We start from the raw sequence: 121,896 nt of genomic DNA, 5'->3' as shown, positions 1-121,896 counted from the left end.
ACATCCAGCTGAAGTCACCAGGTCACTGCCTGCCTCTACTCAGTTAGATGTACACTATAAAGGGGCCGAAGGAGGTCTGTAGAGCGGCAAGATGCATATTATACCTGAACTTGTTGCTCAAGAGTAACTTAAAAGGGATGTCATAGGAGGAGAGAAGGCTGCTTTGGACAGGTGCTGTGTCTACCCCCACCCTAGTGAATGCAGAGGCACGTGCCGCCGCAGAAACCGCTCTCCGAGAAGGGGCTGGATGCCATCACCGTGCAGACTCACAAATGACAACGACTCTCCAAAGGATAATACTGCACTTTAATGTGTTGGTACAATAGACTTGTATGCAGTACAACAGCAGACTGTAATGCCCTATACATATATACACTGGATGTAGTTAAAGCTCATTATCATCAAACACACGGTATTCCAAAACTCACCACAGTCTACAAAAGTCTGAACAAAATCCAAGGCCACGCATACAAATAGAGGTATGTTCCCAAGACTACAGATGATGCTGAAATAAAATACCAAAGCCTGGCGCCCTAATGAGAACTTTATCCTGGATAAATAGCTAACACCCAACCCATTCTGTTATCTCAGGTGCAAGACAATGCTTTACAAGAGACAGGCGGTTGCAACCAAATGAAAGTGAGTTCAGGAAAGTAGCAGTGCGCATGCGTCTTTGGTCCTTAAAAATGTTCTGAAGTTGCTAAGACAAAAAGAAAAAAAAAAAAAGAAGGAAAAAAAACCTCTTCCTCTGAACTCCAGACAAGTATGACTTAAGGCTTTTAAACCAAAAACGAATAAAAATATATTAAAGCTCAAAATAGTCAAATTCTGCTCCCAGAGACAGTAGAAATTGAGCGCTTTCATTAAAAAAAAATAAAAATAAAGTGACTTTGTGTGCATGTGTGAACAACAAGGTAGGCCCAGGACAGTACAAGTGCCACAGAGCAATGCATTGAGCGTGTCCATCCTGGCAGTAGTGAGATTAGTGTTTTCAGACTGAACACAATATCCTGTACAGTGCATTAAATGACAAATCCCAGCTGGTGTAATTAAGCAGAGACATCTTCAGTGTGTTTCTGGAAATTACTGGCAGTGAGTGGTGCTGGCAATTACAGAGCTGTAATAAGGGACGGCCACCCTTTTAGTCCTCGCGGTCACCCTGCTGTAAAGCTTCAGGCCTGATGGAAGCTAAGCCTGGCATTTTTCACTTTGCTTCTAGTAAAGGTTGAGAAAAGAGAGGCAAAAGTGTGTGCTGGGTCAGGACACTGCAGCTTGTAAGACCAAGATTCACCAGGGAGGTGAGCACATGGTGGACTTCATATAGTAACACCCAGAAGCATATATTGTGCCATATTAAATTAAACTGTGGTCCTATAATAATAATAATAATAATAATAATAAAAGTATGCAAAGTGTATTTTTTGCTAGTTCTAAGGGGAGAGAGTGATTTGTGCGTTGTATTGTATTGTCCAAATTAAAGAGTCAGAGAGTACTCATTAATTCTTTCCTAAGGATTTAATCAACTAGATCCAGTGCAGTTTGCTGTCTGATTTTCCATGCTGAGGTTTAACGTGTGTTTGGTGTCCCTGGAAATACATGGCTTGGTTGTCCCTATACAAGGGGCCAACTGAACAATGACGCCAGTGCATTTACAAGGGTCCCTGCCACAGAATTACACCCTCTCAGAAAGGACATTGAGAGCGGGCCACGCTAGCGAGCCCCTTCCCAAAGCTTTGGCCCAATGAACTAGAAACTTGAAATATTCTAAAAGGAAACTGTCAGTCTAGTCCAATCAACCCGTCAAAAAATCCAAGGAGGCAAATTCAACGAGATAAAGTGGTCAAAAAACCTCTTTGGAGTCATTAGCTCCCTTGCCAACTCAACAGCGGGTTGTATAAAGATTCCTTTAAAAAAAAAAATTAAACTTTGACTGGTAAAATCTTCTCACGCTGAGGCAGAGGAAGGTGCATAAAACCCTGAAGACAGGTAAGGCTGTACCCCTGAATTGTTTAGAAATTAGTTCCCTGCAAGGTAAGGACTAGAAAACAAGCGTCTTTAATTCACCATAAAACAACAGAAGGAGGCAGGCGAATGCTAACAAAATACATATCCTCACCAGACTCGGGTCACACGAAGAGGTATAACATACACGTTCAGAGACCGAAGCGAGACACGGCAGACGAGCTGCAATTAAAGTTACCGTAGGAGTCCTGAACTGTCCTGGGAGAGAATTCAGGAGCTTCCTGTTCAGGCATTGATGCATGTACGTGACCTTGCAAAAAACTCTGCAGCCTTTCAGTATTTCCTATGTCGCACTGTACTTCATTTACCAAAAACAGTTTTACGTTAGAAACAGGCTCTTCTCTCCCACCCCTCTGCTGCTTCTTCCGATGGCGGTCGATTTTGTGTTGTAGACGGGAGACAGCATAATTAAAAACTATTGGTAGCTGTGTTCCCCTGTGACACGAGAGACAGTTTAGAGATTCACAGGACCTACCTCTTTGTTACACTTGGGCTTGCGTGCAAGCCTCATACTGCACAAGTTAGGACAACAACTCACAACAGCTCGGATTAAAAATCAGATGTACAAATGGTGAGGGACAGACGAACACGGGACGGCACGACCGGGGAGAGTGCATTCGGAGAACGGCACCGTTTCAGCTTCTGATGAGCGACAAGAATTCCTCGCGAGTCTTTGGATCCTCCCGGAATACGCCCAGCATTGTGCTAGTCACTGTTTTACTGTTCATCTTCTGGACCCCACGCATTACCATGCACATGTGCCTAGCAGAAATGAAAGAGGTGCCATGTGAATCAGGCTGGTTTGCTCTATGTGGGCTGTGACAAGCAGCTGTTTTCCAGGGCCGCGTTTAACCCTGATGATCATTTGCAGAGAACTAACCTGCTCTTCAGGCAAATGAGTCTGTTGAAAGCATCTAAGTCGGTGTTTTGCAAGGAGCCTGAATAGTCAGGTTTCCAAATGCACTGGACTTGGAAGGTCTACTTCCCTTGAACAATAGCCTGCAAGCCTGGCATCGTTTTAATGCATGGCTAAAAATGCAGCAAAATACCTGTTTAGAAACACGAGCCGAGTGCTGCTGCAGAACGTACTTAGCCTTTAACGATGGCAGAATTTGGATCCAGGTTTATTTAAGACTGCTGGCTAAGCAGGCAGCTGCCACCACTGCATAAGATAAGAGACAGCCACCCTCCTCCCCGCACAGGGCTCTAATCCAGCAGCATGCTGACAGCTGAGAGGCAGCCAGCGCCGCGTGCCCTTGTGGAGGTGCCGGCTCATGAGCAGAGCTGTCACATGGCTAGACTGCGTACCCCACTTTGACGGAGACACGTCATGCAAGGAATAGCAGATGTGCAACATATAGACTGACGGGCCTTAAGCACAGCCCATCTGGAGTCCTGGCCTGTCACTACAGAGAAGAACGGCTCACGGTGACTTACGTTGCTTCGATAACCACTCCGACGCCAGCGGGCTGTAAGGCTTCGGTGATGGCTACTGCAATTTGTTTGGTAAGGCGCTCCTGGACTGCGGACACAACAGGGACACGAGAAGAATTAGGCACAGAAATGCCAGCCACCCCCCTGCTGCTGGATCTGGATCTCGCGCACGGGAGAGGGGGCACTGTTAGATAAGGGAATTCCTCTGTATCCCTGCACTTCCTGGCTATTGAGCTTAAGGCCCCCTCGACACATTCACAGTATTGCACAATTGACCGGTGAACTGTGCAATTACCTTGAGACCAGCTGCATGTGCACGGTACTTATCACACAATAAAAAGCTCCAAACTGCTATGAAGTTAGACCTTGAAAATGTGTACTAACTTTATAGCTGGTTGCCATCAAGCGTTAATTGGCACTGGACTTCCCCCCTGCAGCTGGGAGCCCTGCCAGCTTTGGGGGAGCCCTGTCCAAGACCCAGGACCGTTGGGGACTCTCAGCCCCGGCAAGTGCAGACTCAGGGTCCTGGTAGCACCCTGCAGTTGCCGGCACCCAGGATCCCTTCAGCATGCAGGGCATGGCTACCATCTCCCAGTCCTGGGGGTGCTTGAAACCCCCAGGGTGGGGAGATCTCCACTGCAGCGATCTGCCCTCCTGGGAGGGGTGCACGAAGACACCCTTGGGGTTGGCAGGTCACCGCAGAAGTGATCTCCCGGCTGTGGAGGGTGTGCAGGGTGCTCCCACGGCTGGGAGCTCCCAGACCCTGGGGAAAGGGGCTGTCACCATGATGCCGGGTGCCTCGGCACTGTCTTTTGAGAGCCCCGCTGCCAAGAACAGGCTGAGGGAAGGTACAAATGTTGGGGCAGGGAGGTCAAACCTATACTTGGCCAGGCCCAAATGCAACCCCCTAGTAATAGTTTCTTCTGTTTCCGCTGACCAGAAGAGCGGGTGGGATTTAGGGTCAACAACTCCACGAGAGAAGAGGAGTAGGAAAAAAAAAAGGAACCGAGAGCATACAATCCTCAAGGATACCCTCCGTTTCAGTAGTTACATGGCTCGTAGAAATGCCTGAGCTAGTGGTAAGATTTTGGACAAGGAAGGAAACACAGCACACAACTACAAATGCCTGTCCCCTGCCAACTCAGAGCATTTTCCCCCTAATGCCGCTCACAATTTGGCCGCATACAGCCCTGCTGCAAAAGCCCTACCAGCGGGTCAAAAGTGGTCATCTTCCTCCAGGCAGCAGAGACTACAACAGCCTGCGGTTCTCTTATGAGGATAAATTAGATCATTTAACCCAGAGAAGTGAAGACTGAGTGGGGATTTGAGGACAGTCTTCAAATACAGAGAAGGGTCATTCTAAAGAAGATGGCGATGAACTGGGTTTTTTCTTTAGCCACGGGGGGACAGGACAAGAAGTGATAGGCTTAAAATCTGCCCTGTTGCAATTTAAGTTGGATGTTATGAAGAACTGTCTCAAGTAGCAGTTCAGGACTGTGACAGATTATGTAGAGAGGGGGGTGAAGTCTGCATCCTTGGGGGTTTTTGAGGTGCAGGGTAAGTGAGCATCTGTCTGGGATGGTTTAGGCAAGAATCAGGGGGTTAAACCAGGCGACCCGCTACAGTCTCTTCCAGCCTTACTTTTCTACATGCCCCAAGAATAAAGCTGACTGCTCACCTTGTAATCTTCTACTGTATATCTCCACAATCCTAAAAAGAAGGAAAGTCAAAAGGCAGTTAGAGCACTTTCTAGGTGAAAACACAGACACTCGCCAAGGACCAGTTTATCAAGGTAGACACCAGGCTCTTGGCCCATCCCAGTGTCAGTGGGAGAGGAAACATCCTTCTGGCAGCCTGGACCGCTGTAATGACAGGGCTGGTCAGGGCAGCTGGCCCATAAGTAACAGGCATTTCACCCTTTGGGATCTCTCCCAGTTGCCTGTGGCTTGATGCTGGATTGTGCTTATGAAGGGCCCAAGCTGTGGCTCCCAAGATCTGCAGCGCCCCGTTGTACATCAGGCGCTCTGCAGTCGAGTAAGGCACCTTGCACCCTCTGAATACGGCCTCCCAGTGCTCTTCCTGGGAGCTATGGTGACATGGCTTCACAGCTGGAGCCTGGTCCTAGCTCAGCAGGAACAAGGTAAAACCGTGGGAGGATCTCGGATTTTGAAACGGAGCGTGTGGATGACGTCCTGCATCAACGCAACCCACATTTTTCTCCAATTCAAGAGAAACCACACGTCTTACTAGTCTGCAAGGGGCCTAGCTTTAGGTTATAAAGTTTCAGATCAGTGCAAAACCCAATATAAGAGTTCCAATGTGCACTCATTTGCTAGATTATATATTAGAGTTAACAAAAAACCCGCAACAAACTAGGCAAAAAATAGTCAAGAGAGCCATTAAGTCCTCTAGTCGTTGTAGTTAAATGTATGGTCTCCTATTCAGATTTGTAAAACGAAACCTAGTCTTTCTGAGTGTCGTGACAGTGCCTCCAATACATCACTGTCAGTCATTTCTGCACCTGAGTTCATGTCACCATACCCGAGTTATGGTTTTTAGCCACAGCTAAAGATAGGGTGACCATACAGCCCAGTTTAGCCAGGATTGTCCTGGATTTTGGCCGGCTGGTGAGAATTAAAATGAATATCCAGGAAACAAAGAGGTGCGGGCGTAGTCCGGAGGGGAGGCAAAGCACCGCGGAACAGCATGGCGCACCAGGTGGGTGGGCAGACAGGTGCTGCTCCCTGCCCACCCGCCTGCCTGGCACGCCATGCCACCCCGCCTGCAGCAGCGCCTCCGACTTGGGGGGTGCAACAGGGACCACTTGTTCTCACCCAAATGATGTGCTGTCTAAGAGCAGTGAGAGACTGTCACTAATGTTCACATGGGGGGGGAAAGAAAAAAAAAAAGGCATAAATGTTACAGGGATCATTTTAACACCGCTTTGGAAATAAAATGCAACTTTAACCCACTCCTGTTGCCACATAGATGATTTTGGGGTAACACAGAGAGTTACAGAGTTGTTATTCATGTAAATCAAGGGTGTTTTAGATAACGAAGTGACCACCCAAGGATGCTGCTATAAAAACCTCCTATGTTCTCCTTGGTAAATCTGGACAGAAGCCAGACATTTCTAGGCAAATACTAGCTAGGGGCACTAGCGATGAGACTGTGCTAAGAACAATGCTCTCTTGCTTTCTGAGTTAAATGATTATTCTCAAAAGTGACTCTAGGGGAGATAAATTAGGTATATTACCAACAAAGCAGCACTAATGTTGGGAAGGAATATTATGTACAAATTATTTAAAAAAAAAAAATGTTGACACTTTTCTAGATTTAAATTCAAGAGGATCTGCAAGCATATTTCTGCGTGTAAAAAAGTATTATTTGTGCCGGGTTACAAATGCATGCTGTAAAAACACAGAGAAATGTGTGTGTTTACTAAATACGGGTTATCCTTGACTATACAAACTCAACATATTAGAATAATCCTATTAGGATAGATTATACCTAAGGTACCAACAGCCTCATAAATCTTTGTTTGAATTGCAGGTTGCATTAAATAGGGCAAGGAAGGAATCTATTTTTTTAGCAAACAGTCAAAAAACAGACCATCCTTTAACCCAATCGGGACAATGAATATTTTGTTATCCAAGAACCTGAGCCTTCGCCACTGAAGCAGATGGGAATTTTACCACTGACTTTCAAAAAGGGCAGGATCAAACCCCCAAATGGGGAACCCCCCTGCCCCAGAAAAATCCTGGGCACTCCACAGTGTGTTTCTATAATAATGGGTAGAAAGAAAATGACATGCTTTTAACAAAATGTTGCCAACTGTAGAAGAATCATTTAAGAGCAGTGATAATTTCATTTTGAGTCCTTTTGTATCTTTGCAGTTTGAAGATAATTGCAGAGATGTGTATACACAAATCAGCTGATTTATACTTTGAGTCAGAAAAGGTAAAACATTAAGAACAAAGCCACTACAGTACTAGGGCAGCGGTTCTCCAGTGTTTTAGACTCGAGGTCCCCCTCGATACATTTGAGGCACTGCTCAAGACTGAAGGCACCCCTCGGAAAAATGCCAGCTCCTACTTTTCACTTATTTTTTATACCATAGAAAAAAAATAACAGCGTAAGATCACAACTGGTCAGAATGTTTCTGGCCCTCTGGATTCCTATTTGAAATCTCTGGGTTTACCTTGGCAGGACAGGTTCTTTGGGTAAATGTAATCTCTTTTATTAGAGCAGCTAAATAGTAGGGAAAAAATGTCCTTTGCAAGCTTTTGGGTACAAATGCCCTTCTTCAGGCACAGGGAGAGTGTGATGGTGTTTTGTGTTCTCCTGCGTGGAGCAGAAGCCAACATGCAAAATGCAGGTCTGTGAAAATGCAAAATGTGTGGCAGCGAGGAACAGAGGGGATGGAAGACTATAAGTGCAAGACACATAGGTGGCGGGGGAGGGTGATAAATGGGTTTATCTTGTGAATCCTTTTGCACGGCTATCAGTGCTACCACTGCACTGCACCCCGCAGCAGCTTTGAAAGGATCTCACAGCACCCCAGAGAATCACCATGCTAGGGAATCGTTTTACTAGGGCTGTTCACCTTTAGAAACCTGACTCAGAAATAACGCTGTGCAAGCCACCCTTTGAATTCCAGTTATAAGACTGTCGGGCAACCTGGATCTCAAGATGCCACCCATCCTATTCAGTGGCAGTAAAAGACAAAACAGACTGTAAAAAACTCTAGGCCACGCTTTTCTCCATGTCATAATAATAGTGCTTCCAGTGAAAGAGGCTCAGAGCATCACCTTCAATTCCCAGGATGCGTGCACATTATAGGGGCAGGGATGAATACAAAGGACCCTTGAAGTTCGGGGCTGAATAGTCTGCCTGATCCCATTAGCCTAGGCAACATGGTGCTTTGCAAGCTCTGATAACTTCTGCTGCATCGGGCTGACAGATGATCTCCCTCTAATGTGCAGTTGCTTTAAGAAACCTTTCTTGTTCTTCTCGGATCTTTGCAGCTCAGAGCCGGATTCCTTCTCCAAAATACGACAGGCTGAATTTAAAATGCTGTAGTGGCATTGTCTACCCACTCCCTTCCCACTCAGAAAACCCAGCATGCACATGGATTTACAGGGCTGACTCTCACTAGTGTTACTGGGAACTACATGTGTACATCCTCTGTATCGGAGAGGGAGTAGACAGACTCCTTCCATTCACGGGACTGCGGCTCACAACCTAATACATGCTTGCTATGGCCTTGCTATCACCCACAAGTCCTTATCCTTGATAAATGTCATTTTTCTGCCAGATTCAGCCCAGCATTTGATCCAAGAGCACATGCTGGGAAAGCTATTTGTGTGGCAAAGAGATTTCTGAAGTGTCCCGTAATGACTTTGGTTCCTAATCTGCACGTCACCCATAAATGCCATCCCTAGGCAGGCTCGCCGCAGGTTCCAGGGAAACAAAATGTCAGACTTAATTGAAGAGTCAATTAACACGGATGAAAAAAAAGTTTGAGATTCCATTTAACATAATCCAGAGATAGACTGTAATTATGCTTATTTACCATTTACAGGTCTTGAAGGTTTATAACCCAGAGTCCATTTTTATTAGTCAAAATCAGCTAATAAACGTCATCGGTTTTAGTGGCCGGTTTTCCAAACTAGCTTCTCAAAATAAGCACTTGCTCTACCTATGATAAGACCAGAGCACATCAGTTTTTTCGGGTATATTGCAGGAAGCACTGCAATTTTTTTCCCCCCAAGCAGCTTTGGTATAAACCAGCAGAGAGCAGCAATATAAGCTTTGGTTTTCCAGCAGACTTAATGATAAAGATGGGTTGAAATCCAAACCCAGAACAAAATACTGCCTGCTGCATTTTGGAGGGGGAGCAGATTAGAGAGATTAGCACAGCCCAGAATCCAATTTGTCATTGTTTTCATTAGATTAGCACTTACCTAGCAAGCTTGCTGAGACCAAGGACTTGTTTGTTGGGAAGATAACCAATATGTACCTGGAAAAAGCAGAGTCAGCCATTAGCAGGGTCAACACTATTGAGGACACCCGTGAAATGCATGCATAGTGTACAAGAGGTGCATTTCCTTCATGTCAAACTTTGAAACAGGAGTGGGTTTAACATCCAGAAGTCCCAGCATGTGGAAAGGAAGTGCTACCATGCAAGTCTGAAAGATGAGAGAGCAGCAAGCAGAGACTGACGGTGCCTGGCGAGTTCAGTGCTCGTGTGTACAGCGGCTACGTTTACTGGAAGAGATCCCCACTCTTACGTGTCGGCGGTTATTAGGCTTATTTATCTATTCTCAGGAAGGCTATAACCTACACGCAGACCTTAACACTGAGGTGAGATATAGACATTTTTAGGGAAGCATTTATCACTCAGTACAGCAAAGTTCAGCTAAGATAAATACAGCCTCCTTTTAATGCCTACAAAACATTTAAAATACAGAGCCTGTCCTTTTATTTTAGTTGGAAAATTCATCTGGCAAAAAGCCAACAAACTGAAACGCATTTAAAAGGCCAAGGCCTGCAACACGGATGTTACAGAAGATGAGATGAAGCCCGTATCTGTCCTGTTCAGATAGCGCATATCTGAACATTGTTCCAGTTTAATATGTAACTAGAGTATTCTCTGTTTCCAATAAAGACTGTCCCAAAAACGGTGACAATTTTCAGAGGTTGGCAAAAAGTGCCAAAGAGCTGACATGGGTTTACCGTTCTAGCAGACTGCAAACCACCATTTGGTGTCCTTGTACCACTGATTTGATATACGGGCCAAATTACAACAGTAGGAAGGGGTCAGTGTGGGGCTCTCTCTCATATTGCCGAGAGAACTGATCTTCTGGAAGCCTACTGTGCTGCACCTGTGGCTAATGAGACCACAATTGCCCCTAATTACCTGGCTACATTGTTCACTTCTATCACTTTTCTGTTGGGTAATCAACCAGCTGACACCTGGAAGACACGAAACATTTCAGAGCAAGTCAGAAGCACAGCTACTTGGAGATAAAGCAATGAGGTTTTGCTGCCCGTGGAAAACAGGTTGGCCGTGAGTTTTTAAACAGCACAGCAAATCCACCATTTGCTGGCGAGCATTGGTAGCATGCTTGATGTACCCAACAGGAGAATGGCTCGCCCAACGATACTTCAAGGCAAACCAAGGCTGTCGGCTGCCTGTTTTAGTGGTAGGGCCCAGTCAGTGTTTGCAAAGAGATTTCTCCAAACCACACAGGCTCAAGCTGCAAAATATAAAAAAGAACGCCACAGAAGTAATAAGAAAGAAAGAAAGAAGACACACGCTGTACAATAACTACACAACAGGCCATTAAAAAGCCAGAAGGCAAAGAGTAGCTTTACTTTCCATGGATAAATATTAGCAAAAGGGCAGGGAGGGAAACAAGAGGTGATGACCTTCAACCAGATGTATACAACACTGGCTTCTCTTCAAGTGACTGACTTTTAAGAAAATGGACTGTATTTTTTGCTCCTGTACCCCAAAGTCAGGCCCCCAAAATGAAGCTGTGTGCCTTAAGCAGGGAAGCTGATTTTTCTGCCCAGAATCAGAACACCCCATTTTGATTTCTGCTCCAAAACCAAATGCCCAGGAGCAGCAGCAGCATTGCTGTTCAAGCAGCCAAGGGAGTCCATTGACTTAGTGGCTCTTTTACTTTGCTCCACAGGTGTCGTCTGGCCTTTTTAATGGTCTTGGTGTTCAAGCTAACCTTCCTTCTGGCAATTCTGCTATCTGCTAGCAACTCCTGGTCTCTCTCCTCCTATTTCACAGCCTTGCAGGCCTTTTGGCTCTTGTCCTTGCTCTATGCAGCTGTAACGCTAGAAAAATCATATTCTCTTCATTTTGCCTTCCCAAAACCAAGGTGCATATTACATCCCAGGGCACGTTGTATGCACAAAAACACAGCACGTGGGAACGCAAGTGAGCATGGAGAGAATTTTAAAGGACACGGGAACACCTGCATTTCTACAGCCCACGTGTGCAGTGCAAAGAGGCATCGCATAGTAATATTTTATTATTTCTAATCATATGCAACAGTGAAATCTTTATCTCCAAAAGGAGACTAGACAGTTACCACACTGGGGTCACTTGACCAGTTGTCTTTTCCTGTCTAGTGCAGGGGGACTGGACCCAAAGATCTGCAAGGTCCCTTCTCGCCCCTAACGATCTATGGATTAGGGAGTGGTTCATCTTTCAGTGCTGCTAGGGGAGCAAAAAGTGGCAGATCACATGATAATAACTGATTATTCTGAGGGCCTCAGAATAAATATTAGCAAATTGAAAACCCTTAAAAGAAGGGTCAAAGGGGTCTTTTCAAAGGGTATCATCTGGAAGTCAGGCTTTTTGAGCAGCTCAGCTTCCACAAACAACCATCCGTCACTTCTGGATGTCTTTGGACCTGCAATTCTGCTGCCATTGTACTTGCCCATTTAAGACAGTGACACTAATCAGATGCTTGTACAATTTGTGGGATTTGGAGATGAATATGCACTGCCTGGCTTTTCAACTGTTCAGGCAAAAGCAAAGCTCCTGTCCAGGATGACCTGGTATAATATCAAGATGTCTGCCCTAAAGGCTTGGAACTGCTTCATGAAGAAGAGCTTTGATCTAAAATGTCAGAAACTATTAGGTTAATCAGACTGATAAAGGTTGAGCATTATATTTTAAGGGCTTAAATCCACACACAGCTTGCATTAAGGAGGTTTTCATAATTTGTATTCTGAATATCTACATCACAGCTGTTAGCTGCACGTAGTTATGGCTTTAAGAAAGGCAGCCAGGAAGCACACTTGAAAGATTTGTTTCAGTGCATATTGCAGGGTTTGTTTTGCAAAGAAGAATTACCTTTCCAACAAACGGAACCAGGTGATGTTCACACAGTGAAAACATGTCTATGTCCTTCACAATTACCATCTCATCGTGATCTTCATCGAAGATGGCATCATTCAGAACATCTGAAATTAAAATATTTGCATGAGAAATGTACACACGCAGAATGCGCAATACGCAGGAAATGCTGGTTTTCTTTCCACTTGATTTAGTAAAGAATCCACCCTATCAAATACACAATTGAACATCTATGTGTATTTTAGGGGATTGGAGGCATCTTTAAAAGCTAGGTACTAGGGCTGTGAGAAATTTCACTGGCTGTTTCATTTCGACACTGTTTCGACCAATTTTGAGTTTGAAACAGCAAAATCGAAACAAAACAAAAGCCCTTGAAATAGCCTCAAAACAAAACGAGGCTGGTTGAAACGTTTCAAAAGTCGAAACGTTTCGACCACAGGCTGGGGATGGGAAGTCAGTCCAGCTGAGCTGACTTCCCATCCCCAGTGCAAGATCCGGTGGGGGCGTCAGCCCAGCTGGGCTGCTTCCCCAATACCTGTGCTAGATTGTGCTGGGGCGGGAGGCAACCCAGCTAGGCTGCTTCGCCGACCCCTATGCTAGATTGCACCAGGGGCGGGAGGCAACCCAGCTGGGCTGGCTCCCGCCCCCAGCCCTATCTTGTGCAGGGGTCGGGGAAGCAGCCCAACTGGGCAATCTAGTGCTGGGGATGGGAAGTCAGTCCAGCTGGCCTGTCTCCCCATCCCCAGCGAAACTTGAAACAGCCTCGAAACAGCCTTTCTGTTCTGACGGAGCAGAACAGAACAGCTGTTTCGACTCGAAATGAAATTTGAGACAAAACACTGTTCTGTCGAACCGTCGAAACTCAAGTCAAAACAGAACGGTGCCATTTCGCACAGCCCTACTAGGTATAGACAGTCAAAAAGACCAAAATGGAATCGATCCAATCTTCGCAGGTTTGTCTAAACTGTGTAGATTGGACCGATAATGACCAGAATTCACATTTGCTCTTCAGTCACAAAAGGCAGGCAAATTCCTGCACTGGCGCAGGCCAGAAAGTGGGGGGCGCCGCTCAAGTATGCCTCCCAGTTGGCCAGCCATTGCCGAGCAGGGGCCACCCCTGATTGGCTGCCTGGAACATGCCTCCAACCCCCTGCTGTCTTGATGTAGGGAGGGGAGGAGCCCCTGTCAGTGCTGGCTCCCCTGATTGGGGCGTCTGCCCATGCCTCCGGGAGTATCCCCTGGCCCAGCCAAGGCTCCCCCCAAACCCTGCTCCACCCAGAGGCATAGAGGAGCAGAGGCTAGCCTGCCCAACCTGCGAGGTGGGGGTTAGTGGGGAGCTACACAGCATGCTGGGATGCCACAGGACTGTGAGGTTAACTTGAACCCTGAGCAGATCGGAGACAGAAGTTCGATAGACCGGTCTAACCTAAACTGGTTAAATCTGATGCTACATCCATCCAGGTCTATCTTAAACTGAGTTCAGCCATTTTGAAACTAGTCTATGTGCACTGAACTTCTGTTCTGTTCCAGGTTTAGACCAGTTTCTGATCACTTATACTGCTTTACATGTCATTTCTGTCCCTAGCCATAGACGGATGCATATCGCCCATCAATGATCTCCAGTAACCTTTTTCTTTAAATAATTTTCTAGGCCCATGTGACCTATTGAAACTCTTGGCAATCTATAGATGACATAGACATCTGTTTTGGAGACTGCGTGCTTTGGGCAAGGTCTGTGGCTGTCAGACCGCCTGCACCATTCAAGCTGCTTGTATCACATAACTGACATTAAAACAAATTTGTTCACAGGAAAACAAGCGTGGCTCCCCAAGTGTTTCAGAATGGGAAAAGTAGACAGCTAATGAAGCAACTCAGGAATTAAAGACTCGTTATTACAAGGCTACTGCTGAAAAAGAAGGCCTGGTTATACAGGATCTTCATGTTGTACTTGCTCGTCCATGTCCTGCATGGCAAAGTCCAGCTGGGCTAGGGTTCAGGCCAGAGGCAAGCCAGCACAAAGGTCCACCCTGTACTTAAAAACTAGTGCCTAGCATGGGATAAACACACCCAGGCAAGAGTGATTTAGGCACGTGGTAGCAACCTGACAAGATAATTCCCCTTTCCCATGTTTCACTTTGTGGCTAATGATGGCATAGAGCCTCTCAAACTAGTTTCTGGCTTGATGCAACACCATCCATCTCCAGCGCTTGCCTCTTCAAGCTCCCTCAAAGTACGGGACAGAGTCCATCAGCTAATGGAGATACAGCCTGTTTTACCTGCACTCCAAACAGAGCTACTTTAAAAAAAGGATGACAGCGAGGAAAGCAGAGGGAAGGAGACTAGGCGGCTCCTCCTGTAGCAAACGGGCGCTGCCCGAGTGCAATGCCTGCAGCCTTTGTGCTGTTCCCAAAGGACGGTACCCAGCTCCTTAGCCTACGTCCGACTGAGGTCAGTCCTACATCATGCATCACGGAGGATCCCAAGAGGCCAGACTATATTGAGAGATGTCAGAAGGATGTTAACCAATGCCCCGAGGTAAGAGACCCAGCCTGAAATTTAGAAAGGGAAGCGGAGATCAGCCCAAGTTGCTGTCTGCTCTCTCTCTGTAACCTCAAGCCTGCAACGGCTACGTTAGCAATTCAATGGGGCATCCAGCCAGCCTAATAGGAACAGCTAATGAAAAGAGGCTGCTCATAGGTTCATACCGGGTATTTTGTGTAGCCTGAAGCAACTACTAGACAGCTCCTGAGTACCATAAAAAGAGCAGGGCGAACAAGAACAAAGGGTGCCGTGCACTGGCGGTAACTTCGTTAAAAAGGTTCACTCTGGTCCTCGAGTGACTCAGTGGTTAATATACCAGTTCAACAGTTGTGCCCGCCGCATAATGTTATACACCTTCCCTCCAACACGCACGTCTACCTAATGGCTGCCATCTGGTGCCGACAGCGTATCGCCGTCGCAGAGTGTTTTAATTTCCTGCGTGCTATCAGCAGGATGCAGGTAACCCTGGAAACCAGCATCTGCGACATTCTGCCTTTGATGAGTGCTCGTTACCACGAAGGCCTGGCGACCTCAGCAAGACGCAACCTCGGAGCGTCGTCTGGGCTGCTAAGCGGACCGGGAATGATGGGTGGGCCCTGAAAAGATGAGGTGGCTTCTTCAGAGAGCTGTGCCCATTGCGGGAGTCAGTCCAAGAGATGGGGAGGAATAGTGGGACGGGGGGAGCGGGAGAGGCACACACTCCTCAGGGCTGATGGGTCCCCATCAGACGCAAGAACAGCAGCAGCGACCAACTATGTGCCACCAGGGCAGGGAGGAAAAAAGTGCCGAGAGCCAATTCGAGCAGCCGCAGTCCAGAGGAGGCTGCCCGTGCACGTGGTCCTGTGCGGAAAGGCATCCGCCGAGCTCCATGCAGCTGGGAGCACGGTCCCCTGCCGTGTGCCAGCAGAGCCAATGCATTCCCGAGACCTGCACCATCCAGGGACCCAACGTCCCAGCACGGAGCCCTCCCCAGGACAGAGACCACCCCGAGGAGCTCAGCCAGCGCAGGGGAGCAGAGGGGACAGAAGACAGGATAGCCCAGAGCGGTGTAAGCCATCAGCACTCCCTCTCTGCTGTGCAAACAGCTCAAACAGCTGCCTGTCTCCTTCCTCACCCCATTCCTTTCTGCCTCGAGTTCACACTCCTCACCTTTTCAAGTGCCAAATAGCTCTGCCCCTGCCGGGCGGCCAGCTGGGACGGTCCTCGTCACCAGGACTCGCAGGGTCCCGATGGGGCCTCGTACTCCAACAGGACAAATCTCAGGACCAGCTCACCGAACACCTATGACTCCCAGCAGGGTTCAAGGGTCCCCACTTTGTCCTAACCCATCAAAGCCTTCATGCCTTTCCCCTTATGCCCTCCATTTCCAGTAAGCTTCTTGCCCGTGGGCCAAGCTCCTTCCCTCTCTTCCGGCTCATCCTTGTCGTGCTCCTCTCCAAGCCAGCGCTGCCGGTCACTGCACCATGTCCAAGCCCCAGGAAAACTGTCTCCTTCTCCCACCTCTGGCCATAAACACAGTAAGCAATCGCTCATGTCTCCAGAGGCTTGGTCTGAAAGGGGTTGAGCCTATTCAGACAGTGTCAGGAAGGTCAAGGTCAGCTGGTAACAGGGTCTCTTTCCAAACTGGGAGCTTCCACGAAGGACAACTGCAAGCCAACAGGGACCCTGCTTAATGAATTAGGCAGAATGATACAGCTTTTTGGAGGGGAGCTATTTGAGTGACAACGGCTCACTCAACAATCCCGAACTTTGTCGGGAGAGACCTTTTCGGGACTGATGTCCGGTGCTAGGCACTGTACGGACCACCCCTGCTCCACAGAGCTTAGGCAGAGGAGACAAGACGGCGGGCAAGTGGGAAAAGAGAAGAGCCGGGAGGGGAAGCAGCGTAGCGGGGGTCCCACCAGCCAGCCACGGGGCTGGGACCAGGACGCAGGGCTCCCACCACACTGCCACGGTACCATAGGCACCTCTTTTTTCCCCTTTGACCGAAAGAATAAAGCCGACCTGGCAGACTTCCCAGAGGAAAAGGAAGGGAAGACAAACCATGAGACCCTTCGCCTTTTCCAAGCCGTCAGCATCTCGCTCACCGCTCTGCTTCATCTTTAAAGCCAGTCCCAGCAGTTTGAGTCACCTGAATTTTCTAGCTTGAGACTAGCCAACTGCAGGTCCGGCCTGGCGGCTCCACGGAGGCTGAAGGGGTAGAAGAATTAGCAGACTAGCAAAACTGGTAATTGGGGAAAAAAAAGAAAAAACACCTTTAAGAGCCTGGGAGACAGGGCCAGAAGAATGACCTCAAAACTAGCAAGTGGCTTTCTTCTCAAGCAAGACGCCAGACACGCACCTGAAAGGGAAGCAGGTTAGCTGGAGAGCCTTGTGGCCATACCACAGCTCCCCGTGGCAAAGGAGCGCGTGGCCTTAGTGTCACCCAGACCTGTGGTATGAGAGCTGGTGCATCTGGCAGACACGGAGATTAAGTCTTCTCATTTTTGTGAAGATGCGGAGGTTTTCCTTTGCAAAAAACCCCCCTGCTTCCCCCCCTTCTCCCACAGCACCTCCTGCTCTATTGCTTTCAGGAGGTCCCTTGTTAGTAGGAGCACTCTGCCCTCCTTTCCTCCACTATTTGGTACAGAAAAGGAATCCACGGATGCTAAGACGACTATAGCAAAGAGATGGAAAGGGGGTTGCTGGACCCTCCTGTGACCCGCTGCTCTAATTGTCTCACTTTCCAGATGCGACAAGGCCATGGCTGCACCCGGGCCACGTAGGGGATGCTCCTGCAGCAGCACTTGGATAGCAGAAAACCGTCCCCTCCTAAGTCAGTAAACTGGAGAACAGCTAAGGAAGTTGAATGCAAAACCTTCCCAGACCCATCGTGATATTAAAAGGCTCCAATTCAGTTCAAACATGAATGCTTTGAGGGCCGGCAGGCAGCAGACATAAGAGGTAGAGCTAGGCGTGCGATTGTCAGAGTATCCGGCGGTAGTTGTCTCTGACCCAGAGCCAAGCGACTGCCATGGAGACTTTAATATGTCATAAAACTAAAGCAGCCGCATTCATTGAGAAACAGCTCCTGCAACACTATGGGCAGAATTTAAATAATACCTTTATCTACAAAATGACAGGGGATGAAAGCAAAAGTCAGAATCAGATGAGAGCAAGGAACAAGAGAGACCTTTTCGGGATTTTGCGTCATGGAGAAAAAGGACCTGTTGCTATAGAAACTATTTGCATGGCTTTAATGTAGCATGGGAAAGCAAAAGCACCTCTAGCAAGCAGAGGAGATGCAGCGTCTGCCCAGACAGCTGGCTGGTTAGGTCAGGAGAATGAAAGATGAGGCCACTATACGGAACGGCCTCTTAAAACATCCCATTAGATCCATGATGCTTGAGACACTTGATATATTCGTTTCCTGCGACAGCGCATCCACAGTGGAGGTGTGAGAAATTTATCATTTGCTTTCTCTGACAAAGCAGCCGATAGTTGGGGAAGGTCTTTTTCTTTTCAACCAGTTCTCCCCCACCCCCTTATACACACTTGAAGAACAAAGTTTCATTTGCTTTCATGATTCCCCTGGAAGTTTGGTCTATTCTAGAGTCGAGACACGGGTCCAGAGAAGGGCAAGCTCTCGCGAGCATCCTCATTTTAAAGACCAGCAGGAAGATGAATCTCCCACTCCAGACAGGGGTCCGGGCAGATTAACAACTATATAGCTTTTAAATGCATGGGTGGGGACTCACTGCTGGGGAGCACACCTCAGCAAAGCCATCGTTTCATCTGTCCGCTCCTGTCCCACAGTAAGGGGAGCTATAATATGTGGCAACTCAACCCCTTCCCGAGGGACAGGAGTGGAGACCTGAGCTAGATCCGTGGGAACTACAGTACATCCTACCCCATAACATGTCCCTATAAAACAGCCTAACGGTTCATCTGTCCGTCTCCCACGATGTCCAGTGGTAGGAACCAGACTGAGAATACTGTCCACATCTAACTAACATCATAGGCAACGTGAGAGACCAAGGATTTGAATATCTGCAAAGAGCAAATTGCATTCATCCCCCCAAAAGCAAAGAAGCTGGCCCCTCTTGGTTGGAAGTGGGGTACACTGAAGGCCTGGCGTGTGGTTAGCTTTGGCAACTACTCTTGCAGCAACACGGCTCTGACTGCTGTTGTCCTACTACTTTACCTGTGGCAGGCCAGGGGGTTATGCCTTGTAGCTGTGCAAGGGAGGTGACTTTTGCACAGTGCGATGCCTCTGGAAGGATAATCAAATGCACAAGTGCAACATGGGTGACAACCGGCCAGATGGCAGCTCTGCAAGACTACGATCTAGGAGTCTCGGTGCATCTGGGTCCATCCCAGATAATGCATGGACACTTGAGTAATTTTAGTAAGAGAATTTGCATGGGATGGACACTCAGTCATTTTAGTAATAGGGTTTGCATGGGATGGTTTGGATAGGGATGATCTTGCAGGGGGATCGGGCTACATAACCTCTAGGGATCCCTTCTGGTCCTGCTTTTCAATTATTCTAAGATTTTTTTTTTTTTGTTAGCTTGTGGCAACTTCTGCCCACGATTCAAATGCTGGGCATGGGTAGAAAGAGCAGAGTTGTAAATCAAAATTACTGTAATTTTACAAGGTTTATGGGACCTTGAATTGCTTCTGGTTAAGAGGCAGAGAGCAAAGTTTTCAATATATCCAGGTAACTGTAATAACTGCAATTAAGCAAAGTTTTCTTTGCAAACAAGTTAGTGGGAAGAGTGGTTCTTAAATATGAAAAAAAATACAAGATATCAGAACGAAGAATTATTCACTGCCATGCATATGATTTATCTGGTAGAACTGAAAAGTTGTGAAGAAAGGAATGGATTTTGGATTATGTCAGGTTTGGGAGAGACGCACCATTAGTTTGGGACCTTTTTAATAAAGAAAGGCTCCAGAATTAAAATTGGAGATGAAGAGAATTGTGTTTAAATTAACAGAAAGAATACAAGAGAAATTGTGTGCAATGAACCCTCTAAAAACATACCAGTCAGGTGGGATTTATAACAATCCTCATGCCAAAAAGGTCTTCTGAAGTGTGAAAAAGGTCAGTCATTTTAATCCCTTGGAGCAACTGAAAGACTGCATTCATCCCAGATGGATTTAATTGCTTCAAAAAGGCTCCACTGCTAATTCCAGAAACCGAGCCTGAAGTTTAGCTGAGTACGTACTTGATTTATTAGAAAGCAAAGGGAGAGGAAAGGCAATATTGCTAATTTTGTGTGCTGTTTGTATCTATTTATTTGACTTCCAAAAGTGCTCTCTGTTCTGCCGGGAGAGATTTGAGTCTATTCACATGGAAGATCACAGTTATTACAGATTCTCTGATGAAACAAAGATTAAGTTCTTAAAGTGGTCTTCCGTCAATACCTTTATTAATATGAAGCCAAAGCGGGAAGATGTAGCAACTCATTAAAATTGTATCAAGATTTCATAACATTGCCATAATATTAGGGGACACGTTGAAAGTTTATTCTAAAAGCCGACAGCCAGGCTGGGAGTGGGGAAGTTGAAACAATGGATTAAGAAAGGCCATGCAAAAGGCTTTAACGAGCAGGATCCTCAAACAAGATTTAACAACTTCTAGCTAAAACCTGAAACGAGCAAATGAGTGCATTTGGGTTGGAAGACACCGGTCTTTGGGTAAATCGGATGTCTTTTATTTGACCAACTCAAATAGTTGGAAGCATGCTTCTTTGGACACACCGCAAGATCCAAAAATCTTAAATACACAGACACCCCAGGGAAAGTGAATCAAGATTTTGTTCCAGTTCCTTTCCCAATTTTTAGGAAACCCCCCAGATATAGCCATAGGAAGCTAGCAATGCAAGCAAGGTTGAAGTTTAACGAGGAGCAGGCTGTGTTTTGTCCAAACGGGCTGCAAGAGAGCTAGCAACCTCGGTATCACGTCCCCAACAACAGCGGAGAACGGAGTCACCTGCCATCTCTCAGAAACGGGCAGGTTTGCCGATCAAACAGTCTGTTTGCTCAAGCTGTCGACGGTCTGTTTTCACACGCTGGTGTTTTAGCCAGCACCGTCCTCAGCAAACCGACTAAGCTTGAGAGACTCGAGAGTCTGCCCCACCATTATCATCTGCTAAAATACCAACTCCACTGAGCCAGAAGAAAATGAGGATTTAACAGTAAGGTTGTATTTATTCCATATTTGCCATACAAGCAAAAAGCATTATAAGATGCACGTGACAGGTCTCATTCTTAGTGCTGGAAGTTACCAGATGATAACAATTTTGCCTTAAGGAGATGTACAAAAAAAAAGGATCATTTAATGACTGGATACAAAAATCACAGGACTAACCGTTTGAATCAAGGCAGGTTCAGAAAGCCAGGATCTCCGAACAAGAAAATCAGTTTTCCACCTGCATATAGTGTTTCTGTATTAAATGTGCATAACTGCTGGCCCCACGGTAAAAGGTCCTGCATTTAACAAAGCGTCAATCCATGCGCTGCCGTTGGCAGAAGAGGCAGTTCAGCGTGCCGCCATGCTTTAGGGCTGTTTTGCTGAAAAATGGGCTTTTTGCCTTGCATCACTAGCTCTGCTTGTACAGCCACTGCAGCTCCGAATGGACGCGCTGTTTTACTCGCACCACTTTAACATAATGAAAACCAAAGTTATTTTCCTTCTGCAAAGGCCTAATGTTCATTAGGGCCAGTGTCTGGTGTCTCCTGTGGTCTTTCAGAACCAGGACCAACTATTATTGCTCCTCTTCTCGCGATGCTGAAGGTCCCCTTTTAAATTTAGATTAGCCCCATTCATTTCCAGGACCTTGGGTCTAGTGGGCCTTTAGGACTTGGCTGACGTACAGCATTGCCACTCACTGCTGCTCACGGATCCGGTCTTGGTACACACTATTCTAGTCTGCAATGTTTATTTTAATAGCTTTGCAGACAGCAGCCTTCGATAAAGCTGCCGAGTATTATTAAACGAGGGATTACACCCCTCCTTACAAAACAAGGCTGAACTTTAGAGCGACCGAACCAAGAGTACAAAACTAAATTAAAAAGACAGCCAGCATTGACTAGCTGTCCAGCTTGATTTTCGGTTGCAGAACGTCCAGTTGACAAGTTTCCAGTCTAATTTATTCCCACAGCTAATCTCATGGCTCATTAGAGCCTTACTCTGATGAGATGATTCGGCTTCCTTGCTATTTAAGTTTAAGGAGTGGAAGTCTTCTGGCCACCCCTATTGATACAAGAAACATCAGGAAGACTCCCCTTACAGATCAGCCTTCCTCCACCTGCAGAGCCAAATAGGAAGCTCTAATTGCTGATAATTTTATACTGGTGGTTTAGACTGATTAAGTCACTGGGGGAAAGGACATGATAAAAAGCTTGTTTCTATAGTAGCACAGATCAGTTGTCTGGCTTAAAAAAGGTAGGGTATTGACCAAACCCAGATGTTTTAACCCGAAAAAAGGATGTGTGACCTAGAATCAAAGTTCGATCCTGACATTGTTCTGGCTCTTCGGAGGTGATGTCCAGCTACGCAGACATTCAATATTACATTCAAATCTGTTATCTGTGCTCTGCGACACGTACTGAAGATGAGTCAGGAACACGACTATTTAAGCAAGGCCAAATCAGCAGTGGGAGACATCCAGTGGCAGTGAAAATGACCCAATAGGGTAGGTGAGAATTGACTCTGAACTTATTTTGCTGCTTTAATTACATATGGGTAGCTCAAAATTGAGTAGATTTTGTATTTAGTCTCATTCCCGCCTTTCCACAAATGCAGGGCTTTTCTTCCAGAATAATCAAGAAAAATAGTACCGTATCAGGAACCAAAGAAGTGACACAAAGCTATGGGGAGAAGTGGACACGCCGGAGGGCAGGGAACAACTGCAAGCAGACCTGGATAGGTTGCACAAGTGGGCAGAAAACAACAGGATGCAGTTCAACAAGGAGAAATGCAAAGTGCTGCACCTAGGGAGGAAAAATGTCCAGCACACCTACAGCCTAGGGAATGACCTGCTGGGTGGCACAGAGGTGGAAAGGGATCTTGGAGTCCTAGTGGACTCCAAGATGAACATGAGTCGGCAGTGTGACGAAGCCATCAGAAAAGCCAATGGCACTTTATCGTGCATCAGCAGATGCATGACGAATAGGTCCAGGGAGGTGATACTTCCCCTCTATAGGGCGCTGGTCAGACCGCAGTTGGAGTACTGCGTGCAATTCTGGGCGCCACACTTCAAGAAGAAGGATGCGGATAACCTGGAGAGGGTCCAGAGAAGGGCCACTCGTATGGTCAAGAGCCTGCAGACCAAGCCCTACGAGGAGAGACTAGAGAAACTGGATCTTTTCAGCCTCCGCAAGAGAAGGTTGAGAGGCGACCTTGTGGCTGCCTATAAGTTCATCACGGGGGCACAGAAGGGAATTGGTGAGTATTTATTCACCAAGGCGCCCCCAGGGGTTACAGGAAACAATGGCCACAAGCTAGCAGAGAGCAGATTTAGACTGGACATTAGGAAGATCTTCTTCACAGTTCGAGTGGCCAAGGTGTGGAACGGGCTCCCAAGGGAGGTGGTGCTCTCCCCTACCCTGGGGGTCTTCAAGAGGAGGTTAGATAGGCATCTAGCTGGGGTCATCTAGACCCAGCACTCTTTCCTCCTTATGCAGGGGGCCGGACTCGATGATCTATTGAGGTCCCTTCCGACCCTAACACCTATGAATCTATAAGTGACATACGATGGCTTGGGGGCAAGAGAAATTTACTCAGTTGAAGTTTGCTTTGAGTAGCTAAATATTATACTCATTTGCTGTTCCCTCCCATCCAAGATAAAAAATAAATAAATAAAATGGCTCGGGGGGGGCAGGGGGGGCTTACTAAAAAACCAAACAAAACTAGCTAGCCAAAAAAACCTCCCTCCCCATAACACTAAGCTCTCTTTAGTAAGAAGCTTTCAATTGAAGCCCAAGAAATCTCCTCCACCCCCTGACAATTTTAGCTCACTCAGGACCTACCAGTTTCAAGGGTTTTTCTCTTTCAAAGGAAAGAGGTTCCCTAATTAGAAGAAAAAAAGCCCCACACAAGATCTTTGGGGTCTTAAATAAGCAGATTTAAAAAAAAAAAAAAAAAAAAAAATCTTTTGCAAAGGAACTTAAAAAAAAAATAGCACTCGTGGCTGACCCTATACAAGACACATGCATTAAGTGAGCTGGAAAATGCTAATCACACCCAGAGCGTATGCAGCTGGTTGTGTGCTGCACCCTTGCTCTCTCCTTCCTGGGGCTGCAGGATGAGATGAAAGGGCGCTGCAGGGCAGACCCTTCCCCCCCCCAAATCCTTCCCTAATATTCTGGCCGCAGCACCCAAGCTACAAGTGGCTCAGCACAGAAAGTGCTATTTTCTCCCACTCTATGCATTGAGTCTTTCCTGCAAAAGCTTCTTTTGAGCTGGAGTCCGCTGGTCCCCGTTCACCGAGGGATGCGTATGGCATCATGGCTCCGATTAACACTAATGGTCTAGCCCGGCTCAGCAGCCCACAGCATCTCTGCTTTACTGCATTGCAAAGCTTGGGTGCTCAGACTGTCACAAGAAGCCTCCGGGGCAGACACAAAGGCTGAAAGACAAGAGCAAGAAGAGGATAACTCACAAATGCAAGCAGCAAGGGACAGCGCTCCAGGCAATCGTGTGTGTGAAGGATCATACAGCCCCTACCTTCTCATTTGGAAAATTAAGCTGAGCATTTTAAATACGTGCAGGTTGCCCATCCAGCATGCTTCTGCCCCATTTCTTCTATTCTTAATTCAACTTGACAGCTAAAGACTCTCTGCTGGTTTCTCCAGGGGCAAAGAAAACACCTCTAGAAATAAAAGCTGCCTCCAGTTGTTCACAGTCTCACAGGGGTGATTTTTGGAGTCCCGCAATCACACTACATACGGGGATCACTCCGTCGTGCAAACTCCTCTCTCAGGCTGGCTCTGCAAACCTCCAAGAACACAGCGGCTCAGTACCAGCATTTACACGCTTTGCACTAGCGTTTGCAGACCCCAGGCAAGCCGAGGGCCTCGCTGTGCTGGGCACTGCAGATGGACCTTGCAGCACTGAGACACAGTGACAGGTGCTATATAAAAGCCTCCTTTCTGCAAGTGTAAGCACATGCTTTTTAGAAGCCGAGTCCAAGGGCATTTTGCTGGACAGCCAGAGGGCTCTGCTGCTAACTCTGCCTACATTTCCGTGATGGAAACTGAAGAGGAAAGATTGCCTCCAACGGGAGGGGAAGACAGGCTGTTCCTTTAGGAAGGAAGGGGGAGTACAACAGGGGAGGCCGGGGCAGTGCAAAGGGATTCAGTCTCCTTGAAGATGAGATGTGCTTGTTCCCACCTCGCCCATCTCACCAGTCCAAAAGGAAACGCATAAGGAAGGACAGCGCTCCTGGAGCCTGGATCCCATACAAAGCAAGTTTTCCCTGGAAAAGCCTGAACATTACCACCCAGTCCTGCCACCTCTTCCCCCATGGAGCAACCAGCACACCCAAGGAGCAGCTGCACGCTACCACAAAGGGCTCTCCCACTGCCCTCCGGAGCTGCACGTCACCCACCATGACCGTCCTCTGCAGGGACAGGGTTTGGCTAGGCAGGAAATGTTGACACCTGAGTAAATGCCTTGGTTGAAGACCTAGGAACAAGCAGCATTTTACTCTCCTTCTTGTCACGCATCCTCCACCAATGCCATCCCGTACACTGTTAAGAGGGAACTTTTCAGCCTTTGCTGTCTGGCAAGGCGCACTGCAGTCCTACAGGCAGAGCCCGATACAGTCCAGGGTGCATGGGACAGGAGGGACAAAAAGCTACTGAATAACTTAGGAACTGCATTGGTTCACACGGCTGCTGCCTATAAAAGCACTAGCTATTAGTCACTATGGGGAAGTGAGACGGCAAGTGTGCTGCGATAACCTGAGCTGGAGAAGGCAGTGGAGGGCTTTTGTCCAGGTGACAGCAAACAGGCAACAGCCAGGCTGGCAAAAAGCAAAGTTAGGAGTTAGTTGGGAGCCGGAGGACGAAAGCAGGCTGCGGACCAGACCGACTGGCCTGCAGGTTTCTCATTCGTGCTGCTGCTCGTCACACCTCGAGCTTCTGGAGCGTCCCTAGATCTGCAGCCAGATGCTTCCCAAGTCCATACGCCGCCAAGGCAAGCACGCAGCTGGCTTTCATTTGGGAAACAGCACTCCCATCTTGCTTTTTAATTTAATTTTTTTTGTAATGGCTGTAACACTTCCCATTTGCAGACCTTCAAGATGTAACTGCTTGCATTAACCGGTCTGCAGGGGTTTCATTCTACACTAAAACAAGGACACATTAGCATTGGGCACGGACAGATGACCCAGTAGTGTTTGTCCAGCACAAGTGCTGAATTTCCATGGGGGAAGGGTGGACCAGCGTATCTAGATAACCTGGATTAGGAGTGTGGTGGATACCTGCAAGCTAAAGGACTCAACTGCCCAGTGAGAGTCAGGGGTGGGGGAAGTGGCTCTACTACAGGCAATAAATACCCTAAGGAGATGGGCAGCCCCATAACGCCAGGTGCAAGTTGGAGAGAGGCTGCTATTACTGAACTCAGTAAGTGCAAGACGCAGCCTACCCATGACCCCTGCACTGCTGGCAGGAGAGGAGTTGCAGCGGGGAGGAGGAAGGGAAGGCACTGGCAGCCAGTCTCGCTCTTCTGTCTTTTCCCCAGCTGGCCTCTCCCTCCCCTCCTTCCTTCCTGCTACCTCCGTGACTCAACTTTTTCATTCAGCAACAGCCCGGCTGACACCAATGACAGTATCGCTGCTGCCACACGGTCCTGGATTGCATCACGTGGACCGCAGGCTTTCTGCTTTCCATACGCTGCTGCCCGACAAGGCTGGGAGCAGGAGCAGAGGCCCCACCGAGCCTGGGGCCAGGGGGGCTTCTCCCTCTCCCCGAAACGCTCCTCGAGAAACCTGCCCGACATGCGCGCATGATTCACTCATTGGAAGTTTTCATTTCAAGTTCATCCGTATGAGCAATCGCAGTCCAGGGAAACCCAGCCAGCTCCTGGCCCAGGACTAAATGCTGGGCAAACCTCAGGGAAAGAAGAAGTCACAACTCCAGGGAGTTGCCAGTCTTGCGTCAGGAGGGAGAGGAAGATGCCAGAGCTCCCTTTCTCCTGTGCCCGGCCAGCGCGCGTCTGGTTTAAAAGCATTTTGGAAATCTACCTGTGGAAAGTTTGACAAGTTCATGACTTTGGGGCAGGGGGAGAAAGCAGAGAGCAGGCCCGCCGCTTCCCAGCGACCTCCTCTCCAGGCCCAGCTGTAGCTGCGTGCGGCTGGCGACACGACGGTCCCCAGAGCAGAGCTGAGGCCGTCTCAGTTTCTGTCTCCGGGAAAGCCAGCCCTCGAGGCTCTCGCCCTCTCGAGGCCAGGAGTCGGTGCGACCCCCCCCGGCGCACGAAGCCAGCAGAGGAGGGTGCCGAGAGGGACTGGTTTTCCTTCCCAGAGAAGGAGCCCCCGGTGTCGGCCACTCCCGCACCTGGGGCATGGTTAGGACACAGGAACACCAAGGCAGGTGCCCCCCTCGCCCCAAGGGCCTCTGCCGTCTCCTCCCTAGCACGAGGAAGGAGACATGCAACCAGCTGAGCATCCTAGACCATGAGCTGGCAGGAAGTGTGGCTTTCCCTGGGAAAGTCCCCGCTCTCTCCAGCTGGCTGGGTCCCGGCAGGGCAGGGCTCGGTGCCGGGCACCCTTGCCGGGTCCAGTCTGCGGGGCAGGGCTGGGGAAAGCGCCCGGGCGGTGGAGGCGAGCCCCTACCTGCGATGGTCTCCTGGTAGCCCTTGGTGAAGAACTGCATGGCCGTGGCCGCCCGCCACGGCGTCTTGAGCAGCCCCTGGCGCTGCGGGTCCTCGCCCAGGGCGCGCAGGATGGAGGTGTAGGCGGCGGCCAGCCCCGGCAGGTGCAGCGCGTTGTCCTCCTCGCTGCGCGGCCGCTCCTCCCGCCAGCCGGCCAGGCACCGCGCCGACCCGCCCGCCGGGCCGGGCAGCGGGGCCGGCTTCTCGGGCTCCGGCCCGAACCCGTTGCAGCTCAGCCCCCGGGCCGGCTCCATGCCGCGCTGCAGCGCGGGCTCCCGGAACGCTCCAGCCGGCGCCCGCGAACGCTCCAGCGTGGCCCCCAACGCCCCGCGCCGCTCCCGGAACGCTCCAGCCGGCACCCCGGCCCCGCCGCCCCTTTATAGCGCCCGCCCCGCTGCCATTGGGCGCCCGGCGCCGTGCGTCACCCAGCCCGGCCGCCTCTAAGAGGATCACCCGCGCGGGGCAGGGTGCATCGGCTCCGCCCCGACCCGACCCGACCCGGCACGGGGCAGCCGCGGGGAGCCCCCAGGCAGGGGCGGGGGAGGGAGGTCTGGGGAGGGCGGCGGGGAAACCAGCGCGGCCACTGGGATGAGAGGGTCGGTCCTAGGAATAAGACGCACAACCTGCTGAGCAAAAGAGTAGTCCAGGGAGCCCGACACCGCGGGGCCAACAGTCCTGTGGCGCGGCCCTGGTGCCAGCGCCCGCCCGGGAGTTTTGTCCTGGTGTTTAAGAAGTCTACGCTTCCGGAATGTGAAAAACGTTATCTATATCTATATCGAGCTACATATATAGATTAGAGAGAGAGAGAGATCTATAGATATATAGATTATAGAGACAGAGAGAAAGAGAGATCTATAGATGTATAGATTATATATAGAGAGAGAGAGAGAGAGAGAGAGACATCTATAGATATATAGATTATATATCTATAGAGAGAGAGAGAGATCTATAGATACATAGATTATAGAGAGAGATCTATAGATATATAGATTATATATCTATAGAGAGAGAGAGAGAGATATATAGATTATATATCTATAGAGAGAGAGAGATCTATAGATATATAGATTATATATCTATAGAGAGAGAGAGATCTATAGATATATAGATTATATATCTATAGAGAGAGAGAGATCTATAGATATATATATTATATATAGAGAGAAAGAGATCTATAGATATATAGATTAGAGAAAAAAGAGATCTATAGATATATAGATTATATATCTATAGAGAGAGAGAGATCTATAGATAATCAATTATTTTTAGAGAGAGAGAGAGAGGAGGACTGGAAAAGGGCCAGTGTGGTGCCCATTTTTAAGAAGGGGAGAAGGGAGGAGCTGGGTAACTTTAGGCCGGTCAGTCTTACCAGTCAGGGATGGCCAACTGGCTTCGGGACCGCACCCAGAGAGTGGTGGTGGAGGGGTCGTTCTCAGCCTGGAGGGAAGTGGGCAGTGGGGTCCCGCAGGGTTCAGTCCCTGGGCTGGTGTTATTTAATGTCTTCATCAGCGATTTGGACAAGGGTGCGGAGACAGTCCCTGGGCCGGTGTTATTTAATATCTTCATCAGCGATTTGGACAAGGGTGCGGACAGCACCCTGTCCAAGTTCACAGATGATACCAAGTTATGGGGAAAAGTTAACACACCAAAGGGCAGGGAGCAAATGCAGGCCAATCTGGACAGGTTGGATCAATGGGCAGAAAGAAGGAGGATGCAATTCAATGAAGACAAATGCAAGGCACTCCACTAGGGAAGAAGCATCCCCAGCACACCTATAGGTTGGGGGAAGACCTCCTCAGCACCTCAGCAGCTGAAAGGGATCTTGGAGTCATAGTTGATGCCAAGATGAACATGAGCTGGCAGTGTAATGAAGCCATCAACAAGGCCAATCGCACCTTGTTGTGCATTAGCAGATGCATGACCAACAGATCGAGGGAGGGCCGCAGTTGGAGTACCGTGTCCAGTTTTGGGCGCCGCACTTCCAGAGGGACACACAGGATCTGGAGAGGGTGCAGAGGAGTGCGACTCGCATGATTAGTGGCCTCTGTGCAAGACCCTACGAGGGGAGGTTGAGGGAGCTGGATCTCTTCAGCCTTCACAAGAGACATCTGAGGGGGGGAGACCTCGTAGCAGCCTATATCTTTATCAAGGGAGGACAACAGAGAGTTGGAGGTGTGCTATTTACCAGAGCACCTCTAGGAGTAACTAGGAATAATGGGTACAAACAAGCGGAGAGTAGATTCAGGTTAGATATTAGGAAGAAATTTTTCACAGTAAGAGTGGCCAGAATCGGAACGGGCTGCCAAGAGGGGTGGTGCTATCACCTAACTTGGAGGTCTTCAAGAGGAGACTAGTTGGCACCTGGCTGGGGTTGTCTGACCTTGGTCCTTTTCCTGCCAGGGGCAAGGGGTCCGACACAATGATCCTTCGGGGTCCCTTCCAACTCTACAATCTATAAATCTATAGATATGTAGATTATATATATATAGACAGAGAGATCCATATATATATATAGATATATATATAGAGAGAAAGAGAGACATCAAAGAAAGAGCTAAGGTTTTCACATTCCCCAAGCATAGGCTTTTCAAGAACCAGGCCAAAAATCAGAAGAGTTGGCAATACTGTGACACTCAGGGACCTCCTTCAGATTCATAAAACAACCTCTAGCCTTCCGGAGTGTCTGGAGAGACAGAGGCAAAGCCCGATGGAGCTGCTGACCTGGGCGCTTCCTTGCTAGAGTATCTGTGAAGGTCAAAAATTAACCCAACCCACTAGGCAAAAAATGCCGGAAAGATATTGGGTCAATAGTCCCCAGTGAAGGGGGCCTGACCTGATGCCTGGCAGTGACAGCACAGACACCAGTTGATCGAATAGTTACTTGGACCGCTCTCATTCAGATCTATAACAAAAGATCTAGCCTTTTGGAGTGTCTGGAGAGCATCTCTAGTACTTCGAGAAGTCTTACTAATATGGCACTACAATATTCAGTTTAAGAAAAAAGCAAAAACCAGTTTAGCTACTGGCATGGGTGCTCATCTGCTAGAATATGGATAAAGTTTAAGAAAACCGAAGGGACTAAGCAAAAGAATAGTCAAAGGATATTGGGTCATTAGTCCCGTAGTCATTCTAGTTACGCGGACATCTGTTATTCAGAGCCATAAAGCAAAATCTAGCTTTCATGAGTGTCTGGAGACATAAAAGCAAAACCAGCATAGCCACTGGAATGGGTGCTCATCTGCTAGAGTACTGATAAACTTTTTAAAAATGCAACGCATTAGGTAAAAATAGACAAAGGATATTGTGTCTTTAGACCTCCCTGTAGTTATTTTAGCAACGTGGGCATCTCTCGTTCAGATCCATAAAACAAAATCTAGTCTTTTGGAGAGTCTTGAGAGTGCCTCCGGTACTTTGAGAAGCATTACTAATATGGCAGCACTACAGTATTTAGTTTAGGACCAAAGCAAAAACCAGTATAGCTACTGGCATGGGTGCTCATCTGCTAGAATATGAATAAAGTTTAAGAAAACCCAAGGTACTAAGCAAAAGAATAGTCAAAGGACATATAAATAAAAAAATATATTTATAAGACAATTAAATATATATATTATATATATTATATTTATATATATATATATATAATTATATAGTTTACTATACACACGCACACACTATATATATTTTTTTAAATTATATTTATTATATATACATATAATATATATAATAAATTACATATCATATTATATAAATTATGTTATAAATATATATTATATATATTATATATATTATATATATATAGAGAGAGAAAGAGTGGGTTTTTTCCAGGGGAAAGTGTGAATGCAGTCCCCCACTGCCAGAAATTATGCAGTCAAGTTTCTCACACGTGGGGAAATTGCAGGGGTTAGCATGCCCGGAGTGCAAAGGGTGAGCCTCACCCTGGGAAAACCACCTTCTAGATCATGGTATGTCCCCTGCCAGGTAAATATAGTCAAAGGATATTGGGTCATTAGTCCCATAGTCATTCTAGTTACATGGACATCGCTTATTCAGAGTAAAAAAAAAAAAATCTCGCCTTTTGGAGTACCTCCAATACTTTGCCAAGTATGACACAGTGCCTCAGGTGAAAGTGAAACAAAAAGCCTTATTAATACAATAGCACTACATGATTCTGTTTAAGATCAAAGCAAAAAACCAATATAGTTACTGGCACGGACACACAGTTGCTAAAGTTTAAAAAAAACCCAAACCACAACACACTAAGCAAAAGAATATTCCCAGGAGTCAGCTATTGTGAGAAGCTATTGAGAGAGGCAAGAGAAGAGAAGAGAAGCTATTGTGCAAGAGGCAAGGATTTCTTAAGGCAATCTCTTTTATTGGAACAATTATGTAGCTGGGATAAAGTCAGACAAGCTTTCGAACGTAAGACATGCTTCCTCAGGACTATTGGGTCGATAGTCCTGTGGTCATTCCAGTGACATGTCTCATTCATGATTCATAAAACAAAATCTAGCCTTCTTGAGCGTGGTGAGAGTGCCTCCAGTACTTTGTCACCTGTAGTACAGCACCTGTCTTCAATGAAAGCGAAAGGAGAAGCTCTACTTATAGGGTGGCACGACCTTGTTCTGTTGAAGGTCAAAGCGAAAACCAGTGTAACCATTGGCAGAAGCACCCATTTGCTAGAGTACTTATAAAGTTAAAAAAAAAAAAAAACAGGACCCACCAGGCAAAAAAATAGTCAAAGGACTTGGGTCATTAGCCCTAAAGTCATCATAGCTAAATGGATGCAGGGACAGCGGGAACCCTTGCATCCCTCTTCAAGTCCAGCTCCACCCAAACTTGAAAAACCAATGGCCTGGGACTAGCAGCAGCATTTCCAGTCAGGCAGGGCTGAAAGAGTCTGACTTCATGGTTCATCATCTACCTGATCCCTTCTACACTTTTCATTCCTCAGTGTCAAAGACCCTGTCTCCTTTTTTTTAATTGTCTTAATCTTTCACTAATCAAGCTATTCTTTCGTCTGCAATCCTGCTGTCTGTTCGCTGCTCCTGGTAACGTGGCTCCTGTTTCACAGCCTGTTTTTTAACTCTACCTAAAAACATGAATTCAAGTGTGGAAATAACTTTCAGCAAAGTACTGGATACATGGTGGGATGCTCAAGGAGGCTGGATTTTGTTTTGTGGAGAAGTCTGTTGAATTCTAATGGCAACGGGACTAAAGAAACAACTATTTTTGCCTAGTTTGTTGCATTTTTACCATATCGTATATCGTATAGCAAATTAATGCACGTTCCAGTCAAGTTATATTTGTTTGGTTTCATTCTTAAACTGAATAATGTGGCTTTAGGCCCCTAGTGTATTACTAAAGCTTTCCGTTTCTTTTTACCTGGAGAAAAAGATGTGTTGTGTTATATGTGATGAGGCGGCGCCACACAATCCGCAAAATCCTACATCCACCCATGAATGTAATTCTCTTATTCAGATTCATCAAATGAAATCTAGCCCTCTTGAAAGTCTGGACAGCACCTCCAAAACTTCACTGCCAGTCATTTCTGCACCTGAGAAAAGATCATCACCGCTGAGATAAGGTTTTTTAGCCAGAGTTCAAAACCATGTGCAGGACTGTGAAATAGGGTACCGGGAAGGGCTAACAGACAGCAACATTGCAGAAGAAAGGGTAGTTTGAACAGTGGAACATCGACAGGATTAAAAAGAGTAGAGGGTTATTAACACCCGAGGAAGGGAGAGAGATTAGCAGGAATCAGGGAGATGATAATGAACCGTGAAGTCAATGCCTCATTTAGCACTGCCTGAAAAGAAATGCTGCTGTACCTCCCAGGAAGCTGATTTTAAAGTTTGGGTGGAGCAGGAATTAAAGAGGGGTGCAACTGCAACAACGCACCCCCTGCGCCCGTCCCTGCCTGGGGCCCCCAGCACTGGGGTGCTGTAGCGAGGCATGCTGGGGAGGCAGCTCCAAGCACTGCCCCATGAGCCATTTACTGCACACTGCTGTGTGCACTGCTGTGCAAAGGCAGTGCTGTTAAACGTGCCCACAGCCCTGTTTATGCCAGGCTCAGCGACCTCCATTGCTCTCTGACTGTGTGGACCCAGCATGGACTTAATCATGTGTGGCACTGGTCATGTGGGTGGCTGTTCCCAAGTGATCAGGGCGAGATTGCAAGTGGTGGTGCCAAGATGAGTGGCCAATCCATGCCGGCGTGGGCAAGATGAAGGCTGCCCGGTGCTGGTTCACAGCATGGGTGGATCTAGTTGAAAAAGGAGGTGCAGATGGTGAGGTGCATCATCACATATAACATAACACAAGTGCTTTTCTCCAGTTAAGAATAAACTAGAAGCTTTACTAACAGGCCAGGGGGCTAGGGTTGTATCCATCAGTTTAAGATTGAAGCATAAAACCATCTACAGGGCTGTGACATAGGGGCTTCATGACCAGGAGCAGCTAAGGCCCCTGCTACACGTTACATATATTGCATAATTACTTGATAAATCACACAATAAATTTAGACCAGCCACAGGTGCAGAGCAATTCTCATACAATTCACTGGTTTACTGCGCCATTTAGACCAGCCACCTGTGCAAAATAATTATCACACCATAAAAATGACTCTCCAGCTATAAAAAGAGCTAACCAGCTACAAACTTCATGCTTGGATATGTGTAAATACTTTATAGCTGGTTTCTAGCAGCTTTTATTTGAATGTGTAGCAGGGCCCTAACAGACAGCAACATTGCAGAACAAGGGAGAGCTTGATTGGTGGAACTTCAAGACCCTTAAGAAAGGAGAGGGTTGTTAACACCTGTGGAGTGAAGCGTTTAGAAGGAATCCCTGCATGCTGCTCTCATCCTTTTTACCCATGTACTGGCCTGATCCTGCACACTGGATCCAGCCAGGCACTGGCCCTACCCCGCGCACTGGCCTGGTGTTGCTGGTTGGATCTGGCTGCTCTTCAAAGAAGCAAACATGAACTGACCTGCATAAAGACCACAGAGACCTGAACTAGCTGATTGCCCCCCGAGCCCTCCCAGTGAGGGCTTGGAGACAGAGAGGGGCAACCAGGGAGATCGAGCTGCCCGAGAGCAATCTGCCAAGGTGCCACAGAGACGATTGACCACCTCTGCTCATACACCAAGACGTGGAAGAAGGTAGAGCGGCTCTGTGAAGCAGGGACATGGGTCAGACAGCTGTCACGAGTGATGGTGCTGCGCGGACCCCTGACTAAACACCAGGGGAGCCCATCAGCCTGTTTTGATCAGTCCGTGTCGTGCATCAGGAGCGCCCTGTTGAAATCCAGGACCCTCCTGATGTCCAGGCACACGAACCTTGAGGTGGTAGACTGTGAGAAAATGGCCTTGAGTGAGTGCCAATCCTAATCCCAGAAATCAGTAGCAGAGGATGGGGAGGTCGCAGGACAATCCACCCGGCAGAGGGACACTTGGCACAGGGTCTTTCAAGACCACCCCCTCACTGGGCAAACAGGCAGTGATAGCAAAGAGGACATTGAGACTACCGGACCGGAAGATAGCGATGAGGACAGCAGCAGCGAGCCCTGTAGCAGAAGTGACAGTGAATGAACTGAGTTTAAAGCTCAAAATTTGGGGATAGGACAAAGAGACAAGGGTTTTTAAGGGAAATGATCACTTGCAGATAGGTGCATGGGTGCGAGTATTGTAATGAGGGTTCCTATGGTGGGTTAAGGAGGCAATGATCAGTGAATAGAAGGTGTGTGTGTATATATAAAGATATAGACATAAATCTATCTATGTATAGCTCTATATCTGTATCTCTCTATACATATCTAGAGAGAGAGCCTCTCCATCTCTCTCTCTCTATTTATATATCTATATATACACATATATATATATATATTTTTTTTTTTTTTACAAAAAAAAACCTTCTTGGTTTGCCAACACAGAGCCTGAAGGGCCAGTGCCCCCCTGAGAGGGACATGCAGAAGGTGAAAGCACGGTTGTGCAACAGCAGCTTTATTCCTACACCAATGTCTACATGCAAGAGTTCAGAGAAACAGAATTGAGGCTGGATATAGAGCAAGTCCGAGGTAGAACGAGGGGTTTCTTTGCTGGTTTTGGGTTCCTTCTTTTTGGTTCCTTCCTTTGGTTGCTGGATGTGGGTGTGTGTGTGTGTGTTGGAGGAGGGTCCACTTTTTAGTAGGATTTTTTTCTAAAATCACAGTGCCACGGGGAACTTTTTAAGCCAGATTTTATCAACGTGCCGTTTGCCTTGGACATTTTTTATTGCGGGGAGGTGCGCAAGAGGAGAACGAGAACATTGCAAGCTCCGCTCTCCGCAGGCAGTGCTGGAGTCCGGTTCTTTTCTCCGCCGCTCTCAAGTGCATCAGGCTCTGCCATTTATTCCACTTTTACACCGGCCTGCTCAGGCTTTTTAAGTGTCATGTTGATGGATTCAGCGCCTTCCCCTGTTATTCTGCGATGTTACTGCACCTACGTAATTACAGCTCTGAACCGTGTTGAGTCAGTGGCATTCTGATCCTTTAACCAGAAAGATCCTGGACGCAGATTCATTCCTCCCCCTATAATCATGGTTACTTTTTAGTCCCTTTAAAATAAGGAACTAAGAGCATCAGCTGCTGCGTCAATTTGTTTGTGCTGCTCTGCTCCCAATCCTCCAGCACTTGAACTTTCAATATCCTGCTACTGAGCTTACTGGGAGCCTGCCCGCTGTGTTGACTTAGGAGTGAAGCTACACGCTGTTCGGTGAGGTGAGGATTCTGGTGATCCCCCTCTAAAGTCTCATCTAAGTTAAGTAAATCAAGTCTCCAGAAGGGGAAGCCCTGGGGTAATGACAAGCCCTAGCCATGCACAGCCTCAGCACCTGTTTGCACAGCGGTGTGGTGCTAGGCTAGCAGCAGGCCCTGCTGGTACAAGGAGAGGGACACAGTAGGCCACTGCAGGGGATGCTGCTAGGAAAAAACACAACTGCTCACCCTCTACTTTGTGGGCAGGGAGAACGGGTGGATCCCGGGGGGCAGTTGCGACCCCCTTTGATTCCAATTTCACCCAAACTTTACCACCAACTGCCTGGGAGGGACAGCAGCATTTCTATTCATGTACCACCGGACTTCATGGCTCATTATCCTCTCCCTGATTCCTGCTAATCTCTCTCCACTCCACAGGTGTTAACAACCATCCCCCCTTATTAACGGCCTTGAGGCTCCACTATTCCAAGTACCCTTCCATCTGCAATATTGCTCTCTATTAACCATTTCTGGAAATGTCCCTCTTCTATTTCACAGCCTTGCACATTGTTTTTAGCTCTACATAAAAAAAAAACAACTTTATTTAGGTGTGGCCCTTTTAACACAGGTGCAGAAATGACTGACAGAGATGTATTAGAAGCACTGTCAAGACATTCAAGAAGGCTAGATTTTGTTGCATCTGAATAAGAGGCATGCCTTTAACGACAACAGAACTAATGGCACAATTGCTTTTAACTATTTTAAATATGCTTTGCCCAGTTTGTTGTGGTGTTTTTTTAAATTTAATACATAATCTAGCAAATGAGTGCATGTTCCAATAGTTATACTCGTTTTTGCTTTGATCTTAAACTGAATAATAACAGCATGCTAGGCACCTAGTGTATATTAGCAAATCTTCTAGTTTCTCCTTAACTGGAGAATAAAATGTGTGTTGTGTTATATGTGGCAATGCACCACGGCACCTACACTCCCCTTTTCCAAATCCTAGATCTACCAGTAAAGGAGATGGTCACTAAAAACTGCTGCTTGAATTGGATTCAGGCTGGAACAAGTGCTAGGGAGAGAAGGGGGTGGTAAGATCAGCTCTTCTCAAGGTCCCCCACTTCTTTAGGAGGACCAGAACAATGTCTCCCAGTCACCGCTTAGCAAGCACTTGGTTGAAGAAATCAAAGCCCCGCTCCGCCCTTCACCCACACTATGTGTCCAGTAGATCCCTGAGCTCAAAGAGTCTGGGCTAGGTTTTCCTCCTCATGGAGATGTCCATGAATCCATTAAGTGGACCTTCCCTTTCCACAGGAAATCTTGTCTCACTAGCAGCAGCCCCTTTACCTGTGAACCTATCTCCTCCTAGGTCGGGGTCCTGCTGCTGCCCCCTCGCACTCATCCAAGCAGCCTGCAGCTCCCTAGCACCTCCCTCTCTCGGAAGACAAATCTTCCCCTCATTCAGCTATAAACGTCTCAGAAAGCGTTGAGGTCTTGTTCCCCTCCGGCTGGTTCCCTGCAGCTGGAGAGCCCTCCCTGCAAAGTGTGACATTTATGGCAGAGCCAAAGGCAGCCTTTATTCATCTGCCAAAACTTTCCCCGCTCTGTGTCCTGGCCCGCTGTGGGATCCGAAGGAGTTTGGAAGGAAGCATTTATTGGGGTGGGTTTTGGTAGCACAGAGCAAAACGTTGTGGGAAGAGATCTGCAGCGGCACTGGAGGAGCAGAACAGTTCAGAGCGTGCATGCTCTGTCCCGGGTTACCGTGACCATTTGGGAGGCTTCATTCTCATCATAGTTACCTCCCAAAGTCCCTGTCACATTCAGGCAGTGCAGTCTAGTGCCCTGGACACTGAACCGTCTCAGGATATCCGGGTCCTGTCCTTGATTGGAGCCCCTCAGCAAAATAATGGCACTATAATGCCTATAATAAAGTATAGCCCATGCTTGTGCTCTACACCTCCTCCAGGTAGGGAGACCTGATCCCATTGCTAAAGAGCTTAGGTGAGCTGGATCCAAGCTGTAAAGTTGCTAGGTAGGGGGGTGGAATGAGGGGGGAAAAAGCCCAATTACTCTGAGCAACTTCCCGATTCCCAGAAAAATCCATTCTTACTGCCCAAGTTGAATTTAACCTGCATAAGTATGAGCCACCACCAGCTGGTTTCTAACAGTGAAGCAAACAGCAAAGTCCATATTTTTTTAAGTGCCTAGTGATTTTAGGTAACTGTTTTTTTGGGTTGGTTTGGTTTTTCAGGCACTGTTGAGCCCTCTCCTTCCCATATCCAGGCCCCATAAGGTGTCTGGGGTCAGCTACCCAAAAGATGTTGGCAGTGACACTCTCAATACCAGGAGGAGCTGCTTTTGCAGCTGCTTCAATCTGCAGTCACCTCACTGTCGCCAACAGCACTCAGGCAACCTGAACTCGGGGCTGTGACCCCACCATGAGATTGCAAACCCTGCAGAAATGCAGTGGCTGGAGCATTGGGTGCTTGGGAGTATTCCCGGCTGGCCGCCTGCCTGCTGCCGCTGTAGGTGCTCATGCTGCTTGGGTCTGTGCTCTGAGGACATTGCCTGCAACCAGCCTCTTGCAGCTCAGGTGCGATGCAGAAAGAATAACTCGAATTCACGTTAGGTGGTGAATGCTCAGATGGGTTTACTGTCTCGTAGGACAGTGTCCTCGTGGGTCTGTACAGCAATCATCCCAGCTCAGCGGAGCTGCCCAGACAATGGCAAGTGACACATGCAACCCCCTAAGTCTCTACGAAAAGGCCCTTAAGGGCATTTGTAGCCGAGATGCCCACACCCTCTTCCAAGTCTTATTTCTCTCTCTGTCAAAAGTGCCTTTCTACTCCAGTCTTTGCCAAGTACAGTCACTTGCAGTTCATCCCTTGCCAACTGCCCCCTGCCAATTTTGGGCATCTAAAGTTCACCCCCTGCTGAGTGTGCATATCTCCAGCTCACCCCCTGCTGAGTCCAGCTCCCCTCTTGTTATCTCTGCTTTCCTAGTGAGTTCTAACTTTTTACTTCTCCATTTGTTCAGCTCCTGTTTCTTGCTTTGAATCAGCACTTTTGCTCATTGCTTCTTCGATCAGGTCATCCAGCAGTCAATGAAGCCTGCTACGCCCAAGATCCTTTGCAGTGCCTTAGCTTAACTATAGTTTAGCATAACTACATCTTAGCCTATACCAAAACTCCTACACTGCTGAGTTAGTGCAAACGTGATGGCCTTTGTCCTCACTCCGTAACGTGGTACCGGAACATGGCTGCAAAGAGAAGAGCCGACTTACTTGAAGCCAGCTGCATCATGGCAGTAGACAAGGAGAAAAATGGATTCAGCATTTTGCCAGGTAGCCGCACCGAAACTCGCTCCTTGGTGACCGATTCTAAACGCCAAGATGGACTCTAGAAAGTCAATTGCTAAGAGATTACTTGAAAGTGCATCATGCTTGGGGCATAAGAGAATGAGGATGCTACAAGAGCAGGGCATTGGGAACAGCCCTTGGCTGAGAGCTGCTGCAGACACGCACTTCTGCTCATGGAAACTGCAGAGCGTGAACACGAGGAGCGAATATACCCTCAGAGGAAGGAGGCAAATTGCTTGCAGGTGTGATGGTTATCTCATTCCAGCTCAAAAAAGTCCTGGCTGGGCTGATCTAATTGGGGCTGGTCCTGCTTTGAGCAGGGAGATGGACTAGATGTGACCTCCTGAGGTGACTTCCAACCCTCATTTTCTGCGATTCTATTATAGGTCCTTTAAAGTCCAGCCCTAAACCTACTGAAGCCCATAAGCATCCACTGCAGTGGACTTTGGATCTGGCTCCTCAAGACTCAGTCTTGGGAGGTGTCAGGCACCCCCCCATTCTCATTCAAGCCGATGGGATCTAAGGGGGGAAAACACCGCTCAGGATCCAGGCTCTTGAAGGACAGAAATCCAAGCAGTGCCTGCTAATAGTGAAGACTCATTGCAAGTCCACTGCTGCACTGCCCTAATATTTCATTAGCCACTCACATGGGAATAGGCAGGTTCAGATAACCGCTGCTATTAGTACAAAAGAGACATCTAAACGAGAACATCTCACATGATGAATGATATACAAAGCTCTGCGTTGTGATGTTCAGCGATGATCAGTGAACATGCTACAAAATACTCATCCCTTCCCTATAGGCTCTTAAAAGTACAAGGAAAACCTTCATTCAGCACCGTGATTCATCAGTCACTTGGAGTAGTAAGAATCAGTTGAAATATTAAGTTCGATCCAGTAGAATTGTGCTGTCTAGAATATAAAGCAAACCAGATGAGTCTTCGGGCCTTATAATCTTCAGTGCTGACTCTTTCTCCTGTATAATGGCATCTGGTCATCAGCAAGCGATGGTGGATAAATCCCTGAAGAGACAGGGATTCTGCAAGGTGCTATTCAGAGCTCTCCTATTCGTGTGCACGCTGCATTACCTGACCAGCAGAAAGTCTCTGCTTTCAGGGCAAAGAATGAGGATAGATGCTAAGGAAAGTCTGGTCCTGCCCATACCTTATGTAAGCTTTGGGGCAGGGATGTGTTTTTCTGTTCTGTGTTTGCACAGCACCTAGCACCCTGAGGTTCAGGTACATCATAATAAATATAAATACCTTAGGAGACCATTCAAAAGGAGTCTACAGAGCTGCTGGGAGAGAGGGACAAAAATGTCAATGCCTCTATCATGGATTTGCCACTGGTTCCATAAACAACGGAGATATAATACACTAAGGCTGAATGCGATTAACCTGATTACAAGGTGTAGAAATGTTAATCTGAAAATTAAGGTAATAAGGCAACTATTTACCCCGACGATTATAATTGCTCTTTCTGTAACAGCACCAATGCTCTATACACCATCGTTGTAACAAAGATCGAGCCTTTGATTTGTGGTTAAAGAAAGCTAAAATAGTAGTTGTGTTCCTACATCTCCCTACTCACTTACTTTGAGGTATTATTAACTTGGGATCAATAACGTGATTGCTTGCTGGACAGTTTCCCGGCAACACGTCTTGAAACTATTCATCTGAATTTCTCCTGTCATTCATGTCCAATTGAACCAGGCATCAAGTGGCTCTTTTGAGAGCCCTGGTGGATAGGAGCATTTTTCCTGCCTTTAGTAAACATATTATCACTGCATTTATACAACAGCTGTCATTCTGGGACCTCCGCATGCTTTGCTTGCTGCACAGGTCTCAGCTGAAGTGAGAGAAAAGAAGGGCCGTCACCTCTGAAATGAATCACCGCTTCCACCAGCACCTCCCACAAAAGGACCCTTTGCCTATCGGTGAGTGCCTTCGAAGTCATGTCTAGGGCCGTGGAGACGTGACAACTTCTGTGGAGTAACTTATCTTGGATTTTACTACATAGTACATTTAATCTGACTGCAAGAGACATTGCTGCTAAGCCTGGCCATGGGTTTGGGGGAGTCAGTTCGCAGTGAACAAAAGGCTTTGCTAGATCAAAGTGACAGAAGATCGGGTGCATGACCGGCAGAGAGTGTAACTCTACTTACTCTTCATGCTTTAAGGGGCAGTTTTACTCTGGAGTAGAGTGACTAACACTGGTGTATAAGGGTGCACCCACTCCACTTCCACTATGTACTGAAGTCGATTCGCTCTGTGAACAGTGCGTGCACCTTTAGTTGGACCGACGGGAACTGAACCCAGCATCACAGCAAGAACACAACTCAACGAGGCAATTTTCCCCACCGCTTACTGCGTCTCATCAGTAGGTTGCAAACAGTCTCCACGAAGCATCATTTCCCACGGGGAGACACTGTGTCCTGATGTCTACCAGGGACGTGGTCTTGCACCGTCCTTGTACAGTCTGGCTGGCAAGGCTTCGAAGGCGCCATCATCCAGGGAGGCCCAGTTCCTTCCATATGGAAGGAGGTGTGTTTCATACTGATAAAAGATAAATCCAGGGACATTGGGTCAGATTGCACCCTTAGCCTTTTGAAGCCGTCCCCAGCCTGCAGGCTGATACAGCTTCTCAGGGTCCTACAACTCCAGCCTAAAACATTTCATGGAAGTGGCCACCCTGCTCCTGCCATCTGGGAGTAAGACCATGTCCCGAGTCAACCAAGCAAGCTGTTCAAGCCCAAACGTGTTGCTACAAGCCACTAAAAGCTACGGGAAGACTCATGTCGTGTAATAATAATAATACTGAACGGATACTTCTTTGAGACCCTCATCCAGTTCCGGTGTCAAGGTAGCACTCCTTTCAATTCATGTTGCCATACCCATTCCTGCAGCAACCAAGAGAGAAGGGGAAGAAAGACCAGGGGGAAAGGGTAGGTTTCTAATCACTGAATGCAACTGCAAAATGTATCTCAAGAACGTAAGCTGCACACGGGGTGGGAACTCCTTCCTGAGTGTCGTGGACAGCTGACACCTAGCCCTGACGGATCCCTCCTTAAAGGTGTGTCCACACTGACATTAGACCAGTGGTTTTCAACCCTCTTAGACCCCAGGCCTCCCTCCATAACATTTGTGACTAGAGCAACATCCTATTTTGAAAACTATTTATTACAGTGCTTATCTCCTTGAGAGAGGCTGGGTTAGGGTTAGGGTTGGGAGAGTGGGGTGAGTGAGGTGTTAGTGGGGGATAGAGGAGCAGCCATACAAGGATAAGCCTGAACCTGTGCTTCTCTCTCATAGATCACTTATCCCCTCACACCTAATGGCACCCTTCAAAGGATCTAGAGGCACCCCAAGCTCCTGATTGCCAATCATGGCATTAGACATGACAAGCAATGCCAGGAGCTTATGTAAAAGCTCCTCCCTGATGTGATTCCATGCAAGTCAATGGGAATGATACCCAGTATAAGCTGGAGTACAGACCAGAGCCCTGAGTACCCCAACCACAGCCGCTGCGCAGAGCATCTTTCCTCCCCCCCAACAGGGACAAGTCTCTTAATTAAAACCACAGCGCTGCAACAGGTTTGGTAATGCTCCCGGATCGAAGAATGCTCAGATACGTCGTTCAATTCAACATTTAGCTGGAAAGGACCCTTCCCATTTGAACTCCTGCATATACTAGGAATGAAAAAGGAAAGGGTTAAAATGCTTGCATTAAAAAAAAGATTTAAAAAAAAAGAACTATGGGATTTTACTTGAATCCACCTTTTCTGAGCTTTGCACACATTTCACATCCTAGCCACAGGCTTGATTATAGATGTTATTTAAAGGGCAGTGAAAAAAACAACCAGGGGGCTCAGACCCAAAACTTAAAGGAACTGCAAAGAAGTGGCTCAAGTGCTGGGCACGTGATGGCTTTATTTTTGGCAAGGTCTCAGCAGCATAGGTCAGAGAAAATAAAAGGTGGAGCAAAAAGCGCTTGAGCAGTTCTCTGCAAACCAAAGCACCGCCTGGGTGCCTCTAGGCTGCCCACCCCCTGGCTCACCGACCTGAGCTCTGATTGAAGTGCAGGGGTGCTCGGCTGGCCAGAAAACACATTTATGCCAGTGGGGACAAAGCCTTTTATTCCCCCGAGGGGAAGGTGACGCACAGACTCGCTGTATAGGGGAGAAGCTGTCTCCATTCTGCTTTTGTTTTAAGTAAGCTTAACTCTTGTTTGATTAGGGATTTCCAAAAGGCATTTAAAAATTTCACCTTTATTTAATGCGTCCCTGAGACATATTGCAGCACAGTCCTGGTTTATTATGAAGTAAGTGCTTGGAAGGTCAAAGGAAGTGCTCCTTGCTAAGACGAGCTATGTATTTTATTTATTTATTTATGTCCTCTTCCCCTTTGGAGTTGGCGTGCGGGTTTTGGAAAGCGGCAGAGTGCCTGGTGTGCAAGCGTACTTTGCTTGTGCTCAGTGAATCTGATCTAACGACACTACCAGGTAAGTCCACAACACGGTCCAAAGTGACCTCTGGAAGCACGGGGGAAGGAGTCAGGGGTACAGGTAGTGCCCTTCTCATTGCACGCAGTTGAAGGTAAAAGCCCCCAAAAGGACAGATATATTTTGGAAGTGCACGCACAGCTTTGCAATGGTGCCAGAGGGAAGGTGCCAGCTTCCTAGGCCCCAGGACAATCAGAGAAGCTGGAATAGCAGAAAGAAAATGGCCCATCTACAGCCCTAAGAGCATCTTTGGACACTCATGCAAAGGACTTCAGAACAAGTTTGAAGGTGAGCAGCAGTAACAACTGACCGACGAGCAAATACAATAATAACGACCTAATCATTGGGGCTGGAATTAGGGGTTAGGAAGAGGCATGGGAAACTGCCATAGAGATACAGGTAAGTCTACAGGGAGAGCAGCAGGGAATCATTGCATCAGAGATGCCAACATGCAAAGCACCAGCAGGAAGACCTGGAAGTTTTGGTACGTGACCAGAATCGTGATGCAACGGGCATAACAGATATGTTGGACATTGGGATATAAAATCTAAGAAACAGGTGGTTACGGCATATTTAGAAGAGACAGAGAGGGGAAGAGGGAGAAAGGCTGTGTTGCATTGCAAGGATGTATATACTTCTTATGACATTGAAGAGGAGGTGAGTAGCAGGGTGGTTGAACATCTCTGGGTGAAGATGAAAGGGGAAGAGAACAGGAGTGGTGTCCTGGTAGGGAAAATGACACTGGGACATACCATAGGCCACTTAATCCCTTAATCCAGGGTAGATCCAGTGAATCACATCAGAATCTGCTGCCTCAATTCTCCAAACCCATTCCCAGCCTTGTAGGCTTACATAGTCGCTCAGCAGATCTCCAACTTGAGTTCAGTAAGGCTTTTGTACTGTGCCTAACATGCTTATAAGCAAGCCAACCAAGTATGGTCTAGATGCACTTCCCATGACCTGGGTGTGCAACTTGTTGGAAAAAACCCTGTCAAAGAACAGCAAGCAATGGTTTATTGTCCAACTAGGAGGGCACTCCCAGTAGGGTCACACAGGAGTCATTCCTAGGTCTGGACCTACTTCACATTTTCATTAAACGACCGGGATGATAGAGTAGAAGGAACCAAAACTGCGGGGAGAGTAGGCAAGCACTTCATCAGACATGGCAGGAATTAAAAATAATTTAAAACCAAGATGAACATTCAGCTGAAACAGGTACGACATGCTACAGTTAGGAAGGAGGATTAATACAGAGGATAACTGGTCAAGCACCAGCAGAACAGAAAAGCACCTGGGGGTTCGAGTGGATCACAAAGTAAATAGCAGTCCACAATGTGATGTGACTGCCCCAAAGACAAGTCTCATTCAGGGAGGTATTCAGGAGCATTTTACATAATCAAGCCAAGTGAATCCCGAGGCCGCTGCGAACGTTGGGGCATCTTCGATGCTGTGCATCGCTGATGATTCTTCAGGCAAAGTGATGTGGTGGCACCCATCTCCGCTCCAGGTATGGGTGGCCATTAGCTCACAGCTCATCCACCCTTTGACAGGTCTTGTTTTTAGTCCTGATGGGTATCCACACACTGTCCCCACCCAGGCTAGCCCAGGTGGGGGGCGACCATGGAACAGGCTGTACTGGTTTACATGGTACCAAATAGCAGACCAAAGAGACACCTGGCCTGACCGTGATTGTACATAAAATGCAGGTGAGTCAATTATTCCACTCTAGTAGGTACTGGTGAGGCCTCATCTGAGTGACCATGTCCAGTTTTGGTCACTACACATTAAGTAAGATACAGACAAACCGAAGAGAGTCTACTGGAGGGAAAAAAAATGATAAGACATTTGGAAAACATGACCTACGAGGAAAGTTAAAAGAACTGGGTTTGTTTAATCTAGAAAAGAGAAAATTGAGAAAGGACTCAAGTCTTCCAGGATATAAAAAGCTGCATTTAAAGGGGGGGAGGGGGGTGACCAACTGTTCTCCATGTTCATTTTGCAGAAGACAAGAAGAAACCAGTTTCATTTTCAGGAAAGAAGATTTAAGCTGGGTGTTAGGAAAACCTTCATTGGGATGGTGAAACCTTGAAGCAGGCTATCCACAGAAGCTGTTCGCTGGAGGTTTTCATGGAGGAAACAGCCATGTATAGACAGGGAAGATACGTGTGGTCCTGTCTCAGTGGTCTCCTGAAGTCCCTCCCATTCATTCCTATGATCTTCGCAGCTCTGAGACTTGCAACATCCACTTGAAGTCAAGAGGACTCAACATGTGTTGGGCCAAGGCTTCAAGTATTTCATTGATGGAGGCTCCTTGAGATGAGACCCGGCAGTGCTTTGCAGACTGCGTGCAACGGAGTCATTGTGCAACCACAAAAAACACATCAGTCCTTAATAACCACCGCTCACATTTCACTTTGTGACCTCATGGCATGTAGGGTCACATGTGCACTCTGATTGACTACATATTTTTTCTTTTAGAGGAAGCAAATCGTACCACTCAGCTTTTTCAACAAGCAGCATTTCTGTCCTAGGCGTTGACAGTCTATAACAGACGTATCGGTCTCATAATACAAATCCCCACTGCACAAATTACTTGGCTGAGTCATAGCTGTGAAGCTATAGTGCCAGTGACTGTGAAACGCAATGGTGATCTCTGCTATAAGAATTACGGCAGCAACCCCAAAAAAGGGCAGCCAAACCAGATATCAAGCAAACTAGCAGAGATCAGGGCTGACCAGTGATGGATAAAGCTGTTCTCTTTTGAGTGCTACTGTGATAGTCACCCCTTTTGTCTATACAATTTTATCTTGTACAGCACTTTTCAGACATTCTCCCGGAGAAATCAGTTTTCCGGGGTCACAGGCAATGGGTAAAATTAAAACACTCGGAAAGGGAAGATAAACAGAGAGAAAAGATGATGTTGGCTGAGGCTTGAAGAAGGATGGAAGCAGTGACGAGGTGAGATAGGAGACTCCAAAGCACAACAAGGCTTTAACATCGATGCTGGGGAGGGTAGCATGGTCGTTGGCCCCAAGTTGTTAGCGATTCACTGGGGCCTTGCTGGATTGTTTCACATTTAGGTTCATGGTGAGAGCCAGGCGCTTGGTGTGATCCTTACCAAAACCGTGCATGCAGGGACAACCAGTAACTCCTAGTTTCTAAGCCTGCATCTCCAGGCAGCCCATGCCCCAACAAGCTCTGTGGGTGCTTGAGCTAGTTGGACATTTTTGGATGAATCTGTTTTTCCGTTGGAAAATTCGGATGCCTTAAAAGCAAAAACACCCTTGAAATCAAAACCATTTGAGCACAAACACATTCAGGAGTTGCTCATTTCCTTTCCACATTCATGTTCTGCTTTCAATTCTGATCTGCATCCTAAGGTTTTAGTTTCTCGTTTTGGTGCAGTCTGTAGGGCGTTGCTTCGTGTGGGCGAGCACACGTTATTTCTGGTTGGTTGGGCTTACCACTCGAACTCAGCCTTTCCCAGGGACGGAGGGCTTGTTTGCAGCTGTGTGTGCAGCAAAGCAGACAGCTTCTTGGATGAAAGAACCAGAGCAACTGGTTTTGAAAAATTCTTCCAGCATAGCAACACAGCCAAGTGCTCTCTCTTCCCCCTGATCCCCATCCCTGTGCTGGGCTGGCTGCTGCTCTGCTGCTGCAGACAGTAGCAATTATACATGGACTGACTCCCATCCTTGTCAAGCCTGCCTGCGGCTCTTCACCTCCCACCCCCCGTTTCAAGGGACTGATAAGCTGCAGTCATCTGAGTCTCCCAGAGTAAATCCACTTCTGGCAATGCTGCCGATCCAAGCACCAACGTCCCCCACAGCCAGATGGTGAGAGGTGTATTGTGGATCCAGGAGACCGTCATGTGAACCTGCTCCCAGGAGGCATCTTCAATGGAGCACGTTGCAATGGAGGGAGAAGAAAGAAGCATCCTCCTGGAAGCTTGCTAAGTAGCGAGCCTGTTCAGTTCTGCAAGGTGGACCCTGGGAAGTAAAGGGAGAAAAACCAACCATGACCACCATGCCCAAGACAGACAGTTCATAAAACAGGACCCTGGGGGTATGGTCAGCCACTCCAGGTGGGGAAGCACCAATGGCAGTGATTACAAGGATAAAGAGGGGAGCAGCCCTCTGATGCCACGTGAGGTTGCTTCTCTTGAACTAGTGGACCCACCTGGGGGCTCCTCCTGAAGATCATCCACATCCCATGGCTACGAACCTGGTGAACAAAAGCAATGCAAGTAGCAAAGTAATTCCCTTGCTCAAGTGCTGGAAAACAGACCGAGTCTCACGCAGACCTACATCCAGGGCCAGAACAACACAGCTGTGCAATTCCCTGCTGGCGCTCACACCTGATCTTTTGGGAAAACACTCTCTCCGAGGCACTGGGAAGCAGGAGCATTACTGGGTGGCAACACAGATAAAGCCCTGGTTCAAAGTACCCTGGTACCCTTCCCCTCCGACAGGCTGGGCATTAGGAGCGGAGTCAGTGGGGTTGGTAGCTCTGGTAGGGCTCGTGGTGTGTCCCCTCCAAGGACTGCTAGCTTCCACGTCCTCAAACGGAGTCCAAGGGCCTAAACTCCCCTCCCCATAGCCACCTGGGAGCCCCCATCACAATGGGGGCAGACAGGTCCCTCTGACTGCTTTGCCACCTTCACTAACTGCTTGCAGTGTTACCTTAGGAAGCCACCCCTCTCCCCCCTTCCTCATCACTCATCTTCCCCGTAGCACCTCACTCCACCAGTCCAACAGCCCATTTTCTTTCCCCAGCAGAGACCATCCTACTGCTGCCACTCTTCCCTGCAATGGTGCAGGAAACCAGATGTCACAACGGATGATCGTCACAACTTCCAGGAACCAAGCCACAGCAACTTCTTCTTGCTGTTATCGACTAGAGCATTTCAGAATGATCAGACCTGGATGTTTTGAGGTCTCTTGGGGAAACGAACCCCACACAAAAAAAACAAACCAAAAAAAAAAGCGCCTTTTACTGTATTCGTCTTGCAGGAAGTTTCACATCTTGGATATCCCCTCCTAGGCGGGGCTGCTGCATTTCTGAAAACACATTTTTGCAAGTTTTCCAGTCTCTGCTGCCTCTCGGGCCTGCCCTGACAACTGCTTATCTAGCTTCCTGGCTGACTTCTACCTTATATCCGCACAAACAGACCTGAAGTCTATCACTGGTTAGCATTTTGCACTTATTATCAGTCCCTAGGGAAACCCTTATTCTCCCCAAGTTGCTCAGACCTTCCCATGTAGCTCAGGACCTTGACTCGTAGCCTTTGTTGTTTTAATGGCGTTAGGTCACAAAGAAGCCGGAGTGCTTTTATCCTGGATTCAGCCTGGATGAAAGGTAGATTGCATACTCACCACCCTTAGCAAGGTGTGGGACTGTCCATAAAGCCAAGACATCCTTGCTGGAAACCCATGAACATCCTCCACGTCCCCTCCGCTCATCATCTCAATGGTGTTTAAGAAGGTGACCCAGGGAATGACCTAACTCAGGCAGAAAAAGCATAAATTAGTGAATGTGTTACCATCTTCACTGTTTATCTAAATAGTTTTCTGTCGCCACATTTTCCAATCACCAATCTAAGTCAAATTTACTCCCCGGTACTGATAGTTGTGGAAATAAGTCTGTGAAAATACTTCTGCATTGCTGGGAATTTTAAGATGCCGCAATACTTTCTCTCCTCCAAACCTAAACTTAAAGTCACATCCTCTCAAGTCCTTGTGGCAATACCATGCGCCGTCTGTCGACGCTAGCATCCGAGTCTGATGTGAGAAGGGTTTTGAAACAGGAAAGGCAGGTGCAGTTACAAGAACCCTTTTCATGATGTTGAATCACACCCCAGCTGCTGAAAGTTTCTCTTTCGATTCTGGCCCAAGCCATTGCAATTCTGTCAAACCCACAACATTTTTGAAACAGGAGCAGAGTCCTACAAAACCCCGTGCAGCTCTGAGGGCACAGTTATTACTACTGCAATAACCCAGCAGCAAGTGAAAAGCAAGTTGGGGCAATTTACCCATTTCATCTGCAGGTAAATCACCCGTTTAGCTACTGGTTCCTGTGGGATGGGTTTGATGTTGTGGAGCAGCTGCTTCGCAATAAATCCCAGCTCCCTTTCAACTCCCTGCATTTTAATCCAGGTCCACGTGCCCTCGACATCTGGGCGGCTACCAGCACCTTCCATTAAAATGTGTAGAGCTGTGGTTCTCCACCTCGTTCGACTCAAGGCCCTCCCTGGAAAATGCCAGCTCTTTGGCACAAGAGGAATACAAATCTCTAAAACTCTTGGTTCAGAGGTGATGCCTTTTATTAGACCAACGAACAAATAGCAAAAAAAATTGTCTGTCTTTGCAAGGTTTCAGGCACGAGCCGTTCTTCAGGCTGAGGGGAAATCAAAGATTGTAAAAGTTTGATTGAAATTTGATTTGAACTTTCTCTTCCCTTAGGTAGAAGATAAATTTCATTTTGCACAGAGGAAGCTTAAGGTGGATTTAATATTCCCGTCCCCCTTTGCGTGAGATCCCTGAAGCTCTTTGGCACCTGTTTTTTGACTATGGAAAAAGACTATAGAGCAAGTCTTCTGTTGCAAAGAACTCCAAAAGCTCACAGCAGGGCAGGATGGTTTTGACACTATGGATTCCTATTTGATATCTCTGGGTTTATCATAAGAATCATGCAGAGATGTTTGCACGCCTAACATTGCTAATATTGAATGGCATCCTATAACACCCCTAAAAAGATCTTGTGGCACTCTGGTTGAGAATCACTGATGTAGAAGGATAATGCTAAAGAAGCAGACTGAGCTGCATAAAGACACGGTTAGCAAGATGCCCAGGGGAGCTGGAGGTTTCCAAGAGGAGGCTGGAGGATAAGCACTGTTCAGAGCTGATTTCCTGCAGGGGGTTGGACCAGACATTCCTTGGGGTCCCTTGCAACCATACGAGTCTACGGCAAGTAGACCACTGGGACTTCCCTGCTCCTGAACTGGTCGCGTGGCTATGACAAGGTGCTGAATCAGATGCACGTCTTGGTGTTTTAGCGTCATATAAAATATATGACGTCAGTCATAGAAACCCAGCCTGTATTTTCTAAAATAAGAACATTTGTGTATCTGATGTGTGTATCCGTTGTCTTCCTTTCCTTCTCCCCCTAGCACCTTCAGCATGTCGTTTGTTTAAAAGGGGATAAAAAAAACCTGCACATGGAAAGTAAAATATGCTTTTGGGGAAACCAGATATTTTTATTAAACATTTAATATCGACTAGTTTAATCAATACATTTTGAGATTTTCTTCCATTTTAGCTGCTACTATCACTTTTGTTTTTCATGCTTGCTGTCAGAATATATGGAAGTTTCAAAGTAGCTTTGAAAAATGCTGTAAAGAACTAAAGTTCACGCCTTATCACTAACCTGGACAAGTGAAATTCTCAGGAGGCTTTAGCAAATCACATCTTGTTTCTACAGATTTACAACGTACAACTTGCTAGCAATACTAAATGGCCAGTAACTTACCATTTGCAGTATAATTACCACAGTGACGGAAGAAAACATACTGAATGATTATAGGCCTTCAAACCTGACTTGCACTGCAACGTTAAAAGTTTTAATCTTGAATCTTGAAACCAAAATCAATTGCTGTTTCAACTACAGTCATCAGGCACTCTGCATTTTGTTGCTATTTGATATCTTTTTCAGTTTGTGTGCCTAAAAGCTTTGTAGTGTTATGTATTTAACTAACACAGCCTTATGGGGGTTTGGATAAGGACCCAAGCTAAATTTTGAATGCCCTTTAGCCCTGGACAATTGTGTTGAGAATTGCTTCAGATAGGTCTTCTTTCTTTTGTATTAAATCAAGGAAATTGTATGTCTTGGATTCTGTTTCCTATGTTAAGAACGGGTGGTTATCACTAAGAACGAGCTGTATGCCTGCTGTTGCTCTGTTTTTGGGATAAGTGGGGGTGAATAAACTTATGACATAAGATTACATGTTGTAAATAAACTGGCAAGAAAAGGGGTTGTGTGAAGCTACATGCTAAAGCAGGGGTGGGCAAAATGCAGCCCGTGGGCCGGATGTGGCCTGCCAGGCCATTCAATCCGGCCCGCGGGGCTGATAAAAAAATTTAGAAAATTAATATTTATCTGCCCCTGGCTGCCTGTCATGCGGCCCTCAATGGCTTGCCAAAACTCAGTAAGCAGCCCTCCGCCCAAAATAATTGCCCACCCCTGTGCTAAACTCATTCCATAACAGTGTTCAGGCGCCTGCATCTGCCACATATATGGTAACATGCTCGTTGTTCATCGGTCAGGATTTCTTATAACCCTAATCATAAGAAACTAACTGAGCTGCGCTGGATTAGCCTTATGCATTTTTAGGTATAAAATTAAGAATTCTACAATTTCTCCCATCTGCAAGAACAATGCATACGACCAGTTTCTGAAAACTAGGTGGAAGTCTATTTACCTCCTGATGCGACATGCCAAAATGACAAAGATTTCCACTGACAAACACAGGAGTGTTTCACATTTTATTTCAAACAAATCTTACATAAAAAAATGCACAAATTCTAAAAAGCAAGGACACTTTGAGGAGTAGGTTCCGGGTGGAGACCAAGTGCATCCTGGAAAGGTGTGTGTGTGTATACATATACAAAGGTGGCTTAAACCTCACTTTTGTAGACCCAGCGTTCCCAGCAAGACTTTGGTACAGGGCTAGCCCCCCTGTGCTGCTGGGCTGCTCTAGCTCACAGGCTTCAGATGGCCACAATTGATTGAAGCTGCAGCCAAAAGATTAGCCGGGGCAGGGTCATTCTTCTCCCATCCTGTTCCTTCTAAATGAAGTTCCTTGCTTTGGAAGCAGGAAGTGGGAGTACGATAAAACCCCCTGCCCTGGTTTTGATCCACTATCATTACACTTCACAAATCTCTCTGGGATGTCTAAACTGGCTTCAGGGTCAAACACTACAAGCACAGCATCTGCACAGCCCCAAAGAATCCAGTCTTATTCAGTCATTTACATTTAAGTATCTCTACTATACACACGTGATAGAAAAACTAAACTGGCATCACAGATTTCAGGGATGCGGCAACATTTCCAGAGAGTCAAGAGTAAAGGGAAACACTTTATGACAGGCATGTTTAACACCAAATGCTCTTTCTGCAAATGCTCTTTGAGGACACACACATAGACTTCAAGGTACAAAAAAACCTGATGCACTTTTTAAGAAGAAAGCAGAGGGAAAGCACCATTCTGTTTCAGCTCTGCTTGAATGCAAAAGCCGATAATTTGACATTTGCGGACTGATCTAAAGGTTTCCGTTTTCTGGGCAAACTCAAGTCCTCTTTTGATTTTTCTTCCTGACTCTCTCTTCTTTCATCGCTTGCACCCGAGGGGCGTTTCCGCTTTTTTACTTCTGTTGAATTGCTATCTGTTGTTCCTCCTTTGGCTTTCTCTGTCCAACCCTTAAAAAATATAAAGGAAAAAAGCATGTGTATTGGAAAAGCAAAACACTATAACAGAGTGTCTCTCAAAAAATGGTCACATGCTTTCACCATCACTAAATTCAGAGCCACTGGTTCAAGATGTCCACCATAGGTCCACGTGCTTGATCAACTGAGCAATATAAATCTGCGTACATTTTTGCGACAATCTTCACTGTCCTATTATATTAGTGGGAAAGAAATACCTGCCATATGGGAACAGCATCTGCACTGACTCCAGCTAAGATGCAAAAGCAAATTGATGATAAAGTTGGAAGTTACCTCCTGGGAATCCTGTGTGCTAATACTGCTTCCTCTTCACATCGTTATCTTAACAAGGCTAGCTGTGAACTGCAATGGCAGTGGTTTAATGACCACTCGCAGCATATTGCTCTACAGTCCTTTGTTTTAGCTGTTAAAAATGTTTTTCTAACATCACCTTAACAACTTTTCCTAATTTTAAGAGTCCAGGAATAATTACTCCTGGTTATACTGTCTGTAACAAACTTGAGTCATTTCTTCCCTTCTCTTATTTTGCTGTTTCATAGATTTATTATTTGTTTCACAATGTAGAATGATGCTTATTTAATGCTCCAGGCTTCAAGACTCAGTACTGGTCCTTGGTTGGTTTCTCTCACATGTTTTTAATAGGTGAAGTTTTGAGGGCTAATTACTAATCATAGAATCAGAGAAAACAAGGGTTGGAAGGGACCTCAGGAGGTCACATCTAGTCCAACTCCCTGCTCACAGCAGGACCAGCCCCAACTACATCATCCCAGCCAAGGCTTTGTTTAGCCAGGTTTTAAAAACCTCCAAGGATGAAGACTCCACCACCTCTCTAGGTAACCTGTTCCAGTGCTTCACCACCCTCCTAGTGAGAAAGTTTCTCCTAATATCCAACCTAAACATCCCTTGCTGCAACTTGAGATCATTGCTCCTTGTTCTGTCAATATAATATATTTGCACAAGCTCACTGCAGGCCCCAGATTGTGGACAAAATGTTTTCTTTTCCTGTCCATGTTTTTCCTGTAATGAGGAAAACAAAGCTCCACATACAGATCCACACCAACATGGCTTAACCATGGTTTTCACCTTGTTTTGGTGTGCCATATATTATTTATATGACATTACAGCAGTTACTGTAGCCTTAGAGTGTACATTAGTCTCCAATTTGCATTGCACAATAGCATCTAGTTCTTTTTCAGCATTTCTCCCTCCTAACAAGTATTCTCCTTTTCGGTGTTTTGCTATCTAAGTTTGACCACTCTGATTAAGTTCCTTCCTTTACAACAGGGGTGGGCAATTATTTTGGGCAGAGGGCCGCTTACTGAGTTTCGGCAAGCCATCGAGGGCTGCATGACAGGCAGCTCAGGGCAGATTAATATTAATTTTCTAAATTTTTCAGGGGCCCTGTGGGCTGGATAGAATAGCCTTGCAGGCTACATTCATCTCCTGGGCTGCATTTTGCTCACCCCTGCTTTACAAGGTCTTTATATCCTCTCCTGTGTTCAAACCCTCTCTAAATCTAATACTTTTCTAAACAGTATTCCTTCGCATAGGTGATGAGTGCCTCCTGAGGCTGGGGGGTCATTGTGACCGCCCGCAGGCAGTAATGCAGGCATCAGCAGTGAGGGTGGCCCAACTGGCCGTGGTGGTGTCAGCGGCAGGGGACCCCCTGCGGCCGATCGTGGACTGGGGGGTACCCCCACAGCTAGACGGTGAGCCCAGAAGTGCCAGTGGCACTTCTCGGGGGGCACCAGCACTCCGCCTGCCTCCACTGACTGTCGTCTAAGCCGAGAGCGCTCGCTCTCAGGGGGGGCACCAGCGCTCTCACCCCCGTGCACCTCCTACACGTTGCCATTGTTCCTTCCTTTAAAGCAATTGTTCACTTTCAAATATATTGACATTTGGCTGATAAGTAAATGACAAGTTTTGAGTTTTGGCCTGGTCTAATACTTTGAGCTCCTGGGGCCAGAGAGTAGCAATATCTAAACCAGCATCAAAACTGGAATTTTCACAGGCCTCAGAGATAAAAAGAAACAATTCGAGAGTGCTTTCTTACCATCCTTTCTTCAGATGTCAGCATTCTAAACCGACTCATGCCTTCTTTTATTATTTCTGTTTCCTCCAAATCAGGTGCGTCTTCCAAAATGCTGCCTCTGTTTTCTTCTAGCCACATCTGGAATCCTGTCTTTGGTCTAAAGTAGTCACCAAAAGAATTGCCAGCGCATGAACGTTATCAAAAACTCATTACAAAATGTCACATTTGAACCAAAACCCAAATGGAATATTCTTAGCTGTCACAAAGCCCTTCCCTAAAGAAGTAGTGGATATGCTCAGCAGTTCCCAGTCACTCTCAGCACCCCCTCAGGACTGTGGCAGCGGCAGGACAGGTCTCTGTATGTTTTTAAAAATAAAGTGCTTGACTACTTAAAAGTGTCTGCAGATGAACACTTCAGTGGTCCGTCTCTCAAAGCAGGATGTAGACCCCCGTGATCACTGCGTCGCCGTAGCATGCCATACGGCGATGTAATGCATTGCCACATCACTGTAGGGTGCTGTGTAGATGCGCCCACTATTTGCCACATGGTTCTCTTTTAAAATTTTACGGTTATAAACTCCTCCAAGACCTTTTTAGACTGGACATAAGCAAAAACTTCTTTACTGTCCGAGCCCCCAAGGCCTGGAACAGACTCCCTGCAGAGGTGGTGCAAGCACCTACTCTGAACTCGTTTAATAAACATTTGGATGCCTATCTTGCTGGGATCCTTTGACCCTAGCTGACTTCCTACATTTGGGACACAGGGCTAGACTAAACAATATTAAGAGGTGCCTTCCAGCCCTAATGTCTATGAAATCTATGAAAATTGGACAATTTCATGCAAGACTGCTACATATATGGAACCTCCTTCTGGGGCTTTTATTTATCTCCAGTGATAACATGGGATAGTCCAAGCTTAAACACTTCCTTTATTTCAATCGATCATGGCAGCATGGTATACTTTAGTGTTCAGCAATCGGGATCAGACATATAAATAACACTAAAAAATAAATCAGGAATGTGGACCTAAAATTTATATTATACACCATTCATGTGTGCATCCATCATTAGAAATGCCCCTATTTCAGACTGACACCACACACTCACTCTGAAATGTTTTTAGGTTATGAGGGATCAACTGAACCTAGAAAAACATTTATTCTATTTTATTTGTAACTTCCTTTTAGCTATAACATGATTTGTTTTATGCCGAGACAGGTTGGGCAATACAGATAATGGAAACAGTAGTAACTTCACAACATGAACACTTGCTGAATACTCCTACCTGATTTCATGATCCTTTATCTCACTCCTATGTCATCAGCAGGGAACTGGGTTTTCCATCTCCCATGGAAAATGTGGATTTTCTCCTTTAAAGGAGAATAACCCGGGAAACTGTGGGTTTCCCCTTGCAGATTGGCCTGTGAAAAGCTGCTTGGGGTGTGGCAGGAGGGCGATCAGAGGTACGTGGCTGGCAATACAGCCAGGCAGCATGGTAGAGAGCAGCTCCCTCAGCTCCCTGCAGGTAAGTCTCTGTGGCAGGGGCACAGGCAACACCTAGGTGCATGGAGTGGGGTGGGAATTGGTGTCATGTGGGAGGCACAGTGGGGAGACTGAGGTAGCAGTGACTGCTTGCACCGAGCCTGCATGGTGAGGGAGAGGGTGAGGCATGGTCAGCAGTTGGCAGCTGGGAGCACTGCCCAGCTGGGGTAGCGTGCAGTGCCCGGGCCGAAACAGGTGGGAATCTGTGGCCACAGGGCCTGGCCAGGAAGCAGCATGGAGACATGGGTGGCTCATCCCGGGGGGGAGTTCCCTGCTGCTATGTGCACTTGCGATGAGGGGTTGGGTCCACAGGCGATTCATCAGAGGGGCACATGCCCCCACCCCCGAAGTGTTTTGTGAGAAATTAAAGACAAAGACAAAGCTTTGGCTGGGATGATCTAGTTGGGGATGATCCTGCTTTGAGCAGGGGCTTGGACTCCCAACCCTCATTTTCTATGATTCTGTGAAATCCTATGTATTTCTTTACCTTTTGTTTTCAGTGGTCTCTGTGGCAGCAGCTGGTGTTTCAGGCACGGCCTTCTCAGCTTTTTCTTCTCTTTCTTCCACTGTTTTGTCACCAGTGCTGGGTGTACGGGACTGGAAAAAAGAGGCGGCTAGGGCCTAAAAAAAATAAGCAAGATTTGGACAAATATACTGGTAAATGCATTTCTCCATCTGACAACATGGGCTACCTCATTATAAGGAAAATGTCTTTACAGAAATATTTCTATAACTGTAACTCCTACTCTGACAGTGTAAAGACTTAAGAGGGTTTACTATCAATTTTATTTCATAAATAAAATAGCACAAATAGCAACATTTATACTTTGTACAGCTTGACAAAATTCTCATTGTTTGTCTGTATTACTCTTCACCAGGGGTTCCCAAACTGCAGTACATGTACCCCTGGTGGGGGGACACAAGACATCTCTGGTGGGTACGCGGGAGACATTGTGTAATGGAGGATTTAATTTTCATGACAAAAATAACTGGCATTTAAGGGGTACGTGGGCAGCTGGTAAATCTAGAAGGGGGTATGCAAGAAGAAAACGTTTGAGAAACTCTCCTCTACACAAGCCTGTACTCTGCTTGGGCAGACTTTACCAGCTGGAGATTTCATTCAATCAGTCAGTTTTCCTCCATTCAGTAAGAGCAGATAAAAAAAAAATCAATTCTCTGTTCTCATTAAAATAGTGTAAGGACTGGAAATACCTGCTTGGACTTTGGCTTGGGAATCAGAGGCTTTAGAACTGGAGACTCCTGCTTGTTTCCAGCCCGACTTGTAGATGCAGGGGTTTTCTTGGAGGCCTTGCTCATAGTGTCTAGAACGTTACCTGGGGTACCTGTAGGGTCTTTTTTGTTAGCTGTCACCTAAATTAACAAGCAGTTAGGAACTTTTTATGTTTCAGTCGCAAGGGAATCTTTCCCTCAGAGATTCTGTCAGATGGAAACATGAACTTAAAAAAAATTTACTGTGTAATTTAAATTAAAAAAATCAGCCAAACCAACTGCAAAATTCTTACCTTGAAGGGATTGACTCGACCTTGGCTGCTGGATGCAATGACAGCTTTTTTTTTTCCAAGAAAAGGGAAAAAGAACAAACAAAGCACATGTGAATACCTAGGAAGCTCTGTGCGAGTTTTAAGAGGAGATGGAACATTGTTCATTTAATTATCTTCATTACAAAAGTAAAAGTATTCATTGTCTGGTTAATCAGAATGAAAATTTGGCACCCAGTGATGCTAAGAGTTTGGGAAAGAGGAAGATATTAGGTGCATGGGCTGATACTGTTGACAAATGCCAGCAGCGACATGATACACAGACCTAATAAAGCGGTTTCTGACCAGGATACATTGAGATTTACTTACCAGATTTAGGAGTTGAAACCTCTGGCATTCCTACACTTTTGCAGAACGGATTGGATCCTTCAGAACAAAAGAAACAGGGGATTTTTAACCACAGCTGAGTGCAAATACCAACAGAGCAACTCAGGGCATGGGCAGACGTAATGAGTGAAATGTTTTCAAGTAAAACGGCCTTGGAAATGTTTAGCCAGGGGATACACATACAACTGCCTGTGTGTTTCAAAACACTATTTCTCTTCTAGCACCAGCCAGGGGTACAGTCTCCTGTGATTACGTACTCTAGTCCCCCTCTTTCCTCCAATCGCAGCTATGGGAGGTAGAGGAGAAAAGAGCACGGAGAGCGAGAGAGGAAAGGTAAGGGGGAGAAGGGGTGGTCCTGCTGTTGAGAATCCAACACTCCAGTTCCTATCCTCTCTACTTCTCTTTCCTCAGCTGAGCAGAACAGTAGATGAACAGTAGGTGAACGGGTCGACCAGGGGGAAGGCTTTGCTGGATTTGGTTCTAGCTAAAGGGAATGACCTGGTGGGAGATCTGAGGATTGAGAGTAATCTGGGAGACAGCGATCATGAGACGACAGAACTCACTATCCGTCGTAGGGCAGGGAAGTCACCCAGTAGGGCAGAGGCGCTTGACTTCAATGAGCTTAGGAAAATAGTGGGAAGGACCCTATGGGAAGAGGGACTGGAGAGGAAGGGGGTTCAGGAAGGGTGGTTGTTCCTCAAAGAAGCAATCCTCAGAGTGCAGAAAAGGTCTATTCCTGTATGCAGGAAAGGTGGTAAAGGGGCCAGGGAGACCTCTTGGCTTACCCGAGGAGTCAAGGAGTGTTTAAGAAAGAAAAAGGAGGCTTATGGACAGTGGAAACAAGTAGTACTCACCTAGAAGGAATACACAAGTATAGCCCGTATTTGTAGGGAGAGGATAGGGAAGGCAAGAGCAGAGACCGAGATCAGGTTGGCGACTGAAATCAAGGACAATAAGAAGTCCTTTAGGTATACGGGGAGAAGGATGAAGACCAAGGGGAGTGTGGGGCCCTTGCAGACTGGGACAGGACAGCTGACAGCAGACTGTCAGGAGAAAGCTGAACTCTTTAATGAATACTTTGGGTCGGTATTCCTGCATTCAAATGGTGGTTGCCTGTTTAGTCGGATACTGGACGGATGGTGAGGGGGTGACTGCCAGCCAATGGTTAGTGTTGAACTGGTGAAGGAGCACTTTATAGCGGCTGAATGTCTTCAAGCTGGCAGAACCAGATGGACTATACCTGACAGTGCTGAGGGAATTGGCTGGAGTCTTTGCAGGCGCGTTGGAAAAGATATTTGATGATTCGTGGTGCTCGAGAGAAATCCTGGAAGACTGAAAAAAGGCCAACGTGGTGCTGCCTATAAATTTATTAGGGGAGGTCAATGGGGAATAGGGGAAGCGTTGTTTACTAAGGTGCCCCAGGGAGTGACTAGGAATAACAGGTGTAAATTAATTGAGAGTGGATTTAGGTTAGATATTAGGAAGAAATTTTTCACAGTAAGGGTGGCCAGGATCTGGAATGGGCTTCCAAGAGAGGTGGTGCTATTACCTAGCTTGAAGGTCTTCAAGAGGAGGCTAGATAGTCACCTGGCTGGGGTCATCTGACCTCGGTCCTCTTTCCTGCCAGGGGGTCAGACATGATGATCCATTGTGGTCCCTTCCAACTCTACAATCTATGAATCTAAGAATGGAGAATAGAGGATCTGGGAAACTATAGGCCACTCAGTTTGACTTCGATACCAAATACATTTTGGAAAAAAATATCAAGAAGTTAATTTGTGAGAGACTGCCAGAAGGCAGGATGCTGAAGGATAGCCAACATGGTTTCGTTGCAGGCAGGTCATGTCTGACCAACCACGACTCCTTCTATGAGCAAGTGATGAACTGCTTAGGTGTGGGAGATGTGGTTGATGTCATGTACTTGGATTTTAAAAAGGCCTTTGATATGGTCTCCCATGATGCTCTTATAAAAAAAAACTGGGGGATTGTGGGCTGGCAGAGTCCACGGTCAGGTGGGTTGGGAACTGGTTGGGGTCAAACCGAGAGAGTGTTAATGGATGGGTCTGTATCGTCTTGGTGGGAGGTGGCCAGTGGTGCCCTGCAGAGTTCAGTTCTTGGCTCGTGCTGTTCAACATCTTTATCAACAATTTAGATGAGGATATGGAAAGAACATTGGCTAACTTTGCAGGCGATACTAAGTTATGGAGAAAAGCAGTCATGCTAGGGGATAGGATGCAAATCCAAGAGGACCTGGACAAGCTGGAAAAGTGGGCAGAGCGGAACCGGATGCAGTTCAATATGGATAAATGCAAAGTGCTTCATCTGGGGAGAAGTAACCAGCAATATGAATATAGGTTAGGAGAAAATGTCCTGGTCAGCATGGTAGGTGAAAGGGACCTCGGGGTTATGGTTGATCACAGGATGAACATGAGCCACCAGTGTGATGCTGTAGTCAACAGAGCTAATAGCATACTGGGATGCGTTAGCCGTTGCGTTGTGAGCAGGGCTAAAGAAGTGATGCTTCCTCTCTACTAGGCGCTGGTGAGACTCCAGCTGGAGTACGGAGTCCAGTTTTGGGCACTGCACTTCAAAAAAGACGTGGAAAATCTTGAATGGGTGCAGAGAAGGGCCACAAGAATGATTAAGGGCCTGGAGGACAAACCTTATGACGAAAGACTATGGGATCTGGGACTGTTCAGCCTGGGGAAAAGACTGAGAGGGGACTTGGTGGCCATCTGTAAATATGTAAGGGGTGAATATTGGGAGCTGGGAAAAAAACTGTTCACTAGGGCACCCCAGGGGAGGACAAGGAGCAATGGCCATAAACTGTTAGAGGATCGTATCAGGTTGGAGGTAAGGAAGAACTTATTTATGGTAAAGGGGACGAGAACCTGGACTACGCTTCCCATGGAGGTGGTGCAGCCCCAAACCTTGGAGGTCTTTGAGAGGAGACTGGACAGACACCTTGCTGGGATCATTTGATCTCAGCAGTATTCCTGCCCAGAGCACGGGGGTTGGACTCAATGATCTTTTGAGGTCCCTTCCAGCCCTTCATTTCATTTTGGCATTTGGATGTTTATCTTGCTGGGATCATCTGATCCCTGCAGACTTCCTGCCTCTGGACTCGATGATCTCACGAGGTCACTTCCAACCCCTAATATCTATCAAATCTATTTCTATGATTTCTATGGGACTGCAGCAGGAGGGCCTGGCAGTAGCGGGGCTCCTTGGAATTGGCAGGGGTCTGGTAGGGGGGGAAGCAAGAGAGGGGAGAGCCCCACTCCATGTCTGGTAGGGATCCCCAGTTTGGACCCAGCGGTGCTCCAGGACTCAGAGCGGGCCCCAGCGGCTGCACATCTGGCAGGCTGTCCACCCTGATCACCCTCCCACTGCTGTGCAGATGTAACAAGAAGTGAAATGCTCCAAAATAGCACTTCACTTGAAGAGGTACTGTTTGGGAGGGTTTCAGCCACTTTTGGGAACATTACAAAGGATTTGTACAGCTGGCCCTTGGAAACATTTCAAAGGCATCTGAAACATTTTTATTGTTACGTCTGTCCACACCCTCTTTCAAAACAATCCTACTGAACTCATGCAACTTTAGCACTAAAAAAATTTAATCAGTTGCATCTGTACCTGTATTTACCTCTCCTAAGGAAAGGGGGTGAATCATATACTGTATTTTCTTTCTGAAGTCTACTCTTTCAGGGATAAACCCCAGTTACAGTTAATCTATTTGAGAGGTAGAAGCAACAGGTTTTATTTAAAAGACTCTCTGGCACTTGAAGTATTAAAACACTATAGAACAGATCAGACTGTGAAAGCAAAGATGTATAACTTCATGCCTTTAAATAAAGGTAAAAAGTTCACGCTCTTTTTACAAAATCAACCCGATTTGCTACGTGGGCATAATTCAGCAATTGCCACATTTACTCTAATACAAAATGAGGTTTCCTCCCTAGTTGGCACAGGGAAAAAACCCCTTGTCTTACAACTGCATACAAGGAAATATCAATTAAACTGCTGCCAAAAGCAGCACATGTTTAGCAATGGAAACCAACTGTGAAGTTGACTGAATTCAGCTCACACTGGGCAAACATGCTGATGGGAACTTTTTTTTTCTAAATAGCGTGTGTGGTCTCTAAAAATAGGGACAGGTGTTCCCTCCCCAGGGAATGGGCACCAGGCCTGAAAGTACTGCAATATCCAATATCAAACTGGCACTGGGATGACCAGAGCCAGCCCTGACTCCCTCCTCTTGGTGTCAGAAATGCTTAATCTTAGCCAAAAGGCAAGGATAGGTTAGTGCAGCCCATCTGAATATGATAAATGGTAGTGCCCATTAAGTGCAGTCCACTTCACCACTGACTCTTTGAAATCATAGTGAGCCACAACATTGCATATATATTTTGACTTTCTCTTCATACACACAGCTGAGCTATGCCTTTCTTTCCAATTTCCAATGATTCCTGGCTCTTCATCACCCAAAAATGCCTGGCAAACATCACCAAATGTGGCTCCAAACAATTCACCCAGAATCCCTCTGTTACACCCTCTCTCAGCCTGGTGCATACGATTAGTGTGGCCCCGTCCTCCATGAGGTGAAGCCAAACCATGCCCTGCACCTCATCTGCATGTTAATTTTTGGAGCATCCCAGGACTTGTGGCAAGAACACCAGGTTCCAGCCTTGAATGGGGCTAATCAGCACATGGATCCTTTGTTAGGAGTATCTGGAGTAGACACCAGTACTGAGCAGTGCTCAGTTGTGGGGTCACTGTGCCTTGAAATGCTGTTGACACAGACCAATGAACTATGTGGCAAATCACAAGCTTCGGCTTTGGACTACTATGCATAGTCTGTACTACATATAAGTACATGCCAAAGTGCTGCTTAAAAATGTACTTATGGAGTACCTGTGCTAAAACTTGAAGCAATTTCCAAAAAAGGTAACATGCATCAATTCTGGATGAACTAAATGCATGGGTACTATATGCAAATTGTTACAGCCATGTTTCATTTCAAAATTATTGTTTTCAAATTTGCTCCTCACTTCCATGTGCTCAGGGGGAGCAGGGTCTCTCAGTAAGGAGAAGGGGAAGAGGCTGCCAAAGGAAAACGTTGGGGGGGAAAGCAGAGAGCAAAGGGACTACCTGACCCTCCCCAGATTTATTTTCCCTGCTGTAGCAGTGGGAGGGTGACAAATTCAAGGAAAACCTCCAATAATTAGGTTCTATTCCTGGAAAATAATAACAAAATTATAATCTTTTCATATATAGAATGTAATTATTGGGGGTAAGGGCCATCTTCTATTCGAGTAAATATGGTATCTCTCCCCTGGCAACCCTACCATACTGGAGATCAAAATTAAAACTGTTGAATATTCATTAACTGACAGAAAGAGGTACAACCCTGCCTGGTGGTGGGGAAGGAAATGGAACAGACCAGCATAAACCAGAGGCAGGCAAAATACAGCCTGTGGGCCAGATCCGGCCTATCAGGTTGTTCTATCCAGCCTGTGGGGCCCCTAAAAAATTTAGAAAATTAATTATTATTTTCTTCTGGCTGCCTGCCAAAGATGACAAGGCACCAGCAGCATCAGGACCCAGAGGGAGCTGGTGGCAGGACCTAGGGGTGCCAGGACCCAGCAGCCGCAGCAGCAAGGCCTTCCCAGCCCCACCCCATTACCCCCAGCCCCAGCACCCAACCTTCTGGCCTGGTGAGCCTGGGGCTGTTCCTCCACCCTCCCTCCCTTGGGGAGTACAACTAAGCTAAGAATGGGGAAGAGGGGAGGACCACCGACAATTGCCCCAGTCCTTGGCACCAGGCCATGCCAGTTTGTGCTGCATCCTGCAGTCCCAGTGATGCAGCCGGGAACTGTATGGTGACAGAGTGGCTGGCATATGGGAGGGATGGGGAGAAGCGGCAGATGGAAAAGTGGGGAAAAGGCGGTGGCGGTGGTGGCAGGAAGGGGGTGAGTAGCAGCAGATGGGCAGGAGCACAGCAACAGCTGGGCGGAAGCATGGGGCCCACATCAGTGCCCTGGGGCCAAGGCTGTTGGGGGCCCAGGGCAGGGTGGCAGGAGTGTAGGGTCCAGGCTGGCAGGGGCTCTATGGAGCCAGGCCGGCTCCTCACTCTCCGTACTGGTGCAGCCCAACATGGCTCCCATAGAGCCCCTGCCAGTCTGAGCCCTGCACTCCTGCTACCCTGCCCTGGTCCTCAGCCAGCCATGGCCCTGGGGCACTGGTGTGGGCCCTGTGATTCCTGGCTGGCTCCATGCGGTGCCAACCGGCAGGCGAGGGGTATGGCGTATGGGGAGGATATTAATTTACCTCATTGATGCCATAAAAGTTAAAGCTTGCCCAGTGCTTTGGACACGCTAATCACTGCATAACCTGTGGAGTCCTCAAGCAATCCTCAAGTGACCAGGGGAATTTCCAGAATTTCCTATTACATCTATAAAAAAAATCAAAAGATCTCCCTAATTTCCCAGCCAGCCCTCAAAGTATTTCTTACTGTGTCTCTGTACTGCTGTCATTTCTTCCATCTCCTCAGCTGCATCAGCTTCCTCACTATCTTCCACTTCTTGGTCATGCTGGAGGGTCCTGGCTCGAGGTTGGCTCCACTCCGTAGCAGAATGGCTGTAACTAAATGAAAATAACTGTGAAGAGGCTACACCTAGAACTCCCCCCTCCTCCTAAAGAAATGAGGAAGGAACTTTTACTCACAGCAGGGGGTCAAAGAAAAGGTCCGCTAAATTTCTGAATTAATTTCATGAAATGAAAACAATCAGGTCTGGGGTTTTATTTTACGCTGAGCCTTTGATGAAAATGTGAAATGACTGACAAAAAACAAACCAAAGCTCTAGATAATTACAGTATCATTAACCATTTCAGTGCAACAAAAACACAAAATTCATTTCATTTCATGCAGCTGCAAAGACGACCGCATATGCCTGTGGGTTCTCTTGAAATTCGCAGCAAAGGCCAGCACCGGCCTCCAAATAATGCAGAACTCAGGTGGTTAAGCAAAGTTTCAAAGAAAGGTAACATGATTTTGCCTGATTCTTTCAGGCAAGAGAGGAGGGTCTGTCCTATGAGAACCTTGTTAGCGTTTTGGTAGTGGTGGCAGATGACAAAACAAGGAGCAATGGTCTCCAGTTGCAGCAAGGGAAGTTGAGGTTGGATATTAGGAAAAACTCTCTCACTAGGAGGGTGGTAAAGCACTGGAACAGGTTACCCAGAGAGATTGTGGACTCTCTATCCTTGGAGGTGTTTAAGAGCCAGCTACACAAAGCCCTGGCTGGGATGATGTAGTTGGTGCTGGTCCTGCTTTGAGCAGGGGGTTGGACTAGATGTGACGTCCCAAGATCCCTTCCAGCCCTAATTTTCTATGATTTTATGACTCTAGAGGTGTGGAGAAAGGTGTTAACAATACAGGAAAGGGATAAATACTGGAGAATTCCTGGAAAGATATTTGCAAAAATATTAAAGATTATAGGCCTTGCTGGAGTAATGAGTGATACAAGCACTGATCAATGCATATCAGACTCACAGAGGAGAGGCTTTGCTGAAAACACTGATAAAGGCTGACCTCAGTACTACTAGGGTACCCGTGGCAGCAAACTTGACAGACAGCAGAGAGGTAAAGTTGATAGTTAAGGTGTTAAAATTGATTGTTAAGAAGAAACAGTAATGCTGGTGCCAAAGAAATCTAGAAGGGCACCTGGTGATAACAAAGTCTGAGGATTAGGGTGATGTGGTAGAGGTATCAATGTTTGCAAGGTAAATACCCGATATAAACAGAACTACTCACTTCATGTGCGAGAGGAAGCCTGGAAATCTTTAAACCATTCATTAGGCTTAAGGGGCACAAGCAACTGAGAGTTATGCCTATGCCTCACCAGCATCCAGGGCTAACATCTTGCAACCCTTTGGAAAGGCAACGTTAGCATGTAGAACAGGGTGCCACGACACATGGGGTGCCTTGAGATCCTTTCAAGGGTGCCACACAATGTTAGATGTGCAAACATAATTCACAAGATAAACCCAGAGATTTCAAACAGGAATCCATAGTGCAAAAAACATTCTGACCTGTTGGGGGTCTTTGAGATCTCTGCAACAGAAGAACTGCTCTAATATTTTTTCTGTAGTCATATACGAGTGAAAACTGAGAGTTGGCATTTCCCAAGGGGAGCCTTGAGTCTAAAAAGGTTGAGAACCACTGGCATAGATGCTGTGCAGGTAATAAATCTGGCTGAGCTTTTGCAACCAAACCAAACCTTGGGACCAATTCTTTGTGTAAAGTTGAGATCTCCAAGGGAACGTGCTGCATGGCCCAGCCGCAGCAGAGACAATACCCTGGCAGCACGCGTGTGCACAAAGAACTACACTGACCAAGAGAGAACACGGAGGAACCACACAGACCAAGCTTTTCATACTCCCCATTTAAATATATCAAATACATGAACAAGCCACTTCTCTGCCTACAACAGCTGGCAAATGAATGCATATTTTCAAGCTGGAAATTAAGCAGAAGGGCTCTGAAAATTTGATCTGCTATTTTACCAAATCCTATTAAACTACCAAATACATTTTCTGCTTTCTCTTCCCCCTCTCTGCTGATTACTAAGATGTGTGTATGTAAACAGTGGCTCTATTCCAGGCAAACTCTGGCAGCAATGAATGACTCTGGCAATAAGAGCTATAATTCAACTCCGATAGACTGAGGTCACAAACATTAACTACAGCTTCCATTCATGAGCAAGAGACGTGGATGGAACAGCCTACCTAGAAGGGAGCTACGACTGTTTGTACCCACATATTCAAAGATAAACCTGCAGCTGTAGTTACAGATGGGCCCCTGAACTTGTTGCAAAATTAACCTTCCTCCTATAAGCTTACAAACCCGATGCACTGCATTATGACGACAATACCCACAGGTGGTGAAAGATTGTGAAAGCTTTTCCGTCACTGGATTAGGGGCAACATTTAATACCAATTATTATTATTAATCATCTTTATTACTGTAGTGTCTCAGGCCTAAAAAAGAATGGCGCCCCATTGTGCTAAGCAGTGCACCAAACGCAAATTAGGAGACTGTCTTCATCCCAAATGCTTGCAATCTAAACTGACAGGGCAAACCCAGGGAGGGGGGGAAGCGTAGAACAGAGAGCAGGGTGAACAACGTGATGGTAGTAAGCGTGTTAGGGTATAAAGAGATGTCTCCAAATCAAACAGATCAACTGTGGCAGGATGTCATTGGGCAAAATGCACACTGCCTGTTTTTCTGCCCATTGGGACAATGAGCAACGTGCTCCCCACTTGCAGAGAGGTGCCCCAGGGAATCTTTGGGGCACATCTCTGTGAACAGAGAAAGCCAGTTCAGGTGTGGTCCTGGGGTTGAGATTGCCCATCAGCGTGTTGGCAATCCCAGCCCTAGGACCGCACTGGGGTGTCAACATGTGTCTGGGGAATCCCAAATGGGGGAACCCAGGCAGGCACTCCCAATGTTTCAGGGGTCTGTTCCTGACGCCCCGGGAGTGCCTGCCCAGGGTGGCTGGAGTAATGGGTAACTCCAGGCTGCCCACTCTCCTGCCCTAAAAAACCCCCACCCGTTAGCTGAAAAATACCAGCACAAAATCCTACCACCTGTGGCAGTCACAAATTTAGAGCATTTGTGGCATGAGAAAAGGTGTGGACATCTGTCTGCTTGGCCTCTGTGTCACTAGAAACTTTTTAATGGTAGTACAAAGGCAAAGTCTGTTTATACCCTTGGTTCCACCATTTTTTGGGAGAGGGGCTTGTTAGAAAGGGCCACACTAAATGTCAAGGAAAATGAAGGAAGAGGAGCCCTGAAGAGAAGGGAAAGGACACAGACAGGGCAGGGGAGAGGAGGAGAAGAGTGCATGGAGTGGAGCAGAGGGAAGAGTCTGCAAATGCAGACTCACGGATACATTTACTATCGAATCAAATGCCTTTGCTATGCAGCACAAGTGGAGCATGCATGAGATGCACAACTTTCTACTGATGGAGGTCACTCTGCTCCAGGGGATCCTTCAGGAAGTCAGGAGTAAGCATATACTATACCAGTAGTGTGTTGTCTTCCCTGCTATCCTTCATCCCCTGGGTCAGCTCGCTGCTCAACACAAACCGGCTACTCTCCAACTCGCAGCTGGGCATCATAACCATGCCTACTACCAGCAGCTAGTCTGGGAGAGCTGGTCATGTGTCTGCTCCTTGCTACAGAACAAATGTACTATGCCATAAAATCTGCAGCCTGATGGAAAGGAGAGAGAGGGATAGAGCAAAGAGCCAAGAAACACAATGGAAACCCAGTCAAAATACTGTTCAAGGCTATTTGGATGAAGGTACCATGCGGTTGGCACCATGTTTCCTGGTTTCTTTAGAGTAGGAGCACCTGTCCCTTCCACAGCCGTGTGTGGCATCCTCAGTGTTAGGAGGCAGGGCAATGTACTTTACCTCCTTGGTGTGGTACTCCTGTTTAGTAATCCCCTGGAGGAAGGGTACAAAAGCTGTGAACAGCATCTGCTTTGACTGTAATGCTCATATAAGGGCAGCTCTATGCTCTTTACGGCATTGAAGTAGCCGAACTGGGCTAAAAAACACACTTTGTTACTCAGTGCAAGTCTGTTTGGCATGAACAACCAAACTACATATTAAACCTGGTCTAGGTGTTTCTCTACAGTTTTGCAGGAGAACTAAGTACCAATACAGCACACTGAACCTGGGAGCTCGAGAAGTCTTCTGAGGCTCGTGCATCAATGCATTAACAGGATTACATCACAAATAGACTGGACCTAGAATGCTGTTTTAATCGATTCCCCGCGGGTTTACTTACTACCCTCATTACTGATACAATCATCAAAAATTCTGCTAACAAGTGATTAAGAACAGACCCAATCTCTCTAGCTGTACTAGCTCTGCAGGGTGACCTCATTACAATGAATACCCAGAAGGAATTGAACGACATGGTGTCATTTTTATATGAACCATTTTCACAGCACAGCCAGAGCAAGGATTAGAGTCAGTTGTCATACAAAAGTGAACAGGCTGAAAAATTATAGCGTAGGACCATAAAAACATATTGATGGGCTCAAAATTTTGACTAGATCAGTATAAAAACCTGATATTGCAGCTCCTCGAGCACATAGAAAATATTTTTTACCCGGCATTCGGATGGCTTCGGAAATCCTCCTCCTCCTCCTCCTCCTCTTCCTCCTCAGCTGCTGCCAACTCTGTTGCTTTCTCTACTGCCAATTCACTCAGTCGCTGGGCCAATATTAGTTTTCGGGAGCGGGAAGCATACTTGACAGCTAAGTTCACAACATTTTGGGTCATGAGGCCAGCGAGTTCCATACATCTAAATTCACGCTCCAGTTTACAAGAAAGCTAATGAAAAAGAAGAAAATCCCTTGAGGGGGGAACTCTCCAGGGAATACACTTCTTAGATTGGCCCAAACAGAGTCCTTCATGACAGCACAGCAGCAACCATCCCCAGCCCAATACCTCCCGAGCAGCACAGCTTTGCTTACAGGTGCTGGTCATTCATAAGGGCAGTAACTTAACATGCATGGTTTCCCACATAGGCCACACAAACCTTCCATCCAATACCATATTATAGATGAAGGTGTTAAAATAAAACCATCATTTATAAGAGTGGGGGCCAACCTTTTTGGCAGGCATGACACAAATTAGCCTTGCATCCTCCTTGAATGCCACTCAGATTTCTTTCCCTTATCCAATCTGCTGCTTTGCTTTCTGCTCCCTGTCCTGTCCTCCCTCTGCCTGATCTGATGCTCTGCTTTCTGCTACTGTGCTCTCTGTCCTTTCTTTAATAGGCCGCATGCCACACAGAGCTACTTTTGGCACATGTGCCATAGATTCCCTCCCGCCCCCCCGGATTTATGGCTAAGTAGAGAAGTGATGTGGTCCAACTGCACACAAAATCATTCTGAAATTGCTACTAATTTCTGAAACATGCTCAGATTATTTTAGAAAATAGAAAAGAATTTAAAATATATAAACTGGAATATAATTCTTTAATAGTAAGCATGTGTAGGTGTGCAAGTCCTTTGGCAATAATTAAAACTTTCATTTATTAAAAAATACTGCCAATTTAATGATCATGCTGGTGAACAGTTTAATAGCACTGGCCTGACCAACACAGGATACAGTAAATCCTATTCTCTTGCCTCTTGATTAGTGCTACCAATTGTAGTCAGACTGCAAACATAAGTCAAATCAGCAAGCCGTGGCCCAATTTGGGTAGGGATGGTCCATGTGTAAATTGTCTATGTAGCACTCTCAAGAAAATTTAATTCTGACCCTACAGTATCTGGTACTAGATTTTTTCAGCAGGGATTGATAGCAATACTATAATGTATTATAAAAAAGCAGCATTCTTGGTGAGAATATCTCTTCTCCATCATTGAAAAGCAATAGTTAAGACCACAAACTACTCAGCTGTAGGTGGATAATTGGAGATAAGACCCAAGCTCCTAATTTCAAGGGAAGAAAGAGACAAAGCAGTTTTCCATACATAAAACTTAAGCTGACATCAAATACTATCTACTAAAAATGAATGCTCAACAATTGCATTTAATTCTTGCCTTTCAATTTTTACTTACAGCGAACAATTTCATTAGCAGCTCCTGCTGTTCTTTTGCTGCCTGATTTTTAGCATTTTCATCATATTCATACCCATGTTTTGATAAATAATCCAAATGGTTGTGAAACACTGCAGAGCGCCAAAATTGTTCCTTAACAAGAAAAAGAAAAAGCATAGCAAAATCAGAGGAGAAAAGATGCTTCACATTTTCCCACCAACTTGCATCAATTTATTCTCTAATGTTCCTTTACCATTGCATCAATGTTTGTCTTTAGACTATGTCTAGGGAACAGAACTATGCCATTATAAGAACTGGTTCATGCTTGTAAAACAGGCCACACCTACATGCCAAAGAGCACTTGAAAGAGCATAGATGCTTTCCAAACTTAGCATTTATTTCACTTGCTTTCATCTTAATTTAATATGCTTTAATTTAAACTGTCTAATCCACATAAGTTTAGTGCCAGAGTGTACAACGCTAAATGATTCAGCAGGAAATAGTTCAAATCATCCTCTTCCTACTGCCCTACAGTATACTGGCACCCTTCCAAAAATCTCCAGGGATAGATAACCAGACGGCAGTCTAAGTGAAATGGTTTAGCACAGCGCTAGTATGCACACTGGCCAAAAGGTTAGTGGTTTGCAACGCTACTAACCTGGTTTAGCGTCCAGATAGAAAAAGTTGTGTTTAAATCAGCCCACTCTTACTGCTCCCAGTCCTCACTATGAAACCCCCTCAAGCCAAATTAACAACTTTCCACAGTTCTTTTACTGCAAGGCAAGAACAACGAGGCAAAGAACAAGACCCCACATCCAATCGGTACTGTCAAAGAATGGAGGAAAACTGTTGACTAGTTCGCAAAAGGCATTTACCGCTGATTTATAAGCTTCTGTCTGAGGCAGATTGCCATATGCCTAAGGCAGAGTGCTGATTTTCTTCCTATGAATCCCAATTGGAGCCAAGAGGATTAAATGTGGTTTAAACCAGAACATAACTGTGAGCTCTTTTTGCACAGATATTAAAGGATGCTTTGCTCCTACATCTTCCTTCAATTAGTTTCGGTTGTACAAGACCAGTTAAATCTGCCGGCCAGTAAGTGGCAGGGTGACTAATAATTCGAGGTACTTAACAAGGTACATTGAGAGAGAATGATTTTCCAAAATTACCTGCTCAGCACTAGCTAAGAAGTTGGACACTTTGAAAGGTTTACACAAGGGGCTCAAGACGTTAATCATTTACAAAACACAGGCAAAGATTAGATTTGACTGGTCAAGGAGAGATAGCATTTCTTTATGTGTAATTTTATATTGACGATCAGCTCTTATTCTTCTGGGTACATAAGCCTATTTCAACAATAAGCTTGTGCAAACCACTGAACTTGAAAGAACTCCATGGCCTGGTGTTACCAAGGACTCTATGCCACTTCCTTGCAGAATGGTTCCTTAAATAGCTTACAGGGCTAAATATTTTATAAGAGTTCCTGAAAAATGTGATTGACAGCCTTGTGGTAAGACTCTTTGCATAGGGAAGGGCAGGGTGGAGTACAAAGTAGAATACTCCCTGTGCTGTCCTGCCAATGCACCTCAACCTTGACCTAAGGAGCAAGGGAAGAGTTCAGTCTTTTGGAGTACTCAGCAGCTGGCCTCTCTAGTGTTTGTGACAGTGGGGCAGCCACCTGTCCATTAGGAACATGTAGGATTATCAACAAATTCGAATGATGCTAAGTCCACATACCTCCATCTGTCCTTTTTCTGTTGTAATCTGACAGTAAGGAAGTTTAAAGGATAAAATCGCTACAGCAGGACGTGGGAGCGTGGGAGGGAACCGGGCTCCTTTGCAAGGAATGCACCTGTCCAAGGGAAACAAAACAAACGCACCAAGCTTTCAACATCTTAACATTCATCAGCAGAACTAACTGCAAGCCAGCCCCCCTAAGAAACTACCTCATTCCTTTTTTGCTAACAAGGTTGGTTATTTATAAACAGTATGTTATAAATGTTAAGTTTACCGTGGCACTAATTTTTTAGTTTTAACCAATAAAAGAGATGAGAGCTTATGGAAAGTCCATAATGTACACCAAGCACTATAAAACTCCTCTTTCCATTCTGCTTTAATTCATTTAAGTCTGGCAAATGTAGAGTTTAAACTATGGTTTGTATGGGATGGTTTGGATAGGGATAATCCCGCCTCAGGTCGGGGCTTGGACTAGATGGCCTCTATAGGTCCCTTCCAGCCATACTTCTCTATGATAAATAACATTATTGTGAAGGCTAACTCACTTAAGACATGATTTAGCATATTCTAGAAACTTTTGACCTAATTCTGTTCAAATCTAGGACCACAGGAAAACTGCAGTTAATTGCAAAATTTGAACAGGTTTGACTACTGCTTTTTTTTGGCTGGGAGAGGAGGAGCAGAGTATATGGGGTGGGTAGAAGAGAATATAGGCATGCACGCACACACACAGAGCAGTTTTGTAGACTGCTCTTCTCATTGCCACATTGGATTAGAGTACTAGTCCTAAATTAAGTGCAGTGTTACGGTCTCATCTCACGACATTTCAACTAGTACCCTATCAAAAAGATAAGCTAAGTGAAATATCTGCTTGGAGAAGGACATCTTTCGAGCTGCATCATTGTACGTTAATAACATTTCTGCCTCAGTGTAAGCCAACGTTTCAGAGACTAGATTGAAAAAAAAAAACAAGGAAGCATTAATGTTCTGGTTATCCATGCCATTACAGGATATGGTGTTTCTACAACAACCCTCCCTCTTTCTTATCTATCACACTGCTAGTGGCTTTGAATGAAGCAATCCTTGTAATTCAGAGAGCAGGACTCTTTTTCCTGGAGGAGCAGGAAGAAAAAACTCATGATGACTCACAGCCTTCCAACCAGTCTGATATGCCTTGCACATTTTTAATGAGGTTCCTGAAGGTCTGGGTTACTTAACGACTTGGAGGAAGAAAGGAACAGTGAGTTGAAGTTTGACAGCGACCCAAAAATATTTTGCTTTTAATTCACGATTAATAAAAATTGCAGAGGACTCTGACACACTACATATGCACTTACATTTTATCTGCTACTGATCTGTATGGTAAGGCACTGCTGGCAAAAATAAAACAAGCCATTAGCCTGCATTTCCCATACAAGCTGATGGGGCCTGAACTGGTAGAAAAGCCTACAAGAGACATACCTAGCTGAATAAAGAAGACCACAGACCAACAATCAAAAATAAGATGTTTGGATGCTTACAAACCCCCCCCCCAACAAATAGTTACTTAAAATAAAATTGTTGTTATATTTCAGAAGGCAATTCACTGTCAGTGGGAATTTGTATTTAGTTTTACATATATCCTCTCAAAAAGGTACCTCTCACAATTGTAGGCTAAATATTTTTACTACAGCAGTCTGCTGGATTGGATCGAGTCACCTGGGTGCTGCTGTAGAATCTAACTGATATGGAGGGATTGGAAGGGAAATGTAATCCAAAATAATTGAAATGTTGAAAAAGCAATGTAGCACTGTACAGAACTGGAAACCAATCAGCAGAAGAAATTGTAGATGAACGTTCTTCAGACAATCATGATTTCATCAACTGGTAATTTGGATATGCATTTGAGATTCACAGACACATTTAAATGCCTCCCCATCAACTTAAAAAGCTGAAATCAGTCACTCATGTCAGAAATTTCTTATTAAATTGTATTCACCTTAGCAATGCAATGCTTGTTTTTTGTTTTAATTCCATTTATAACTGAATCATTCTCTGAAAACATTTACTGGCTGTTTCTTTCTTTAAAATCATTTTAATAAAAGCATATTCTTAATTTCCGTTGTTATGAAGGGAAAAAGGCAACAAACTGACTGTGCTAGACAAGACATATGTCTTTACAGTCTCCCACCTCAGCTGCTGGGGGTTTTCATGGATGCCAACTACCCAGTAGTGATCTGATTTCCCTTTGCAGTACTCTCTCGTGTTGCACACGGGAATCCAGGTGTTGCCAAGTCCTCTGTTCAACATCCGCACAATTCCTTCCGAATCCACATAACACGGGGTTCCTAGTTATAACAAATAGAGGCATTGTTCTGGTAGTCAACAGTGTTTCAAGCCGTAATACGGATAAGAATTTATGGGCGGTAGTACGAAATGGTTGGAACGCCCAAATATTAAGTAATGTCCTAAGGCTCCAAAGTACAAGATGTTTCGGAGGAGCTGTTGTTTTCTTGGGAAACCATGCCACCTGCTGGCAGCTAGGAGTAACTGGTAAGTGTATTATTTAACCAGAAACTTTAAACTACTTGTGCAGAATATGACAGAAAATTAACTATTCTCACAGTCCCTTTGAAATGTTCATCTATTCAATGTCTTGGCTTTAGAAATAAACACTTTGTTTGTCGGCATAAGTCACAGAAGTTAAAAGTTCAGCCAAAAGGAGTTTTTTCCCTTCCTCCCCAAGTATGGCAGCATTTACAATTAACCTTTCTGCTCCAGGCAGGTAGTTCCCAAATTTAGCTACAGCAATGTTCTCCACTTAGCAGCTGCAAACAAATATCCTTTATACCAGATCCAGACGGTGGGTGCAGTAGCTCTGCTTTTTCTGCATCCAGACAAACTTGGGGGCTGGATTAGGGTAGACAGGGGAGGCTCAATCCAAAGAAAAATAGAGGTAATGCTGGTGGAGAAAAGATGTTAGGCTGATAACTTCTTCCCTGATAGAGGTGTTTATCTGCTCTCCCTTAAGGAGTGCAAGACCCACTTGGTCTTGTCCTGCTGGAACCCAACCAGCTTTTAAGGATCAAGTAGCATGAATGGCCAACAGGGCTCTTCTGCACTGTGTGCCGACTGAGAACTGGAATCTTTCCTCTTGGATTCAGATCTCCCATAATATACAGCTTTAATAAATCAAGAAGTATTTCTTTTAGAAGGGATCCAACGGGAACATTTCATAACTAGAATTACAACAGTGTGTAATTTAAGTCTGGGATAAATCAAGGTGTTGGCTATGCTCAATAAAAACACTTTGCCTTGGCTTAAAGAATCTGATTTTAAAGCCTCCAGATTTAAACAAGAGGGGTTGGTGGTATGACATCCCTAACTAGAGGACTTCAGTTTTGGAACTGACTTCACAAATTATTGCTCTCTCAGGTTTTGGGTTGGGTAGATATTTGAGACAGGTCTATCTTGAAGCAGTGACAAAATCACAATCTCTTCTTTTTTGTGACTGACAGAGGGAGAACTGATTGATACAAGGTTTATTGTACCATTTTAATGATTTTTTAAGTTGTAAATTTACCAAGATTTCTTATTAACACATTTTTGATCAATGATCAACAGACTTTACCAAATAGGTACAGGAACACTTTATATTAAAAAAATGCAGAGATGAACTCATCCACAAAACTCCTCACCTAAGATTTCTCAGCCGAGCTCCAGTGAGCTATATCAGGAATAAATAAGTCCTCTTACCTTCTGCTGAAAATCCTACCCACATCAGATATGATTTCCTTGCAAGAGGAAGTGGGTCTCCATGAAAAACCTGTTTCTTCCTTTTTCCAAGCTCCATCAACTGTACTCCAAGGCACTGGTCCCCATCAAAGCCAGTACCTAGCAAGAAAAGGTCAGGGCCAGTGACTGAATTGTATAAAAAAATCATGTTATACCTAATTTGACAGTCTTATAAAATGCATCCCCCTCCTCATTTTCAATGCAAGTCTTAAATCAAACATTTACTTAAGCAGTTATAATAAAAAAAATCAATGTTTGAACTTCTAGGTCAAATAACCAAGAGTCCAATCATGCTCTCAAGCTACAGCACTTACGAAGAGATGTGAAAAACCTTCTACTGAAAAACTAAGCTCCAGGCTGGATCTCTGGGATTCTTACAGTTACAATACTCTCTTCCATTCTGAGCCAACTACCCAAGTAATTCTTTTGTTCCTATCTAGGAAGGTGGCACATTTCTCTTTTTAATTCACACTACTTTTAAGTGATAAATGTGCATAGTTGTGCAATTAAGCCAATATCTGCAATCTTATAGCCTAAAAATCATGGTTTTGGCAGGGGGGAGCATCTACAGTTCCTATCCAAATAAATAGAAGCTGTGAATTCTTAATACCTATGAAGATCATTTTATATGGATGTCAGACCTAAGCCTCTCCTGCTTGAAAATTTGGGCGTTTATTGTTTGATGCTAAAAACTTTTTGGGGATTGCTACAGTAAAAGCAGACTCAGGTGGGAAGTGAATAGTAAGGGAAAGAAAATCCGGCTGGCTACCAAATGCAGCGAACAAGGTACCAACATAAGGTATGAAGGGGAAACTACCTCTGTGATAAATGACCATAAGCTGTTCTCCGTGTCCTGCCATTGACACCACTGGACCAGGGAGACTGAAGATCTCTTTCTGAACTCCACCAATTGTAAACACACGAGTTAGCAGGGCACTGGTGGCACACGCAGCCCAGCCTTGACCTAAACATATAGCTTCAATATCTTCATCTTTTGGCATATCTACTGTCCATTCCTTGCTTGAATCCCAGGAACTAAAATGAATGCAATGTAGCTTGCTAAAGATGAGGGAATAAAAACAAAAACATGTTAACATCTGTATCTGTATATCCCATAAGACTTACTATATAGACTGCAGTTAAGTAAGTTTAATTAGCGCATAAGTCTCGGCTACTACAATCTACAACTACAGCAAGATATCTGCAGCTTAACAAAGCTGTAAATGACCATTTGTAACCCTCTTGTACACAGACTGGTTATGGTGCTCACCCCATGTCTTTGGAGACCAAACTCTGCAGAAGTGTGCGGCAGAGTCTGATTAGAGGTCAAAGGGCAGTTTTCAGATATGCACAGCAGCAACTCCAGTTACTGTTAACGGGGGCCAAATGCAGACAAATCAAGGCTTACAAATCTCATCACAGCCAGAATTTAACATTTTTAGTTTTTAAAATTTGGGCATATTTGCTTTTAAGAGAAAGGCAGACAGGCATAAGTGACTTAAAAACTTCAGTTCGGAGAGTTCATTGGGCTGAAGAATTCTGTAGAATCTTAAAGAAAAGGAGGAAGGAGGGGAAGAAAGAGATAGACTCTTTGTGTCTTTCAGGTCTACCCAGTTAGGGCTACATATTGGTGGGAGCAGGGGTGGCTAATCTGATATAAGTATCCTCTGTGTAGGGCATATGGCAGATTGGGGAGAGGGCAGAAAGCAGAGCAGCAGATCTGACAAGGGAAAAAGATTGGAATGGCACTCACGGAGAGTGTGGTGCTAATGTGTGGCACAACTACCAAAAAGGTTGCTCCCATTGGGTTGGGGTATGAGCCTCATGCCCATTAACCATTAATGTCCATGACATTTCCATTTGTCATTCCAGAGTGGATTTCCAGTATGGCAAAAGCTAATGATAGAGTCAGGCTCTGGTCCTATTACATTTAAACTCTAGAAAACACTCTAAGAAGTAAGTCTGTCTATAAGCATCCCAGGTCAGCAACATACCTGGAAGCTTTTTCAAAAGCAATTTGAGTTTGTCAGAGCTCAGGAGATCTTGGCAACACTTTGAATATCAAGGGTTATGTTGTCAGGTTTGAGAGTACTGAGTGGAAAAATAAAGTGGAAGATCCTTCTGCCCTTGTACAGTCATACAGAGATACAGCACTGCTCCCATTGCTCCTTAAATGCAAGGCTCCCAGCTGCTTTGAGACAGCATGGACTGTATCTTGCATAGGTAATCATAAGTAAAGAACACAGGCATCCTGTATGGGTAAGAAGCCTAACACTGTGCACAAGTCTAGTCATTCCTTTAATTGTCCCTCTGCTCAGCTACAACAGTTTTCTACCTGCACCCCTCAAAATGCAGAGAGAAAAAAGGGCATAATTTAGCCACCTGTACTTCATCATTCATTAATGAATCGAGAGCCTGAATTCCATCCTTTTTATGGACAGTTTCTCTTGGATGAAACTTTTCAGCACATATTTGGAAAGGCAGGAGAACTTCTAACAACAACTAAAGCAAAGCAGCCTGCCCTGCATCAAGTATTAGGAATCTCTTCAAATCTACATAGTGAAAAGATGTGAAAATCTTCCTGAATGCAGAGTCCATGCAGTAGAAAACAGCTTTACCTGGCTAGTTCCTCTGTACTCTCGCTGGCCAACAAAATAGCTTCACTGGAGAGATCGGCCATAGTGTGATTCAGAGAATTTGGTAAGTGTGTGGCATGATGTATGGAGGTATCATGAAATTCCACATCTATAGCATTATCTTGCTCATCGTTATAACACCGAATAATACCAATAGAGTTCCATACCTATAAGAAAAAAAAAAGTCAAGACTGTAAAAAAAGTCAACTCCAAGGAAGCAATTTAAACTGCTAACACCAAGATTGTTAAATTATTAAGGCTTAAAGAAAAAAATTGGCAGGAAATAAACTGATTGTCGCCTGCAAAAATCATACCAGATTAAAAAATGTACATTCCTACTCTCATTTGCATAATATTCTCTCTCTGTAAAATGAAGGATGGATTAAGGCAGAAGAGTAATGTCCTTAAAACAGTGGAACATGTTTACAAGACAGCCATAAGATAAAAAAAAAATAACTTGAAAAGCACAAAAATGGCTACCGAATCAAAACTTCTGTTGAAAAGGATACGCTTAAGACTATTTTATGAAAATGCAATACCAGGGGGACAGGTGGCATCCCCTAATTTTCTCAAACTTATGTCTCTCTGTAGCCAACTCCCTCAATGTGTAAACTACAAGTAATGATGCCTACTCACCTCTACAAAACCACATTAAAATTTACAGGACTAAAGTAATTACCATTTGGCTCCAGAGTTATGATGTCAGACTTCAAAGTTTGTCCCTATGATACTCTTACAAGCTTATTTTAGTCTTAGACAAATCACAGTAGTGGCAATAATTAGGGAAGCAGTCATCACATCAAACAACGTAGCCATGGGTATAAGTAAGAGACCTACCATGAAGCGGTGCGTGAGGTGTACAGGGGTAGACCCAGACTGGAATGGTTTCTGCTGGGGTGTTGGCATTGGCCCATCATAGAAAGGTCTTTGTGTGGATGACACTGGCAGCACCGAAAGGCCGTCAGCCTGGTCATCCTCCTCCCCTTCAAGATTGGGATTGACTTTCATTACAGCAGTATCTTAGAAGATAAAAAATTCTAATATTAGCGAATGGCGATGGCATGTGAAATGGGAAACAGCATGCTGAGGAGTTGTGTGGCATGATAAAACACAGGGCACCCTTGGCAGAGCTTATAAGCCATCCCCACTGCACTCCCGCCTGCCCCCTCCAGAAAACCCCAGGCTATAGAGAGCTGTAGGAACCCGTTTTGTACTGTACCTAGTGAGCTCTCATCATCCTCTAGTATTGCTCCTCGGTGTCTAGGACGGCCTGAGGCCAGCATGAGGTCATCATCATCATCTTCCTCATTAGCTGTGACCTTTGGAGATGACTGTAGCTCAGTCAAGTCTCCATTTAAGAAATCATTGTCATCTTCATCAAAAAGATCACCGTACTCCTTTGTCACTGTACTGGGGACCTGAAGCCAGGAAATAATCATTAGGGAGCATATTTCTGAACCTTACACTGAAGCACTGAAATTGATCAGTACCCAAAGTGTACAGTTTTTTTGATTTTGATCCACTAAATGCAGTGTATCAAAAAGGCACCACTGTATTAATTAATACAGGCAAGGCAAAAATAAACAGCACTACCTTGGCACTCAATTTCTTTCCATCTTTATCACAAACATTTTCAATCAGTCCCAGATTTCCTTCAGTGTCTGTATAAGCTATTTGCCCATACTTGGGATGCCAGGCCAGACCACAAATTGTGTAACTTTTCTCATGTTTTATCCTAAAAAGAAGAACACAAACATCACAGGTACTTCATTTTGTAAGCTTCTCAAGGCAGTAATTTTCAAGGGGCTTACCCTGCAAAGTTGTAGCTCTTGTTGATACTATAAAATAAGATGTTGATAAAAGGACCACCTACAGAATCAAGAGATAGATTTAACGGAAGTTCTTATTATATTACTTAAAAAAGCTTTTATTTCCTTTTTCTGTGGAGAAAATCAATTTGATTGATTTTAAAACAATTAACAAATCAGAACTGCGATAATAAACAGTCATTTCCTACAAAACATGAGAATCTTCCTGAACACCCTCCTGAACTGTCCAGTTATACAAGGATACACAGTTACTATTTTGAATCACATTTGACTAACTAGTCTCTATGGGCATGTCTACACGTTCATTAATGCACCGTAATTATGGCGCATTAAGTTTAGTACCTGTAATAACAGATGCTAACTTAATGTGTCATAATTGGTGCTACTGTACATTAGTGCAAACAAATGCTTTTTTGGTGACATTAATGAATGAACATTAGACTAAATCTACTGTGCATTAGCACATTAGAACGGTTTTTGCTAGCCATGCTAATGCGCAGCAGAATTAGTCTTCTGCCATTAAGTGTCTTGTGTAGATGCTCCCTGTGGTACCCAAATGGATTAAGCCTCCTTCCCCCTTTTCCCCCCTTTGCTCTCAACTTAAAAGTTCTTTTATGAATCATTTGCATATAATGATGTCAGAGCGATGTTGTATTTGCATATAATCCTCCTTTGGCTCCTTTTATGCCCTTGAAGTAATAATCATGTTCTTAATCTGAATTATTCACATGCAAAAATCCTTCCTGTTTCTTTTGCTCTTTGTCATACTCGTGTAAAAGAGATACTACTTTAATTAACCTGGCAAAATCCAATCTAGCTCTTTTCTTTCTCTTCTAGGGTAAGGGAGAATCAGTGGTTGCTTCTCTGACAAATATATTTTCCTGATCTTCAGGAAATGTATCATCACTATGACTGTTCTTGTTCTTTCAGAAGGCTGGGATCTAGTCTCCCTGCAGAGTCTGTCAACAATACTCCTTTATCAACCCAAAAGATGAAAATTAGTAATAAACTATATCCTCTTTAAAAACTCCCAGCTAGATTATGGTATTTAGTCATCACACTTCATTCAGGGCTCTGCCTCAGGGAAATCACTGGAGGGGAAATGACTCTGCCTCAGAGGGGGCTGGAGCAGTAGAGGTCTCAAAGTTTCAAGTATCCCAGTAATTTTATTTAAGTTTCTTATAGTGCTGTGTACATCTATAACTCTGCTATGGATGATAGAAAAGGGTAATACTTCATGTCCCACAACAGCCAGACAGGTAGTAGTGTTAACTGCTCCCCAAGCTGCAGCAACTGCCACCATACCCCTGCCAAACTTCTGGACCTGTGGGGAGCTCCATGACATGACCCCATGCACTGCATTGCACCAACATGCGGTCACTCTGTGGCCAGATTTGGCACACCAGATCAGGCAGGCCAGTGCATGGGGTCAGGCTCCAGCTAGATCTAGCACATGAGGCTGTGCCAGATAGCACCCGCGGACAAACCCTGAGTGAGACCAGGCTCATGGACTGACTCTGTGTAGGATCAGGCCTGTGGACCAACCCTATGCATGGCCTCTGACCCACAAACCAACCTCAAACCACTCATCCAATCTGTGGGGCCAGAGGGGTTTAGCACCACTGCCTTAGAGGACACATGTATGTATCTATTTTGGAGGGGTAAGGCTGCAGGGCTGTCACCACTCTACCTACTCTGCAATCTCTCTAAAAGAAGCTGTTCCAGACCGTGTGAAAAGATGTAGCAGCATCTACACTCAGCTCCCTCAAGTACAAGGTTCAGGGGCTCCATGCTCAGTGAAGGCCCATGTAAAGGGAGTAATTAATTTAAGTCTGACACCTCCTGTGCTGCTCCCAGTGAAGGGATTTCATTTTTAATTGAAGTAACTTTTTAGTTCAAAAAGCAACTTAATTATTTCTTTAAAATGGCAATCTGTAGATAGGTTAGAGATGGAATGAAATTCAACTTGTATTAACAGACAAACATCTTTATACAGTTTATAGGATGACAATAGCTACCTCTCCATGCACTGCCTTGTGTCCACATTCCAAACTGCTATGCACCCATCAACACTTCCAGCTGCCAGGTACTGTCCACAAGGAGACCAGATAACCACATTTAGGGTCTAGAGAGAAAGCAGACATTACTGATTGAGCACTGACAATGTTTTCGGACCTGTAGAATTAAATATGGACCTCTCTGAAAACAAGTAAGAACATTTAGCAAACTATGTCCATCAGTGCGACAGGGATATTTATCCTCCTGTGACAGGCACTCTTTAAAAACCAGCATGTTTTCTGCTCTTTTGAATTCAGAGTATGTATTTTCAGTCACTGTGTGCTGTAGGAAGGTGAACAAAATCTGACTTTCTTCTGACTGCAAATGAACAGGAAATTTGCTTAAGTTAGTGGTAGTCAACCTTTTTGCCTGGTGAGCTAATAGGAGGTGCCCAGTCTGTCTATGGCCACCTATGCAGGTGTAGAGGGACCCCATTCAGCTGCATGGAGGAGAATGGGGAGGGGGCATCCCATCCCCAAACTAGCCACAAGCGGGAAGAGGGCATGGACTGGCCCATTGGGGGGAAGGAGGCAAGACCCAGCCCCAAGCTGGCAGTGCAGGGGTGGAGAAGGGCATGGTCTGGCTTGGACTCGCTATGCATGCTTTGGGACTTGGCAGGTGGGGAGGGGTGACAGCATTAACTGCCACTGCTCCACTGCCTCCAAATTTTCTGACTCCTGGGGAGCTTTGTGGGCCAGATGCTATGGCTTCGTGGGCCGTATTTGGCCTGCAGACTGGAGGTTGAGCACCCTGGTCTAAGCAATTAGATTAGGAGAACTCTGCAAGAATTTCTTGCCAGTTACAATTCACCCTAAGAAAAGTTTGTAAGCCTCAAGTTTAAGGCACATACCTGAGTGATGAAATTATCAGAAAGATCACATTGATTCTCCCAGGTGTTTCTTCTGTACAGTTTAACAACTTTATCTACCGGAACTGCTAGTAACTGCTCAGGAAAAATAAAGCATACTTTGTTTAGGACTTTCCCTTTTTTTTTTAAAAGCGATTGTTTTCATTTAATTTAATTTCCTCAGTTAATTACAACAGCAAACAAGCTGCCTAGTTCCTTTTTTCAAAACCAGTATTATAGTTGTGACTGCCACAACAACCAAGTCTGTCACAGTATTTAATTAACCTCTTTTAATTAGCATCCCAACACTGATGTCTGTGAAAATAAAGAAAGCCAAAATGCTCTTCAATTATGTTGAAAATTAAGGAACCATAAGCAAACATATTGGAGCACATCTGTTTATGGTTTAATCTGCATTTATTTCTGGCAGAAGAGAGAAGCTGACAGCTGTCTATGAAAGATCAAAAAAAACCCCTCTACCTATGAAACAGTGAACAACAACATTTCCAACAATGCCCCCCAAAAGTTCTTACCGATCAAACTTTTGATCAGATTAGTATTTTTATACAAATCTTCGATTGGATTTCTACACTAGATTCACCTGACTCTCCATTACCATAAAACACAGAGTTATTCCCAGTTACCCCATAACACACTCTGTTAAAAGTACTTTTTACCTTATATCTGAAAAAATAGCAATAAGGACTGGCAGAAGAATCAGACTGTTGCAGTTGTACTATTGTCTGAAACCTGAAAACCTAATGTGCTGCTGGGGACATTCACTCTTGCAAAGAAAAACAATTCAAGGGCTTCTGCATCTCATGATAGCTCTAGGGAAGTGAGCATGGGCCAGGACATTTCGGAGAGTGTTTCAAAAAAGATGAGATGGAGGGAAGTGTTTAGGGAGGTTTCGAAGAGGTCACTGAGAACCCCACAGGCTGGAATACAGTATACCTGTGCTGCAAAACCATTGCTGCTGATCCTACACTAGAATTGAAACCAGCAAGGAACTTTTCTATGCCTCCAATTTTCATTTATTTTCCTGTTGAAAGCCTCTTTACTACTTCTTTGTGCATGGTGAGGTGTATTTCACATTACAAATAAATTGACCATTCCATTATATAGTTTTATTATTCATTTGAAACTCAGCAAGTTATTAGTGAGGGGGAATGTTTATAGACTAAGAATGATTTGCAAAGCAAATTTTACTTAATTTAAAGAGAGACTGAACTGGTTGGATACTTCGTAATGATCCAAGGAGTTATTTTGCCATCTACAGCACTCCTTCCTCTTCGGCCTATTTTGCTCATGCAACACTGCATCTAGCTGATAGCTGGAACTCTGCCAGACTGGCTTTAGCCCTGCATATACAATACTTGAACAAACATTGCTTTCTGGGTTTAGATTTTTCTTCAGTTTCATTCAAAATGCTTTTCTTATTCCTCGGCACTGGGATTTGGATTTGTCTGGTTTAAATTTGATCCTGGAGAGAGGATTAAAATATGGCTCAGAACGGTACTTCACTTACCTTCCCACTCTTTGGCTGCCAGGCAAGCCTACATATTGACTTAGCATTTACCACATCGTTACACTTCTGCAGCAGGGGCCAGCTTGTCTCACACATCTGAAAACAAAATACTCACACTAGTTCTCTAGGTCTGTGAAATTCCCATTGTACTGTTTAAAACCAAGTCTTTAAAGGAAAGGAGGTAAAGATTCTTCAATTGCAAAAAGTCTTGTTACATTTCTCACTTAAACATGAGAGTAAGCCTGTCTTTTTACTACTATAACAACCTGGAAAATGGTGCCTTAAAATCAATCAATCAATCTACCTATCCATTTATCTATCCATCCATCTATACACACACACACTTAAAAAAAAAGCTATTAATTAAAATTTGGCTGAATATCTCAGAACAAATGTAAAAATTTCATTTTTAATCACATATAGCTCAAAAATGGCTCAGAAATCTCAGCTGTGGGGACAAAATTCTGGTTGATTTACCCATTGTAAAGCCAAGCTGATTTCAAGAGGGTTGGATAATACACCCCAGGTTTGGCCTGAGCACTGTGTCCAAATGTGCCAGCACATATATTAAAATGCATTTCATACCTTCATTCTCAGGACATTGCTTCCCTAACTGCACCAAATATTAAAGTGTTAGCACACCTATACAAAAGGCATTCAGGTATCCAGCTTCTAATGCTTGGTTTCACAATTTAAGTGTAAAATATTAGCTTAAAACTCAGTCTGCAGCATATGGCAAATCCCACTCTAGTGTCAATGGGACACATACAGAAATAATTCTGCCTGCATTTATAACTCTGTATTACTTGGCCCCACTTTGCATAACTAGTATAGACTCTGATAGTATTAAATCTATAAATTAAGTTTCATAGAGTTTTAAAGCTAGAAGGGACCACTACATCCCCATGTCAAACCTTTTGTATATCACTAATGAAATTATACCAAAGTACCCCCTGTGTTGAGCCCAAGGACTTAAAAGACATTCAAACACTGAAAGCATTGGGAGACTAAGCCGTGATTTGGTACAGGAAGAGAACAGAAGAGAACATAATGCCACTAATATCCATGACCATTGTAAAGGAGGGCAAATAATTCGCCTCTGCAAGATGCCCAAATGATCAGAGTGAACCACACCGCGTGGTGCTTGAGAAACAGAAACCCTGAGGTCTCTACTGATTTGGCCTAGGGAAAAAAAATTCTCCCTGACTTCAAATTGGGCATTCGCTTTAATGCTACCCCTGGGTTCAAGGCACACCCACTAGGCATCTAGCAGGAACATTTTTTGTACTGCCTCAGAATATTAGTCCCTATGTGTAGTGTTCAACCCTGCACACCAAAGAGAATCTTTGATGCTTGGTTAAAAAAAAGGGGGGGGGGAGGAACCAAAAAACTAAAACGCCACTTGGAAAAGTGTTGCACCTTCACTCCTGCATATGACTGCCTGAAGCCCTGAAACAAGAGATTTGGACACAGCAATTGTATTCAACAAGAGTTGCCAATTTTACAAACATATTGAGGGCAATGCAGGCAATCATGTTTTCCCACTGTCTTAGAAAGAAAGGGATGAACAGAGAGAGTCAGAGCTTCCAAGGCCAGAAGGGACAAGCCACAACCAACCAGCCACCTGCCTCCATTACATATATATCAGAGAATATCTCCCAATACTTGGATTAAAGTGTATCTTTTAGAAACCTAATTCATCTCCCTTTACACTCCAGGTGAAGTCCCAGCTGTTCCAATGTACAGTTATCCTTTCCTCAGCCTTGGGATTTATATTTTGCTTGTTCATTTATTACCAGCACGCAAATGCTGACACATCAAGACACAAGATTTTACTGTGGTTATGCTTTTGTGAACTACTCAAGGTAACATCTGAGTTAGACTGCAGTTTACCTGATCTGAGATTTTCCATACTCTGACAGACCCATCACAGCTTGCTGATGCCTGCAAAAAAGAAAGTCATTATCAAGTAGTAATAAACATTGAAAAACTAATGTTACAATTAGAAATTTAAGAACAGCAATATATACTATTAGAAGAGCCTTTAATCAAGCTGCCTAGATTGTTTATAAGTTTCTTTTTGATATTAAATTAAACATAAATACTCATTTGAGATTGTATAATTCTTGGTTGTTCAAAATCGCTGTATTTACAAGTTCTCCATACTTAAATGATTATGCAAGTACTTACATTAGATGTAAAAATGATCCACAAACATTTACTTTTAAGTTATGGTGGTGAAGTCAGAAATCAGGGCTGGCCTAAGAATCCGAAATAGAAAATAGCTGCTGGAAAATAACAGCTGAAGTTCTAGCCTCCCCACTAGAGCCGGCACGACATTCATAGTTTTACTGCTGGGCCATAATCAGTAAAGCCGAATGAAATAAATAATTTCCTTCTCTGTGTGGAGATCTTTCTATCATTAATGTTCCCTTAAGAAACAGAAAAGAGTAACTTCTGGAGAGAGAAACAATGAAGTGGAGAAAAAACACTGCAAAATGTTTTACCAGAAAAGCCTCTTTGGGGTCAAAAGAAAGGCTTAACACGGGGGCATCATGTCCTCGGAATGATTTCTGCTGGCTGCAGTCCATCACCTCCACAATTTTGACCATAAAATCACTATCAATGAAAACAATATCTCTATTAACCTACTTGTGTTACACAATAGCATACAGGACCTAATTCTGCTTTTATTTAACAGGTATTTTCACTTATTGCTTTCTAAAACTGCAGGACAGGTTGGGGAGAATGAAGGATATTGCATCCAACAATTTGGAATTTATGTGGATACAGAAATCTTCAATATACTTCAATGACAGCAGATCAGGCCACCGATATTAAAATGCAACAATTTTTTCTTCTAGACTAAATGTCATATGTGATGCTTTTTAAATCATATGCATATATGCATGCACGATACAGACATTTGATACAAACACACATGCAAATACCATGCATTTTGGCACTTCATGACAAGCAGATACTTATTTATCAGTACCACAGTGGCTTCTCTTAACATGTCAACTTGCTACTCGTTTAGCACATAAAACTTTATTTGCTAAAATTCTTTATAAAAAACTTTCAGAAATGTGGTGCATAAAATGCATTATCTAGCCTATAATTAAGCATACTGCTGGTTTTAAAACTGCTAGCCAACATAATAGTATCTTAACCTAGCATTCCTCTGCACTCCCCCACACATGCCAAAACTAATTTACAATGTTAAAATACCTGAACTAATTTTTTTGATGTATAAAAAAGAACTAATTTGAAATGCTAAATTTCAAATGTCAGTTTGGAGTGCTTTTATGACTGACACGAACTGCTTAAAAAAGGATTCTAAAATGCAATTCCTTAAAATATTTTAATCCTACTCCAGAGTTGCACTCTATACTTTCATTAAGTAAATCTAACCTTAAACCCAATTGTGGTTAACTTTGTTCAGGGTCACAATCACAACTTTTGCAAGAAGCATTTCAATCCCACTGAAAAATATTCATGGCTCAGTTTCTAAATTAAAGTAATTTACATTCATGTCACTCTTAATGTAGCATGCTTATAGAATACAAGATTGAAGGAAATTTCCTTCTTAAACAAATACCACAAGTCTTCTAAAATAGGTCAGGTGAACCTCTGATATGCCACACTACCTCTGAGATGGACAGATGCATTCATTCCTGCTTAGCACATGCAAAATCCCAGAAAGGAGGCAATGCAGGCAGCCCCTTTAAGGCAATTCAATGTTATGAATATTGCTTTCAATGAATATTATTATCAAACTTAAACATTAGGCTTCCAGTAAAAACTGAGAAATTTGTAACAATTAAAAAAGCCCCCTAGAACTGCTGACTGCATTGCTCATTTAATACCTGTCACTCTCTCTTTTAATACCATTTTAGCAGAATTCAGCAGGTGGCATTGGTGCAATCTTAAGAAGTTATTTCTCTTAGCATGGGAGTCCTATCCAGTCTGTGAAACAATGCTGTGTTTTTGTTAAAGGGAAGAAACTATAAGCTCAAGGGCAGTTTACTCTTTGATTTAGTTTCTCTAACCAGAGTCAATTCTTGGGGAAGAGCTGCTCCCTGGGAACAGAGTGCTGGCATTGCAGCTGAATTTATTGAACAAAAGAATTGTCTGCATGTGGTTTGACCACCTGTGTTAAAGGACTAGTATATATGATGTCAAACAGTGATGCTCAACCTTTTGGCTCTATAGGCCAAATGAGTGGAGCAGAGCTATTCCACAGGCTGGATCTGGTCTTGGGGCCTAGCACTGCCCCCTCCCTGCTCCATGTGCAAGGATTGGGCCCCAGGGATGCCCCTTCCTGCTGGGAGTGGGTCCTGGGGGCCCAACATCACTGCCTCCTGCCCCCCACTCCCCAGAACTGGGTCCTGGGGGCCTGACACCATACCCTCCCACCAGGATCGGGTCCCAGTGGCCTGGCATCACCCCCTTCTGCCCCTTGCATATCAGGACTGGGTCCCAGAGGCCTGGCACTGCCCCCTCCTGCCCCGATTGGGCCTTGAGGCCTGATACCACCCTTGCCCAGCCCTGCACTGGGATCAGGTGCCTATCCAGCGTGCAGGGCTTAGGAATCTCCACGGGTCAGAAAATTTGGTAGCCGGGGAGTGGTGCCATTACATTTCTGGACCCACGACAGGTCATGTGGGCCACAATACATAGTAGTGTAGGCCAGATTCGAGCACCCCTGGTGTAAAAGAAAAGAGTTATCCTAAGAAATTAGCTAAGCTATGCACCTCTGATTTCTCCAGTGCAGTGGTAATCCAGCACTCACATTAGCTACCACTTTGCAGATGAATGGCAGAATATGTCAGAATTTCTCTCAGGTCCCAAAACAACAAATATTTGCATGCTTTATTTTGCCTTTACATGAGCATTTGCAGTATGGTGAGCCTGAACTATTAACAAACATGCTATCCCGAATACTGAGTTAGTAGTCAAAGCTCAGATCCCCTAATGAGCACCTTGTAGGTATCCCTGGTACCTATGACAAGCTCACTGCAGGGCTGGGGTCTAGAAAACAATCAGCTGAGGTCCCTGAAGAAGATAAATTGCCTCATAACATCAAATGTATATCTGCTATGAAATCTCTGTCCCCATCATCCCCATACAATTTTTCCTTAAAAGGTTTCTTCCATTTGACCATCCCACTCAATGAAGGCCTTCTGCAGTATTGCAAATGCTGCACAGAATATACAGACTAATAAATCATTTTGTCAATAAAAGTAATATCCAAAGAAGTTCCTGAAATTCCACATTTAGTTTGGCTATTGGCTTTTCCTCACAAAAGCAAATTACCTGGATCCAGCAGCAATTTTAGTACCATCAGTATTAAAGACCACATGGTTTGCGTTTGTGGTGAAACGTGTCAAGATGCCATCCGGAGCCCCTTCAGGGAATGTATGAATCTGAACGGTGTTGTTCGATACAGCAGAAACCAGCCTTCCATTCTACAAACAAAATAAATTGACAGCATATTTTAAAATATATATATGCTATTATTTCAAACTTGTATACCATAAACTCTGCCTGGCGCTTGAAGAATAATTACAGATTGCTAGGAATAGTCTCCCTTACTGAACAGATGTAGTAAATGGAGAGAGTATTTCAGACTTTCTTTATTAAGAACAAAACCAACGATTATGGAACAAAGGAGTTACCCTAAGAATTCTCAAGCCTAGCTCATGCAGATTTGAAAGAGTAGGCTTATAATGTAAGACTCATGTTCTATTAGGTAACCTGATTTGGATCATTATATCCAAATAATCACCAATTCCACACTCATATGAACGTGAACTTTCTTAGTCTTGCAGTATTCTTGCATTAATAGGCATCTCGATGCCAAAAAATAGATCAGTTAGGTTACTAGAATTGATTTAATCAGCACTTTAAAGGACTATTACTTGCAAATGAACAAGAATTCAAGAAGGGTGTTAGTTAAGGAAGGATACAAGAGAAATATATTTCAGGCGTAAGATCTAACCCTAAACAAATACTAGTAATCAAGAGCAAAGTTATCAGTTCTACCAGGAACTGATTTTCAGAATGTAATTTTTGATCAGTGTAGCAAAACAAAAATCCCAACCATTAAATTTTATTGTATAATAAAAAACGACAATTTGCAGTTCCAGTTTCTCTAAGGGAGTTCAATATCCAAAAGCAAGAATAGCCTGAAGTGAAGAAAGGGAAAAAAAAGCCACAGACCCACACATTGTAGAAATTCAGCACAAGGAACAAGTCCTGTATAGCTGCTGCGTGCAGGAAAAATGAGTTGTAAAAAATCAATATGTTCTTGGTTTTTAAAGCATTAAAATTCTTGAATGATTTTAACTCAGTTATAAACTATAAAGGCATGTTTAACCAATTAAATGTTCTTAGTGGCTTCACATTAATAGCTCTTTAGAGAACGACTGTCACTCAAAGTGGGGGGTTAAAGAAGATATCAAAAATTAAATTGACTGCTAATATCCTTCATCTAAACACATTGCTGGAATATGATGTCTTTTGCGATTAGTTTTTAATCTCACTTAGGATGTGTATATGACAACATTAATAAAAAAAAGCAGCTTTAACAAATGCAGTGGTCTGTATTTTATTACTTTAATGCGTATGCGTATTTTATTACGTTAGTGGTATGCTTAATATTAGATCAAGAATTTGCTAAAGCCCCAATTATTTTAGGAATTACTTTTAGAATTGGGGCTATCTGTGTTTAACTTCATATATACATGAACAGTCAGGTTGAGTTTAATGGGATTATTTTCATGCATAAAGTCAAGTACTGGAAGAAGTGTTTGCAGGGCAAAAAAATGCATCAATTTCCACGCAGAACAACTGGACAATACCATGATACCTTCAAAGCAAATGAATAGGATTTTTCTCCCACATTAATGGACTTAGGGTCATCATCATCCAGGTTTTCCCAAATCCTAATGTCTCCATCACTGCCACCAGTTACAATGCAGCTGTTAAGAAAATAAATGCAATTATTAACATTTGCATAATCAAAGCAAAGTGATTGCAATTTTCCTCAACCCCCCAAAATGTCAAAATTAGGAAACTCCAAAGTTTTAATTAGCTGAAAACACAACAAAAATACAGTATGATTCACTTTATAAGTCCATTTATTCTTCATACACGGGAAATTCATCTTATCCAACATGAAAAGCCCAGTTTTGCTGATATAATGTAACACCTGCTAAATAACAAGGCCTATCAGTCTTCTTTATGTATCCTTAGACACTGATATACCTAATGGCCAATTCAGTCTTCCAGAATTTAGGAAGAAATTTTCTAAGGTTCAAAGAGCAGAGAAGCACCCTTCTAGCCTGAACTTGCGTTGAGAGTTGGGTCCTTTCTTGCCTTTTACTCCTCTGAAATCGTCCCAATTTATTATGAAAGAGTGAAAAGCCCATGGCTGAAGCTGGCGGCTTCGGCAGTGGTGTCTCGAGGCAGGCTTCGGCTTCCTGGACCATGACCCGCACATCATGACAAGGGACATGCTCAGCTGGGATGGGCTTCACCTGTCCCCCAAAGGTAAGTGTGTGTTTTCTTCTAGGTTGGCGGATCTCCTCCGGCGGGCTTTAAACTAGGCTCGTCGGGGGGAGGGGAGTACGAGGGCAGGGGAAGCTGTGGACCACCAAACCATGTGGCACCCACAAGGACAGCCCAGCCTGAAGAAGGAGAACATTGGGAACCTGAAAGCCATGGGAAGACCAGCACAACAGAACAGGTAAGGAACAAGAAGGTAAGAAACAATGGGCCCCTTGGGACTGGGAGCGGGGGGGCAGCAAAGGCGCCAGTCGCAGGGCTCAAGTGCCTATATACTAATGCTAGGAGCATGGGGAACAAGCAGGATGAACTAGCGCTCCTGCTTGCACTAAACACCTATGACTTAGTGGGGCTAACAGAAACCTGGTGGGATTCATCCCATGACTGGGCAGTACATATTGAGGGGTATAGATTGTACAGAAAGGACAGGTCGGGGAAGAAAGGGGGGGGGGTTGCACTTTATGTCAGTGAGCAATATACATCAACCCTCATCAAGACAGAATCCGAGGCTGAGGAAGTAGAAGGATTGTGGGTTAGGCTACATGGGGGGCAAGGAGAAAGGGATTTGGTGGTAGGGGTCTGTTACAGACCCCCACACCAAGGGGAAGAAATAGATGCGGGGCTCCTGAGGCAACTCTCGGAGACCATAAAAGCTAAAGAGGCGGTGGTCATGGGGGACCTAAACTACCCGGACATCTGCTGGGAGACGCAGACAGCAAGGTCCCATCGCTCACGCAGGTTTCTAACCTGTGTACAGGACCTCCACCTGACACAGGAGGTGCATGGTCCCACTAGGGGGAATGCCATACTGGATCTGGTATTGGCAACGGGAGATGACATGATAGGGGACCTCCAGATCGGTAACTATCTGGGAGACAGTGATCACCTTATAATAGAATTCAACATAAGACGGCGAGTGGGTAAGGTAACGAGTAGGGTGAAAGTGCTAGACTTTAGGAAAGCTGATCTCAATGCACTCAGGCGATTAGTCAAGGAAGCACTGCAGAGTAGGAGTTTTGAAGGGATGGGAGCCCAAGAAGGGTGGCTGTGCCTAAAGCAAACGATCCTTCGGGCACAAAGCAAGATGATCCCCGAGCGAGGCAAAAGAGGGAAAGGGGCCAGGAGGCTTCCATGACTGACCAGAGAAATCCAGGGCAGCCTAAGGGCCAAAACGGGAGCACATAAAAAGTGGAAACAGGGTGAGATCACTAAAGATGAATATACCTCCTCTGCTCGTGCTTGTAGGGAGGCAGTTAGGCGGGCCAAAGCTACCATGGAGCTGAGGATGGCAACCCAAGTAAAGGACAACAAGAAATTGTTTTTTAGATACATAGGGAGTAAAAGGAAGGCCCAGGGAGGAATAGGACCCCTGCTAAATGGGCAGAAGCAATTGGTGACAGATAGGGGGGACAAGGCTGAACTCCTCAACGAGTTCTTTGCCTCAGTGTTCCTAAGCGAGGGACACGACAAGTCTCTCACTGGGGTTGTAGAGAGGCAGCAGCAAGGCGCCAGACTGCCATGCGTAGACCCTGAGGTGGTGCAGAGTCACTTGGAAGAACTGGATGCCGTTAAGTCGGCAGGCCCGGATGGGCTCCATCCCAGGGTGCTGAAGGCACTGGCCAACGTCATTGCAGAGCCACTGGCGGGAATATTCGAATGCTCGTGGCGCACGGGCCAAGTCCCGGAGGACTGGAAAAGGGCTAACGTGGTCCCCATTTTCAAAAAGGGGAGGAAGGAGGACCCGGGCAACTATAGGCCGGTCAGTCTCACCTCCATCCTTGGTAAAGTATTTGAAAAAATTATCAAGGCTCACATTTGTGAGAGCCCGGCAGGACAAGTTATGCTGAGGGGAAACCAGCATGGGTTTGTGGCGGGCAGATCGTGCCTGACCAACCTAGTCTCTTTCTATGACCAGGTTACGAAACGCCTGGACACAGGAGGAGGGGTGGATGTCGTATACCTGGACTTCAGGAAGGCTTTCGATACGGTATCCCACCCCATACTGGTGAACAAATTAAGAGGTTGTGATGTGGATGACTACACAGTCCGGTGGGTAGCGAATTGGCTAGAGGGTCGCACCCAAAGAGTCGTGGTAGATGGGTCGGTCTTGACCTGGAAGGGTGTGGGCAGTGGGGTCCCGCAGGGTTCGGTCCTTGGACCGATACTCTTTAATGTCTTCATCAGCGACTTGGACGTGGGAGTGAAATGTACTCTGTCCAAGTTTGCAGATGACACAAAGCTATGGGGAGAAGTGGACACGCCGGAGGGCAGGGAACAGCTGCAGGCAGACCTGGACAGGTTGGACAAGTGGGCAGAAAACAACAGGATGCAGTTCAACAAGGAGAAATGCAAAGTGCTGCACCTAGGGAGGAAAAATGTCCAGCACACCTACAGCCTAGGGAATGACCTGCTGGGTGGCACGGAGGTGGAAAGGGATCTTGGAGTCCTAGTGGACTCCAAGATGAACATGAGCCGGCAGTGTGACGAAGCCATCAGAAAAGCCAATGGCACTTTATCGTGCATCAGCAGATGCATGACGAATAGGTCCAAGGAGGTGATACTTCCCCTCTATAGGGCGTTGGTCAGACCGCAGTTGGAGTACTGCGTGCAATTCTGGGCGCCACACTTCAAGAAGGATGCGGATAACCTGGAGAGGGTACAGTGAAGGGCAACTCGTATGGTCAAGGGCCTGCAGACCAAGCCCTACGAGGAGAGACTAGAGAAACTGGACCTTTTCAGCCTCCGCAAGAGAAGGTTGAGAGGCGACCTTGTGGCTGCTTATAAGTTCATCACGGGGGCACAGAAGGGAATTGGTGAGGATTTATTCACCAAGGCGCCCCCGGGGGTTACAAGAAACAATGGCCACAAGCTAGCAGAGAGCAGATTTAGACTGGACATTAGGAAGAACTTCTTCACAGTTCGAGTGGCCAAGGTGTGGAACGGGCTCCCAAGGGAGGTGGTGCTCTCCCCTACCCTGGGGGTCTTCAAGAGGAGGTTAGACGAGTATCTAGCTGGGGTCATCTAGACCCAGCACTCTTTCCTGCTTATGCAGGGGGTCGGACTTGATGATCTATTGAGGTCCCTTCCGACCCTAACATCTATGAATCTATGAAAGATAGCTGTACCAAGGGAGCAGGCTTTGTAAAAATTGTCAAGATTCTGAATTCAACCATCCTGTCTGACATGGTTTAATTGTCATAATTTTAAGACAACAAACTGTCACCCAATCTCCTTAACAGAGGTTTGGGGTAGAATTCTGATCATTCGCTCTAAATGGTGGAAGGATCTCAGGCTTCCATCCTGCCATCTCTCCTTTCTGGACTGGGCTCAATCTGCAACATTTGTATTTGGAATAAATCATGTTAACTAGGTAATGGGAGGTTTCCATAATTCACAAAAATCTTTTTTTTTTTTTTGGCTTATGCAGTTCTAGTTCTTTTCTCTTAGATTAAGCTCAATACCATTCTGACACTAACACTCTCCATTTCAGGTCCACAGTCAGCAGACCCAATGAATCCAGAACCACACTGTTTCACAAAGCAAACAAAGTGACGGACAGGAAGGCTAAGGCTAACACTGTACCTATGTATGTATGTAATATATATTTAATGCCGCATACTGTGTAACTGTGTTGATTACTTTAAAGGCGGAATGTAAAATGTACAGAATTTTTTTTTTTTTTTACAGAATAAAAATGTGGGTATGCAATCCAATGTTATGCTCTCTTTCCCTAAGCTATCTGCTATACTTCCAATCTTAAGACTATAATTAAGTAATGTAGTAGAAGGTGGGAGTTAAGGTTGTGCTGTGCAATTTTCAGTCCAATTGTCCAATTCAGTCAGTATTGCTGTGATGAAACTGAGCACACGGGAAGGGATGTTAGTGTTGTCGAGGGTCACAGTAAGCTGATGCTTGGATAGTGGTGTCATGTTGTTATACAGTGTCTTAACTTGTGGTTTTCTTGGTGTCTGATATTTGTATTTTGCTGAAATAGACTGAATTCTGAGTGAACAAAGTTTTTTTTTTATGCAGAAAAAAAAAATTACTTGATTAAATCTTTGTGCAGGGCAGGGGGGTCAACTTCTTCAGGCCCTTCAGGCCAGATGAGTGGTGCAGGGTCAGTTCATGGGCTGGATTGGGCCCATACACCAGTGCCGCACACTGGATCCAGCACACAAATGCAGTATATGCTCCAGACCAGCCCCACACACCATGTGAAGCTTGAACCAAACTGGCCCCATGTACCCACATGTAGAGCTGGTCCTGCATGTGCTGCAGGCAGCATACTGGTCCAGTCTAAGACCCATGGGCAGAACTAGGGACCTGATTACAGGGCTTCTCAGGCTGTATCTTTGAAACCTCTGATATAGGGCTTCACCCAAAGCCTCTTGAAAACAACATATCTTTCAAATGACCCCCAGTGGCTATGGATCAAGTCCATACAGCACTAAACATTATTCTTGAGGGGGTTTTATTACCAACTGCTAGCAAATGAAGAATATTTGGTTTATAGAAAACACTCCAATATTAACACAGTACAAGGACTATAACAAACAGAACAAAAAAAGGACAGCGAGTCAAAAACTGCACTGAGCCAGTTATTTCTTGACTGTCCAGGGACTATGTGCATAATACATTCCCCCAGACTATGCCCATTTCCACTACATATTACTGGATTACTCATTCACGTGTAAAGGTATATACATGTGTAAATCACTGCGAATTCAGAGTTTCAGAATATAAATGCCTTATTAATAACTCTATGTAAGGGCAAAACAACTAAGGAACTGCCATAATGAGTTAGGCCAGAGATTCAGCTAGTTCAGTATCCTTCTTCTGACAGTGGTCAGTGCCATGTTTCTAAGGAAGGTGTAAGAACCTAAGAGCAGACAAATGTCAAATAATCTGCTGCCCACAAGAATATCCTAATCTCTAAGCACGTAAAGATGAAATTTAATAGGCCTTTCAAATGTGTTGAGATTAACTCGCACCAGGTAAGTATTAAGGGGTTGGTAAGCCATAAACAAGGCACCAGACCACACCAGGGAAGTAACAAAGGGAACACACGCCATCAAGGCACAGGAGCACTAAGAGCCCCCTTTGGGGGACTAAAATGTCTTTATACAAACACCAGGAGTATGGGGAACAAGCAGGAGGAGCTCACACTCTTGCTTGCTAGCACCCAGTATGACCTAGTTGGACTAACCGAGACATGGTGGGATTCTACACACGACTGGGCAGTAGGCATTGAGGGGCATAGGTTATATAGGCGCGACAGAGTGGGGGGGTAGCACTTTATGTTAAGGAGCAGTATACGACTTCCACCATTAAGGCAGGGATGGAGGAGGGGAAAGCCGAGGCATTGTGGGTCAGGATCCAGGGGGGGTCAGGGGAAAAGAACTTGGTTATGGGGGTCTACTACAGGCCTCCTAATCAGGATCAAGAGCTAGACAATGTATTCTCCGGGCAGCTAGCAGACGCCACACAGGCAAGGGAGGCGGTGGTCATGGGAGATCTAAACTACCCAGATATCCGCTGGGAGGAGCAAACAGCCAAAACAAGCCGCTCATGGAGGTTCCTACACTGTGTGCAGGACCTCCACCTAACCCAGGTGGTGTCTAGTCCCACCAGAGGTAGTGCCTTGCTTGACCTGGTCTTAGCAACAGGGGATGATCTCGTGGGGAACATGTGAGTTCATGGTAGCCTGGGAGCTAGTGACCATTGAGTTCACTATCCAGGAAAGGGTGGGTAAAGTAACTAGTGGGGCTAAGGTGTTGGACTTCAGAAGGGCCAACTTCAGCAAGCTTAGAAGGCTAGTTACTGAGGGGATGCAACTCAAGAACATAGAGCAAATGGGGGTCCAGGAGGGTTGGAGGTATCTCAAAGGAGTGATCCTTGGGGCTCAAAAGGAGCCTATCCTATTACGTAGGAAGGGAGGTAAGGGGGCAAAAAAGCCCCCTTGGCTGAACAGGGAACTCCAGGAGAGTCTGGGGGCAAAGAAAGAGATGTATAGGTGATGGAAGCAGGGAGCAGCCACCAAGGAGGAATATATCTCCCTGACGCACTATTGCAGGGAATCAGTCAGACAGGCCAAGGCGGGGTTTGAGCTCAGGCTAGCTTCAACAACCAAGGAAAATAAAAAGTCCTTCTTCATGTATATAGCGGGCAGAAGGAAAGCTCAGAGCAACATAGGGTCCCTGCAGGACAAATCAGGACAGTTGGTGTTTGACGCGGGGAAAAAAGCAGAGCTCTTCAATGAGTTCTTCGCTTCAGTATTTCTATGTACCGACCAAGCCAATTCCCCCACCTCGATCGTGGATAGATGTCCACAGGGAACCAGTCCGCCTATGGTTAGTTCTGAAATAGTTAAGGAGCTCCTGGAGGAGCTGAATGGGTACAAGTCAGCAGGCCCGGATGACCTCCATCCACAGCTGCTGAAAGAATTGGCCAGTGTCATAGTTGAGCTGCTGGCACAGCTGTTCGAGCACTCGTGGTGCTCTGGCCAGGTCCCTGAGGACTGGAGAAGGGCAAAAGTGGTGCCCATTTTCACGAAAGGGAGAAGGGATGAGCCAGGTTGGATCAATGGGCAGAGAGAAATAGGATGCAATTTAATAAAGATAAATCTAAGGTACTCCACCTGGGAAGGAGGAACCCCCAGCACACCTATAGGTTGGGGAGTCAGTCAGTCTTACCTCTATTCCTGGGAAAATGCTAGAGAAAATAATCAGAGAACACATTTGTGCAGGCCCAGCAGGGGAAACGATGCTGAAGGGAAACCAGCACAGGTTTGTCACACACAGATCCTGCCTGACAAACCCTGTAGCCTTCTATGACCAGGTCACACATTGCCTGGACGCGGGAGCCGAGGCTGATGTCATCTTCCTGGACTTCAGGAAGGCCTTCAACACAGTTTCGCACCCTATCCTCATTGGGAAGCTAGCAGACTGTGGAGTGGACACCTACACGGTCAGATGGGTGGCCAACTGGCTTAGGGACCGCACCCAGAGAGTGGTAGTGGATGGTTCCTTCTCGGCCTGGAGGGAGGTGGGCAGTGGGGTCCCGCAGGGTTCGGTCCTTGGACCAATATTATTTAATATCTTCATCAGCGATTTGGACGAGGGTGTGGAGAGCACCCTCTCCAAGTTCACTGATGATACCTAGTTATGGGACAAAGTTAGTACACCGGAGGGCAGGGAGCAGATTCAGGCTGACCTGGACAGGCTGGATCAATGGACAGAGAGAAATAGGATGCAGTTTAATAAAGGATAAATGTAAGGTACTCCGCCTGGGAAGGAGGAACCCCCAGCACACCTATAGGTTGGGGAGTGTCCTTCTCAGCAGCTCGGGGGCAGAGAGGGATCTTGGAGTCATAATGGACTCCAAGATGAACATGAGTGTAACCAGGCCATCAACGAGGCCAATCGCACCTTGTCATGCATTAGCAGGTGCATGACTAATAGATCAAAGGAGGTGAAGCTCTCCCTCTATGCGGCACTGGTCAGGCTGCAGTTGGAGTACTGCGTCCAGTTTTGGGCGCTGCACTTCAAGAGGGACGCGGGGAATCTCGAGAGGGTCCAGAGGAGGCCGCTCGCATGATTAGTGGCCTTCGTGATAGACCCTACGGGGGGAGGTTGAGGGAGCTGAATCTCTTTAGCCTTCACAAGAGGCAGCTGAGGGGAGATCTTGTGGCTGCCTATACATTTATTAGGGGAGGTCAACGGGGAACAGGGGAAGCGCTGTTTACTAAGGCGCTCCAGGGGATGACTAGGAATAACGGGTGTAAACTAGTTGAGTGGATTTAGGTTAGATATTAGGAAGAAATTTTTCACAGTAAGGGTGGCCAGGATCTGGAACGGGCTTCCAAGAGAGGTGGTGCTATCACCTAGCTTGGAGGTCTCCAAGAGGAGGCTAGATAGTCACCTGGCTGGGGTCATCTGACCTTGGTGCTCTTTCCTGCCAGGGGCAGGGGGTTGGACACGATGATCCATTGTGGTCCCTTCTGTCTCCACAATCTATGAATCTATGAACTGAAATCCAAATAACCAGCCCTGTGGCAAGAACTTCTACAATTACACATTACGTGAAAAGTATTTACTTTTATCGGTTTTGAGTGCTGTCCCCTCTCCTCGCCCCCAAATTCACTGAATATCCATTTGTTCCTGGAATTAAGAGATGGAAAACAAAAGTTCTTGATCTACCTTCTTGGTGCCACTATTATTTCACTTACTTTTCTTCTGCCCCCTCTTACTAATCTCCTTCCTAAGGTTCAAAAAAAAAAAAAATCCTAACACCTCAGTGTCCCTTCACATGAACATTTTTACCAGGCTTTTTATCCTCCTAACTCTTCTTTGAACATCAGCTGTTTCTACAAGATTAATTTTACAGGCAAACTACTCAAATAAGTCCTCAGTGCAGTATCTTACCTTCCAGAGTCATCAAAGCAGACATCTGTATGGCCTTCTGTGTGTCCATACCGCATTGGTTTCTGTGTGGAAGGCATCTTCTCTCTCCTCTATGTAAACAAAACAAAAAATAACGTTATAAAAGAATTATCCAAACTGGTAGGAGAACTCTTTACAAACCTCAGTATGGAAAACAGCTGATATCATGATGTTTTTGTCTATTTTTCCTGTTGAAGATGTTTATAAGAATCACTGGGTGTTTCTACACAGTCTATTAGTACGATGAAATAAACTGGTGCAGTTCATGCCAGAGCTGGCTGCTCCTGGGTGCAATGCTTCCACGTGTGCCCAGAACCACAGCATTTTGAGGTAGGGCCTAGGGCAGAGCAGCCCTGGGCTGGCAAGTGACCAGGGGATGGGGTCAGCTCCAGGCTCCAAGTGGTGGCTTCAGGCACCAGAAGGACTGGTTGGGGCATGAGAGCGCTACAGTGCGGGGCTAGGAGGCAGGCAGCCCCCAACCTTAGCACCCTTGTGCCCCAGCCACCATCTACATGTGTATTTTGGCAGAGTAAATTACTCCGCTGTAGGATAGTACCGTCCCCAACAATACTATCCTATGGCAGAGTTAATTTATTTACTGCGCCCTAATACCGGCGCTTGTGTAGACTGTGATACTTTACTGCAGAGCTAATTAGTCAACTCTGCAGTGAAGCGTCTGTGTAGATGCACCCACTGCAAAACATTTTTACTTTGAAAAATACCTGCTAAAGTCTGTCCGATGGGAAATGATGAAATGAGGACAGCGGAGATTAGCAAATAGTATTGTATTTCTGGTTAGGCAATTACACCCAAGACTTTACTGTGTGGAAGCCAAACTGGTTAGACGATACTAATAATCGCTAGTCTCTGCCAACCCAATTAGCACGCCCCAGCCCTGCAAGTCTGTCGGTACGGGCTGCTTTTGCAACCGCAGGGAAGGGACTCTCGTGGGATCCCATGGGAGAGAAGGGTTTGACGCAAGAAACCAAGTACGAAACCGGGGCTTGGATGAGCAGCACGCACGGCTTTGGGACAAACATATTTCTATTGCACGAGAGAAAATGAACATCATGGATAAACGTTGGCTCCAAAAAAACAGTCATTTCATACTACGCTGCTGAAAAAGAAAGCTTTTTAAAAAAAAAAAAAAAATCTAAATTTAGGTCTTAGTTGTACGACTCTTCTGATGCCTTAACTCAATGGTTCAAATAGCAGATTTGAGGCGTCCACTTACAGTTTATCAGAGGGGGAGAGCAAGAGGATTTTTTCCTCCCCGGGTGAGAAATGATTGAAGGGGGTATTTTGGTTGCTGCCACACACGGGCTCACCCCCGCTCCCAGGCAGCCGCTGTGGGGTCCCAAAAAACACCGTGCAAGTCGTGGGCCATTTGCACCAGGAGACTCGAGGCCCCCATCGCGACTGCCACCGCCTAGTTTTCCCTCTTTTCTGAGTACAGAAAACAAAGCAGGTTGCTTTTCTTGCCAAGTACACAGAAAGACCATAACTGGGGGGGGTTGCACAGCTAACGTTGTGTGGCACCCTTGCAAGGACGACCACCACCGCTACCCGCCGCCTGAGGCCTTCCTCATCCCCGCCCCGCACTCACCGGCGCCGCTTCGAAGCTTCCCGCGCGGCCGCTGGCCCCGCCCCGGAAGTGCGCCCGGCTCCGCCCCGGAAGCGGATGCCGCGGGCGGGGCGGATGGCGGCGGCGGCGGCGGCCGGGCGGGCGGAGGCGGTGGAGGCGGAGGCGCCCGGCCTGCGAGGGGATGGCGCCGCCGGGTAAGGCTGGGGGCGGCGGCCACAGCGACCCGATGGGGGAGGGTGGAAATGCCCCCCCCGGGGGTTGTGTGTGTGTGGAAATACCCCCCCCCAGGGTTTTGGGGGACGAGGATACACACACCCCACCCGGGAGTTGTGGGGGGGAGGATAGAAATGCCCCTCCCCCCCGGGGGTTTTCGTGTGGAGAATGCATGTGTCCCCCCCACCTCTGGGGGTTTTGGGGGGGAGGGTGGAACTACCCCCCCCCGCTGGGTTTGTGTGTCGGAGGATAGGCACCCCCCAGGGTTTGTGGGGGGGGCGGGTGGAAATATCCCCCCTCCCTGGGGTTTGTGGGGGGTGGGTGGAAATACCCCCCCTCCCTTCCCCTCCCCGGGCTTGTGGGGGGAGGGTGGAAATACCCCCCCCCTGCAGGATTTGTGTGTCGGAGGATAGACACCCCCCAGGGTTTGTGGGGGGGCAGGTGGAAATATCCCCCCCTCCCCGGGGTTTGTGGGGGGGAGGGTGGAAATACCCCCCCCTCCCCTCCCCTCCCCTCCCCGGGGTTTGTGGGGTGGGGGTGGAAATACCTCCCCTCCCCCCCCTCCCCTCCCTGGGGTTTGTGGGGTGGGGGTGGAAATACCCCCCCCTCCCCTCCCTGGGGTTTGTGGGGTGGGGGTGGAAATACCCCCCCTTCCCTTTCTGGGGTTTGTGGGGGGGGATGGAAATACCCCCCCCCTCCCTGGGGTTTGTGGGGTGGGGGTGGAAATACCCCCCCTCCCCTTCCTGGGGTTTGTGGGGGGATGGAAATACCCCCCCCTCCCCTCCCCGGGGTTTGTGGGGGGATGGAAATACCCCCCTCCCCCCCCCGGGGTTTGGGGAGGGAGGTAGCTGAGGAGCCTAGAAAAGGCGGGCGGGATGGGAGCTCACATCTTGTCCAGCCTCTGCTCCAGGCAGGATCGTGCCGAGCGGCATCATCCCAGCCCGGGTTTGTCTGCTGGGGTCTCGGGTGCTCCAAGGGTGGAGCCTCGGGCACCTCTCTGGGGAGCCCATTCCAGCTCTTTACTACTCTCCTCGTGAGGGCGTTTTTCCTAACATCCAACCTCAACTTCCCTTGCTGCAACTTGAGCCCATTGCTTCTTGTCCTGTCGTCTGCCAGAGACATCCACAGATGTAGCAGGTACAGTAGGCCATAGTGGGGGTCCTTCCTCCATGTGCTCTTCCGCTTCGAGGGCAAGAGGCTTTACCTTGACCCGCTGCCCCTCGGTTGAGGCAGTGGCGCCATCGGTAGCGAGCTCCTCCCAACTCTAGATGTCAACATCGGTTGTCATAGGTTGGCCTTGGTCATGTTTCCTTTGGTCGCTGCAAGGTCTTGGGCCCCAACTAGCTTGGGTTTTGGCTTTTGTAGCAGGAGGCTGGGCTTTCAAACCATGCTTTTGCTTCTCTGTTGTTTCTAGCCCCAAAACAAAGAATAACAGGAGACAGAGCCTGTCCCCTTATGTCTTTTATGGAGAATTGGTGGTTGTGGACAGTTGTGACGTCCGTCGAAACAGTAAAAATAACTTTTGCTGGGGGTTTTTACTGTCTGTGTTTACAGAACACAAGAGCCTGTTTTCTGGCCAGCCTTGTTCTTCAGGGTAAGCCTTGCTCCAAAAGAAGACAACTTAGACTATCATGACTTTTTTTTTAAAGCTCAAATTCATGTTTAACCCTGTGCCTGGAGAGACCGTGATGACTTTTTATTAAAAGAGAGTGTGTGTGTGTGTGTGTGTGAATTTGATATCTTTTATTAGACCAACCCAAATGGTTGGAGAATAGTTATTAAGCAAGCAAGTGTGTGTGTGTGTAACTTTTGGTGGTGTTTTTAAAGATAAGTGACAAGGGAAAAAAGAGCTGTTGCTGAAAACACATTTGATTCTTTTGAATCGGCGTTAATGACTGTTCCCTTCCGGATGTCTCACTTCTCAGTAGCGTTTTAGGACAAACCAATTTAAGAATATGAGATCACTGTGCTTATTCAGGCAAAGCTAGTAAAATGTTACAAGAATTGCCTTTTGGCATGGATAGGTGTTGGGGGTAGAGACTGCAGGATCAAACATCATTGCTGGATCATTCGGCGATTATAAGATGCCTGTCTCTTGTGACCCTGCATCCATCTGAATGATGTTGAGGTAGGTAGAATTTGAATGATGTTGTAGCTATGGTGGTCCAGGAATTATGTGAGATTTTTTTGGGGGGTGATATCTTCTATTGGACTCACTGCAGGGTTGGAATAAAGCTAGGCAGGCTTTCAAATGCTAGCATTTCATCATGCAAAACTCTTGACCATGAAGTAGGTAAGAGATGTGGTTAAATGTATAGTTACTGCCCACTACCTGAACCACCAGCTGTTGTTACATTAAAGCACACCAAAAGCCCTCTATTTCTTGAGAAAAAAACTGTGTGTTTGTCTTTAGATCACAAAAAAAAATCTGAAAGGAGAAAAAATGTCCCTTTCTGTAATTTTAATGATATGCCCCATTTAACTGCTTCTCAGAGTATTTGCTCTCAGGCAGGACTCTTTTTAGGTTCAGCTTTAGTTTGTAATGGGAGTTATCAGTGTCTTGGGGGGGAAATAACTGTTGTCTTGGAAATGCTGTTGGGCCCTTTACAACAGTCACATTGTTCGTGCTTTCACATTAGTCAAGTGACAGCATTGCAGACTCTAGGCTTACTTTTATTTTTCTTTACATATGCTCAGCTTTCACTGTTCAACTTTGCAGAAGCTCAGGCAGGGGGATACTCAGATACACCGCAATACATCATGCTTCTTGTGGGTAATACGTTTAATAGAAAAATCTTTAGGGTGGGAACTGCAAAGTGAAAAGGTGGGATTGCTCTTTTCAGTGGGCTTTTTCATCTTTTGGGGTTGGGGGCATTTCATGTCAATTGTATTTAAACATAGCAGTAGCATTATGCAAAAGATCTTCCCTAATTGTATGCAGAATATTGTGCAGTGTAAGTACAGCATTTAAGTACTTCTTACTACAAAACCATTTTATAATTAAGCTCACTCCAAGTGAAGGCCCATAAGATAGAGGCGATATTGAGTCAAGTTAGGGGAGGCACTAGAACATAAAAAGAGTATTTGCCCTTCTTTTGAGAGTGTGCGCTTTATATCTATTGTCAAAGTTCATAGTTGGAGGATATTATTGGATTCCCAGCTACAGTTAATTGATTATCTAGCAGTAGTTTATAGGAAAGCCTTTTTTATTTGTTTGTCATATACCCTGTATTTTGAATACAGACCTTGCTGCTGTTATACTTGCCTTTGTCACTTGAATGCTGTTGCAAGATATTCTGCTCAATGCTGCACTAAATCTAGCTAGAGACTGATGCTTTAGGATGTAATGGCTTGTTTTAGTAATAGGGGTGTTGATCTTGTTCTCTAAGCCCTGAATGGTTTGGTGCCTGCCTGCTAGAGATACTGCTTCTGTCCACTTCCCACGTTGACAGTGCTGCAGTTTGTAAAGGTACTTTGTTTCTTCAGTATAAAAGACAGGGAGCTTTTGTCAAGGCATCCAACAGTTGTGGCACTCAACCAGTATTTGGTAGGACAGGAAACATCATTTGGAGCCTGATTTTTTTATTTCTAATCCTTTTTTTTCTGGCATGGGATCAGGAATGGCTGCTGGCTCATTTGTGTGTGACTGCATCTTTTATTTATTGTAAAGGCTCTTAGACAAGGGTTAGACACTTAGAACAGAATAAATACCATTAAATATGAGAAATCAATGGAGACAAAGGAATTAAGGGTTTATACTACTTGTAGCAGGGCTTACTTCAGAAATAGGTCGACACTGTCCCATCTTCGATGCATATTCAGATCTGAAAGTACGGTCTTGTGTTCAAATTTTGATAGAGATCAATTATAATTTTTTTATGTAACTAGCTTAGTAATTTCCTAACAAGCTAAAAAAAAAAAAGATGAAAAAGAAGCAATTAAAGAAATATACTATTAAAAATGTTCCAGTGGTTTAAGTAGTCTTTGCAGTACTTGTTAGGCAAAATTATTTAATTGATTCAGAATGCTGTGAATTGCATAAAGAATATCAATTCCCACAAGGACCTCCATAGTAGGGATTATTGACATGAACTTGATTGGTTTAATGAACTACTAGGTTTGTGTTTGGTTTAATTGAAGGGGGAGTTGTTTAATGAGAGGAATACCCTGGAAAATATATGAATTTGATCAAAAAGGTTTTGGAGGGACTTGTAGAGTGCAAAGATGGATATTCACACTGGCTGTGGAAAATTAATATTAGATAAAAAAAAACAAAACAAAACCCCAACATTATTTGGAACAAGGCCTTTATTATGGCTAGGATCTGTTTAACTCAGGGAGAGCTTTGCCAGTGATGGGCACAAGATCAGGCTCTCTTGATGCTTTCACCTGGTATTCAATATTAGCTGCTCTTACACTGCATTTTTGCTGCATAAAAGCAACCAGTAAATGTGGCTTTTACTTAGGACCCTGCAGTTATGTTAAGGCACCCGTGTAGCACTATTTGTTGAATAAGGAGGGATCTGGTGTTGACTTGCAGTCCATTCTCAGGGTTAAGTTCTACAAAAACACTCAGCGGAGGTAGGAAGCCTGTGCAGGCAGCAAAGGATATACTAAAAATGACAACAACAAAAAACCCACCAGCCCTCCGTTTGCCCTCCAGGGATTTTAGATCTATGATGATGTTAGATAACTTGTTACTACAGGCAGCGTTCTTTGGCCTGAAGTGAACTCTTTTTATTCCTGTGCCGTGTTTTATATTGTCATTTGCTTAGGATGAAAAGTTACATTTTTGAGGTTTTATCAAATTTTCCTGCTTTTAACATACTCATTTGCGAGAGAGCCTCTGTAGGCAAGAGACTCCCAATCTGATTTATACAGTTATCTGCCAGCATCAAATCTCTGTTTTTTTGTAAAACTTCTTGGAAGTGATAAATGTAGCTTGTGCACTGGATGTACAAATTTAGCATTGCCCTTTATGTAAAAGTACGCTCCATCTGTGCTGCCCTTCCTCTTTTTGTTTGTTTTTTATTTAATGTCAATAATTACTGGATGCATACTAAATGATATTGTTTAGTTCAAAAGTTTTCATCTTAAGGATATAGGAGTCTTAACTACCTAAGGTAGTCATAGCTCTGTATCTTCTGAACACTTCCTGATCTTTCATTTACCATAACAGGTATGGTGATCCTGAGACACAGAAAGATGGAGGCCCGGATCCTCAAAGGTTCAGATGCCTAACACCCATTTCAATACAAATCAATGGATTGTAGGTGCTTAAGTCTATGTAACTTGCTGCGGTTAGACACAAAGTATGTCACAGAATGGGGGAACTGAGTCTGGGTCCCCCAAGCCATTGGACCATCTTCCTCTCTGTTCACCAGGCCAGATTCAAACCTGGTTTAAAAGAGTACAAGACCATTTACTTCCTTAGAGCTGCCTGATATGGGGATATGTTTGTGTTTTGTATAAGATTTCAGAACTCATGGTAGAGGTGATATCTTGTATTAGACTGACTAGATATTTACAACAAAAAAAAATCTTTATTTGCAAGCTTTTGCGCATACACACCCTTCTTCAGCCATAGGAGAATTCAGAGATTGTAAATAGACTGCTCTGACTTGTATCTGAGCCTAATTTGCACAAAAAGAACTTTTCCAACTAGGAGATCTTGTAGTATCTTCAGCTCCCCTGTGAAATATGAGTTTTCATTCCCACCTAGGAGAAATTTTTACAATTTTTGCATTCTGTGCCTGAAGAAGTATGTGTGCACCCAAAAGCTTACAAATAAAGAGTTTTTTTGCGAATATCTAGTTGGTCTAATAGAAGATATCACCTGTACCACGAATTCTGATTCCTTTTGCCTGTAGACCAATATGGCTACAACCTGTATCCTTGTATAAGAGTTAATACTCTTAAGTTGCCTGACAGAATTAGTCTGTAGCAGCGGATGGAACTGGAAAAATCCTGCTGTCTTTGGGACAGGGCTGTCTTCATTACATGCATATGCAGTGCCTAACACTACTGCAGCACAAATAATAACTTTATCAGAGATGTATATGCATGCAAAGAAAAAATTCTTGATGAATCTGCTTACTCTCTAGGCATCGTTCATATGCAGCTGGTACAGAGAGCTTGGGGTGGGAGGAACTAATAGGCTGGAGAGATTGTTCACTTATTTCAAACCTGATGTCAGGAAGAGTCTGGATATGCTTAGGGCTCATCTCAGTCTGCCAACAAATGACAAAATTATAATGGCCTTATATTCACAAGGACTAGGACTCATTTTAAGATGTTTGGCAGCAGTAATCTCTTCTGGCTAAAGAAGTATCTCGTCTTTCTCTTATGAAATTCTGTTCAGATCTGGCCGGGAGACAGTGTGTTAGAGGATGTGGTCATTTCCTTTCTTGCGCTTGCTTTCTTAGGGAAGTTTTGACAGCCAGCCAAAATCTCTGAACATTTGGAGAGTTCACACTGCCTCTGAAACAGCAGCTGTTCTGCCGGACTGAAATACGAAGAACTTAGTCACCCCTAATTGTGGGGGGAGTGGGGGAGAGGGCGTTGAGAAAAAGTACTTTTGTTTCCACATGTTGAGATACAGTCCTCAATTAGGTGATCATGAGCTATTTTTTCCACCAGTCATGCCTCATTCAGTATACAGGTTGAATGATCAAGATGAGAGAATTAACTTTTTTTCAGGCAGCTACAAATCTGTCCTACTATGACCTTCAAGTGCTAGAATTTTTTTCAATGAAAATGTTTCTTAAATTAACTTGTTTGTTTTGTCTGTGTAACTCAAGTGTACATTTTGGAATCATTCTTAAGTAAATTCTCCAAATTTACTTAAGGTCAACTTTGATTCCTTCTTTGACAGGGTTACTAGTTCAATGGATGAAGAGAAAAGAGTGAATAATAATATAAGGTTTCCCTCGCTTTATGCTGTACATGCGTTCCTGGAAAACGGCACATAACTCAAATTCGCATAAAGGAAACCCACTTTACAGTGTCACAAATAGGGGTATGTTCCAAGACCTCGACTGTACTGACCCCCAGACCCATTTCTAGCACTTCTACAAGACGGTTTTGGTACTCAGCAACAGCAGAGAGTACACACAAGCACAGGGCACTATCAAAATGGGGATGGCAACTACAGAAACACGTGTAGCAGACAACAAGCACAGATCCACACAGGAGACTATATTTTGGTGCATATCACTCCCACAATGCACTGCACAAAGCAGCTGACTGCAGGCTTCCATCACACTGATCACATAAGAGTGAATTTACTTTGCATATCATGAACTTGTGGTGTAAAAAGGGTCATCTCATTAGAGCAAATTTGCACATACAGAACCTGCGTAAAGCGAGGAATACCTGTACTTGTCATTTAGTAAGGACTTCTGATAGTTTCCAATATGATATTTTCCTAAGTAAATTGGAGAGATGTGGACTAGATAGAATTACTGTTCAGTAACTACAAAGTTGGCTGAATAACTACAAGCAGAGAGCAAGTGCATGTGGATTGATGTCAGAATGGCAGGAGGTTTCTAGTGGGGTTCCACAAGGGTCTGTCCTGGATCCAGTGTTGTTAATGTTTTTTATTAATGATTTGGATGCAGGAGTGATGTGGCAGTGGAAAGGTCTTCAGTGAATCTTAAGTATAGATAAAGCACTTGTATATGGAAAGGTTCTCATGTCTCTTCACTAATACTGTGCTGTAGCACAAAAAGGTTGAAGAGAGGTAGTTAGCTGTGCTAGTTTGAAGTTAGGCAGACGGCAGCACATATTAGTACCTTTTAGACTAACTGGTTTGTCTAAGGTACTGCTACCATGCCCTGCCTTCCTAAAAGAGCTTAGTTCTTCACCCATGAACAAGATGCAGAACACGGACAGAACATATCTTTATCTCAGTCTTGTCACTAAGGCATAACTTTTGTTCTCCAGTTTGACTTTGTGTCTTGAGGTTTTCCTCGTCATTGAGGCCTTCTCTTAGGACGTACGTTAAACAAAGTTTCTGGCCCATGCCGTACCTGGTGCCCCCAGGTGAACTTTTAGTATCGGGGGCCCCCCTTCACCTGAGATAATGATTATAATAATTGGACTTGTTGCAAAAGTCTTTATCACATCTGTGGTATCGATGGGTTTAAATAGTTTGTTCTCGATTGATACCATTCATTGCCAGTATATGCACAATATTAACTCTTTTTTTTTTTTTTTTTTGCAATTGTCATTTTTTTTCATTTTTGGGCCCCGTCTCTGTCCAGGCCCTGGGTGGCTGCCCAGTTTGCCCATGCCTGTGTCCGGGTCTGTTTCTGGCAGTTGATGTATATTTCCCCGCTCTATTCATGCATGTCCTGCTGATGTCAGTGGGGAATACTTTCTTCTGGACTGAAGTGACAATTCAAAAATCTTTGGTCAGGGGTATATCTGGCCCACAGATTATATTGAAACATCTTGCTGGCCTAATAAAATTGCTCTCTTTCTGACAGAGGAGAGAGCTCAGCATGCTTGCCCCTCTGGGACAGCAGAGTGGTGTCGTGCTGGGTAATCATAATTATGAGAGTAGATTCAATGGAGAGAGGAAGTGGATGCCCTTTTTCCTGCCTAGTATTTACCATTTTAATCCGTTTAAAAAACAAAACAGTAGCAGGGAGGAAGCATATCTTGTTTTGCTGTGCAAGCATCATGCTATATAATGGAAAAGCTTTCCACCTAAGGCAAGTCCCCTAAAGAGCCCAGGAGCACTTTGCAACGTGTCTTTTGCTGCTATACTTCCACTTGTGTACTTGAAAGGATTTTCCTTCTCTAGAGGACCCCCCTCAAGAACAAACCTGTTAACTCTTCAAGAATACAACAGGCCTTTTGGAAGTAAGGCAGGGAGCGAACGAGGCCGCATACATTTCTGTGTGACATTTATAACAGAAACTTTCTCTCCCATAACAAGTAATAAGCAGCTCCCATCTTTCACGGCCGTTTTTAAATTGCTTTTACTGAAGGACCTGGATTTGGTTTAATCCTTCTCAGTATGTAAAGCCCCAGATATTTCAATCCCCAGGGGACCCAATGGCTTTCTAAACTCCATTTTGAAAGGGAAATGAAAGCAGCCTTCAGAGACTGGCAGAATCTGAGTGCCTTATTTTTAATTTATTTTGTATCCTGAAAGTGACCCAAAAGTATCAGTTAAGAATAAGATCTCTGGCATCCGACTCAGGAGATTAGTAACAAACAAGCCTATCGTGTAGGTACAGTAGCTCTTTGTACTCTTCGACCTACTTTGTTTCTGTTCTAGCTGGTTCTTTCCTGAAACATTGATTAGAATAGATATGGCACTGGCTTAGTGATCAACCAAAGCAGTATCCTCTGGTGCATTAAATTTTTTTCTAGCACAAAATTGTTGGCAGCAACGAGGTCTTTCTGCTTTAAGGCATGGTGAGTTTAAACCTTATTCACATACAAGGGAATGGTTATAAATGAAGAACTTTGGTAATGGGGAAAGAGTAGAAGTGCTTTGGTTTAGAACTAGGCCAGTATTTGCAAAGACTCTCCCTAATTAAGTGAGCTTTGTTATTATTTTTACATATGCCAGCAGTTAATTGCCAGTATAATCATTTATACTATTGCATTAATCTTTTGGGTATGTATAGCTGTTAATTAACTGTGTTTTCTGTGTACCTAGATACTTCCAGGAAGTGCCTGAAAGAAGCTTCCTGTCATCGAAACCATTAAGAGGAAAAGTCTACGTACTGCTCTGGGACTTGCGGAGTTAATCTGTCAAAATGGCAGAAAATAAGGAAAGTAATAGTAAAAATGTAGATGTGAGACCGAAAACCAGCCGGAGCAGAAGTGCGGACAGAAAGGATGGCTATGTATGGAGCGGAAAGAAGCTCTCATGGTCCAGAAAGAGTGAGCATTGTTCTGAAACAGAAACAGTAAGTAGTTTAGGCAAGCCAGCAGCTGGTTTGAGGAACCAAGAAAGGAAGCACAGCTGTTCATCTATTGAACTGGAGTTAGATCGTTCATGCGGCCACAGATTTTTAGGGCGGTCTTTTAAACAGAAGTTGCAGGATGCTGTGGGGCAATGCTTTCCTCTAAAGAACTGTAGCAGTCGGCACTCTTCAATGCTTCCATCAAAAAGGAAAATTCATATCAGTGAACTGATGCTAGATAAGTGCCCTTTCCCACCGCGCTCAGAGCTAGCTTCTCGATGGCACTTAATTAAAAGGCATACTGCCCCCATAAGTCAGAAACCAGAAGACTGGATGGTTGCTGATTTATCCCAAAGTGAGGAGAGGGATAACCAGATGAGAGATGGAGAGAGTTTCAATGGAGCAGTGAGCTCTTTCCAGTCATGTGATATTCTGGATGACGATTCCTGTAACTGTGATCCTCGGGCTGAGTTGGGCGTGAGTCAGGTGTTAAAGAACGAGAAAGACGAGAGTGATATGGACTCTGATGATGAAGTTATAACGCTTTGCACCAGTTCTAGGAAGAGAAACAAGCCCAAGTGGGAAACTGATGATGAGTTGTTGCAGTTGGAAAAGCCTCCTAAATATCATACTCAGATCGATTATGTCCACTGTCTTGTCCCAGACCTCCTGCAGATCAATAACAATCCATGCTACTGGGGAGTAATGGATAAATATGCAGCTGAGGCCCTGCTGGAAGGAAAGCCGGAAGGAACTTTTTTACTCCGAGACTCTGCCCAAGAAGACTACCTGTTTTCTGTTAGTTTTAGGCGGTACAGTCGTTCCCTTCATGCAAGGATAGAACAGTGGAATCATAACTTCAGCTTTGATGCTCATGACCCTTGCGTCTTCCATTCTCCAGACATAACTGGGCTCTTAGAGCATTACAAAGACCCAAGTTCTTGTATGTTCTTTGAACCACTTTTATCTACTCCCTTACACAGGACTTTTCCTTTTTCCCTTCAGCATATATGCAGGACAGTGATTTGCAACTGCACAACATATGATGGCATTGATGCGCTTCCTGTTCCTCCATCTGTGAAGCTGTATCTGAAGGAATATCACTATAAATCAAAAGTTAGAGTACTCAGGATTGATGTGCCAGAGCAGCAAAGCTAGAAATTATTTTTTGTGGGTATGATGGGAAGCAGGCAAAGGATGTGTTCTATCTTTCCTCTCTTGAATTTATTTTATGGCAGGCTTTTTCTCCTAGAGATTATCTATGATCCAACTTGACTTCTGTCTGGGGCCTTTTACCAGAATGCACTTTTAGTCTTCCCACCCCTTCTTTGTAGAAAAGGTATTCAAGGCAGAGGGAGAGTGGGTGCGTGTGGTTTGGGGTTATTTTCCCTTTGGTGATGTTCGCACCTTAGGGGTTTTATGGAATTTCAGGTAGGTTTTCTGGTATTTCCATATAGAGATAGTCTTTAGATTTAAAAATTTTAAAAATTCAGATTTGAATTTGATCTGTCTTTTCTATTGTAATTTGTATATGTTGCGGACATGTTTGAGACCTTGTATGTACTCTAAACCGAAGATCGACTAATGTGTATTTTTTACATTTCTTTTAAAATGAGTGCTATGCCATCTTTCTCTGTGTATGTATGAATGTGTGTGTGTAATACAGAGTAAATTCATCCATCTATTTTAAGATTACTTGTCCTAGCAGAATTAAGGCTCTGAAAGTATTTGATTGTTCTCTGTAAATACACCGAGGTTTGAGGGAAGGGAACACCGAGGAGAGAAAACTAGTCTTCAGACAGTATTGGTACAAGAACAAATAGGTATAAACTAACCATGAATAAGTTAGAGTGGAAAATAGTAGTGGGGGGTTGCAACCATCAGAGCACTTAGGTTCAGGATCAGCTTTCCAATTGAAGCAGTTGGGGCAGTGAGCTAACTAGTTGTAAGGTGAAGCTTCACTGGTTTATGAAATAGGTTACCATATTTTCTCATAGATAATATATCCCTAATATGACATCCTGTTTTTGAAAAGGCAGCATGAGGAAAAAAGATGCTACCTTGGGTAAGTAACTGCACAGCAGCAGCTAGGGAGAAAAGCCTACACTTGAGTCTGACACCAGGCCTGTGCATGGGATGGGGCCTACAGACTGCTGGCCTGACATGGTGCATGGGGCCTAAGGGTCACCGTCCTAGCTGTGGCATGCTAGGCTGTCATCCAGCCTGGGGACTCCCTCTGGGCAGTGGAGATCACTGGCAGTGTTAGTTAATGCCACTGATTTCCCCACTCCCTCTCACCAAAGGCATTCACCAAATTCTCGGACCTGTGGCAATCCGTATTTGCTTGCATAAAATGCATGCCTCAGTTTCCAAGAGCTGCTTTGTTTGGGGAAAGGTGCATCTTATGTGGGGTATTATGTGGCTGTCTCCAAGAGCAGGGGCCCAGACTCTCGCACCCAAGAGGTCTCTTCAAGCCCTGTCTTCCTGTTTTCTATGTGTAAAGTATTACTCCATCTTTATTTGTTCATGGACAATAATTGCTATAAAGCTTTTGTTTTTTACTCCTATTTTTCTAAAACGTTGACCTTTTAGGCTCATTAACTTGCTTTACCTTGCAGTTAATACTGAAGAAAAAATGGGTAGCGGCATAAGGGTTTTTTTTTCTTTACATGTGCTTTGGAGGGAACATCTGCAGATTAGCCCAATGTTACATCTTACAAGAGGAGAAAGACTTTGTGCATGATTCCATGCACAAGGAGAAGCTATGGCTGGGTAATACAAAATCTTTTACATGACATTTGTGCGGCCAACTACAGACCTCATTATTTTGCCTATTTAATGCAAATGCCATTTTGCTCTTGCCTGAATCGATGGCAAAATCCCAACAAACCTTAGTGGTTGTAGGATTGAGCAGAGAGGTGTAATTCCATTAAGCGTCCTGAGTGCCCTCCCATTCTGTTGTCTTAACTGCAGGTGCTTATTTCCTGTCTCAAGGTGGGTCCAGAATAATCAGTACATCAGATGTATAAGTGATGATGTAACAGCAGTGACCATGCAGACTGGCTTTTCTCCATGTGGTTAGTTTGTGTCTTTCTGTGAATAAGGCTTTAGAAACGAAGGCCTGAATCATGGCAACGCATATGGACATCTTTCATTTTATGCATGCAAACAGTCTGTTCAATGACAATGCAAACACCTATCTGCACCGAGTTGTACATATGCATGTAAGCTTGTAGGGTGGGAGCCTTTTTGACTTGTGCCTGAGGTTATTGGGTGCTACAATGCAGGTAATCATTAGTATATTTTCTTTGACCATTTAAATTTTCAGAAAATCATGAATTTGCAGGTAGCAAGTCCTGCCCAAGTTGGAGACTATTAGTTTACATAGCAACTCTGCAACACTTCCACCCCATATGCTGCAGTCTGCCCAAAAAGCCTTCTTTCGCAAGCCTAAACCTTCAGAGCAGAAACATTGCATTGGACTGAACTGGCAACATTGTGATGCTCACAGATTTCCACAAGGGATTAGAAAGACCTCAATATGTTTTCTCTTGAATATAAGTGGGTTTTCCATCACAGTCTCCATAGGCAAAATGGTAGTATATCAAACCATAGCACTGTATGAAGATATGGAAGTGAATACAGCTTGGTATGTACAATGAAGATGTGTAAGCAACTGTTGTACAGGACAGACCCTCAGCTGGTGGAAATTACCATAGGTGCAGCTATAGCATTTTACCCCAGCTGAAGACCTGCCCTGATAGGTACAAAGGAGGATTGCAAAGCCATTATTAGTGGCACTATCCATATTTTGCACTACAGATTTCCTTGCCCTGTTTCCACCCAACCATTTCAGGCTTTGCATAAATTTGCCATTTTTTGTCGAAAGACTGTCATCCGTAAGTTACTTCATTTGTGGAAATATATTTTTTTCCTGTGTACCACTGCCATAGTTATCTTTGGATGAAGGCACACAACAATTGAAGCATTCCCAAATATCACTGACTAGAAACCAGTTCACAGTTGTCACATGTCAGAGGTGTCTGTACATATAGTGCCTTAGCATTTTGGGTAGAATCTTCTAGGTATTGAAGTGGTGTGGCTCCAACTCTAGGGTGTCAAACTGAGCATCTAGCCCAGCATGCTCTGTAGGGGCTGAGTTAGAGGAGAGGGGAACAAGGAGGAAGAAGAGAAATTGTACCCATGCTTTGTGGCAGGTGGCCTGTAGCTGGGGGTGTTTTCATTTGTTTGCTTTCCCATCTCCCTTAAACATGAGTTCAGTAAACTTCAGTAGCTTTCCCTTGGCTGAACTCTGCAGTGTACTTGCCTGACTTGGGATGCCCTGTGGGGATGCTTGGAACCATGGTTTTAGGTTTCCAGGGACTGGGGTAGCATGATGAAGAGCCACAGTGGAGTAGAGGGTGAGGACACAGTTTGTTGGAAAGAGAACGGATTGACCCAGCAGTGCAAGAGTGAGCATGGCTTAAAAAGAAAAGGGCCAACAAAAGTGGTGGGGGGAAGGAGAGGAGGGGGACGCAGTAGAGTTTTGGCTGCATATTGGAGAAGCCAGTTGCGGTAGTGGAAGGGTGGGAGAAGCAAGGCATTGTGGGATGCCTGGAGGACAGGACTGACCAGACCCATGGCATGGAGCATTTGGTTTGCACACACAACACTGACCTGGTTCACAGTGAACTGTTTCAAAAGTGTACCCCATTTACTTGTATGCTACATGCATCTTTTTCCCAAAAATTACCCATCCAAAACTGGGGTGCATATGTTAAGTAAGGAAGCTGATTTCCATACTGTAGTGGGGGCTTAGCAATGCTGCAAAGGCTGCTGGGGGCTGTGCTGCCTTCTCAGGGCTGTGCAGGAGGGGTTGAGTCCAATTCACAGTGGCACTTGCCTTCTCCCAGCTCCAAAGCTCCAGATTCAACCCCTGTGGCCAAAAGCTGCTGCCAATGCAGCTGCAAGAGCTGGAAGGAGGGGGTAAGTGATGTATTTGCCCAGGAGCTCTTAGTTGTGGGGGCCCTGTAGTGTGGTAGGCAAGACTGGATATTATTTTCCTTCTGCCTTTCCAAAACAAGGTGTGTGTCTTATTTGAGGGAGTGTGGTATGCGGGTCAATACAGTATGTAACTCCAGGTACATTTTTTCAACTGTTCCAGGCAGCTGTAAACTGGTTTAACAGGCTTATACATCTATCCATTTCAGGTTTAAACTACATTTAAACTCTTACAGATGTCCATGCCCTTCTAAGTTTGGCTGCAACCATCTTTTTGTTCTGTATTTAAACAGTGCTTCTCATAGTGAAGTCCAGATTCATGATTGGGGTTCTGCGGTGGTGTCGCAGGACAAGTGATGATAATTTAATATCTTGTTAAAATCTAAATGCATCCAAGATTTACAGAGGCACTCGCACTCTGTTTCATCAAAATTAATCTCCTTTAAATTTTAAAGTAGGCCAGACAACTTCAAAACTACAGGATTGTTTAGTAAAGTAGAACTGATCATCACGCTGTTACCACAACACTGTACACAATCTAGATCGCAGCAGCTCTGAAGGACTCTCTCTCTTTACACTTAGCCCATTACAAAGATAACCGAGTGCTGTCATGAACGTTTGCATTGGGAAGAGTGACTTCATTTCAACAGCAAGAAACATTGTGAGCCCTTCGCCATGATATGGCACAGGATCAATGCCTCATGACTACTGCTTGCCATGGTGTCAACTTCATCATGTATTTTTTATACAGCCTGTGTTGTTCAGGCATGTAGTGTCACAAAATTGACAAGATAGAATCTCTTTGTTCTGCTGTTCTCTCTGATTTTGGGAGATTAAATAGTGCTGTAGCTTGGTTGGGGGGGGGAGGGGTAGGAGAAGAGTTTTCCTTTGCAGGGCAATTAATTGTCTTTTTAAGCATTGTACAAAAAAGCACCAAACAAGACTTTGTGGAAATTCCTGTGGGTTGTTTTTTTTGCTTTGACTTATTTCTCTAACTAATATTTTTGTGATTCCCCCTCCCCTCCCCCCCCCATTTCAGGAATCTCGTGTGTGTGTGTGAGAGGGAGAATAGATTCAAATTATTTTTCTGAAAATTTAAACATTTTGGGCTCAAAACTTTTTCCATTTGTCAGTGGCTGATGAGAAGCTCCCCCAGAAGTTATCGAGGTTCGAGTAGGACAAGACTTGGAGCTCTGCAACTCGAGTTCCCTTCCCTGCTCTTCCAGTAACAGGTTTAGTAATAGCTTGCACTTTAATAGTACTTGTATAATACCTGGGAGTGCGTAAATGAATGCTCCTATTTGAGAGAGTGCTGAGGCTCAGAGGAGTTTAATGAGCTCAAGTAAAACCACGGTGCTTCCCAGGCATGCCTCGTAAATTTTCTGTGGTTTTGACTTTCCCATGCTCTTGTTACACCTACCTGCTCAGCCCATTATCTGAGGCCACAAGACCTGGTGCTGGTCAGCTGAACTCCCTACCTCTGGATTTGTATAACTGGTCACACACTGCAGCTGCTGTTGGCAAACTCTACATGCCTGGTATGACACCCTTCTGGATGCTGCTACAACATTAACACCACCACAACTATTCCCTATCCAGGATGCCTCCCTGAAAGCTGAATCAACTCAGTGCCTCGACAGTCAAATGACTGGCCCATGTCTTCATTTTGAGGTTACAGGGGTGCTGGTTGTAGCAGTGTTGGTCTAAGTACATAGACAGACAAGGTTTTTTGGGTAAATCAGTTATCTTTTATCAGTTTTGAGGTTATGCATTCTCTCCTATGCATGCTTCTCCAAGATGACAAATTCATGCCAATGGGTTATTTTTAATGCAGAAGGGTTTACAGGTCCTGGTCAAGATTGGTTCCTTGATGCCGTACATACACACACTAAGAGATTTGCCTGCGTTCTCTGCTTAGGCTGTAAACAATTAGGTACAGAGACTGGAGGAAGAGAGATGTACAGGGGCTGATGGCAGATCAGGGACTGAGCTGGATATAATCCATGTCTCGCCCAGTGCCAGTCTAATGCCTGTCTACTATGCCGTTTTGCTAACTTTAAATTAAGCTGGATTACTGTGAGGGGGGGGGATACTACATCAAAGTGGCTTTTTTACCACTAGAGTTGAAACGCATCCGGCTGATTGGCATACATTTGCATTGCTTTTAACTTTGGCTGGTCATAGGTCTTTCCTCTGAGAAGGCAAAGGTTCTTCTTCCGCTGCTGTCATTAATAATTTATTTAGTAAGGAAAGAAAAGTCAAGCCCTTAGGTGGTCTGGTCAGAGGTGTGGTTTCCTTGCAGAGAAGCTGGTTTGGGTTTTAAGTAGTCTTTCCATTTGTGTGTTATCCCCAAATACACTCTTAGCAGGTGAATGATTGGCATTGCTGCCTTCCGAGGTGCAGTGCAGAGATCACTCCCGTGGTGTCCTGGAGGGCAGAGGATGTTCTCATAATGGGGATAGATATTTCTTGTTGAGTTTCCTATTATTGTCAGTAGCTTGAAAGCTATGATATCCAGAGTGCAGCAATATGTAACAGGATATGCATCTCCTCATTGACACATCCATCTATTTAAAAAAAAGGAGAGCATCATTTACAAGCTGTCATTTTAAAGCTGCAGCTCATGGTACCAATATCCAGAAGAAATCCTGTCATACATAGCCTTACTCTAAAACTGACATGCTCTTAAATAATTAAAAAGGGGGTACTTTTTATTATTTTTTTTTTTTTTTAGATTTTTTTTTTATAAGACCCTGTAGGAAGGAGATTGAAGGAAGCTTTTAGTCAACTCTGAGGTTAGATGTATTGATCTGGTGATCA

General features: G+C 45.2%; 3 protein-coding genes and 1 non-coding gene across 9 annotated transcripts; 1 reads left to right on the top strand and 3 right to left on the bottom strand.

Moving 5' to 3' along the window:
• Window positions 1-285: 285 nt before the first annotated feature.
• GCH1 (GTP cyclohydrolase 1) lies at window positions 286-28,085 on the bottom strand. Its single transcript, XM_006269687.4, has 6 exons — window positions 27,712-28,085; window positions 12,338-12,447; window positions 9,423-9,478; window positions 5,135-5,166; window positions 3,460-3,544; window positions 286-2,784 (listed from the first exon to the last, which is right to left on the bottom strand). The coding sequence occupies exons 1-6, from the start codon at window positions 28,001-28,003 to the stop codon at window positions 2,658-2,660; spliced, it is 702 nt and encodes a 233-aa protein (XP_006269749.3). The 5' UTR covers window positions 28,004-28,085; the 3' UTR covers window positions 286-2,657.
• Window positions 28,086-31,571: 3,486 nt separating this feature from the next.
• LOC132248956 (U1 spliceosomal RNA) lies at window positions 31,572-31,735 on the bottom strand. The gene has a single exon (XR_009460426.1). It is a non-coding gene; the product is annotated as a U1 spliceosomal RNA (small nuclear RNA).
• Window positions 31,736-52,868: 21,133 nt separating this feature from the next.
• WDHD1 (WD repeat and HMG-box DNA binding protein 1) lies at window positions 52,869-104,035 on the bottom strand. Of its 2 annotated transcripts, none has more exons than XM_014595126.3 (26): window positions 103,958-104,035; window positions 102,334-102,422; window positions 93,213-93,324; window positions 91,658-91,809; window positions 88,846-88,957; window positions 88,232-88,282; window positions 86,339-86,434; window positions 84,814-84,906; window positions 83,924-84,030; window positions 81,670-81,811; window positions 81,296-81,494; window positions 80,914-81,095; window positions 80,059-80,243; window positions 78,258-78,499; window positions 77,402-77,539; window positions 75,837-75,993; window positions 73,667-73,781; window positions 71,951-72,082; window positions 70,489-70,712; window positions 65,818-65,948; window positions 59,286-59,342; window positions 58,941-58,984; window positions 58,630-58,788; window positions 57,905-58,038; window positions 55,897-56,032; window positions 52,869-53,816 (listed from the first exon to the last, which is right to left on the bottom strand). In XM_014595126.3, exons 2-26 carry the CDS (start codon window positions 102,408-102,410, stop codon window positions 53,610-53,612), a joined length of 3,384 nt encoding a protein of 1,127 aa, XP_014450612.1. In that variant the 5' UTR covers window positions 102,411-102,422; window positions 103,958-104,035; the 3' UTR covers window positions 52,869-53,609. The 2 variants fall into 2 exon arrangements, with proteins under 2 accessions (XP_014450612.1, XP_019349647.1); XM_019494102.2 differs by lacking the exon at window positions 103,958-104,035 and adding an exon at window positions 103,586-103,874.
• Window positions 104,036-104,045: 10 nt separating this feature from the next.
• SOCS4 (suppressor of cytokine signaling 4) lies at window positions 104,046-115,765 on the top strand. Of its 5 annotated transcripts, none has more exons than XM_006272618.4 (2): window positions 104,046-104,130; window positions 113,826-115,765. In XM_006272618.4, exon 2 carries the CDS (start codon window positions 113,926-113,928, stop codon window positions 115,231-115,233), a length of 1,308 nt encoding a protein of 435 aa, XP_006272680.1. In that variant the 5' UTR covers window positions 104,046-104,130; window positions 113,826-113,925; the 3' UTR covers window positions 115,234-115,765. The 5 variants fall into 5 exon arrangements, with proteins under 5 accessions (XP_006272680.1, XP_014450616.1, XP_059579384.1 ...); XM_014595130.3 differs by lacking the exon at window positions 104,046-104,130 and adding an exon at window positions 104,857-105,286; XM_059723401.1 differs by lacking the exon at window positions 104,046-104,130 and adding an exon at window positions 106,176-106,277.
• Window positions 115,766-121,896: the final 6,131 nt, after the last annotated feature.

The sequence above is a fragment of the Alligator mississippiensis genome, chromosome 2 (assembly GCF_030867095.1).
Source record: "Alligator mississippiensis isolate rAllMis1 chromosome 2, rAllMis1, whole genome shotgun sequence".
In the NCBI taxonomy this organism is placed as follows: Eukaryota; Metazoa; Chordata; order Crocodylia; family Alligatoridae; genus Alligator; species Alligator mississippiensis.
The sequence above is the reverse complement of the archived record's forward strand: the minus strand, read 5'-3'. Positions and strand labels throughout refer to the sequence as shown.

Excerpts from the sequence above, each read along its gene's own strand:
- GCH1 (XM_006269687.4), bottom strand. The coding sequence starts at position 28,003 with ATGGAGCCGGCCCGGGGGCTGAGCTGCAACGGGTTCGGGCCGGAGCCC. Across the intron at positions 5,167-9,422 it reads GGTCTCAGCAAGCTTGCTAG|GATTGTGGAGATATACAGTA; the intron begins GTAAGTGCTAAT and ends CCTTCTTTTTAG. Across the intron at positions 2,785-3,459 it reads GGAGTGGTTATCGAAGCAAC|GCACATGTGCATGGTAATGC; the intron begins GTAAGTCACCGT and ends CATTTCTGCTAG.
- WDHD1 (XM_014595126.3), bottom strand. The coding sequence starts at position 102,410 with ATGCCTTCCACACAGAAACCAATGCGGTATGGACACACAGAAGGCCAT. Across the intron at positions 93,325-102,333 it reads TGCTTTGATGACTCTGGAAG|CTGCATTGTAACTGGTGGCA; the intron begins GTAAGATACTGC and ends TTTTCTTAACAG. Across the intron at positions 73,782-75,836 it reads GAAAACCCCCAGCAGCTGAG|GTGCATTCCTTGCAAAGGAG; the intron begins GTGGGAGACTGT and ends TCCCTTGGACAG.
- SOCS4 (XM_006272618.4), top strand. The coding sequence starts at position 113,926 with ATGGCAGAAAATAAGGAAAGTAATAGTAAAAATGTAGATGTGAGACCG.